Raw genomic sequence first — 144,179 nt, forward strand, 5'->3', positions numbered from 1 at the left:
ACCTGTCCCGGGGACAGTCTACGGGATATCTAACAATCTGGGATAGCAGCGGGAAGCAGCGAGAAACGGTGCTGGAATAAGGGAATTTCCTACAAAAAAAGGGAAGGTTGACAGCTATGGTGAGATGTCTGACTTATTCTCCAGATCAGGTCTCTTTCATTTAAACTATGCCATCTTTCTACCTAAAATCTCCAGCTCAGCCCATCACCAGCCTGGTGCCTTCCAGATTTTTGGGACTACAGTTCTCATCAGCCCCAGCCAGTTGAGTGGTAGTCCAAAACATCTGGTGTGAAAACAAATTTGGAAATACAATGTGAGAATGTGGAGAGCAGGGATGAGTGAGCTAGTTTTGTCTCCCTTGCATTGCTATTTCTGTCTCCAATGAGTTGCGCAGACAACTGTCTGAAGTGGGGATTCTATGTCAGATACCTGGAGCTTCCATGAGCAGAAGCGGCTGCCTGCTTCAGAAAGTCTCCCTCCAACTTGTAGAGGGTGAATAAAGTCTATTTTGGAGTCTTGTAACCGTGAAACAGATTTGTGGAGACACCCACCTGCCAATCACCTGCTGTAACATTTTTTGATGCCAGATTCTCCACCACCTCTGGGGTTTTTTTTAGCTGTACCCATTTAATATAACAAACTCTAACACTTGGCTTCACTCTCATAGGACTCTTCCCAATGTCTCCATTATCAGATTTGCTTTGAGCTCTATTGCCCTGACTTGTCTCCACCATCAAGCTTTCCCTCCATACCAGAAATGTTTAGTTCTAGAGTTAGCAATCCTAGTTTCGGAAACGACTCAAACAAATAAGAAAAACTCTCTAATATAAGAAAACAAAACCAACACCCCACAATTCAATCAAGCACATTAATCAACGTGAATAGAATTCTAACTATAATTTCTTAATTGGGATGATGCATTGTGACACAATGTATTCCATTCATGCTTTTCCATTAACTTCCACGCGACCTATTTCTCTACCTTGTGACAGGTTCGTATTTTGCTGTGAACCTAAGAGGATGCATTGCAGTTTGTTTTCCAATCTTCACGGATGAGAGCTTCATTAGAAGACTCTTTTCTCATTAACCACTGAAATAATTTATGTGCAGGGGGATGTGTTTTCCCCTTCTTGTCTTCCTTTGTTTTCCTGCCTTCTCTAGGTATTTGAAGAACTGTATCTTTGGAAAGCAAGGAAGGGACATGTAGTTTTTGGTCCTCAAAGTCAATTTAATATGACAAAGCATGAAAAAAAGAACAGTACGGTTTTACTTCCACCTTCTGGGTTGTTGAAAGGTGACAGCGGGCCCTCTCATATAATATGCATGTTGGATATGCCATGTCCCAAGTGTCAAAATTCTGCCTTAGAGGTGAGCCTGACTCCACATGGTCACACCTGATTGGTGTTGCTGTTTGGGAAATCTAGTGCAGCAGTGCGCAGAATGAAATAGCCTGGCAAAGCTGCTGGTTGTAAAGACAAAGCAAACTTAAACTTCATTAAGGCAAACAAAGCCATTTGAAGTGTAGGTTTTATACTTGGCCAAGCTAGAGCCAAGAAGTGAACACTAGCACATGCTAACTCGGACTAACTTGGAAAAGAAGCAGGAAATAGGAAATAGTTAAATAATACAGACAATTTTGGCTCAGAACTTATCTTCCCTTTTTAATAATTATGGCCTAACGTATTTATGTGCAAGATTTTGGGTTTGTTTGTTTGTTTTAATATTTAAAATTTTTAAATATTATTAAAGGTGCAAGCATTTTTGAGTTGCACTGCATACTGCCATTTCTTGTTGCTTCAGGAAAACAGTGCCTGACAGACCATTTCGGAGGGAAGATTGTTGCTTAGCGTTCAGCACAGTAAGAGTGCCTAGCAAATTTTAATGCTGAGTGTGAGGATAGTTTCCATGAAGATGCAGCCAGCAAGAAAAAGATTGAAGTCAGTGAATTTCTGATAAATGTGACAGAAAAATTGACAGACTGCTTTAGGTCCCTATTGATCTGCTCTTTATTGAAATAAATTGAGCTAGATACTAACTGCTTTTGAATCGGTTTCCAGCAATTCTCACTTTTCCTGCTCCCATTTCTTAAGACGTTTAGGCGAAGGTGAAAGATGTGGACTGGGTACATGTAATGACTGTTTAAAGATGAGGAGGGGGTTCTATATAGCATAATTGCTTCCATGTTCATATTGATTTATGTGCTTTCGTGCCCTACTGTAACAGGGGCTATAACTAAACCTAAGCATACGTAACTGAAACAACCACATATTGCTTCCCTATTTATACCTTCTGCCCCTCCTCCCCTTCCTCTGTTTCCTTTACGCTGAATTTTAAATGGTAAACTTCTCTGAGTAAGAACCTGCCCTCTTAAATGGTAACTCACTGATTGATTGATTGATTGATTGATTGATTGATTGTATGTGCATACACACAAAATGACAAAATACTACCCCACAGATTGCCAGGAAAAAATATTTTAGCTCTTGATGAGGCAGCAGAAGTGGTGGGCATTGATAATCCCTTGCCAGCAGAGTAGACCAATTTAGCTTTTGTTGCTTATCACTGATGCCAAGTCATTGATCAGCCTTATAGAATTGCCCTTGTATACCTTGTTGTCTAACCATTAATACCATTACATTTGCCCCAACTTTTCCGAGCAGTGAGAAGCTTGCAGAGCTGAAAGTGAATTATTTGCCACTTTCTCTATGTCTCACTGAAACCTGCCCCCCTTTCACAAATAGAGAAAGAACTAGATTAGCGGGGTGAGGAAAGGATATGCAACCTGCCCACCTAAGAACTTAAATAAGACCATAATTAAGAAGAGGCCTGCTGAGTCAGACCAAAGACCCATCTAGTTCAGCACCCTGTTTTCACAGTGCCACAAGAAGGACCTGAGTGCAACAGCACTCTCCCCATTTGTGATTCCCAGCATACTGTCTCTGACACTGAAGGCGGAACACAGCCACCGTCTCTACCGGCCGTTGATAACCTTATCCTCTAGTAATTTGTCTCTTCTTCTTCTAAACCTGTCCAAGTTGCTAGTCATCACTACGTCTCGTGGGAGCGAACTATGCCTGGTAAGTGCCTTCTTTTGCCTGCCCTGAACCTACCGCCATTTAGCTTCACTGAATGGCCTCAAGTTCTAGTACTATAACAGAGGGAGGAAAACTGCCTATCAAGTCTGTCCACTTCCCTGACTGTATTTTCCAACCCAGATCGTTCCAGAGTGATCCTGCATGAGCCCTTGTGGAAAAACACCTGAATGGTGTTGGAAATGCATGGGTGCCAACATGACTGAAATATTGGGAAGCCCAGGTGTGCCCTGCACAATTGATCACATGGCACAGCACACACATACCATCTGAATGACAATGCCCATCAACTTGAGGGGGGCAAATATTTTATGGGGGGGGCAAAGGGACCTTGAGCCCTAGGAGTTGGCTTCTATGCCTGAGATAGGGGGTTCACAATGAAGAGAAAAGCCTACAGAGCCCCAGCTAACCTCTTCAGAGAAGGCATGAAGGGTCCTTACCTCTTTCAGCAGAGTTTAGGACCCGACTCATTATAGGGATCCTCCAGGGAGCTATAAGTATAGGTGTAGAGGGATTTCTCAACAATACTAATACTTGACCACGTTCCCCATCACTTCCTGCCACTCAGCACTGGACCATCTTGCTTCTGATCTCTCACCATGGCAGCACCTCTTGACCAAGCTATTGGCATGCTGGTTGTCATCTTCCACAAATACGCCAGCAAGGATGGGGATAAGAACACCCTAAGCAAGAAGGAGTTGAAGGAGCTGATACAGAAGGAGCCATTGAAACTGCAGGAAGCAGAGATACAGGCATTAATGAAAGATCTGGACCGCAATGGGGACCAAGTGGTGAACTTCCAGGAATACAGTTACAGATAGGTAGCCGTGTTGGTCTGCCATAGTCAAAATAAAAAAATTCCTTCCAGTAGCACCTTAAAGACCAACTAAGTTAGTTCTTGGTATGAGCTTTCGTGTGCATGCACACGAAAGCTCATACCAAGAACTAACTTAGTTGGTCTTTAAGGTGCTACTGGAAGGAATTCCAGGAATACGTCACTTTCCTGGGTGCCCTGGCAATGATTTACAATGAAGCTTTGAGTTCGTAAATGTACACCCCGGTGGGGTGAGGTGTCGTGGTTCGGGATTATACCTCTGTGGGCGGTTTCACGTCCAATAAAATTTAAGTTTTGTAAAAAAAAATATACAGTATATATACTAATACCTTCTTGGGGATCCCCTAAGCCTCCACCTTATCACCTTCCTTGCCTTTGCTCCAGTGCTGGTTAGTGACCAGGCTCCCAAAATCTGGATTTCTGCTGATGGCTCTCCTTCCTTCCTGTCCTCTTCTTCTTCTGATGAACTGTTCCTGCAATGTCCCCTTTGCTGCTTTCTATGCCCACCAGCACCTCTCCTCTTTATGCAGTCACGAGTGACAGGTTACATGTCCAGAATCTGCTGCAAAACTCCACTTCCAGGCTGTTCACATCCACTGCCTTCATACATCCCTATCTGTACAGTTCTAATTATTGGGTTGGAGGTTCCAGTGCAAATTGAAGAAAGAAGCATTTTGTGGATATAAAGAACTGCAAGTCTCACTAGGAATAGAGTACTACTGATGGATTGATTCAATTTTCTAGTACATTTTAATCATTACGTTGGCAGGATTATAAAGTGCCTACTAGGTGACACCCATGGGGTTGACACGGTACCCATTATGCTGACAAATTATTTTTGTAGGTAAAGAATTATTGAAGACTAGAGTAAGGTTCCTTTACAATATCAAAAGCCTTTGTCCAACACAGTTACTTACACTGAACAATTTCCTGTGTGAAAGCTGCAGGAAATGAGAATTACTTTGGAACCTACAAAGTATTGAAATTAATTTGTAATCAGGACAGCACTTACCTCTTAGTTTCTAAAGCCAGGACACAGCATTTACTTTCTATGCAGGACACAGCATTTACTTTCTTCTAGGGGAAGTACAACACAGCTGAAAAATATTTGTCTGCTCAGAAGCAAGCCTCACTGAGTACAATGGGATTTACTCTTAGGAGAGTGCAGTGTAAGGTAGAAATCCTTAGCTACCTGGGAGAACAGGTGAGAGACCACAGGGTGCTGTGGGCCTCCCTTTCTGCTGTCTGAGAAGTTGCTGCTGCTGCTGCTGCTGCTGGAAGTCTGTCTTGCGTGGCAATGAAAATCTCCACCATCATTGCTGTTCCAATGGTGGTGGTTCTCCAATGGCAGTGTGGCCAGGAACAGGCACATCAGGAAAGGCAATAGATCCATAGGATCCTATGCACACTCATTCCCCTCAGACACCCCTCCCCAAAGCTCTAAACCAATGGGAGCCCTGAAATTGTCATATATCATACTTCAGGGGGTGGGAGAGACATCAAAAGGTAAACTGATCACAGACAAGTACTTCCCACCTATCCAAACTGCTGTGAGCTGGCAGGGCTCTGGAGGTGGTGGCAGTGGCTGTAATGTGGAGCTCCCACCACCATAGATAGGATCGCTCTGTCAACCTGTCTGCCACATCACACTTTGCTCTCTGTAGCATTTAGAATTAGCTACCTTTTTTATACTACCTGCTGAAGAGTTCTGTATGGCCTAAAGATGATGCAAATAAATAAATAAATGCTTTGCTTTTCAGAGACCAAAACAGCAATTGAACGTTATACCAAACAGAATTAAGAGGAGATCCTCTGCAGAATAGATTGGTCATGCCCATATCATTTTGGATTTCAACTGTATCCACTATCATTCATCTAAGTATTATCGCAAGTATATGGAAATGCAAACACATTGCACAGGCAGAGAGGGTAAATCTCATTTGATAGAGCCTGTGAATATGAATTATTCAGTGCTGCTGTTGTGTAGCTATCCCACTTCTGTGTAACAAACCCTGCATTAGCACAGAGTTATATTTGGGGCAGGTTTTTAGGAACACAACTGTTTTCTGTACAGTGCTATCTTTTCATGGAAAAGGCTAGAACTTAAAGTGAAACAATACCAAAGCAAAGCTGCAGGCTGGTGCAGATGGTCCAGCCCAAAGGCAAATCTATTTGCAACAAAGCACCAAGCAGAATTTTTATTAATTGCTGCCAACACAATAATACCCTCTGTTGGAATGTCAAAGAATATGAGTTACTTTTTGGGTGGTTAAATATACATGGGCTTCTGGACCAGAGGTGGCATGCCAGTTCACTGGTTCAATGCAGCGAAACAGAAAGAGGCATTCTTATGAAATCCATTCCAGTTACAGATTGTTTTTCTGGTCCTATAATTTACTTTCAGTACAGAATTCTAAAATGTCTGTTTATATTGGCATACCCATATGCACAGTATACGAGTCTGTTCGCAGAGTATGGGGACAATCCAAGTCCTGCAATGGGAAGGGGCTTACAGTTCTGTTCAGTTGTGGAGGCAGCTCTTTCCTGTTAATGCAAAACACACAAAACATTATCCACTTCCCTAATGACTAGATGACCTGCTCCTGAATACACAGACCTCTTCATGTACTTCAGAACAAAAGCACCCTATAGATCTCTCTATCTGGCCCTCAGGACTCCTCCTCCTTAGCCATACACTCCTCTCCCAAGGCCATACCTCTCCCTAGCCCTACTTTGCACTCCCTGAGTGTTTTTGCCTGGCTGGAATGTGTCCTTGAATACCAATAATGCCTCTTGCTTGCCAGGAAAAGGACAGAGAAGTATGTGTGAGTATGTCTAAAACCAGCTTACTGTACACTTTTGCCACTGGCCCTGCCCAACACAGCCATGTGGCCCCCAGAAGGGTTTGCCATTGCTGCTATAAATGCTATGCAGAAACAAGTACCACTAAATTCAGTGGAACTGACGCAACGTAAGCATGCATTAGACTGCAGTATTAATCATTTTATGAGGACATTAGTAGATAATTCCCCTTTTCCCACTATGCCCGCCCCCCCAATTCAAAACTTACCTGTACTCTTCTGTTTGCCTTTTGACTACATACTTATGCAAATCCGTTGGCCCATATGTAGAGACCATGATGAGCTGCATTAAACATGACCCTTTCTCAATTGACAGCCCCATCTGCTCAACCTCAGCTCATACATGTTTATGAGTGCCTGGGGAAACCCAGCCAGATGGGCGGGGTATAAATAATAAAATTATTATTATTATTTATTCTCTCTCTCTCTCTCCAGTAGTCTTCAGGTAGAAGACACAGAACTAAGGTCACACCGACCCTACAACATTATTGTTTTTCATGCTCTGGAATTGTCCAATAATGTTTCAGGAACATGTATATAACAAAGTTTAAAATGGTTACCTAATGCTTCTTTTTGCACACTGAGCCTCTAATCAGCTCGGCAGGAAACCACAGTGTATATTTGGAGTCAGTTTTCCTGTCAAACAAAGGGAGGGAAGGCAAACATGCATGAACCCATCTCTCTTGACTGCATTTAATGCCTGTGCTTAGTCATTCTGAACAATTACTGCCTCTTGTGACAAGCCGCAAAAAGAAAGAGTGTGATTCAGCCACATTACCATGCCTCTTCAGTGAGGGTGCCAAAATGAGAATCAATTTTGTCCTGTTGTGTGTGATTCCCTCCCTATAGCTGTGTAAATAACATCCAGGCTACAGAAGTTGTGTAAATAAATGTACACCATTTAAGAATCCAATTGAGCCCCCCTTGTAACCTCGGCTGGGGAACTGGATCTGTCCCACGGGCAAGATCCTTATCCAAAAGTTCCAAGTTCATAAGTTTATTGTTCTGGCCAAATGCCATGACAAACTTGTACTAGGCAATAGACATAGTACAGAACATCAATCCATAACATATAAAGACATAATATAAAAAATACACTGCCAAGTTCCTGAGGATTAAAACAGTTTCCCTTGTGCATCTTTGACAGCTCCAATTCTAGTATTATTTTGCCTTTCTAAAATCCAATTTGCCAACATCCATGATGCAAGAGAGAGAAGTTACCAGAGACACCAACAAACTCAAATCCAGCTTGATTTCAGATTAAACCCCTGAATTTCTCTATGAAAACAAACAGACATTTCCTCTTTTGAATTGCAGCCCCTCCCCTGCTGGCACCAGTCCATCTACCTTCCTTGGTGCTCTTTTTTATTTCAGTTCATTTTGTAATTCCAAAACTATGCAAACGTTGTAACAAACCAAACCAAACCAAAATGCATGCGACCACTCATTCCCATTAGATGGCATTCACATTTCCAATGAATTTTGTATCACTCCGCACCTAAATTCTCAGCCCTACTGAAATGAAGCCTCCTGTAGGTTTCCCTGCATTTGAGCACCCAAAAACATCTGTCTACACAGTCTGCAGACATACTAGTTTTCTACTACTTTATGTTATTATTATTTTTAGATATCCCTTCAGCAAAACATGTAGGGCAGTGTATAATGAAGATATAAAATCACATATAAACAGACAATAGAGCAGAGCAGCAGCTGGTAAATTCAGCACTAAACTTTAGCAAAGCAGATAAAAATATCCTGTGTTACCTCTTGAAACATGGGCAAATAAGACAGAAAAGCAGGCACCCAGAAAGCCTCCCTGGGGTAGGTAATTCAAAAATGAAACTATCAAATTGTTAATATTCTGCCCCCCCTCCCCCAAGAATCATAGGAATTCTTGAGGGCCTTGATTTTTCTCTTAAAGGTCTGTAGCCCCAGCCACAGAACTACAGTTTTCAGGGTTCTCTGGGAAACCAGTTCGCTTAAGTCTATAATATATCCTATGTCAAATATTTTGTACCTGGGAAAATACCATTGGCATTGTGATTGTTGTGCCACGTTTGAAGCCACAAGTGTCACAGATACTCAGGCAACCCTGTGCCAATTATTTACATGTTCAAAAGAATCCATGTGGAGCATACCATACTAGATCTAACAGCAAAGTACAGAATTGCAGTGCTTATGTACTAGTCTTGCAGGCAGCTGAGGTAACATGCAGGTCAGCTTACTGAGGAATGTAGGAAAATGTTTAGGCGGAAGTCAGGGCTGGTGCCAGATTTCCAGCAGCCCTAAGCAGAGTGCCACTGAAGGGCCAAGACACATACCCATAGCAACAACTGCCCAGTGTTATTTCTTCTTGTGTTGCTCCTGCAACAGAAAAACCACTCACCACCCTCTCTGCCTATAGATTCCATAGGTCTACAGGCTGAAGCATTGCATTTTGAGTCAATTAAGATGGCATGAAGTCACTGCGGGTTGGAGTTGAACTGTGCTTCCATTCAAAAGCAGAGCTGCTGTTCTGCTGAAATAGTCATCGGCGAGGGTGGGGGTGCAGCGGGGACAGCAGTGTGTGACAGCGTGAATGTGTCGGGCTTCTACTGGGCTCCTGGGGCCCTCAGCTAGTGCCCAACCTGACCCATTGGTGCCCACTAGTGCCCACTGGTGTTGGGCTTGCCTGTAGTCTCCACCTGACAGTTCTTGCTCTCTATTCCAAAAGAAAGGATGCCACTGCCAGAGGCACCAAGGCACATTTGAGCTAGATTGCCTTTTTTAGGCCAGAGCACCAGACCTCTATTCTTTGAACAGGCTAAGTCAGAAGCATATAGGCACAATTTAGCTCCATTACAATCCGTCGATGTTCCTCCTTTGATTTCAGTCAGATTGCCCCCTTGTTTTGGCCTCCTGTAAAAGCACAAATCCCATTTTGGTTGAAATATGATCCTGCTGGGTTTAAAAAATAATCACCGTAATTTAAAAACAACAGCACAACAACCCCTAGTTCCAACCTAATGGAATTTCTAAAGGGCCAAAACATTTTCCCTTCGCCCAGAATAATAGCAGCCTCTGCTGTGCTATAATAGCCTGATGCTACTTCTGAAGTATCAATGTAATTGAATCAAATGTGTTTTCAGCAAGGAAAGTGAAGTACAAAGGGGCTTTAGCACACCCTTTTTGGCTACAATGCATCCTTTGTTGCTAAGGAGAATGCTATCAGATTACTCACATATACAAAAGTCTACTCAACCTCTTTGATATCAGATGGCTCTGAAGGACGACTAATGGCTAGATTCTCTTCTATTTGTCAGACAAGCTAGCTTTTGTTTTTGCTTCATTTTTATATGCTTTGCAGGGCCAGCTCAGGACATTTTGCTGCCTGAGGCAAAGGTCAAGATGGTGCTCTTTCCCAAGGCAGCTACAGAAGCCAATTGGACGGGAAGTTGAATCTTACTCCAGTACCTTTGTAAGGACAGTGTCCTCCACTGTACTGTACTTGAAGGCAGCAGGTTACTGTAGGGGGTATAGGCCAAGTCACATGGCACGCACAGCTCTGGCCACTCCCTCCCCCCTCAGCACCTGCTGCCTCAGGCAGGTACCTCAATCTGCCTCATCGTAGGGCCAGTCCTAGTGTTTTGAATTAAGATGAACTACTCATAGGTAAAATAAAAAAATTCCTTCCAGTAGCACCTTAAAAACCAACTAAGTTAGACCAACTACTCATAGGTAGTGCAGGTAGTTGATTAACATGAATCTGCATGTCTTCTTAATACTCCAGTGAAACAGTCAACCAGCCTTGAATGAAAAGACATTGACCCTGGAGAACAGGCAAAGTCCCGGCAGACTGGAGGAGGGCAAATGTTGTCCCTATTTTCAAAAAGGGGAAAAGAGAGGACCCAAATAATTACCGCCCAGTCAGTCTGACATCAATAGCAGGGAAGATTCTGGAGCAGATCATTAAGCAAACAGTCTGTGAGCACCTAGAAAGGAATGCTGTGATCACCAATAGTCAGCATGGATTTCTGAAAAATAAGTCATGTCAGACTAACCTGATCTCGTTTTTTGACAGAATTACAAGCCTGGTAGATGAAGGGAACGCAGTGGATGTAGCCTACCTTGATTTCAGCAAGGCATTTGACAAGGTGCCCCATGATATTCTTGTAAAGAAGCTGGTAAAATGCGGTCTTGACTATGCTACCACTCAGTGGATTTGTAACTGGCTGACTGACTGAACCCAAAGGGTGCTCATCAATGGTTCCTCTTCATCCTGGAGAAGAGTGACTAGTGGGGTGCCACAGGGTTCTGTCTTGGGCCCGGTCTTATTCAACATCTTTATCAACGACTTGGATGATGGACTCAAGGGCATCCTGATCAAATTTGCAGATGACACCAAACTGGGAGGGGTGGCTAACACCCCAGAGGACAGGATCACACTTCAAAACGACCTTGACAGATTAGAGAACTGGGCAAAAATAAACAAGATGAATTTTAACAGGGAGAAATGTAAAGTATTGCACTTGGGCAAAAAAAATGAGAGGCACAAATACAAGATGGGTGACACCTGGCTTGAGAGCAGTACATGTGAAAAGGATCTAGGAGTCTTGGTTGACCACAAACTTGACATGAGCCAACAGTGTGACGCGGCAGCTAAAAAAGCCAATGCAATTCTGGGCTGCATCAATAGGAGTATAGCATCTAGATCAAGGGAAGTAATAGTGCCACTGTATTCTGCTCTGGTCAGACCACACCTGGAGTACTGTGTCCAGTTCTGGGCACCACAATTCAAGAAGGACACTGACAAACTGGAACGTGTCCAGAGGAGGGCAACCAAAATGGTCAAAGGCCTGGAAACGATGCCTTATGAGGAACGGCTAAGGGAGCTGGGCATGTTTAGCCTGGAGAAGAGGAGGTTAAGGGGTGATATGATAGCCATGTTCAAATATATAAAAGGATGTCACATAGAGGAGGGAGAAAGGTTGTTTTCTGCTGCTCCGGAGAAGCGGACACGGAGCAATGGATCCAAACTACAAGAAAGAAGATTCCACCTAAACATTAGGAAGAACTTCCTGACAGTAAGAGCTGTTCGACAGTGGAATTTGCTGCCCAGGAGTGTGGTGGAGTCTCCTTCTTTGGAGGTCTTTAAGCAGAGGCTTGACAACCATATGTCAGGAGTGCTCTGATGGTGTTTCCTGCTTGGCAGGGGGTTGGACTCGATGGCCCTTGTGGTCTCTTCCAACTCTATGATTCTATGATTCTATGATTCTATGATTCTATGATTCTATGATTCTATGATTCTATGATTCTATGATTCTATGACCCATGTCCTGGAGTTCTAAATAACTCTAATCCATCTGTCAGACCTTTCTGACCCATGTGCAAGCTGGAGTGGATGCAAAACAGCAGATTGCTTGGTGATGCGCCTCCCATTCTCCATTTTGGAGTACCAATTTCCCCTGCTGGATGGACTACAAGAAGATCAAACCTAGTCATTCTTAAGGAAATCAGCCCTGAGTGCTCACTGGAAGGACAGATCCTGAAGCTGAGGCTCCAATACCTTGGCCACCTCGTGAGAAGAGAAGACTCCCTGGAAAAGACCCTGATGTTGGGAAAGATGGAGGGCACAAGGAGAAGGGGACGACAAGGACGAGATGGTTGGACAGTGTTCTCGAAGCTACCAGCATGAGTTTGACCAAACTGCGGGAGGCAGTGAAAGACTAGCATGCTCTGGTCCATGGGGTCACGAAGAGTCGGACACGACTAAACGACTAAACAACAACAACAACACTGGGAAAGTTAACAAGGGCTAGGGGCAGTGCTTCTTTTCTAGAAAAAAATGTTTAGGGGTACTCTAATTTTCCTACTCATATTGAAATACTGCCCCTCAATGAGTCCAAACTTAGATTCACAAAATGTTTAGGGGTATGCGTACCCCTGTGTCCCCCCAGAAAAAAGCACTGGCTAGGGCTAACCTATATTTCCTCTTAACCTAGCATATGAAACCAGGGGTTTGAACTTATTTCATATACAGTGGATGCTTGGGTTGCGAACGTGATCCATGCAGGAGGCATGTTTGCAACCCATAGCGGAGACGCAATTCGGCGCTTCTGCACAAAGCGCAATTTAGTGCTTCTGCGCATGTGCGAGCGCCAAAACCAGGAAGTAACCTGTTCCGGTACTTCTGGCTTTGGCGCGGTGCGCAACCCGAAAACACACAATCTGAAGCATCTGTAACGCGAGGTATGACTGTACTGATTTAAGCAACAACTCTGGTTAGCCCTAACTGTGGAATGCTGCTGCCAATGTAGCACTGAACCAGGATTAAGTCCAGGGAGTAGAATGGATGCTCCAGAAGGAAGCAGGTGGAGAGAAGGTGCGTGACCCTTAGTTGAATACAACCAGTACTCATGGGTATGCAGTAGCAGCCCCTTTATTTCTAGAAGAAAAGCACTGGTTAAAAGCATGGCACTTACTGTAGCAACTCCATGCTGAGTACCAACACTTTTTTTCTAGAAGAAAAGCTCCAAATACAACCCTTTATCAAACAAATTCAATCACCTGCATGGATAATGAATGAGATTATTTCACCTCCTCCTTCTTTGAAAAAAATCATATTGATTTTTTTTAAAAAAAGATTTAAATGTTATGTATTTCAGCACCAGTTTGATTCCTCTTCCTAACAACTCACCCATTATGACTGCAGTGACATTTATTACCTTGATTTATTTTCTAGCCAGGTATCTACCATTACTTTTAAAAGCATGTAGCATACTTTATAGACAAAAAGCTGTGTTAAAATGGCACAGTGTAAAAATGATATTGTCAAAGGAGACAATGTGAGCCTTTTCCAGCATGAGAAATGAGGAATCAAAGGATGAGGGTGTTGTTCGGTAGGCTTTTGAATGAGCTTTTACAGTGGCTCATGCAACAGCTTCTTAGGAAATCTCCTGAGATTCAGTGAATATGTCGATTCTGTTGCCATTAAAGTGTTTTGTTCTCATTTTCTGAATTTAATTGGCATACTTGTATCATTTTGTGTATAAGAAAGTGAGATTCCCTGTATATGTTAAAAACAAGGGGCATGTTTCTGCAAAGGAGGTATTTTCAATAAGATTGGAATCTTGGAAGAGAAAATGATTTTAAATGTTGGCTGCCTCTGGCCTGTGAGATTATTAACTCAGAGAGTTTGTGCTTTAATTAACGGCTGAAGTTCATCATGTGCAAATTGACAACCAGGGAACTGTTGCTGTCAGAGACTTCATCAGAAAAATTATTGCTTCATCCACATCAAAAAGGTTTAGTCCTGAGGGAATTGAACAGCTCTGGAAAAAAGATCTAGTTGTTCAGATTCACCTAGAATTCCAACATGACATTCATCCGTTTCTTTGCCACTTTGGTAAACCAATTGTTTATTGATAACAAGTGGAAATGGGGCCTTGCAGGCAGGATTCAATAACTGAACAGCATGTTATCTAGAAAAAGGCCATTAAGGCTCAAGTTATATATCCAACCATTAGTACATAAGGAAATGACAAAGTGCAATGTCCTGTAACACTACAATGATGCCACATAGTATGCTGGAGGCATTTAGAGACCCACATTTGACAATCACACGAGTCACTAGCCTTATGAAGGAATTACACAGGCTGTTATTTCATTCTTTTACAGATATCTATAGTAATAGCCTCAAAAAAGTTAGCACTGCACTCCCCCTTCACCCAAATATAAAGGATTAAAAACTCTTGGTCCCAACTCTCATACTTTTCACCCAGATAACACTTGAAGTTTAATAAGTTCTGGTTAGGGATGGGCAGATCAGTCAATTTAGTTTCTGTCAGCTTTCCAGTCTTAAATTTGGTTCTCCACATTTCCATGTCACCCTGGAGATGTTAGACAGACATTTCCCATACAAAAACATAAGAAGAGCCTGTTGGGTCAAGCCAATGGCCTATCTAGTCCAGCATCCTGTTCTTACAGTGGCCAACCAGGTATCTATGGGAAACCTGCAAGCGGCATTTGAACACAGGAGCACCCTCCCTTCCTGTGGTTTCCAGAAACTGGTATTCAGACACATTACCGCCTCCAAACGTGGAGGCAGAGCATAGCCATCACAACTAGTAGCCTTTGATAGTCCTCTCCTCCATGAATTTGTCAAAACCTATCTTAAAGCCATCTAGGTTGGGGGCCACCACGGCCTCCTGTGGGAGCAGGTTCCATAGTTTGCCTGTGCTGCATGTAGAAGTACTTTCTGTTCTCTCTTCCCTGAATTTTCCAACATTTGACTTCATTGGATGTCCACAACTTCTAGCATTATGAGGGACATTTCTCTATCCACTTTTACCATGCCATGCATAGTTTTATAAACTTTTATCATTTCACCTTTTACTCTCCTTTTCTCTAAACTAAAAAAAAAAGACCTAAATGCTGCAGTTAGGAAAAACAATCAATTTCTACAAAAATGGAGTTCTTTTTTGTACCGCAGGACCTAAACACTCTACCACTGCCCTGCCTGCTGGAACACTCTGTCTTGTCTGAAGTGCAAACAATAAAAAGTGCAGATAGTGGACTCAAAACTGTGGCTTCCAACTTTGTCTGCCTGTGATTCTTTCCCAGTTCCTCTGGGATGTGATCTGACCCCAAGCAGTTGGTTGCTGAATCTCGAGGGCTATAGTGCCATGTTGTCAAAATGAGCATTAAAGAGAAGGGTTTTTTTCCTCCCTAATGTTAATTGCATTGTTATCTTGATAACAACTCACCCTTCCCCATGCTTGCTATTTAATTTAAAATCACGCAAACAGAATTTCTAATTACACCCTTGACAGGTGACTTTAGGTCCTCACCCTCTAAAGTCTAGCCAGTACACTCTGCCCAAATCCCAACACCTTTTGTACATTGTGCCAGGCACAGTGTGGTATTAAAACTTTTTTTGCTGCAAGTATTTTCAATGTGCATTTTAAAACAGCTTCCAAATAAAATATCTGATTACCCATTCATGGTACTAGATGCAAAGACAACAACAACAACAACAACAACAACAAAACAGCTCCTGTGGTGTACAGGTGCTATTCTACAAAATTAGAAGCTTATCCACCCAGAAACATTGGTACTTTCCGCCTTGTGGCGGATTTAATTAGTCTTATCTCTCCCTTTTGACGGGTGAAGCTTGAGAGGCCTTGCCAATAGTATATGCTGCTGCCAGCAAACTCCTGAGGTCAAAGACTCTCACGAAGCCTGGATCTCCCAGATCCAATCCCAATGCTTCATCCACTGAATATTAGATAGGCTGTAAACAGAATGAGCTGAGCATTCAAGTTTTGTCTCCCACTCACATGCCATAGTACAATCAGATACACTTGAGACATACCGACACATCCTTTCCCTTGGCCTCTTCTTGCCCCTCTGAGATTATAAATGTTCCTCTGCAGCCTCTGTTTTATTTATTATTTTCAAGTTTGATTTTTATTTTGTGTTATCCAGGGAGGCAGATGTGCACAGTCTGACAGGAAACATTAAGCTCAATGAAGATTTTTCAGTTCACAGATTTCCTCCTTTTGGACTGAGCAAATTTCTGAAGGGAAAGGGTGAAATGGACAAGGACAGAGATGACCTTAAGAGGCAAGCCATAGAAACCCATGATGCAAGCATATTTTCTCTTATATCAAGAGCCCTTCATTAATAGAGATTAATAATGTTGCCAATACAAATGAGTTGCATGTTGCAAACTAAAAGTAACACAGTAATTAATCACTGGCGTCATCATCGCCTTCGGGAAAAGAAGAGCCCATGTGTTGTCTCTCCTGCCATGCAGTTCTGCTCTGCCATAACCTGCCCCTTTAAGATGGATTGGGAACCTCTTCTAGCCAGTGGGCCTGATCCTTATTTCCCCACTCTTGCAGTGCAAAAATTGACAGACCAGCCACCTGTTAATCACTTGACATCAGGTGATGCTGCACTGTGAGGTCCCAGTTGTGGGAATTTCAAAGTGTCACATGGGCTGATTTAAGAGTACTTTTGCCAACAGTTTCATGCTTCTCTGTGAACCAGAAGCAAGGTTGTTGGGACAGGAACCAGCCTTCTTTGCACATGTTACACTGTAAAGTACTGTGTGCATTGGCAATATGATACAAATAATACATTTCTAGTCCTTTAAGTCTTTCGTAAGCACTTTCTGGACTTTGAAGATCACCCACTGGCACATTAGAGTCAGCACATCACCTGCAATATGCACCAAGCAAGGTCCACTTCCTGTGGACACAGTAGCAAGGGAAAACTTCACCCGCTGAACTTCTGCTATCCGTACTGGACATTAAAGACATGAGAGCTGTGCCAGACAATCCTACCCCATACGTCTTAATTATGGACAAGCATTATTTTTTATTCCAGTGTTGTGCAATTACTTTACTTCACAGTGAACATGTAATAATAATTAAAAAGTTGATTTTATATGTCTTTGAAGTGAATTGACCCCCCTGCTCTCCAGTGACCTTTCCTCTCTTTTTAAATGTATCATTTCCCCCTTCGTGTTTAACAGACTTACCACATTTTACTTCATGCACCATTAATGCAGTCAGATTGCTAAATTGATTTTTACAATTCACTTTTGGCCTCTCAGGATAGAGGCAGTTAAGATGTGACCATTTTTTAACAAAATAGGAATTGTCAGAAAGCATAAAGCTCTGAGAGAAACATCGAAGCATTCAGAAGGGAAAGGGCTACATTCACTTTTGGCGCCTTATGCCTGGGACGCTGCAAATTTCCCTCATCCAGTCATCCACTGTAAGTCGCACTTCATTACTTCTCACATTAACCGTCCATTACCTCTTCTTGAAGAGGAACTCTGTGAAATTGGAAAGCTTTACAAAATATGACCAGCACATGAGTCCAATAAAAGGCACATCATAACCAAGGGCCAGTTTAACTCTTCTAGGGGGAAATATGAAATATTAGAATGGTGACCATTCTTTGTACCCCAGTATGGAGATCCACCTCGTCTTTGAAGCCTGGACCTGTAATATACTGAGCCCCCCAAAAGCCACTTCTGCAACCTGTATTCCCATACCATCCTTCCCTTCTTCAAGGTCACTCCCAGGCAACCTGCTTAAGCTTTAATAATAATTATTTTTTTGTACAAAGTTTGCACAGATGTTATACAACTTCAGCTGTTTATTGAGCATTCATTCTGATTTGTTTGTGAGGAGTTTGTACAATGTTGAATTAAGCAAGCAAATGTTATCCCACACTTTCCAGTGTACTTTCCCACCACTTGCCTTATTGCAAAGTGTCCGGTTTTGCAGTAGGGGACAAGGATTTGTTGCACAAGAGCACCAAACAAACTTTACTTGTGTAGCCTAAATTTGCCAAGATGTGATTGAATCCCATCCAAAAATAGCAGCAGTCTGTATGTGCCCAAAGTTTCTGACCTTTCCATTCCATCTTCCTTTTTGAATGGCTACGTATTAATGGATGACGTGCATATCCACTTCCACTGGAAGCCTCACTGTTTCCATGAGATGTAGAAACATGTAGAAGACTTGTAGCATACATGTAACATGTGTGTTGTTACATATCAGTTGCTACATACCTGATACCTGTTTTCAAGTATGCAGATGATACCCAGCTCTACCTCTCTTTCAAATCGGAACCAGTGAAGGTGGTGAAGGTCCTGTGTGAGTGCCTGGAGGCGGTTGGAGGATGGATGGTGGCTAATGGATTGAGGCTGAATCCTGACAAGACAGAAGTACTACTTCTGAAGTATCAATGTAATTGAATCAAATGTGTTTGCAGCAAGGAAAGTGAAGTACAAAGGGGCTTTAGCAGACCCTTTTTGGCTACAATGCATTAAACTTCAAATAGCAGGCTTGGACAACAGCCTAGACTGGGAGATAAGACCAGAGTGGAGGCAAGAAAAACTGCACTGATAAATTGACAGAAGGGTGTGTGTGTGTGTGTGTGTGTGTGTGTGTGTATAACTGTACTTGGCAAATGAAAGGATATATGGCTGTCTAACATAATGAGAATTGATCAACCAGGGACTGAGGACTTTGAGAGTTTAAGATCGGAATGTGGAAAATATGAGAACAACAAAAAGAAAGCTGAAATTATAATTGTATGAGATGATCGCTTCAGAGGTCCAGAATTTGGGAAGTCCATTTGAAATTTAATAATTAATAATTTGGTTCCCCCCCTTGATTTGGATTAGGATTGGATTTGAATTGCTATTAATTGGATGTATTTAATGGAAAATTAATAAAATTTATTTTAAATAATAATAATGTATTTTTAATCTCCTGTTGGAAGCCGCCCAGAGTGGCTGGGGAAACCCAGCCAGATGGGTGGGGTATAAGTAATAAATTATTATTATTATTATTATTATTATTATTATTATTATTATTATTATTATTAGGAAGCAGAGAATTTAGAATGGAGAAATGATAAGAGAAAGTGGTGACATTTGATCTTTCGACTGTCTGCTGTTTTTCTATTCCAAATTACACTGTGACTCACCGCTCTCTGCCCAGGTTTGAAATGCATTGAATATTAGCACAAAACACTATTACAAAAGAGAAGACACTGCCAAGATGGCGCCCTGACTACAATAATCCTGCAGCTGAATGTATGAAAGTGCTCATTTCACAGAATAAAAACTGCTGATGCTTAGAAGCACCCCTCTCCCACACACAGAAGCAAAACACCTACACCCATGTAAAAACAAATAAATAATTCCCCAAAAGAGGAGAAATCCCCCCTCAAGCAATAACAAGCCCAACACCTCTTTGTTTTGTTTTAAAGAATTGGAGGTGCAGGAGGAATCAGCTAGCACCAAGAGAGACATCTATTGCACCGTGATGGCTGTGGACCACATTGGGGGAGCCCCGAAGCGATTAGTGTGCACAGATGATAGCAATAGGAACTCCCCTGGGCTTAAAAGCAGCTTGGAGAGAGGTGTTGGGATCACAGCATCTTCCCCTATCCTGGCACACCACAGTTCCAATCCTGTTTGTTCTGAATCCTCTACAGTTATTTACATTAAAAACAACAACAAGAACCCTGCACTTTAATCGTTTACTTGCAATTAATGACACATCTGTTTGGCCCTAATGCTTGTACTGCAGCCACTACAGTCCATTCATGGGATTGGACTGCTCACTGGCTTTCCTCCAATAGTATGAGCAATTTAATATGAAAAATTCATACTGGTACTGAGAAAAGTATAAATAGCCCTTCAAATGCTGTTTTGTAATCTTGACAATCCATTCGAGTTTCCATTAATAAGAATGACTTAGGCATGGTTTTGATGAAGTGTCTTAAGTGTTTTGCCTTGACTGAATGCATTGTGTTTTTCTCCCTCACCAGTTTCTTACAAGGCTGATTATTCCACCCGAGGCTTTTCGAGAACAGCCACCAGGATCTGTTTTTGAGCTTATTAAAGGGCTTTCTTTACGATGACATGTACAATCGCTGATCAATGAGTGTCTGGCAGCACCACACTCAGCTGCTTTGTGCGGGGCATGATATTAATGCTGACTGCATGCATGCTTACAACAGAGGAGGTCCTGGTTCATACACAAAACAACTAAGAATAGCACTCTGGGGAGCATTTCAACGAGGAAGGGCTACACAAAAACAGCATGCAACAAATCTCCTCAGAGATTTGACACTGTGTAAAGCTGCAAAGAGTTGTCAAAAAGACAAAAAATGAGCAGGTTGGTTATGAGCCTGTGAAAAATACAAGGAAAATTGTGAGACAAATTACCGTATTTTTCGTTCTATAGGACGCACCTTGTTTTTGAGGGGGAGAACAAGGGGGGGGGAATTCTCCCCCTCTCTGCTCAGCGCCCCTTCAGCGAAACGGCAGGATAAACGGAGCCCCTTCCATTTCTCCTCCCGCTTGGCTGAAGGGGCGCTGCACAGCTCTCCCTCTCTGCTGAAGCCAGGAGAGTCTTGCTCTCCTGGCTTCAGGAAAAGGAACCCGAAGCCTCCAAAGTGGGAACTCACACTGCATTCCGAAGGCTTCAGGTGCGCACCGACCCCTCTCGCTCTCCAGGCTTCAGCGAAAGCAACGCGAAGCCTCCGGAGCACGGAGGGAGCACTCCCTCTGCGCTTCGGAGGCTTCGCGTTGCTATCGCTAAAGCCAAGGAGCCTGCATTCGGTCCGTAGGATGCACACACATGTCCCCTTACTTTTTGGAGGGGGAAAAGTATGTCCTATAGAGCGAAAAGTACGGTATGGTAAACATAGCTAGGTGAGTTTGGGAAGCATGGCTTGATTTTCATGATTTGATTTATCATGAAGGTTATTAGGGCTCAGCCCCAGGACCTGTTTTCATAGTCAAAGTTCTGCCTTCCAACATATAAAAATAAATAACCAAGTACCTCTAAGGACAGGCAGAGTTTTTGCAGCCTCTACTTACGTATGAGATATGCGTGGGACTCGGACATCAGAATTCTGTTCTGAAATGCAAAAACATAATCCATGGCATTAAAATTCCTATCTTTATTGCATATATAAAAAAATAGTGCCTGGAACAGAAATCTTCAGTTTGTAGGCCACTGAGCCTTATATTTTGCCTTCCATTGATGAATAGATCCCATTGTTTGAAGTATGAAAGATGGTGTGACTAGACCAGTGTTTCCCAACCACTGTTCCGCGGCACACTAGTGTGCTGCGAGATGTTGCCTGGTGTGCCGCGGGGAAAATTAAAAAATTCGAAAGATTTTTTTTTAAGTCAAATTTTTGATTGGGGCGCCGTCACTAGATGACCCCTGGGGTTCCCTCCCTCCCTCCCGTTCTGCACCTCCCTCCTCCTCCTCCTCCTCCGGGGAGGCCCTTCCTGGCTCTCAGCCAAGGCTTGGCGGCTGCCACTCACTCACTCGCTCGCCCACTCCATCCCTGCACCCGGCCTCTCCCCCTCCGTCCCCGGCGCGGGGGCTGCCGGGATGCGTAGTCCCCTCGCCCTTGGGCTCCGCGCCCGCGCGGGGTGCGCGAACTACGTTTCCCAGCGTGGCCTGGCGGGCCGGGCGTTTTGTTTGAAGTGCTCTTCTCCCGGCCATGGAATGAGCACAGCGGCGGCGGCCGGGCGGGCAGGGGCTCTTCCGCGCAGACCCCGCGCAGCCTGCCTGCGCCCCCGTGGAGATCGGGCGGCAGGATGGAGCCCGGGGATCCCCGCGGAGGCGGAGCGGCGGAGGCGGAGGCTGCCCCCCAGGTAGGGCTGCGTCGGGGGTTTTTTATTTTTGCAATGCTGCATCCGTGCCGGAGGGGACGCATCGGACCGCGGGGAGACCCCTTGGCGGGCGTGCAAGGCAATGCATGCGTGCAGGCGTTGCATGGAGTGCAGTGCAATGCAATGGCAACGCGGCGCCCTGCATTCATGCATGCAACTTCCACCGGCGCTCCGGACTTGGCAGGTGAGGGGGGTCCCCAGTGGGCGGCAGAGAGAGCCGGGAGGGCGAAGGGGAGCCGGGGGGAGCAGCGCTGCTCCCCGAGCCGAGCCCGGGGGGAAACTTTGGCGTCGTTGCGCCGGGTGTTGGAAGCGAAGGCTGGCGGGGGCCCCTCACCTGCAAAACCTGGTCGCCTCTCATATATTTCGTGCATTGCATTCATCGCCCGCTTTCTCCTCCAAGGAGCTCCCGGGGGCGCGCGTGGTTCTCCCCGTGTTATCCTCGCAACAATAGCCCTGCGAGGTGGGTCAGGCGAGTGGCCCAAGGGAGCACCCAGGGATTGTCCTGGCCAGGTGGGGTGATTTGAACCCTGCTCTCTGCCCGGTCTTCGTCCTCATTTAGCCCCCACATGTGCATGACTGAGGTTTTCCCCCCTCGTCTTGGCTATGGTGTGAGTCTGTCCTGTTAATTAATGGGGTTCTGCCTTCGGAGAAGATGAGCCAGCCCTCAAGGAGGTGATTATGTAATTTGCTAGCAATTCATGTCCCTCCCGGTGTGACGCTGCGCGCTGACGTCACGGGGCTGTAATGGTGGTGTGCCTCGAGATTTTTTTCATGAAACAAGTGTGCCTTTGCCCAAAAAAGGTTGGGAAACACTGGACTAGACCATGCCTGCAAACTCTCCAACTGGACAATAGCCTCTACCAAAGGCGTCATGGACTTTGAAGCAGCACAAACTCAGGATGAAAGGGAGAAACGAGCTAAGAAGAAGGCACCTGTGGCAAATCCTCACCGTGTTCAATTCCTGCCCGGAAACCTATGTCCCCACTGTGGAAGGACATGTGGATCCAGAATTGGCCTCCACAGTCACAGACACACCATTAAGACCATATTCATAAAAGACAATCTTACTCAGCTACGAGTGATCACCAAAGAAGAAGAAGGTACCTGCAGGGATGCAAATATTGCAGGCATGACTTTTCCACTAATTGTGATGGTCTCCTTCTAGTCAGTTATTAAAGGCTTAGGAATTCTCCTTGGATCAGAATGATATGAGAGGGTGGAAGGTCACACTAAGACTTGCAATCTGGTCTAGAATGTCTCTATTTCTCAAACTGGAGGTATATACTATACTAGTATGGTGTGTGTGTGTGTGTGTGTGTGTGTGTGTGTGTGTGTGTGTATCTTCCTATATATAAAAAAAATGTAAGGCTGTCTTTGCATACCACCAATGCAGAATTTGTTGTTGTGCATCACAATCCTGGATTTGCATGAAGTCAGGGGAGGGGAGGGGAGGAAAAGAGAAGGCAGAAGATGGAGGGTCACAGGTTATAATGGCAGTTTCAAACAACAGCAGAAGTTAGAATAAATCAGGGTTAGAGAGAAACTGAGAGGGGAAAGTAGCAATTTTAAACTAAGGCAGAGGTCTGAGTAGAGCGAGCATAGGGGGGCACTGAGGTTGGGGAAGTAGCAGTTTAAAAAAAGGTTTGAGTACAGTAAGAAGGGAGTTGGTATTTGCATCTTGCTTTTCCACACAGGAACTCAAAGTTGTGTTCATTTTCCACCCCTCCCCCTTTCATATTTGCAACAGCCCTATGAGGTAGGCTAGATTAAGTTAATATAAATACATAAGCAGCAGTTCTTGTCAATATACTGCAGGGAGCCCAATCCAGATACAGTGTACCAGGCTGAGGAAATCCTGGTCACATCCCTGGTAACAGCAATAAGAATTGTGAAGATGGCATAGGGAAAGAAGCCAATCCCCTCTCCCCAAGAACTGCCTCTCTCTGGTCCAAAGCTGTTACATTTAGTCTTTTTTCTTTCTCTTTCTTTCTTTTTAAGTGGGAGATCCAAAATGGATCTCTTACAATCGCCATTAGTTTGGCCTAGAAATCTTTTTTTATCTGTTAATTGCTTTGACCTTTTTTGTGCTTACTTCCAGCATGGAAATGTCTAAACTGTGTTCCCTGGGGACAGAATTTCAACAACAAACAAACATTGACTTAACCTTTTCTGGTAACAATTGCCAATATTTCTAGTCTATCTCTGTTTGGAAACGTGACTTAATCCGCAGGCTGAACAGCCTTCATTTGTTTGCTAGCATGCTGGGCATTATTGCAATACCCTTAATTATGATTAGTTTGTTTCATTAGAATATAGTGGTGGTTTTAGGAAAAGTTTAGAATCAGCTTCTTCAAAGGTGTCCCATTTAAAGAAGATTGGCAAGAGAAATTAATGGAATATGCTGAAATGGCAAAATTGACTTTGAAATTAAAAGGAAGAGATGACGATGCATTTAAAGAAGATTGGAAGGACTTTATTGCATATATACAGAAGCAATGTATACAGGTTAATACATTAGCACGATTTAAATACAATTTAAAAAATATAATGATTTTATAATTTAAAATGGAGATGCGGTATGATGATAAACAGGGGGAAGTCAACTCTGTATCTTTCTATATTTGAATATGTATTGTTTTCATTTTTTGTTTTTTTTTGGAAAATTAATAAAATAATATTCTCTCTCTCTCTCTCTCTCTCTCACACACACACACACACACACACACACACACACACAAATAGAATCAGCTTCTTCATGTCTCTGATAGCATTCTTCTTTCATCTGTTATCTTAGGACATCAGCTAAAAAATTGGACCTTTCTTATTGCCCCTAGCTACCGTAACTTTAGTGCTTCATGTATCACCACCAACATTTTCTGCAAACATCTTCCGTGACACATGCCCATTTGCTAGCTTTTTTAAAAGACTTTTTGCTATCAGGAAAGTGATGGAGAAATGTTCCAAAAAATGTGAAATAAATGACTGATTAACAGCAAGACATATAACTTCCATGCAAGCAAAGTAGGATGAATGCTCATTGAAAGCAAACACCATATAACCTCTGCATAAGCTTTGTGCAAACTTTGTGCCACTCACATGAGTGACTGATGCTCCATACCAAAAATTCTATGCAGATTGGAAACTAAACATGCTTCCAGACGGGGGTTTATTGTGGGATTGGTGCTTTTGACACAGGCAGGGTTGTTTAATTGTTTGTTTGTTGCTGCTGTTTGCAGAACCCACATGGCATAGCTGTCATCAAGCTTGTTCATGCATGCAAGTTTTTCCTAGCATCCATACACCATGCCAGCCCATATTTCCAGGGTCTACCTATTTATCTAATTTATCCTTTTATATGGAAAATTTGTTAAGCAAAAAACCCAAAAAACACGCACCCCATTGCCTCTAAAAAAAATCCTAAGAGGGAATACATTACCAAAATAGAGGACACCAATTTGCATATGCTGATTTGTATGTATTGATACCTATTTAGAGGTGGGAAATGCTATAAATTAGAAATACATCACCCCACAGGGGGTAGGATGACCATTATCAGGTGACCAGTGTGTCTGGCTTAGTCTGCCGTCCAGAGGACAGACCTGTATTTGAAGAAGTCCTCTGAAGGCTTTCTGGTCTAAGTGCAATACACAGAAGCATAATAAGGAAGAGCAGAACCCCGGAAATTGCTTGTCAATTGCAGACTGAGCTGACAGATCACCTGCTCACAGTCTTCCTCACTATGGTGAGATCTTTCATATTTCTATTAAAATTATAGGGCAATATCCAACACTGCTGTTGAAATAGACTTCTGCTTGTGCACTGGAACTTCCCTTCCTCCCCACCCCCTGCAGCCCTTCCCTCAAAGTCTGCTCCAAAGGGCTGGGCTTGAGATGTCCCTGATTTTCCTTTGCAATAGGTGTGATTGCCAAGAAAGCTGGAGCCCTGGCACACCTTGCAGTAGAAACCAAGCACTGCCTAGCTTGCAGCCCATCCCTTTAATAGAAGGTAATCTTCACAGTACAGTCAGATGCACGTTTACACAGTCTTCTCTGCAAAACAGTCGGACTTACAGTCAAATAAAGATGTATTAGAGTACACTGTTAGTCAAGTGCAACTGATTAATGACTGAAATACCTATTCCCATGGAAGTAATTTAAATTGCATTGGGCTCCTCAGGTTTAGATGGTCCTAATTGTATACTAACAGGCAGTCACTGAGATCCATCTTGTGCCAAAACCAATGAATGTCAATAGAATAAGGTAACACTCTGAAGAGTAGGTTGTCCCAACCAAGTAAGGCCTTCAGTTTCCATTAAATTATCTGCCATCTAGCTAGATGTTCATATAGTCATCTCACATCACTTTTATTTTCTCCTTAACCTGCCTTCAGAGAGATTGTAACAATGGCCAAGAGATTGTTCTGTGCTGATAAGCAATTTCCCAAGCACACTTCTGACCTCTAAAGCAGTGTTTCCCAACCACTGTTCCACGGCACACTAGTGTGCCGCGAGATGTTGCCTGGTGTGCCGCGGGAAAAATTAAAAAATTCGAAAGATTTTTTTTTTTTAAAGTCAAATTTTCGATTGGGGCGCCGTCACTAGATGACCCCTGGGGTTCCCTCCCTCCCTCCCGCTCTGCGCCTCCCTCCTCCTCCTCCTCCTCCTCCTCCGGGGAGGCCCTTCCTGGCTCTTGGCCAAGGCTTGGCGGCTGCCACTCACTCACTCGCTCGCCCACCCGTCCCTCCATCCCTGCACCCGGCCTCCCCCCCTCCGTCCCCGGTGCGGGGGCTGCCGGGATCCATAGTCCCCTCGCCCTTGGGCTCCGCGCCCGCGCGGGGTGCGCGAACTACGTTTCCCAGCGTGGCCTGGCGGGCCGGGCGTTTTGTTTGAAGCGCTCTTCTCCCGGCCATGGAATGAGCGCAGCGGCGGCCGGGCGGGCAGGGGCTCTTCCGCGCAGACCCCGCGCAGCCTGCCTGCGCCCCCGCGGAGATCGGGCGGCAGGATGGAGCCCGGGGATCCCCGCGGAGGCGGAGCGGCGGAGGCGGAGGCTGCCCCCCAGGTAGGGCTGCGTCGGGGGTTTTTTATTTTTGCAATGCTGCATCCGCGCCGGAGGGGACGCATCGGACCGTGGGGAGACCCCTTGGCGGGCGTGCAAGGCAATGCATGCATGCAGGCGTTGCATGGAGTGCAGTGCAATGCAATGGCAACGCGGCGCCCTGCATGCATGCATGCAACTTCCACCGGCGCTCCGGACTTGGCAGGTGAGGGGGGTCCCCAGTGGGTGGCAGAGAGAGACGGGAGGGCGAAGGGGAGCCGGGGGGGAGCAGTGCTGCTCCCCGAGCCGAGCCCGGGGGGAAACTTCGGCGTCGTTGCGCCGGGTGTTGGAAGCGGAGGCTGGCGGGGGCCCCTCACCTGCAAAACCTGGTCGCCTCTCATATATTTCGTGCATTGCATTCATCGCCCGCTTTCTCCTCCAAGGAGCTCCCGGGGGCGCGCGTGGTTCTCCCCGTGTTATCCTCGCAACAACAGCCCTGCGAGGTGGGTCAGACGAGTGGCCCAAGGGAGCACCCAGGGATTGTCCTGGCCAGGTGGGGTGATTTGAACCCTGCTCTCTGCCCGGTCTTCGTCCTCATTTAGCCCCCACATGTGCATGACTGTGCATGACTGAGGTTTTCCCCCCTCGGCTATGGTGTGAGTCTGTGCTGTTAATTAATAGGGTTCTGCCTTCGGAGAAGATGAGCCAGCCCTCAAGGAGGTGATTATGAAATTTGCTAGCAATTCACGTCCCTCCCGGCGTGACGCTGCGCGCTGACGTCACGGGGCTGTAATGGTGGTGTGCCTCGAGATTTTTTTCATGAAACAAGTGTGCCTTTGCCCAAAAAAGGTTGGGAAGCACTGCTCTAAAGAACATGACTCAATGTTTAAAATGTATATACTGTATTTTTCGCCCCATAGGACGCACCGGCCCATAGGACGCATCAAGTTTTTTTGGGGGGAAATAAAGAGAAAAAAAAAATTTCCCCCCCAGCCGCCCGCCTGGAGTGGTGGGGCAGGCAGTGGGGAGAAGCGCTCTTCTCCCCGCCGTCAGCCTCCAAACCACTTCGGGAGACAGCGGGATGACGGCGTTCCGCCTCCCTCTGTCCCCCGACCTTGTGGGGCTGGCGCTGGGGCTCTCCTGAAGCCTGGAGAGCGAGAGGGGTCGGTGCGCACCGACCCCTCTCGCTCTCCAGGCTTCAGTGAAAGCCTGCATTCGCCCCATAGGACGCACCCACATTTCCCCTTCATTTTTGGAGCGGAAAGGTGTGTCCTATAGGGCGAAAAATACGGTATGTTAGTTTTAGATCTAGGCTTGGAATCAGGAAATTGATGCTGAGCACACAGTGTAGGGAAGAATAAACACAAACCTACCAGAACATAATCTGAGGTTGCCAGAAATGTTTTCGGTTGAGGGAGGGGGAACCGCTTTATAACATTAAAACAAGTTCTAAATGCCTAGTCCCTTTGCTTTCATTTCATTTCATGATTAGGTAAAAGGTAAGGTAAAGGACCCCTGGACAGTTAAGTCCAGCCAAAGGCGACTAAGGGGTTGCTGCGCTCATCTCACTTTTCAGGCTGAGGGAGCCACCATTTGTCCACAGACAGCTTTCCGTTTTAGGATTAGGTTGACTTCTTATGACCTGTCTATTGGTGGCTAGCAGTTGGTTGTTATTCAGTTACATAAGGTTGGTCTGAGCGAACCTGGGTTCTTTTAAATACTGACAGAGGAGAATGTAAAATTAGACTTCTAATTGGCTTACTGGGTGGAAATTCTTGGTCACTCATTGGATGGGAGAAGTGGTCTGAGGAGGGGAGGAATTCTATAGCATTCAAATCTAATTGGTTGAAAGGCTGGCTGGAGCATAAATAGATCTATTCTACCATTGCTGAGAGAGATGAAGAAGAGGAAGACAGGAGCACAGAAAACAGAGTGAGACTGGATGAAGAGCTTGAAGGCTGGAGCCTGAAGCAAAAGCATCCCACCACTGAACATGTATGCATAAACAAAAAGGAAAATAAAAATTATGTTACTTTTCTACTTATTGTGTTTTTACTTTGTTTGTACCGGACTTCTTTCCACCTTTTACTTGGGTCCTTAGAAGTCTATGTTGTATGCCTTTCCAAATTTATCTTCTATTAACCATCATTTCCACTGTTTCTACTAGTTGTTTTTACAAGTCATTCTAGCCCAGTCAAAATTGCCGCAGTAGTCTTTCGGATATTTTTTTTAAAATTACTCCAATTATTGTTAATTTTTTGGTACTCTTGGTCTCTTAACTGCCCTGTCAGCTTATCCATCTCCGCATATTTCATCAGCTTCACTTGCCAGTCCCTTTTTGTTGGAATTTGGTCTCCTTTCCAGTTTTGTGCTATCAATACTCTCACTGCCGTGGTGGCGTACATAAATAACTTCTTCATATCTTTGGGGATCTCCCCCCCCCCAATGATTCCTGAAAGGAAAGCTTCTGGCTTTTTGGGAAATGATAATTTAAACATCTTTTTAAACTCATTGTAGATTGTATCCCAGAATTCTCCTATTTTTTTACATCTCCAGCATGCATGATACATTGTTCCTGCTGCTTTGTTACATTTCCAACACAGATTTGATTTTTTTCTATACATCATCGCCAATTTCTTAGGTATTAAATACCAGCGGTAAAAGATCTTCATATAATTTTCTTTGAGGGTATAGCATGCCGTGGATTTGAGATCTTCCTTCCACAGTTTTTCCCATGCTGAAAGTTGGATGTTGTGGCCTATATCCATAGCCCATTTTACCATGACTGACTTAACCTCCTCTTCCTTTACCAACCATTCTAACAAAATTTTGTACATTTTAGAAAGCGTTTTCTCCTCATTATAGATCATCTTTTCAAATCTCGACAATTCTGTTGCAAAGCCTTTCTTTTTTATCTTGGCTAAAAGCCTCATGTAATTGGTGGTACTGTAACCAGCCTGTCAATCTGCCTCTAATTTCCTCAAAGATATTAAGTTTTAATTGGTTACCTTCTTCAATCAGTAAATCTTTATAGGTTCCTCAGTCATGCTCCATATTTATCTTTTTTAGTTGTCATAGCCTCCAATGGCGACAACCACCAGCGTATTTTCTGTTCCAAAATGTCCTTATATTTTGCCCATACCGAATATAATGATCTTCTTGCCACATGATTCATGAACTCTTTGTGAACTGTCACCTTACCATAGTTTAGGTATGCATGTCACCCAAATCCATTGTTGAAACCTAAATCTAGCAGATTTGTATTTTTCAAAATTATCCATTCTTTGATCCAAGAAAGGCATGCAGCTTCGTAATACAATTCCAAATTTGGCAGCGTGAAACCGCCTCTTTCTTTTATATCAGTTAATATCTTGAAATTAATTCTATGCATTTCCCCCTGCCAAATAAACCATAAAATGTCTTTCTGGCAACATACTCATTTTTATTATGGAAATCCTTCCCCAGAATGATAATTTTAGTCTGTCCCAGATTTCCAAATTCCTTTTAATCTCTTTCCATACTGTGTAATTGTCTTTGAACATATTAATATCTTTTTCTGATATCCAAATTCATATATATATATATATATATATATATATATATATATATATATATGTTTTCGTAGATTTTCACGGGTACAGGAATGCAGGTTTTGGTGTCCTCGGGTGTCTTCCCGTGTAAAAGTTGGGGTGTCTAGGCGACGTTTCGACGAGGTCTCACTCGTCATCTTCAGGCTGGTGCTTTCGGCTTCTTGTTACTGGAACAGAGCGGGATCTCAGTGTTTGAGTTCCTATAAATACTGTAGAGGGGTGTGGTGTATTGCCTCAAAAGTTCTGGGCAGAGGGGAAGTTCCCAGGCTAGTGTTCTTTTCTTCTTTTGTTCCTTAATTACTTGAGGGATATCTTGAGTGATTTCTTGAGTGATATTCTGAGTACCACTTAGGTGGGTCATTAGGTGTGGATTAGTTGCTAAAGCCTTCGTGTCTTGACCTCTTGAATTTGTGAAGAGTTTTTCTGGGAAGATGGCTGTACTGCACTTAGTTGTGCTTTGGCTTGGCTTCGTGTATAGGGGCGAGCTGTGGTTTTGTGCCCTGTGCCAGCCAGATCTGTGTAGGGATTGCAGGGGGGTGCAGCATCCGGAGGTGCCACTATGGTTTGGTTACTGGATGGTGTCTGTAATTTATCTGTGGAGAGGGTCTGGGTTTGGGTCTGGTGTGGTTGATTGGTGGTGGCGTTCTGTGTGCCTCTGGATCTGGTGTCGGTTTTTGTGGGGAGGGCTAATTTCCAGATGTCTGGCAGGCGGGACGTGTCGTCACGCTTGTTCATGTTGTGAGGGTGTTTCTCTATCTCGATGGCTTCCATGATTATTCTCTTGTGGTGATGTTCCATGTTAAAGAGCAATTTGGAATCTGCAAAATTAATTTCGTGTCCTGTTTCTTTCATGTGTTGGAAAAGAGAGGAAGATTTTTCTTCTTTTTTGACGGCATTCTTGTCAACACATGAAAGAAACAGGACACGAAATTAATTTTGCAGATTCCAAATTGCTCTTTAACATGGAACATCACCACAAGAGAATAATCATGGAAGCCATCGAGATAGAGAAACACCCTCACAACATGAACAAGCGTGACGACACGTCCCGCCTGCCAGACATCTGGAAATTAGCCCTCCCCACAAAAACCGACACCAGATCCAGAGGCACACAGAACGCCACCACCAATCAACCACACCAGACCCAAACCCAGACCCTCTCCACAGATAAATTACAGACACCATCCAGTAACCAAACCATAGTGGCACCTCCGGATGCTGCACCCCCCTGCAATCCCTACACAGATCTGGCTGGCACAGGGCACAAAACCACAGCTCGCCCCTATACACGAAGCCAAGCCAAAGCACAACTAAGTGCAGTACAGCCATCTTCCCAGAAAAACTCTTCACAAATTCAAGAGGTCAAGACACGAAGGCTTTAGCAACTAATCCACACCTAATGACCCACCTAAGTGGTACTCAGAATATCACTCAAGAAATCACTCAAGATATCCCTCAAGTAATTAAGGAACAAAAGAAGAAAAGAACACTAGCCTGGGAACTTCCCCTCTGCCCAGAACTTTTGAGGCAATACACCACACCCCTCTACAGTATTTATAGGAACTCAAACACTGAGATCCCGCTCTGTTCCAGTAACAAGAAGCCGAAAGCACCAGCCTGAAGATGACGAGTGAGACCTCGTCGAAACGTCGCCTAGACACCCCAACTCTTACACGGGAAGACACCCGAAGACACCAAAACCTGCATTCCTGTACCCGTGAAAATCTACGAAAGCAAATATATATATATATATATATATATATATATATATATATATATATATATAATCTTTATTAAAACATATTTCACAAATTATACAATATACTATATTACAATTTATATCACATCTCATATAACAAAAAATTAAAAAGAATACAAGAAATTTTAAAAAGACCTAAAGTAGACTTCCAAAAGTTCTCAAAAAGCTAAATTACACTTGTTATATTTTACACAGTGCCATATTATTATATTATTTTCATAAAACATTTTGATAAAGAAATCAAAAATAAAAAGAAAAGAAAAAATAAATAGAAACATTAAATTTACATATATTATCTGTACATTGCAAGACTCATTCAAGATCTGCCAGGAGGTTTTTGCTATCACAGTAATTTTTCAGATATTCCTTGAATATAATCAATTCTTGATTTACTTTTTGCATTGAATACCCTCTTACCCTCCCTGTCATTTTTGCCATTTGCAGATATTCTAATAATAATTCTGATTTTGTAGGTATAGTTTCATTTTTCCAATACATTGCAATTAAAATTCTGGCTGCGGATGTTGCATACATAAAGAGAGGTCTTACTTCTTTTTTTATTTCAGTTGACATTATCCCTAATAAGAAGAGTTTTGTGAATGGGATTTTTAACATCTTTTTTAGTTTGTTATATATAACATCCCAAAACTTCCTAATTTTTCCACATTCCCACAACATACAGTATGCATAAATGATCCTCTCCCCTCTTTACACCTCCAAGTGTTGGTGCTGACCTTAACAGCCATAAACGGCCTCGGTCCTGTATACCTGAAGGAGAGTCTCCACCCCCATCGTTCAGCCCGGACACAGATCCAGCGCCGAGGGCCTTCTGGCGGTTCCCTCATTGCAAGAAGTAAGGTTACAGGGAACCAGACAGAGGGCCTTCTCGGTAGTGGCGCCCACCTAAAGGGAAGTCTTCTTTCTGCACATAACTGTTAGTCTCTTTCTGCATAAAACTGCTCCATTTTGGGGAAGTTTTGCTCCTCTTTTTCTCTTGCTTTCTGAGAAGTCTTGCTCTAGGTTTTTCCCTGCTTTTGCACACACTGTGCGAACCTGCTCTTCACGCCTAGCTGACTACAGAACCTGATTACATTGTTACATGCTATGATCAATCATTAAGTAACAGACATCCCAAGCTCATGGAAAACAAACTGTACTTGCTCTCCATGCCTAGCTGACCATAACTACAGAACCCGATTGTTATATTGTTTGTGCCAATTAATCCCTAGTTGCAATTCAGTTAGGAGGCAATGCTTGCAATATTCAATAAAATAGGCTCTCAGGCCCGCCCTGACAGACGCCTAGCTACACCTGCCTCTCTCGTCTCCCGTGATTTTTCATTTCTACACCCACCCTGTGGAACACCCTCCCTTCAGATGTGAAGGAAATACTGTAAGTAGCTATCCTATCTTTAAAAGACATCTGAAGGCAGCCCTGTTCAGGGAGGTTTTTAATATTTAACATTGTATTGTTTTAATTCTTGATTGGGAGCCGCCCAGAGTGGCTGGGGAAACTCAGCCAGATGGGCGGGGTATAAATAATAAATTATAATTATCATTATTATTATTATTATTATTATTATTATTAATATTATATTATATTATATTATATTATATTATATTATATTATATTATATTATATTATATTATATTATATTATATTATATTATTACCTTGCATGTCCCCATCTAACACCCACTGCAACTTGGTTGCTGAGAAGTTGCTCTAGCCACCAACCTCCCCCCTGAACATGTCAAGGTGCTCTCTGAAGATCCCTCATCATTGTGGAATTTTCCATGTGCTCTATTTCTGCTGTACCAAGACTGCTCCATTCTGAGTCACTTCCCTGGACAGACATAGGAGAGGAAGGCGTTGACCTCATTCTGGACAATTACCTTGCCAGGATGGATGTTATCAGGCAGGTAGTGGCAGGAGGTCATGGCCCAGGCATCAACAATGGCCACTTTCATGCCAGCAAACATGGCACGAAGGATGTTGTCCAGCTGCAGGGAGAGCCAGTCACTGCCATAGACAGACTTGTATCCTGTGTTGGCTGACTTGATGACAACGGTGGTCTGGGGGCTGCGGGTCAGGAGCTGAGCCACAGCCTGCCGAATGCCGTGCACCCGCCGCACATATACATCCACTGGGAAGGTGGTGAAATGGGCCCAGAGCGTGAAAACTACCACCATGTCCGGGCCCCCACCAAGTGCATTCAGTTCATTGGCCAAGTAGTGTATGTCAGCCATCTTGGATTTCCCAGTGCGCAGTGGAATGCCATGGGCACGCCACCTCAGCACAAGGCCCTGTGCTGGCTCCACGGCCAGCAGCGGGCCAGACTTATAGGTCACGTGAAGGTCTATGTGCTTGACTGCTATACAGAGAAAGAGAAAGACAGAGTGTGTGAGAGACTCAAGAGTTAGAGTCCCAAATGGACAGCTCCACACTCCAGTCATCCTTCAAAGGTTCTCACGTGCTCTGATCCATGATTTGCATATCCTTACACATGTGCAACAGTGAGGCAGTAGCTTCCCTCACTGTTCTCCTAGCCCAAACATTCATTCTTAGTTCTCTGCCAAAGCCAACCACCCCAGCCAACACAATTCTTACCACTTCCCACACCAACCTCTGTTTCCTTCATTCTGGTTCTGAAGCTCAACCGTACCTTTCTTATACATCCATCCCCACACCAGGACACCTGTCCCCCAAAACAATGCCCTTTCCACATCCAGACAGTGACTTACATGGAATGAAGGCCAGCAGGAATTCCCACCACTGGCGTAGTGTGGAGTCTCCAATCATATGGACTATCTTGCCTCGCAAGCAGCCGAGTGCCAAGTCAGAAGTAGGGAACGTCCGGCTAGAACATCCCAAGGAAACCCACACATCCTTGTAGTAGAAACCTGAAGGGTTGGTGAGGGCAAGTCCTGGATGGCATGGGAGCGGTGGGGAGGTGGCTACAGGAACACAGGCAAGGGATGGTCACAAGTGCCATTCTCAAGAATATAAACACAGAGCCAACTGACTTCCCACCCTCTATTTCCACTCACCAACAGTCAGCTGGTGGCTAGGCAGCACTTGGATGATGGGCACACTCCCTGGAATAATCCGGTCTGTCGCAGCTCTGTGTGAACAGAGAGGAATGAAGAGCAGGGCAACTTGAGCTGCATCACTGCTGAAGTGTGAGTTTCTTCTTTGAAGCTCATCACTTCGAGGGAGTCCAGGAGGTGTTATAGCACATCTGAGCAATCCTACAGTGGGTTGTGTTGCTTACTGGTCACACTAGCACACCTTCTACAGGCAATCTCTCAATCTGTGTTTAATTTGATTTAATTCAGTTCTGGTGCTATTGCTTTTCTCAATGTGCTGGATTGAGGCCCAAAGTTCCCAGACAATAATTTCCACAAATGTGATGTGGTGGTGTTTAAGGACTTCTGTTGGGGCCAAGATTTGATTTTGGTGCTGCGTTATTTTTGCTCTTTTTGTAATTACTTTGTATTCTGCTGTTAGACCCTATTGTGCATTAGAAGAGGGTTGTTTAATGTCATGGAATATTATTCAATGAAATGGTTTCATGAACATCACTTACATTTGGTTACATTTTGCACTAAGGAGTGCCAGCATGCGAATAATAGTGATGTATGTCTTCCTGGGAATGCTAGGAATTGTAGTTTAGCAACAGCTGGAATACCAAAGTTCCCTACATGGTGTGAAAGCTACTTCTACAATATGTACTTCCAGGAAGGCCCTAGAAAATATCCCATGGTTCCCATAAGAAATCCTGGAAATGCATCGCTATCACCATGCCATAAGCATACCTTCCCCATTCCCAGCCATCTCCAAAGCACTCACCCACTAAGGAAGACTTTCTCTGCTGAGGTGAGCACATTTTTGTAGATCCCAGTAGAGTGGTACACAAGGTCATTGCAGGAGTGATGCTGGGGCCTGGCACAAAACCAGTGCTCCCCAGTGCCAGGATCCACGTACTGGCAGGTTGGGCCTGAGACTGGATGCACGTTGCATTCAGTCGCTTCTTCTTTGCTCCCCTGGCCTGGGTCCACAAAGTAGCCCCTGAAAGTGACTGTGGAGGGATGGGAGTCACGGATGCGCCGAAGGAGGGCCACAGTCTCACTGGAGTAGATGAGACGCACAGACACCTGCACCGCACCTGCCCACAGAAGCGGGAAAGTCAATGTGTAGGTGCCATTCTTGTGGTCCTCCGCTGTCCCTGCCACACTCGCCTTCAGCTCTGGGGAATGCAATTTGGCCCTCAAGAAGTCTCCGCCGTAGTGCTTGGGCTGCCCACTCTGGCCCCGGGCCTCCAGCGACACCAGGAGCATGTTACCCACTGTGTAGTTGCTCTGGGACTGCAAGAGTCGGTAGTGGCTCTTCTCAGCACTGGTGGAGGAAGCAAAGGCTGCAGCACCCTCAGCTGGAGCTGGCCAATGGAGCAGCTGGAGCAGTGCCTGCAGTTCTGGAGACTCTGTTAAAGGAGTTGGGCCTGGCTTGGCACCCACAGGGGAAGGAGGCACGAGTTTGTCTCTGAAGTGGTCAAAGGATAGGAATCGGTAGATCATCTGGGGAGTCAGAATAATAATAATAAAAAAGAAATGGGGTGAGGCGTGGGGGGGGGGGAAATACAAGGACTATGGCCACATCTGCGCCTGTGGGAGCCAACTCCGCGGAGCCGAGGTCCCTTCAGCCCCCCCAATAAAATATTTGAGAGAGCCAGGACCCCACAATGTTGATGGACATTACCATTCAAGTAGTGTGTGTAACACATCTTGTGATCAATTATTTTTTGGTGGGGCTTACTTGGCCCCCATTCCAATATTTGATTCTGCCCGGCACCCAGTCTATGCCATATATTTAAAGCATACCCAAAAAAGAATATTGGGGGCTTTAGCAATAAGTCTACAACTCTTCAGCAGGTTAGGAGCCTGGTAGTAATGCTGCTGGGAAAGCTCAATTTCTATAGGGGAAGGGACTTCAGAAGACCACCCAGTCCAACCACTTGCCCAAAGAAAGGACCCCACACACCTCAGACCATAGGACTGGGCGCCCACAAAGTCAGTGAAAAAAGCCAGCAGGTGACAGTGCCACAGCCTCCGAGAGAGAAGCAGTTCAGCTCCGCCCTCTGCAGCCAGCGAGCAAGGCATCCTTTTCCAGGGGGTGGGGCTCAGACACAGAGGCACTAGCCCCTCCCCATGAAAAAGGGCACCTCACTGGCTGCAGATAGGAGGAGGAAGAAGAGTTGTTGCCGGACCTGCAACGTCACATGCACACCCACAATCCTGAGGTTGAGATGGCACCCCTGTCTCAGGCAAGATCTGAAGCCAGGAACAATGCTGCAGGAATTTTCTCCAGAAATTTTTGAACTGGGAAGTCCCCCTACTGTATGCCAATTTGGGTAATTTGCATCAGAAAGTGTTTCACTTTCACAGGCAGGGGTGGGGGTGGAAATCTAATGCCTTGGAGAGTCGTCTAATTTAGCACGTTTCTGTTCTATGTAGTAAAGAAAACTAAAAAGTCTGAATCTGCCAAGCGTGCCTAATACTGTATTACTTAAATACAATATCATAGTAATATCATAGGCCTCCACTCATAGTTACTAATGGAAGTATGAAATGGGGACAGGGATGACCAAATATCAAAGCAATAGAATAGTTTTAGTATGGGAAAAGATCCACTTCATATTTCTAGACAGGACACCTTTCTGTGTGGTGACAATTTGCCAGCAAAACACTTGCCACAGCCACCAGCATAAATGTGTAATAGACAGTCCCTGGAGAGGTTGTGGTTGTGAGGCTGGATGGGATTCCTGCTTTCTTTGGGAAAACCTATATGAGTTTGTTTGTGGGTTTTATATTGTAATTTTATTTTGTGAACTGCCCTGAGATCTATGGATGAGGGACGGTATACAAATTTTGATGATGATGATGATGATGATAATAATAATAATAATAATAATAATAATAATAATAATAATAATTTATTATTTGTACCCCGCCCATCTGGCTGGGTTTCCCCAGCCACTCTGGGCGGCTTCCAAAAATACAGTAAAATATCACAGATTAAAAACTTCCCTGTACAGGGCTGCCTTAAGATGTCTTTTAAATGTCAGGTAGTTATTTATTGCTTTGACATCTAATGGGAGGGCGTTCCACAGGACGGGCGCCACTACCGAGAAGGCCCTCTGCCTGGTTCCCTGTAGCTTTGCTTCTCGCAATGAGAGAACCGCCAGAAGGCCCTCGGCGCTGGACCTCAGTGTCCGGGCAGAACGATGGGGGTGGAGATGCTCCTTCAGGTATACTGGGCCGAGGCCGTTTAGGACTTTAAAGGTCAACACCAGCACTTTGAATTGTGCTTGGAAACGTACTGGGAGCCAATGTAGGTCTTTCAAGACCGGTGTTATATGGTCTCGGCGGCCGCCCCCAGTCACCAGTCTAGCTGCCGCATTCTGGATTAGTTGTAGTTTCCGAGTCACCTTCAAAGGTAGCCCCACGTAGAGCGCATTGCAGTAGTCCAAGCGGGAGATAACCAGAGCATGCACCACTCTGGCGAGACAGTCCGCGGGCAGGTAGGGTCTCAGCCTGCGTACCAGGTGGAGTTGGTAAACAGCTGCCCTGGATACAGAATTGACCTACGCCTCCATGGACAGCTGTGAGTCCAAAATGACTCCCAGGCTGCGCACCTGGTCCTTCAGGGGCACAGTTACCCTATTCAGGACCAGGGAGTCCTCCACACCAGCCCACCCCCTGTCCCCCAAAAACAGTACTTCTGTCTTGTCAGGATTCAACTTCAATCCATTAGCCGCCATCCATCCTCCAACCGCCTCCAGGCACTCACACAGGACCTTCACCGCCTTCACTGGTTCTGATTTGAAAGAGAGGTAGAGGTATCATCTGCATATTGATGGACACCCAGTCCAAACCCCCTGATGATCTCTCCCAGCGGCTTCATATAGATGTTAAATAGCATGGGGGAGAGGACGGAACCCTGAGGCACCCCACAAGTGAGGGCCCAGGGGTCTGAACACTCATCCCCCACCACCACTTTCTGAACACGGCCCAGGAAGGAGCAAAACCACTGTATAACAGTGCCCCCAGCTCCCAGCCCCTCTAGACGGTCCAGAAGGATGTTATGGTCTATTGTATCAAAGGCCGCTGAGAGATCCAGCAGAACCAGGAAACAACTCTCACCTTTGTCCCTAGCTCACCGGAGATCATCAACCAGCGCGACCAAGGCAGTTTCAGTCCCATGGTGAGGCCTGAATCCCGATTGGAAGGGATCCAAATGGTCCGCATCCTCCAGGCGTGCATGGAGTTGTTCCGCAACCACTCGCTCAATCACCTTGCCCAAGAATGGAAGATTTGAGACTGGGCGATAGTTGGCCATACTGGCCGGGTCTAAAGATGTTTTTTTAAGAAGCGGTTTAATGACCGCCTCTTTTAGCGGATCTGGGAATGTTCCCTCACAGAGGGAAGCATTCACTACCCCGCAGAGCCCATCGCCCAGCCCTTCCCGGCTTGCTTTTATTAGCCAGGATGGGCAAGGGTCAAGGAGACAGGTGGTTGGTTTCACGCGTCCAAGCAGCCTGTCCACATCCTCGGGGGTAACGGATTGATGATGATGATAACTTATCTACAAGTCATACAGGGTGTTTTTCTAAGTTCCAAAGCAGTGAACAGGAATGGAGAGTCCCTCATGCGATAGCCCAGTTGATAAAGCATGAGTCTCTTAAGGTCAGGGCTGTGTGTCTGAGCCCCAGATTGGATGCATGATTTCTGCACTGCAGGGGTTGGGGCTGGATTATCCTTGTTGTCCCTCCCAACTCTACAATTCTATAGTTCTATGTTCTCGGCTCTTGTTGAGACTTTCAAGAAGGGACCCCAATTGCACATATGACCCACACCAGAAGGCAAGAAATGGCTAATGGACAATGAGGGGCAGGCCCCACAACTGTAACGCCCAACTATTGGCTCACCCTGTCGGAGCACTGAAAACATCTCAGCCCTACCACTGCTCTTCACCTACATGCCTTTCACTCACATGTCTAATAATAAATCCCATTTCTCCTAAACACACACACACTTCATAGGGGAGAATGGGCACAGGAAAAATACTATGACTGGTCACAAGCACAGAACTGCACAAAAATAACCCTCCTGAAAGAACATTTCCTCTCAAAATTTATCTAAAATTCTGAACTCTCATATTCTATTTCTTTCTTCTTTTTTACAAAAGAGAATCTTTGGAGAACACTTTACTCACTGAGGTAGATTTATAACTGACCCTCTGAACTCACCCCTGCTGTGAATATTAGTCCAAGACAGAAAAGTGGAGCTGGTCTGAGACCACAAGGAGCCATCACCATCCGCCCAACCTGCCTTTTCTTTCTCCTTCCTATATGTCTTTCCCTGTTGACCAAGATAATAAAATACACATTTTATGAGCAAATTTATATATATATATATCCCGCCCTCCCCAGCCGAAGCCGGGCTCAGGGCGGCTAACAACAATCAAATAATCAAACAGCCAAATAGTCACACAATCTAAAAATATTTCATTATAAAAATTAATTAATTGCATTCTCACCTTGAAAGTGAACACCCCTATGAGGCAAATATACAAGATGAGGACAGCAGAGGAAATCAGTGGATTATGCCTCCTAGAAGCACAGCTATTGAGGCTCTGCTGGCCCATGAAGTGAATCTGTTGCAGCAAGGCTACGCACAGGGCTCGTAAGGACTCAGAATCTCTCCTTCCTGCCCAAAGAGTCATGAAGTAGGGAAGATGGGGTCAGTTCCAGAGACTTTGCTGCCTGAGGTGAACAAGAAAATGTGCCCACCCAATTGGGGCCAGGAATTGTGGTTTGTTAAGAGGGCTGGGTTAGAGGATGGATAGGGAGTAGTCTCAGGGGCCAGATGCAGCCCTTCCAGCCTCTCTATCAGGGCTCAGGCTGTGGGAAATTGCAGCCACACATAACTATGCATGAGTGCTAGTTAGTGCATGAAGGGGTTAAGACAATAGAGCTAGATTCCTAGACTCATCTAGGTCACGCCCACTCTTCTCTGATGAGGGAGGAAGTGAAGCTGTTTCTTTCTGTTCCCTTTCTTTCTCTGCATCCTGTAACTGACAAAGGAAGATGCGTCAAAACAAGCTGCAAGTTTAGAGCATGTCTTTGAAACTATCTTTCTGTATCTTCTACTCAAGAGTATTGTGTCTGTGTTCTCCTTGCTGCTGCTTGGATAAATATATGACTGGGACCTTTGGAACATTTTGTAAGTGAATAATTTTAAACGTACTTAACAGTGTGTTGTCTGTTCATTGCAAGAGGGTTAGAAAGAGAGGAACACTGGTGGTAAGAACTCTAGAGTGTTAGTGAAGAGTTGTGAAAAACAGAAAAATAAATCTATTGTTCAGTGCATCTTGAAACAAGATGGAACCAAAATCTTTTCACCTGAGAATATTTGTCAAGAACTTGCTCCTTATTACTCTTCTATATATACCTCTATGCATCTAAAAGACACTAATATAGTGTCTAAACATACTAAACATTTCTTTAGTTTCAAATGATGATAGAGGATCCCTCATTAGGATTGAAATTGAAATTGTCCTTAAGAATTTAAAATTTAACAAAGTACTGGGCCTAGAAAGTTTCACATCTGGGTTCTATAAAAACTTTAAAGATTGGATGATGCTGTGTTAGCTCAGTCGGTAAAGCACAAAAGGCTTAATCTCAGGGTTTGAGTCTCACATTGGGCAACAGGTTCCTGCATTGCAGGGGTTTGGATTAGATGACCCTCATGGTCCCTTCCAACTCTACAATTTTATGATCCTATTATCAACTTCTTCCTTATATAGCGTGGCCATTTTAATTATCTTTAACATGGTGCATCTTTATCTTAAAATTTGATACTAAAATTTGGACCATATCAAAATCCTTTTAAAGACTATTCAAGGTTAGAATCATTCTGTCCAATCTTCCTTATCAATCAAGACTACAAAATGTTTACCTTTATATTTGTCAATAGAATCAAACACTTCCTTCATAAATTAGTTGCCCTCAAACTGATTTTGTTTCCTGCAGAAATATCACAGATCCAATTCTAGTATCATTAAGTGTTGTAGAATTCTGTAGGGGTTCAGCATCCCCTCTTACAATCATGAGTATTTTGAAGGCCTTTGACTGTTTCGAGTGGGATTACTTGTTGGTACTATTGAAAATGTTGCTATTTTGCCCTAAATTTGGAAGAAAAAAAATTCAGAAGCTATGGCTATGATCAGAATCAATAATTTAGAGTTAACATCTGTGTTTGGTTGGGAATAAAACAAGGCTGCCCTTTGTCCACTTTTATTTTGGTGTTAGAAACTTTAGCAATTTGAGAGGCTCCAGATACTATTGGAGTAGAAATAAAGAAGCAACTGTATAGGCTCTCACTAAATGCCGATTACATGCTAATCATGACACCTGAGCCAGTGATAACCTCAAGGGGCCGAATCCATGAGCTTTATTGCTTTGGTCTAGTCTTGGGCTCACAGCTTAATTTTTACAAATCCAAAGCCATGACTCTTAAAGTGGTATAAGAGTCTTTTAAATGCATGGTGTGGATGTGATCTATATCTCTCATGACCTAGCACTTCTCCATACAGTGGTACCTCGGGTTACAGACACTTCAGGTTACAGACTCCGCTAACCCAGAAATAGTACCTCGGGTTAAGAACTTTGCTTCAGGATGAGAACAGAAATCGCACGGCAGCGGTGCAGCGGCAGTGGGAGGTCCCATTAGCTAAAGTGGTACCTCAGGTTAAGAACAGTTTCAGGTTAAGAATGGACCTCCAGAATGAATTAAGTTCTTAACCCGAGGTACTACTGTATGTGTTTTGCGGCAGATAAAAAAAGCCTCAGTTGGATGTGCAGGTCACACAGATGGCTGCACCTGGAAGAGACCCCAGTCCCAAGATTTGCTTTGAGTTGTTTTGCCTCTTCCCTCTTTATGCAGGTTGCAAACCTGGATGGAAGATACTGGCAGATTCCCTGTAGCCTGTTGGTGCTGGGTTGGCTATGTGGATGCTTTTGCTCCCAATGAGATGCAATGCCCACAGCATGGTGGGCTGAGAAGGAAAATATAGCTATAATTGATATTACTTGCTTTCTGTTTGATGGTGATTTATATCCACCCAGGCCTTTTTAAAATAGCGCTGGCAGCTAAGACAACAGCAGATAAAAGTTTTGAATAGTGCAGCAGGTTATTTGTACAGGTCTAATAACACTTTACTCTGAATTTTATTTAATAACCTCCAGGCTTTATAAGTTAAGCTTTGTGGTGTGTTCTAAAGGCTAATGGCAAAGCCCAATAAAAATGATTAGAGTAAAATTTAATTGTTCAGAACTGACAGATTGAAGATGCAGATTAAGGAGGATCGGGGCCTCACACCCACACCCATGCCAACCTATTATTCTGGCTTCCATCCAAGCAACTCCAGCAGCCTCAGGGAGGTTCAAACAAAAGCTACTGAAGAATGGTTTAGGTATTTGTTTAGGTATTTGTTTAGGGCGTGATGTGTGTGGAATGGCAGTCAAATGAAATTCATCTGATCAACTAGGTGTAACACAGAGGGAAAAAGGATAGAGCTGGGCTGCTGGTTAAGAAGGTTGTGCAGATAGCTCCACAATTATTTTCTCCCAGGTTTTGTGGGCTATTAAAACCAAAATCAGAAACACGGGTGGCACTGTGGTCTAAACCACAGAGCCTAGGGCTTGCCGATCAGAAGTTGGCGGTTTGAATCCCCACAACGGGGTGAACTCCCGTTGCTCGGTCCCTGCTCCTGCCAACCTAGAAGTTCGAAAGCACGTCAAGTGCAAGTAGATAAATAGCTACCGCTCTGGCGGGAAGGTAAGCGGCATTTCCGTGTGCTGCTCTGGTTCACCAGAAGCGGCTTAGTCATGCTGGCCACATGACCCAGAAGCTGTCTGCGGACAAACGCCAGCTCCCTTGGCCTATAGAGCGAGATGAGCTCCCCAACCCCAGAGCCATCCGTGACTGGACCTAATGGTCAGGAGTACCTTTACCTTTTAAAACCAAAATCGGTCTGGGTGAGGAAGGGCTAGTTCCAAACTTCAGAGGGCCCCCAGCATTGTGCCACCCATCGCCCATCAACACATGTACACCCAATGCACCTTCGCCTGTGAGAAAAAAATCAGCCCGGAGAGGATAATCTGAGCTGGGGGGGAAATGAGTGGAGAGCAAACAATTAAGCAGCCTACCTCACCTCACCTCACCCCACCATGCCTCCCTTTGTTCTTAATTGCATCTTATCAAAGTCATTTGGGTTTAGCAAGCTTGGGGAAAGAAGGTTTGCAGAACACCTCACTTTGCTGATTCATTGTCCAAAACCCACAAGGAAATGGAAAAGGAGGCTCCCAGCCACAGCCTTGCCAAAGAGAGAGCAATGAGGCTGAAGAATTGTAGATAGACAGGTAAAGCCAAGGCTTCCACACCCTGCTCTTGGGGGAGTTGGACTCATGAATCTTCAAGGGTATTGCGGGGGGACTATGCTGAGGCAGCTATGAAATAAGTTCTCCTTTACATCCAGCTCTCAGGAGTTCCAGAAAGTATCCCCCCACTTTTTGTGGCATGGGACAAGCAGAAGTGTGGACAAACCCTTTGAAAAGAAAGAAGCACCACAGGCAGTAATAATTTATGAGGAATGGCATCCGCTGAGAAGAAGCTAGCAAGAGCCAGCAGGAAGGGAAGGGAAGGTCCAGCTCCAGACAGGGGCGAGGAGGCAGAAGAGAAGCAAGTCTTGTAGCTCTCTGGTCCCGGGGAAGATTAGCAAAAACATACACACACACACACAACCTGCATAAGTGTTAGCTGTGTCATTAAGTAGTATGTGTATCTGTTGCAGGTCATTTTCCCATGGCAATTTTGTCCCAAGAAAACAACAGTTTTAAGGATGCAGGGGGTTGCTTCCCATTTTTGTCCCCCTTGGCAACAAGGTCTGCAAGTCTTCAACAAGTTAGAGAGACATGAGAGGAGAGGAAGTAGAGAGAGATTGGGGGTGAGGAGCAAGGGAAAGAGAAGGGAAAGAGCAACAAGATTCAAAATCAGACGAGAATTCTGCAGCAAGCACATTGGCCCCAAAGGAATTGGATGAAGAAATTTCTGCCTCCTTTGGGAGACCCTAAAAGCCCCAGTCGAAGGACTACCAGGGAGAGGTGGATTAAACAAAAATTGCAAGTTCCCTTCTGCCCCCTATAAGTCAAGCCTTTAGTGAATTTATGTTTATTTCCTGATAAAGGGAGCCACCCAAACAACCAAGAATTAACTCTTCAAAAGCAAAAGACTGTTTGAAAACCTGTTCTCTGAGAAAGGGCTGTAATGCTGCTGAAAAAGCTGGATTTCTACAGGGGAAGGGAACTCAAAAAACCATTCATCTCAACCACTTGCCCAAGGAAAGGACACCCCCACCCCCCAGGATCTGAATCCAGGGCCAGTGGGCAGGAAATTTCTCCAGAAATTATTGAATTGGGAAAGCTCCCTATGCTCCTGAAAGAACCCAACATTTGCCTTCAAAATTTATCATAAATTATAACATATCAGTTCTTTCTTTGTTTCTTTTTTCAAAGATCTATAGACAGCACATGAATTCATTGAGGTAGATTTATAACTGACTTCCTGGACTCACCCTTGCTGTGAATATTAGTCCAAGACAGAGAAGAGGAGCTGGTCTGACACCCCAAGAAGCCTTTGGCATCTGTCCGATCTGTCTTTGCTTCCTCCCTCTTGCATGACTTTCCCGTAAATAGAGATACAAAAGAGGTACTTCAATCGGTGGGGCAAAACACACAAGAGGAGGGCAGGGGAGGAAGTCAGTGAACTAAGCCTCCTGGAGGCACAGCTACTAAGGCTTATCTGGGACATTAAGTGAATCTGCTGCAGCCACGCTACTCACAGGGCTCATAACATGGGCGTAGCCAGGATTTTTGTTGGCGGGGCAGGCTTTTGCTAGGGGGGCCAGAACCTCAGATTTGTATTTATTTAGGGGGGCAGCTGCCCCCCCAGCTATGCCCATGGCTTATAAGGACTGAGAATCTCCCCTTCATGCCAAACAATTCATGAAGCAAGGGGACAGGGTCAGCCCAAGACACTCTGCTGTCTGAGGTGAACCACAAAATGCCCGGCCAGGAATTGCCATTTGTTTAGGGGGGTGGGTTAGAGCAGTGTTTCTCAACCTTTTTCTGTGGCCCCCTCCCGACTTTGTTTCCTTCTTGTGCCCCCGCTCCCCGTCTTACCAGTAAAAAGGTAGCTATTTAAATGTTTTGTTTGTAAGTAGAACATGTTTTATTTATAATTGTTATAATTTATACAAAATACAATTACATAGCAATTTATACTTTAAGTATTTCTTGATCAATGTGACCCTTGCGCTTGATGACCAGAAACAAGCTTTTTAAAATATCCGGTTGTGTTGCTGTGAGAGATAACCGAAGATCACCTCTTATGTTAACAAGATTCCGCGTTAGGCTGTGTAACTCTTGCATGCATGCAGCAACATACCTCCTTTCGTAGTAATGCTTGCACAAAGAAACAGCAGCCCCTCATACTAACGCTGCTGCAGCCATGCACCATGACATACAAGATGCGGACATCTTGGTGCGTGCAGCGGTGGGGTGCGAAAGTTGGAGGGAGAAGCGGAAGCGACATTGCCGCAGAGTGTGCATGGCAATCCATCCACTGGGAAGCTCGGTCATTTCTCTGTTTTCTATTTTCTTCACTTTTCTGTTTTCTTTTCTCAATCACTTCTCTGTTTTCTTCACTTCTCACTTCCTTCTGTGTAGTGGCGTAGCGTGGGTTGTCAGCACCCGGGGCAAGGCAAGTAATTTGCGCCCCCTAATCCGTGGATTTGTGCCCCCTAACCCTAACCCCCAGATGTTGCGCCCGGTGCGGCCGGCCCCCCTGCACCCCCCACGCTACGCCACTGCTTCTGTGGCCCCTAGTCTTGTGCCGTGACCCCCCCCCCATTTATGCAATTTTCACCTATGGCCTCCTTGGAATATCCTGGGGGGGGGGCAGGGGACCATATGGTCCCCGATTGGGAAACAATGGGTTAAAGCACTGATAGGAAATATCAGTCTCAGGGACCATATGCAGCCCTCCCAGCCTGTCGGGACTCAGGCCACTCCTCTCCAGTTCTGCTTTGATGGACTGAAATGTTTCTTTGGATGAAGAGAATGTACTGTGGTGGTGAGAGAGTGCTTCCCTGCCCCCACAAAACACACTACCTCTTTCAATTCAGCAGTATGTCCCCTCTCTTGCCTTTGCACCATGGTTTACTTTTTGGAGACAGAAGCTGCTCTTTTGCAAACCTGGGAGCCTGCCTGTCAGGAGACAGCTATTACTAGTCTCCAGTAGTACTGTATTCTCGTAATGTACATTCTAAATGGTTTTTGCTCCAAGTTTATTGTTACAATCCACCATGGCAAAGTGAACAAATTAAGTATGAGCTCAAAAGCAAAATAATGAACAAATAATATTTATTATTTCAATTCCATTTTCTATGTAAAACACTCAATACACACATACAACATTAGAATCATTGCCACATTAAAAAAATAAAAGCTAGATAATCAAATGCTTTTGTGTTCAACAGAAGGCACTTTCAAATTGTAGGCAAATGATTTACATTTCACACTCTGAGAAACTTTGCTTTGGTGTATGTGTGCTTGAATCCTGTGCCTGTATGTGCCTGAATGTGTAAACACGTATACTCTGTAGTGCTGACACAACAAAATTTAGCACACTTCATCTGTAGTGAGCAATTACTGCATGTTATGGATGCAAACCTGAAATCTCCCCTACATTCATGTTCCCTAGTCAATACTAACAAAGTCAGGTGAGTAGCCACCAGGGCTTTCCTTTTATGTTCAAACACAGTGCTTATTGGAGGGTGGAAGAACAAATCTCTGGAGCTGTTTCAGGCTACAATCCTATAGCCCTCTAAGCTGGAGGAATGTCCAACTGAACTTGACCAGACATGCTTCTGATTACACATAGAAACAATTGAGACATACCTAGGTTCTCTTGAACTCTTGGCAAGGAGCTGTATCAGTGCATCCAAAGCCAGGAGAGACCATGGACCGGAAACTCAAAAAGCTTATTTTCTTTTCTTTTTTTATAAAATATTTATTAAGGGTTTTAAACAATTCAAACAATATAACAAACTTTCCATTCACAATCCAAAAAACAGAAAGAAAAGAAAAACACCATAAGCCAAAAAAAGACAAGAAAAACATAAAAAACAAGCAAAAAAGACATAAAAACATAACAAAGAAAATGCTTCAATTTCTTAAATATTATTTCCATAACCCTCTTTCATGACTCCCTCGCATCTCCCTTTTCTGTGTTCCTGTTTACAAAATCATGTTCAGCAATACTTCACCTTCTCTCAAAATTTGTTTTAAATTGTACATTTCAGCTATTATGTCTCCAATTTTACCCTTTGTTATCAAGTATTTAAATATTTAAGCTTGACATAATATTATTCAAATTTCATCTTTGTTCTTATAGTTCAGTTATTTTCATACTCCTTTCCGCTAGGTTACTAATACCATGTTGTCTTTAGATCCTGCATCATTCTAGCATTCATACAATTTACAATGCTTTTGCAAATAGTCCTTGAATTTCTTCCAGTCCTCTTCCACTGTCTCTTCTCCCAGGTCTCGGATTCTGCCAGTCATTTCTGCCAGTTCCATGTGGTCTATCAGTTGCATCTGCCATTCTTCCAGAGTGGGCAAATCTTGAGTCTTCCAGTACTTTGCGATGAGTATTCTTGCTGCTGTTGTCGCATACATAAAGAAAGTTCGGTCCTTCTTTGGCACCATTTGGCCGACAATGCCCAAAAGGAAGGCCTCTGGTTTCCTCAAAAAGCTTATTTTCATCTCCTTTAGCACTCTGCCAGGAGTGGCCTGTGAAGTGTGCCGATAGAAGGGTGGGCTGCTAGGTATTCTGCACCGTTGGCAGGGGTCAACCTAAGCACCCCCTAAGTATGCCCTTGGGTGTGTGTGATTTCTGTTTTGCCAGAATTGACTTCCTGTCACTGCCCCCATTCAGTGCTCACTGCAGCTGCCCCCCCCCACACTGGAGAAGCTGCTCTAGCCACCCCCTTGCACATGCTAAGGTGCCTAGCAGCAATGACAGCATTGTAAGGGACCAGGCAGACAAGTGGGCACTGAGCTCCCTGGACAATTACAGCACCACAGTCAGCTAAGCATGTTTGCAAGTGTGAGGAGGAGGCTGGCAGTTTCCCCACACCCTTGTGCTCATGCATTGGCAGGCTTACTTGGTGGTGATTCATTACAGAGCTGCTGCTGCTCCAACTAGGGAAACCAACTTGCAAGGAGGAGCCTGTCCAAACCATTTGTGTAACTGAGCTTCCCTGGCAGAGGCAGCTGTTGGGCTCTCCAGTCCATTACAGTGCTGCTGCCACCAGCAGCGAAGCATATGCCCACGCTGCCCAGGGCGGGTGCACTCCCGAGGGGGGCGGGGCACAGAGGATGCCCTCCCAGGCATGGGATAGCTGCTCAGGTGCACAGAGCAGCATGCACGCCCTGCAACCAGTTGTGGAGCGAGCCATCAATGGTGGACATTTGGTGCACCGCGTGCCCGCGACTCCCAAGCCTCCCCCAGCTGTCAAAATGAAGGGGGAAGGGGGGGAATGGCGACAGCAAAGCGGTGCAGCTCCCTCCCTTCCCCCAGTGGTTTGGGGTAGGCTTGGGAGTCACAGGCAGGCAGTGCACCAAATATCACCCCCCTCAGCGAAGACACCTAGGATAGTCCCCCCCCCACCACACACCCCTTCCTCCACCCCTGGCTGCCACACAAGCCTTCTCACATAAGAACAGTTTGGGCTGGGCCTCCTTCCCATCAACAGTGAAGGTCTCAAGTGCAAATGTGGTCCAGGGGAGGGACACTGCTGTCCAGGCACCCAGCCCTGTAGATTCATCTCAGAGAATGATGGACCCATTTCATCTCACCTTAAGCAGCAGCCCTTTTTCTGCAGGAAGAAGCCCCAGATGATCACGTCCTATTATTCCGTGCTGTAAAATTTCCCACCCACCCAAAACAGGTATCGGCAAGTTCTTCCATAAGAAAGCCATCATCTTCCTCCATATCTTCTGAGAGACAGAAAGGTCTACAGGATTTGAAGAATGACAAAAGGGAGAATGACAAAAGAGATCCCCTCTTCCTTGTGGAAGTTTTTCCATGTGCTCTGCAGAAATAGAGTGCCAAGTCTGCTCCATTCTGAGTCACTTTCCTGGGCAGACATAGGAGAGGAAGGCATTGACCTCATTCTGGACAATTACCTTGCCAGGATGGATGTTATCAGGCAGGTAGTGGCAGGAGGTCATGGCCCAGGCATCAACAATGGCCACTTTCATGCCTGCAAACATGGCACGAAGGATGTTGTCCAGCTGCAGGGAGAGCCAGTCACTGCCATAGACAGTGTATCCTGTGTTGGCTGACTTGATGACAACGGTGGTCTGGGGGCTGCGGGCCAGGAGCTGAGCCACAGCCTGCCGAATGCTGTGCACCCGCCGCACATATATATGCATGGGGAAGGTGATGAAATGGACCCCCAGCGTGAAGACCACCACCATATCAGGGCCCCCACCAAGTGCATTCAGTTCATTGGCCAGGTAGTGTATGTCAGCCATCTTGGATTTCCCAGTGCGCAGTGGAACGCCATGGGAACGCCACCTCAGCACAAGGCCCTGTGCTGGCTCCACGGCCAGCAGCGGGCCAGACTGATAGGTCACGTGAAGGTCTATGCGCTTGACTGCTACACAGAGAAAGAGAAAGACAGAGTGTGTGAGAGACTCAGGAGTTAGAGTCCCAAATGGACAGCTCCACACTCCAGTCATCCATCAAAGGTTCTCACGTGCTCTGATCCATGATTTGCATATCCTTACACATGTATAACAGTGAGAGAGTAGCTTCCCTCACTGTTCTCCTAGCCCAACCATTCCTTCTTAGTTCTCTGCCAAAGCCAACCACCCCAGCCAACACAATTCTTACCACTTGCTACATCAACCTCTGTTTCCTTCATTCTGGTTCTGAAGCTCAACCGTACCTTTCTTATACATCTATCCCCACACCAGGACACCTGTCCCCCAAAACAACGCCCTTTCCACATCCAGACAGTGACTTACATGGAATGAAGGCCAGCAGGAATTCCCACCACTGGCGTAGTGTGGAGTCTCCAATCATATGGACTATCTTGCCTCGCAAGCAGCCGAGTGCCAAGCCAGAAGTAGGGAAGGTCCGGCTAGAACATCCCAAGGAAACCCACACATCCTTGTAGTAGAAACCTGAAGGGTTGGTGAGGGCAAGGCCTGGATGGCATGGGAGCGGTGGGGAGGTGGCTACAGGAACACAGGCAAGGGATGGTCACAATGCCATTCTCAAGAATATAAACACAGAGCCAACTGACTTCCCACCCTCTATTTCCACTCACCAACAGCCAGCTGGTGGCTAGGCAGCACTTGGATGATGGGCACACTCCCTGGAATAATCCGGTCTGCCGCAGCTCTGTGTGAACAGAGAGGAATGGAGAACAGGGCAACTTGAGCTGCATCACTGCTGAAGTGTGAGTTTCTTCTTTGAAGCTCATCATGTTGTTAAAGACTATGCTGGGTTCTGTTGCTTACTGGTCACACTGGCTCACCTTCTACAGGCAATCTCTCAATCTGTGTTTAATTTAATTTGATTTTCATATTAATGGATAAAGTGTATGTCCAAAGTCCAGAGGATAATGTTACCACAGATGTGGAGGGGGTAGTGTTTATGGGTTTCTGTTGGGGCCAAGATTTGATTTTGGTGCTGCACTATTTTTGCTGTTTTTGTGATTTGCAATTGTGATTTTTGCAATTATTATTTTTTTGAAATGTGCTCATGAACATTACTACCATTTTGTTATCTGATCACATGCTCCTATTGCTGACATTTTTGCTTTCATTAAACCCTCTAGACCAGGCATAGGCAAACTTCAGCCCTCCAGATGTTTGGGACTACAATTTCCATCATCCCTGACCACTGGTCCTGTTAGCTAGGGATTATGGGAATTGTAGTCCCAGACATCTGGAGGGCCAGAGTTTGCCTATGCCTGCTCCAGACCTTAGGCATTACAATAAACTATCCTCCATGCCCTGTGAAAGACGGAGTGGCATTTCTCCACAATGTGCCTTACTTCTGGTTCCTCCAAATTTAAGTTTCAAAGACCTCTCATATTGCACAGCTGAATAAACTGAACAAAGGTATTTATCTTCACATACCCAGTTATGTTCTGCACAGGAATTAAACACACAGGAAAGTATAGGAAATAAAAACACACACACTACATTCTTCTGCTCCAATGAATGGCAGCCCCTTCTGGGGAAAGGACATAATTTTTGATGGTATGAAATAACCTTGAAGATGGGAAAGGTAGGGTGTGTAACACAGGGAGGAGGGCAGAGTGGTTCCAGGAACAAACATAACACTCCAGACCCCAAGAGACCATAAGTAGACTTGACACCATCTCTACTTCCAAGGGCCTAGAAAAACTCCCATGGTTCCCATAAGAAATCCTGGCATTGCATCGCTATCCCCATGCCATAAGCTTACCTTCCCCATTCCTAGCCATCTCCAAAGCACTCACCCACTAAGGAAGACTTTCTCTGCTGAGGAGAGCACATTTTTGTAGATCCCAGTAGAGTGGTACACAAGGTCATTGCAGGAGTGATGCTGGGGCCTGGCACAAAACCAGTGCTCCCCAGTGCCAGGATCCACGTACTGGCAGGTTGGGCCTGAGACTGGATGCACGTTGCATTCAGTCGCTTCTTCTTTGCTCCCCTGGCCTGGGTCCACAAAGTAGCCCCTGAAAGTGACTGTGGAGGGATGGGAGTCACGGATGCGCCGAAGGAGGGCCACAGTCTCACTGGAGTAGATGAGACGCACAGACACCTGCACCGCACCTGCCCACAGAAGCGGGAAAGTCAATGTGTAGGTGCCATTCTTGTGATCCTCCACTGTCCCTGCCACACTCGCCTTCAGCTCTGGGGAATGCAATTTGGCCCTCAAGAAGTCTCCGCCGTAGTGCTTGGGCTGCCCACTCTGGTCCCGGGCCTCCAGCGACACCAGGAGCATGTTACCCACTGTGTAGTTGCTCTGGGACTGCAAGAGTCGGTAGTGGCTCTTCTCAGCACTGGTGGAGGAAGCAAAGGCTGCAGCATTCTCAGCTGGAGCAGGCCAATGGATCAGCTGGAGCAGCGCCTGCAGTTCTGGAGACTCCATAAAGGGATCCGGGAGTGACTTGGCACCCACAGGGGAAGGAGGCACGTGCTTCTCTCTGAAGTGGTCAAAGGACAGGAACCAGTAGATCATCTGGAGAGTCAGAATAAGACAAAAAAAGAAATCGGGTCAGGATCTTAGTAATGCTGATAATCTCTCATGTTTATGACCCGATATAAATGTGATATAAGTATGAACTAATAATATTGCATGTTTATTTCAAATGGCTGCCTCTCCCTCTCTGCTTTTTCCACCCCCCTCTCACTCCCTTTCTCTTTAGTTGCCCTTTTTCTTAACTGAAACATGTCACAAAGGCTTTAGCTCTTCGTTGAAGGGAAGGTGTTTCAGTTCCTTATCATTTGATTTATTTGCCTCCCACCCCACAACAGGGTGGGGTGGTGGTGGAGGCACGAACTAGAGCTGTATGCAGAGCTTATTGAGACTGTGGATGGATCTACACATCGGGGGGGGGGGGGGGAGAATGCTATAAATAAGTCAGAAATTAAATTGTTATAACAAAAGAGAAAAGCCTTGTGTTATGGAAAATCACATATAAAAATTTATAACACATTCAAATTGTTGTTTCTTTACTAATGTAGCTGAGTCCTGTTCAACAGATTTACCAGTATATACAGTGGTACCTCGGGTTAAGAACTTAATTCGTTCTGGAGGTCTGTTCTTAATCTGAAACCTGAGGTACCACTTTAGCTAATGGGGCCTCCTGCTGCTGCCCTGCTGCTGCCGCCGCCGCTGCCACACAATTTCTGTTCTCATCCTGAAGCAAAGTTCTTAACCTGAGGTACTATTTCTGGGTTAGCGGAGTCTGTAACCTGAAGCATCTGTAACCCGGGGTACCACTGTAAAGGCATTATACTGGTTGAGTTTCAAGTCTGGCAGCAAAAATAACTGAATCTCCCCGGTACAGCTTCTTCAAAGACTCTGATTGTCAGAACAGTGGGGTGAAGCCAGGACTGCCACCTACCCACAGCCTGCTCTAAGGGGAGCTGGGCTTATGTGCCTGCAAGAGTATCATATGGAGTAAACTATTCTGAGACAGCTACAAAATGAATTCTGCTTTACATTCAGCTCTCAGGAGTTCCAGGAATTATCCACCACACACACTTTGAAAAGTAATAAAGGATGGGCCACAGGCAGTTATAATTCATGAGGAATATCATCCTCTGAGAAGGAGCTAGCAAGAGCTAGCAGGACGAGGTAGAGCGGCCCAGCTCCAAGAAGGGTGAGGAGGTAGAAGGGAAGCAAGACCTGCAACTATCTGGTCTGGAGGGAGATTGGCATAAACATGCACACATGCACACACTAGCCAGTGTCATTAAGTAGTATGGGTTTGTTTGTGTGTCTGTGCGAGGTCATTTCCCCATGACAATTTTGTCTCATGTGAGTAATAATTATAAGGATGGGTTATTCCCCCCTCCATTTTTATTTTAACTCCTGATTTGGACTTTAGCAGGTCAGAGAGATGTGGGACGGTAGGAAGTAAAGAGAGGGTGGGGACAGGAAAAGAGAAAGAGCATCAAGATTCAAAATGGGACAGGAATTCTGCAGTAAGTATGTTGGCCCCAAAGGAACTGGGTAAATAAACTCCTGTCTCCTTTGGGGGACCCCGAGAGACCCAGCCAAAGCACTACCAGGGGAGTGGTGAGGGTAGGAATTAAGCAGCAATCCAACTTCTTTCTGCCCTCCAGGCATCAAGCCTTTTTGCCCAAGGAATTTGCATTCACTTCCTGGTGAAGCAGGCCACCCAAACAGCTAGGAATTAATAATGCAAGAGCAAAATATTTCCCCACTCTTGTTCTCTGAGAAAGGGAATGTACAGAGCTGGTCTACCCATGTCGTGGGAAGAAGCACCCACCTGGTGGAAGTTCAAGATGTGGCACTGAATCCGCCCACTGCTTCAGCTGTTGAGAAGGAGGCATTCCTGTGTGCAGGTTGCTGACTGGCTCCCCACCCCCCAGCAGAGAAGACATGAAAGTGGCAACACTTTGAGGAGGGTCCCATTTCCCACCAAGTTCAGCAAGAGCCAGCACATGGTGGCAGCGGAAGTGGTGCGGTGGAAAGCTGGGCTTATACAGTGCATCAGAAAGTGTTTCACTTCCATTGCAGAATAAAATATACTGCCTTAGAGTTTTCTAATTTAGCACATTTATTTTGTTGCTAGAAAAGAAAGTCTGAAACTGCCTAGCATGATTAATATTGTATTAATTAAGTAATATTGTTTTACTATTGTTGCCATTCACATATAATTACTAATTAACATATGAAATGGAAAAAATAAGGCACTGTTATTATTTCAGTTTTGGGAAATTTTCCACCCCATATTACTGGACAGGACACCCTTCAGTGCAGTGACAATCTGCCTTCTCAGATATTATCCAGCAAAACATTTTGCCACAGCAACCAGCATAAATGTGCAAAAGACAGGCCTCAGCTATGTTAGTAAAGAAAAAGTGTTTTATATGTGTTATAACACTGTGACATCAGATGGCACTGTGGAGTCCCATCTTTCGCCAACGTGAATTCCCATTATGAAGTTTACAACGCATTTTCCTGAAATATTTTAAAAATATTTTTAGATCCAGCCACAGTCCCTGGAGAGTTCGGGGTTATGGGGCTGGATGGGATTCTTACTTTCTTTGGGCAGTACTGAGAGACCTCAGTGAGTTAATTACAAAGCATATAGGGTACATTTCTAAGATCCAAGGCAGTGAACAGGGATGAAGAGTCCCTCATGCTCCACAAGCTTCTGTTGAGACTTTCAAGAAGGGACCCTAGCTGCACATCTGGCCCATGTCAGAAAGCATGACGTGGCTCAGGAGAGCCAAAAGCCCAAGGCTCCGCAACCGTTATATACAAGCTCTGGAGTGACACTGGAGGAGGACTGTAAGCATCTCAGTCCTACCTTTGTCCTTCCACCCCTTCACTCACTCACTCACTCACATGCACATCTCTAAAAATAAATTCTGTTTGCCCCTAAACACACACATACACATTTCCTAGTGGGGGTTGGTGGGAAGGGACACTGGGCACATAAACAGCAGGCATGGAACTGCAAAACACATCCCACGTGAAAAAAATCCAACATTTCGCTTCAAAATTTATTAGCTCTGATTCTTTTTTATATATACATAGAGGATCTACGAAGAGAGAATAAATTCAACAAGCAGATTTATAAGTGACCTCCTGGACTCACCCCTGCTGTGAATATTAGTCCAAGCCAGAGAAAAGGAGTTGGTCTGAGACCCCAAGAAGTCTTTGGCATCTGTCCCCAACAATAGAGATGCAAAACAGGTACTTACAAGAACAAAATCACACTCTTGACTGGAAAGTCAACACACCTATGAGGCAAAATACAAAAGAACAGGGCAGGGGATGAAGTCAGTGGACTAAATCTTTTACAGGCACAGCTACTGAGGCTTAGCTGGGACATGTTTTACTCAGGCTACTCACAGGCCTTATAAGGACTCAGAATCTCTCCTTCCTGTCAAAAGACTTATGAAGAAGGGTAGATAAGTTGCTGTGAATCTGTGATGCCATAAACCTAAGACTACATCAAATCCTGGTAATTGCTTACCACAGTGGAGCATAAACTTACCTCATTGTCTATCTGCACCTTGGGAATGATTCTTTAAAAATGGACCTGTTGATGCCATGCCTTAGACACCCCTTCCACCACACAAATACAACTATTATGTGCACCTTGGTTCACTGAGCAGTGAGCTGTTTCCAGGGATGCAAGCACTTACCTCGGTTTGATTTCCTTTGGTAGGAGGTCACAGGAAACTTATAGCAATTTGTAATATTTGCATTTTATTTACAAATGTAAAGGTTGACCGCAGGTGTAGCTTCAACACACCAACAGATGTCCCAAAAGTCTACTGCTCCCTGAGTGATTTCTTCAAGGAGACAGCCAACCCCCCCAGCTGCTGCTAGCTTTTTCTACTCTCTGACTCTGTCTGCCTCTCCAGTTGCCTGCCTATTCTCTCTTTCACAGACAGTCTCCTTGCTTACATCATCCTTGCTTACATCATCCCCAGCTAGAAAATGGGAGAAGAGACATCTCATTTCCAGAAAAGCCTCTGACCACTCCCTGAACAGGAATGGAAAATATGCTGGTACTTAAGAAAAAAGTACACAACTGAACAATATTTTTGGGACAACAAAAATGTCACAAAATCGCAAGAAAGGTTTTGAGCTTTCCAGAACTCATCATCAGGAGAAATATACACACAAAAGGTATTACACAGAGCAGGGAGTGGAGAAGACAGACGGGGGATCTTCAAACAGAAAGCTGAATGTTGTAGCCATAAAATCTACATTTAAACTCTATCTCAAAATGAAGCTGGCAGACTTATTGAATTAATCTTTGCTACCAGAGAAAAGAAAAATGAGGAAATATTAAATCATATAATTGATAATGAAAAGCAATTAATAAAGAAACATGGAGCCCGGACAGCCCCGTGGTTTTCCACAGATCTGAGGGCAATGAAACAATCGTTGCGACGGCTAGAGTGCCGGTGGCAGATAACTCATTCTGAAGCTGACCGGACACAGGTTAGAGCTCAATGTCGAGCCTACCAAGTGGCGGTAGCGACGGCGAAGAAGACTTTCTTCACCGCCTCTATTGCATCTGCAGAAAACAGCAGCAGGAGACTTTTTCAGGTGGTTCGCAATTTAGCAGAACCACCTGCTCCATCAGGGCCACATGATCTCCTGCAATGATTTTGCAAAGTTTTTTGCAGATAAAGTCGCTCAGATTTGGGAAGAGGTAGACTCCACCGTGGGAGCAGGGCCGGGGCGGGAGAGTCCTAGCGTCCTGTCTAGTCAAGTTGCGTGGGATCAATTCCAATCTGTTACCTCTGAGGATGTGGACAGGCTGCTTGGACGAGTGAAACCAACCACCTGTCTCCTTGATCCTTGCCCATCCTGGCTTATAAAAGCTAGCCGGGAAGGTCTGAGTGATGGGCTTCGCGGGGTAGTGAATGCTTCTCTCTGTGAGGGAGCCTTCCCATACCTGCTGAAAGAGGCGGTTATCAAACCGCTTCTTAAAAAAGCCATCTTTAGATGCTGCCAATATGGCCAACTATCGCCCAGTTTCAAATCTTCCATTCTTGGGCAAGGTGATTGAGCGAGTGGTTGCTGAACAACTCCAGGCACGCCTGGAAGAAGTGGACCATTTGGATCCCTTCCAGTCGGGATTCAGGCCTCATCATGGGACTGAAACTGCCTTGGTCGCACTGGTCGATGATCTCCAGCGGGCTAGGGACAAAGGTGAGAGCTGTTTCCTAGTTCTGCTGGATCTCTCAGCGGCTTTTGACACCATCGACCATAACATCCTTCTGGACCGTCTAGAGGGGCTGGGAGCTGGGGGCACTGTTATACAGTGGTTCTGCTCCTTCCTCCTGAGCCGTGTTCAGAAAGTGGTGGTGGGGGATGAGTGTTCAGACCCCTGGGCTCTCACTTGTGGGGTGCCTCAGGGTTCTGTCCTTTCCCCCATGCTTTTCATCATCTACATGCAGCCGCTGGGAAAGATAATCAGGGGGTTTGGGCTGCGTGTTCATCAGTATGCAGATGATACCCAGCTCTACCTCTCTTTCAAATTGGAACCAGTGAAGGCGGTGAAGGTCCTGTGTGAGTGTCTGGAGGCGGATGGAGGATGGATGGCAGCTAACAGATTGAGGTTGAATCCTGACAAGACAGAAGTACTGTTTTTGGGGGACAGGAGGCAGGCAGCTGTGGAAGACTCCCTGGTCCTGAATGGGGTAACTGTGCCCCTGAAGGACCAAGTGCGCAGTCTGGGAGTCATTCTGGACTCACAGCTGTCCATGGAGGCATAGGTCAATTCTGTGTCCAGGGCAGCCGTTTTATCAGCTCCATCTGGTACGCAGGCTGAGACCCTACCTGCCCGCGAACTGTCTCGCCAGAGTGGTGCATGCTCTGGTAATCTCACGCTTGGACTACTGCAATGCACTCTGTGTGGGGCTACCTTTGAAGGTGACCCAGAATCTACAATTAATCCAGAATGTGGCAGCTAGACTGGTGACTGGGAGCGGCCGCTGAGACCATATAACACTGGTCTTGAAAGGCCTACACTGGCTCCCAGTAAGTTTCCAAGCACAATTCAAAGTGTTGGTGCTGACCTTTAAAGCCCTAAATGGCCTCGGTCCAGTATACCTGAAGGAGCATCTCCACCTCCATCGTTCTGCCCGGACACTGAGGTCCAGCACCGAGGGCCTTCTGGTGGTAACCTTGCTACGAGAAGCCAAGTTACAGGGAACCAGGCAGAGGGCCTTCTCGGTAGTGGCGCCCGCCCTGTGGAACACCCTCCCACCAGATGTCAAAGAGAAAAATAACTACCAAACTTTTAGAAGACATCTAAAGGCAGCCCTGTTTAGGGAAGCTTTTAATGTTTAATAGGTTATTGTATTTTAGTGTTTTGTTGGAAGCCGCCCAGAGTGGCTGGGGGGACCCAGCCAGATGGGCAGGGTATAAATATATTATTATTATTATTATTATTATTATTATTATTATTATTAACTAGGAAGTATACAAATAAAATATCAAGATGCTACAAACCCAATTTTCAATGTTAATTAATCAAGAAGCCGAATGGAAAATAAAAATGCTAAGGCAGAATTTGCTAACAAGCCTGGGAAATTATTAGCTTGGCAATTTAAAAAGATACAAGGACAAAATACTATTAATAAGTTAAAAATAGAAGATAATAGAAAATCCAAAGGAGATCAGGAGAAATTTCTTAAGATTTTATAAAGAACTGTCCACAGCAGGAAAATAAAATAAAGAGAAAATAGAAAATTATTTAGAACAGAATAAATTACCGAAGATTCCAAAAGATAGAAAAGACCAACTGAATTCACCAAAAACGACAATGGAAATACAATCAGCGATAAAAAAACTAAAAACAGGCAAAGCGCCAGGACTGGAAGGACTTATTGTGAAATATTATAAAAAATTGAATTATAAAAAATATTATTAAAAAGGATGTTATGAACAATATTTTAAATAAAGGGAAGATTCTGATGACATGGAAAGAAGCTTATATCACATTAATCCCAAAACAAGATACAGAGTTACTTCAGGTAAAAAACTATAGGCCAATCTCATTGTTAAATAATGATTTTGATGAACAGATTGAAAGGAATTTTGAGAGATGTGATACATGAGGACCAAAGTGGCTTTCTTCCTGGTCAACAGATGAAAGATAATGTGAGAAACATATTAAATAGAATATTAGGCTTAGAATGGCCAGATTAGAGGGCAAGAATTGCTCATTCCCACAGAGCAACAAAGCGTCAGGAGGAGAATGGAGAAGTGAATGTCAGTTCCCTCATCTATGCAATGAGAAGTGACCACATTCTCAAATCCGTCCCCGTTACTGAGGAGAATCATAAAAATGTTAGCTGGATCTGAAGAACATTTTATTTCTACTGTTCCACTCGAAGTCAAATTCCTGGGCTGGCCTGGCTCATTACTGTAAACTTACCCTAGTTTACCCATGATTGGTACAGTGGTACCCCGCAAGACGAATGCCTCGCAAGACGGAAAACCCGCAAGACGAAAGGGTTTTCTGTTTTGGAGGCGCTTAGCAAGACGAATTTCCCTATGGGCTTGCTTCGCAAGACGAAAGCCCATAGGGAAATCTCCGGGGACCTGTTTTAAATTGCTGGCGGTCGGGAGCAAAGACTTTCGCCCACAGCCGGCCTTCAGAAGAGGTCCTGGACCTCTTCTGAAGGCCGGCGGGGGGCAAAAGTCTTTGCTCCCCCCTGCCTGCCTTCCCGGGACAGCGGAGACTTCTCCGCTGCCCCGGGCGATCTTAAAATGCTGGCGGGCGGGAGCGAAGCGTTCGCTGCCGACCCCCAGCATTTTAAAATCTCCCTGGGACAGCAGAGAAGTCTCTGCTGTCCCGGGGAGATTTTAAAATGCTGGTGGGTCGGGAGCGAAGCGTTCGCTGCTGACCCCCAGCATTTTAAAATCTCCCCGGGACAGCAGAGACTTCGCTCCCGCCCGCCAGCATTTTAAAATCGCCCCGGGACAGCAGGGGCTTTTAAAATGCTGGCGGTCGGCAGCAAAGCCCTCCTGTCCCCGGAGCTTGCGGGGCGGGAGGTGGGAAGAAGGGCTTTTCTTCCCACCGCCAGCCTTCAGAACAGCCTTCTGAAGGCTGGGGGTGGGAAGAAAAGCCCTTGTCCCCCCCCCCAGCCTTCAGAAGAGGTCGGGGGACAGACTGTCCCCGGACCTGGTCTGAAGGCGGTTTCCCTAGGAACGCATTAATTGATTTTCAATGCATTCCTATGGGAAACCGTGCTTCGCAAGACGAAAAACTCGCAAGAAGAAAAAACTTGCGGAACGAATTAATTTCGTCTTGCGAGGCACCACTGTACAGCTTAATTAAACCTTACTAAATTCTAACTTTTACTAAATCCAGGAATTATAGGGAGCATCTGGCACCCAGGAGTTTAGAGGATCCTTTCCCCCTCAAAAAATATTATCCACTCTCAAAAAACCCTCTAAAAGCGTTTCTGCTCTTGTTAACACATTTCTTCTTTAGTCTGAAACCTCAAAGATCTTGCAGAGTCAGGCCCAGGCTGCTACCGGGTCCAGCACTGGCGGCAGCAACAAGCAGCTCCAGCTTGCCCAGCCCTACCCATTGCTATCCCAATACCGCACTTACCTGACCTGGGGGTTTTGGCTCTACTGGTCAAAATGGGAGCCTCACCAATTGCCCTCTCCTACCAGAAACAAACCAGGGCGGCTCCAGGAAAATGCACATGGCAAGAAGGAGCTCTAGACCCTGGTGGAACGCCCCCTTACCCGCTTGTGATTGGCGAAGCTGATAGCCAGCCAATCAGGATTTTAAAAAGTAATAATGGTTTTTTTAAAAGAACACACACACATGATTTCCCCCTACACTTCTCACTTCCCTCTGTGGCCCCCTAGCCTCATGCTGTGGCGTCCCATTTATGCATTTTTCACCTGTGGGCCCCTTGGAATATCCTGGGGGCTCCCAGGGGGCCATATGGATCCCAGTTGGGAAACACTGCTATAAGCAACATGCTCAAGTAGCTCAAGAGTACCAGAGATGCACTGCAACATTCTCACTTGTTTCTCAATAATTGTAATGCACACTGAGTTCTGGATACTGAAGTCATTACATAGTTAAAATTAACTGTAAATCTAATCAGTTTTCTTTCAAGCAGTCAAATTAACCGGACCCTGTCATGTTATGAAAATTCATATAAGGTTAGATTAATTTCCTAGCTTGCTCTATCACAATTGATTTGCTAAAAAAGAATTCAACCAAACGGAAATGCTATCATCCAAGATTCCCACTCCTGCTCCCACAGCATGCTTTCGTGTGTGTGTGTGTGTGTGTGTGTGTGTGTGTGCATGCACACACACTTGATCATAAGCTATTGACCCAGTTTGGAAGCCATGCTAAAGCTAACCGTGGCTCAGTACAAATGCACAAGCATGAGGGATTCTTGAGATATTGCTGCTGCTTTGTTCCTACTCTGATTATGCTGCTGTGAGCTAAGCCATGGCTTGGATTCATATGCTCTCTGAACATGGGCTTATAGCAGGGGTCAGCAACCTTTTTCAGCCGTGGGCCGGTCCACCGTCTCTCAGACCATGTGGTGGGCCGGACTATATTTTGAAAAAAATAAACAAATGAACAAATTCCTATGCCCCACAAATAACCCAAATATGCATTTTAAATAAAAGGACACATTCTACTCATGTAAAAACACGCTGATTCCCGACCCATCCACGGGCCGGATTGAAAAGGCAATTTGGCCACATCCGGCCCCCAGGCCTTAGGTTGCCTACCCCTGGGTTATAGTGTGTCTCCTCCAAATAAACAACGAGTTGTAAGCCATAGAAGAAACCTAGGCCACAGACTGCAGCGTTTGAAACGAGACAAACCACAAGCCTGTGTCTGGATGACATACTAAGTCAGTGGTGGGGAACCTCCTTTGAATATCGACAGGTGTCAGTCACCCAGTTTCATCATTACATCAGGCCACTGACAGATGGGCAGTCCCATTCACCTATCAGTTGGCTCATGGGGGTGGGAGGATCTGGCCCACCATCTGGATCCAATTTCCCACCCCAGCACAGCAGTAGTAAGACTGGAGGGGGAAGGACCTTGGCTTAGTGGCAGAGTACCTACACTGCCTGCAAAAGGTCCCAGGTTGAATAACCAGCTTCTCCAGGCAGGGCTGGGAGAGACGCCAGTCTGAAACCCTGGAGAGTCGCTGCTAGTCAGTATAGGCAAAACTGAGCTTGATGGACCAGAGGTCTGACTTGATATAAGGGAACTTCTTGTGTTCTTCTCTCCAGGAGCTCACAGATCTGTGTGTTTGCAGTAAGCCATGATTTGGTTTAGCATTACATGTGAACTGGGCCAGTGCCTTCGTGTGAAAATGCAGCCTACTAAGGGGTGCTGCTTACCAGTCTGCAAACTAACAGACAATCCTGTGATTAAGAAACTGGGCACATCTTTTGTCTATGCTCATAACTGCTTTGCTAATATATTCACGCTCCTGGCTGGAGACTTGTAGCTGCTGATATTACTCAGATTCTCACCCCTTCCCATCCACATAACCATGCAAAACTTTAACTGTTCCCTCTGAAGTAGTACTGCAAGCTCTAGTAAAAAATTGCACTGCAATGTAAAAAGTTCAGGAATTGCAATGATCCATTGCTGTCAACCCTAAATTGATTTTCAGTTTCAATATTGCAGTGGAAAGTGAAGAAAAATGCATAGAATAAGAAACCCAAGACTAATAGCATTCCCCTTTATTGGTATTAATATGAGATGAGATGCTGGTTAGAAATATTCCACTGAAACACGGCCCCCAAAATAACAAAGCATCAGCTGCAATGCTGTAGTAAGATCTTGACCACAATAGGGAATACTGAATCCAAGTTTAAAAAAGTAAGCCCATAATAGGACATAACAGGCATTACAGAGCCTTGTATGTATTGAATTTGGCCAGGTTTATGCTCCTAAAGAGAGGCTTGCTAAACGACCCTCATATTAGGAAAAAAATCACCAGTATCCGAAGACATTCAATATGTTTTCTCTCCCCATTTATGCTCTCCTAAAATACATATGCATTCTTCATTCCTTATGAATCCCATATATTACAGTAATAGAGCTGTCCCAAATATGTCTCCCATAAGGATAGTTTAATATCTATTGAGCTTTATGACAGTAACCCACAGAAAAGTCCTGTTAAGAAAAAAAAATACATGAGAGGATAAAGTATGAGTAGCAAACATTTCTTCATCTCTCTGATTTGTTTTCTTATACAGTGGTGCCCCGCAAGACGAATGCCTCGCAAGACGGAAAACCCGCTAGACGAAAGGGTTTTCCGTTTTTCAATGCGCTTCGCAGGACGAATTTCCCTATGGGCTTGCTTCACAAGACGAAAATGTCTTGCGAGTCTTGAGATTTTTTTCCGCTCCCCCCCTTTTTCTAAGCCGCTAAGCCTTTAATAGCCTTTTAGCAGCTAAGCCGCTAAGCCGCTAAGCCTTTAATAGCCGCTAAACCGCTAATAGCGCTAATCCGCTAAGCCGCTAATAGGGTTGCTTCGCAAGACGAAAAAACCGCTAGACGAAGATACTCACGGAACGGATTAATTTCGTCTTGCGAGGCACCACTGTACATGGGAATGGAATAGAAAAAGTAATGTATTATTGCTGTCTCAAATACACTCCCCTTTTGCTCTGTATGGCTCTCTGCTGTGTATTCTCTTTGAAGATGCTGATTAACTATCACAATCAGGCTGGCACTGAAGTCTTCGTGGAACTATAAAGCATGAGCACTTTTAGATGGAAATGTTTGGAGGATGGGAGCTGCATGATCTCCACCTTTTCTTTTTTGCTTTAGAGCTGAAAGGAAATGGTCTTTTTCTTTTGTTTATTTACCATTGTAGGGATTCTCATCTTCACTTACAGATGTCACAAGCACTGAGGTATATTACACAAGAAAGCTGAGCCACACTGTGCAGAGTAACAGGTGCTGTTCTGGTTGCAGCTAAGAGAGCTTTCAAGTGACAGATTTTGCTAGAATAGCAGCTTTGTGTGGGGACTTAGGCTGTGTACACAGCATATACAGTGGTACCTCGCAAGACGAATGCTTCGCAAGACGAAAAACGCGCAAGACGAAAGAGTTTTCCGTTTTTTGAGTCGTTCCGCAAGACGAATTTCCCTATGGGCTTGCTTCGCAAGACGAAACGTCTTGCGAGTTTGTTTCCTTTTTCTTAAAGCCGCTAAGCCGTTAATAGCCGCTAAGCCGCTAATAGCCGTGCTTCGCAAGACGAAGAGACTCGCGGAACGGACTAATTTCGTCTTGCGAGGCACCAATGTATTTCAAGCGCATTTCAAGCACATGACTTCCCCTAAATAATCCTAGGAATTGTAGTCTGTTAAGGGTGCTAGTGAGCGGTAAACTATATTTCCCAGTATTCTTTGGGAGAAGCACTGTGTTTTAAACATATGATGCGCATGCAGACCTAAAGGAGATAAACATAGATGAAGGAAAGGACTTAAGGAGATAAACACCTCTGGTGAATACCAGAAGTGTGCACGAGATAAACACCTCTGGTGAATACCAGAAGTGTGCACTACTCTTTTAGAATGTACCGTATTGGCCCAAATATAAGCCGCCCCCAAATATAAGCCACAGCTTTAAAATTCAAGGGGTAAAAAGCAAAAAAGACAATACCCGAATATAAGCCGCCCCCTTAAAATTCCGCAGGCACTCACACCTGTTCCGTTTTACCGTATGTTTGTTTCAGCAGTGATATCGTAAAAGCCAATTTTGGTAAGGTCACAGATTTAAGCCACACTTTAACTTTACATGGTCAGAATTTGGGGGGAAAGTGAGGCAAGGCATATATACGGTATCTAATTAGAAAGCACTGAGTTTAGCTGTGCTGGCTGAGACTGATAGGAGTTATAATCCAAAACATCTGGAGGGCACTGTGTTGCCAAAGGCTGGCCTACAAGGGCATTGCAGAGGGCCTTCTCGGTTGTGGCGCCCACCCTGTGGAACACCCTCCCATCAGATGTCAAGGAAATAAACAACTATCTGACTTTTAGAAGACATCTGAAGGCAGCCCTGTTTAGAGAAGTTTTTAATGACTGATGTTTTAATGTATTTTTAATATTTTGTTGGAAGCTGCCCAGAGTGGCTGGGGAAACCCAGCCAGATGGGCAGGGTATAAATAAATATATTATTATTATTATTATTATTATTATTATTATTATTATTATTATTATTATCATCATCATCATCACCACCACCACTACTCAAAGCCATGAGAGGGGAGCAAAAGCTTCTGTCCAAGAGTGAAGCTAACCACAAAGCCTGCAACTACATCTGACTGCAATAAAGATTACCATTTGCTACAACCAACTCCAAGTGCTGCTGAGATTGTGGTTGGACTAAGGGAAAGAGGGAACCCTGCAACCCTCAGGTGACATGTGCTTTCCTAGTGGCAGTCTCACAGTTTAACAGGAACACCATCCCACAGGAAACTCAGCGTCTCAACACTTCCACCTGCTGCCAAGTGTTGCAAGTTTTATCTGCTTTGTAGACTCAAAATTATGTCATCATAGGGTTGTGAGTATTTAAGATATATTTTCATGAGAACATCGTTCTGCTTTGCTGAAGGTTTTGAAGGTATTGTTTTGCTTTTGCGAACCACTGCAAGACTATAGGAGTGAGCTAGGCTATACTTCTAAAGACAAAGGAAATCCTTTTATTTGAGATGTACATTTCGCATAAGACAAAACCATGTAGTACAAAACACTATTAATGCTAGACTCATTGTATAGCATAGAGCAGGGGGGGGGTTCAACCTTTTTGAGTCCATCACTCCCTTAATCAACTACATTCTTTCTGTAGCACCCTTGTGGGGCTCAGGAGCCCAGTTATGACACCCCTGCCTGCAGAGCTGGAAGACTCTCACCATTTTTTTACTACCCTTCCTTGTAGACCCTCTCCTTGGGAGTCCTCTGGGCAGCTGCTGCTGCCATCCATGGTCTCTTAGCTGCCCACTCCACCCCAAAGAGTGATGCCTCGCAGAGGCACCATTTGCCTGTGGAGCTTACAGCCAGGGATGCTGCAATAAAAACCTGTGCAAGCCTTTGGTTGTGATGTGAGAGGGCAAAGATGTGAGAGGGCATCAGAGGAGGGAGGGAAGGAAAGAGGGAGAGAGGCCAGTGTTGCCCACGGCACTCCTGGCCATCATTCAAGGCACCCCAGGGTGCCATCGTACACTAGTTGAAAACCACTGGCATAGAGGACCTTGTGTAATGGTGGGCAATAGGCTGACAGTGTGGGTGTGTTGGGAGGGCAGGGGGAAGACCACATCTGTGAAAATTAAAGACACTCCTGACATTAGTAGACATTCCTTCTGCTCATGCTAGGGGCTGTTTGGATCCAAATCACTTTTTTTCCATATACAGTGGTGCCCCGCAAGACGAAATTAATTCGTTCCGCAATTTTTGTCGTCTAGCGAATTTTTCGTCTTGCGAATCACGAAATCCCATAGGAATGCATTGAAAATCAATTAATGCGTTCCTATGGTCAAAAAAAGTCCAAACAAAGCCAAATTTGGTACAACAACAGTTTATTAACTGCTCTTTAAAGTCACACACACCGTAAAGAGCAGTTCAAAAATTTAAGGGAAAATAAATTAACTTTATAAACTAAACATGTCTTTGTTTTTAGACAAAGAAAAAAAGTCGTGAGACGTTTTTGTCTTGCGAAGCAAGCCCATAGGGAAATTCGTCTTGCGAGGCAAATCGAAAACGGAAAAACCTTTCATCTAGCGAGTTTTTTGTCTTGCGAGGCATTCGTCTTGCGAGGTACCACTGTAACACACCTAAGAAATAACTTAAAAAATGGATTATTTCATGGTTTCAAGTTTAATATTTCAGGCTTCGTATGTTTAGCCATTTCATGATCTCTCTCTCTCTCTCTCTCTCTCTCTCTCTCACTCTCTCACACACACACACACACACACACACACACACAAACTATAAAACTAAGAAATGGTTTGTGGGAAAAGTTGGATTTCATAGGACACTAGTGACATCCAGAAATTAAATGTAACTTTTTAAAACAAGGACTTTGACCTCAGTCTTAATGATATTTACTTGGAAAATAAATCCCAGTGATTTCAGAATTGCTTAGAATTGCATTTGCCACACTATAAGCAAAAAAAAAAAAAAAGATGATAAAGTTGTAGTTTTATTCTGAGTGCAATATTTGGGGTTTACAGACTTTGAAGTTCTTTTATTTGGCCTCAAATGATTTAATGGGAAGAGGAGATCAGCAAGGCATAATAGCAGAATTAGACAGGAGACAAAATTGGATGTTCCAAAAGAATACTGGGCAGCCCTGTAATGTGGACTGTACATTTCCAAAACCATGACAACTAGAAACTGTTAAAGGCTGAAATTGTCAAGAGTTCAAATTCTGCAGCAGAAATTAAGTCCTGCATGGAGGTCACCATGTGAAGAATGTCTATTCTCATTGCACTCAGGATTCTTCAGTCTTAAATGGTGTCAGTGTAATGTTCAAGATTTTTACTGGGAAAGAGCTCATCTCCTTTTTCTTTTATTTATGTCTGCTGATAAGTAATGATGTGTTATAGAAAACAGTGAATGTTAACTGGCAGCATGAATGAGTTAATACAAGCGTATTTTTCAGCCAGATAGGTTGATGCCAGAAAGACTTTGCAGACCAGTTTCTTCTAAATGCAAACTCCTGGAAATACTTGAGGGGATATAGCTTTTCTATCCCTGTTTCTGTTTGGAGAAAGACAAAGAAACTTTGTGTTGCTTTCAGAGGAATCTTTGCCAGGTTCTGTGGGGGCCTTTGCAAACAGAGGCCTCTAATGATTAATTAAACACGTCAACCAAATAACTGCAAATGGTTTCAAGGTTTTGAGGACAAAAAGAAACGCTGACACTTTATGCTGTTAAGACTATTTGATTGACTTGGCAGAACTGGAGGTTGAAACCTGTTAGTGTAAACTGTAAAGCAAATATTCAAAGGGCAGCACAGATTAAATGGAGCTGCCAGCACTATTGCTGCCAATTCATTCTGCCAGTTTACACTTAGCCTTTTCCCTCTTTGTAAGTACCCAAGACCCTTTTCAGCCCTAACCTGTCAAAACAACTCAGCATCATGGACAGCAATAAAGTGCCTGCCTTTTCATCAAAGGCACCAATGAAAGATAAACAAAAATCTTGATCTGCTTGGAGATAACTCTGGAAATAGAAAGGTGCTCCTCACTTTCTGGTGGTATTTTGCACTGACACGCAACTGAGATTACCAGATTGCATTCTGGTGCCTGTCCGGACAGATGATTGTAGCTGCCAAAGAAAGATTGTCTTCTTCTTGAGCCATATGTTAGGATGATCTGCTCAGTGGAGGAAGAGAGCCGCTAACTTTTAAAGAGATGAGCCAGCTATATTTACACAACCTAGTCAGGCTATAATTAATTGTCCTATCCTTAGAGAACTCTTTGTTCAAAAAGACAGAAGCTGCTTTTTGTGCATGTGGATAAACATACATGTATGCAAAATAAATAAATGACATACATTATACATCTTCTCCATCACCTTCTCTCTCCAGTTATACAGAAAGATGGGAAGCTGTCTTATGATGAGTCAGATTATTGGTCCATTAGCTCAGTATAGTCCACAACAAGAGAAACTGAATGTGTACCACCATGTCAGAGTACAGAAAAAGGAGACAGCTGCATCCCTATAAACACTGACTGTGGTATAGCAATTGCAGATGTGAAATTATTACAAGGCTATTATTACCCTAGCTGTGAGAGCAGTACCGGTAATAGAAAAGAGGTCGAGATGAATGTTTTAAAAACAGGTACAAGCAAAATAAGACATGCTGTTTACTAAGCACAAAAAACTATATTCCCAGTACCCAGTTTCTCTCCTCCAAATGAGTAATTCAGAATGACTAACAAAACAGAAAAACAAACACTTGGATGAAAATAGCAGTAATTCTTAAAATATTTACCTAGCAAGTTCAATTGCTTTTGAAGAAGAGCTTTTATTCAAAACACCTCAGACTTTGACAAGTAAAATCACTTTTCAGTAAATTGTGTCTCATTACCTGTTGTTCACCACTCTCATTTTTCCCACTCACTGGTGACACATTGTTTACAGATTCTGATGGTCTATCCCAGAGGTTGTCAACCTGGTCCCTACCGCCCACTAGTGGGCATTTCAGGATTCTAGGTGGGCGGTAGGGGGTTCTACGGCACAAGCTGAATCCTCCTTCCATCGAGCACTGGTGAGGGGTAAGGAAATTTTACCATCAAGAAAGACGGATTAGTGGGCGGTAGGTATAAAAAGGTTAAGTAAGGTAAAGGTAAAGGGACCCCTGACCATTAGGTCCAGTCGTGACCGACTCTGGGGTTGCGGCGCTCATCTCACTTTACTGGCCGAGGGAGTCAGCGTACAGCTTCCGAGTCATGTGGCCAGCATGACTAAGCCACTTCTGGCGAATCAGAGCAGCGCACGGAAACGCTGTTTACCTTCCTGCCAGAGCGGTACCTATTTATCTACTTGCACTTTGATGTGCTTTCGAACTGCTAGGTTGGCAGGAGCAGGGACCGAGCAACGGGAGCTCACCCCGTCGTGGGGATTTGAACCGCCGACCTTCTGATCGGCAAGTCCTAGGCTCTGTGGTTTAACCCACAGCGCCACCTGCATCCCAAAAGGTTAAGTACCCCTGGTCTATTCAATATTACTTACTAAGTCAAACTTTCTGTGAAGGGGGATAAAGGGATTTAAAGTGCTTCAATTCTGGGGCAACGTTACAGAAGAAAATTCAACAAATAAGCACTTAAAATAAAATATTCTTTAATTTTTCTTTTGAAATATATAAAAGAAATAGTCACCATCAAAATGACAGAAAATGGTGGCAGTTTGTATATTAGGTACCAAATAGTGGGAAAAGAAGCAGGTGCCAGCAACCAAGAAATGTGAAATAGCTTTGCCGCAGGGTACTTAGGCATAAGATCACATACTATAAATTGTTGTGTGAAGATGCAGCAAACACACAAATAAATATTTGCATTAGAACCATAGTATAAGTTTGTTATAATACTGTACTGGAATGACAAATCTCAGCATAATGTTTGAGCAGCAATACTAGAGATAACTTAATTTGAATTAGTAGTGGTAAAATGATACTGTCAGATAAAATCTAGAAACACTTAAACATGTAAAATATAATTTTCTGTATCACTTAACCTTTAGAAATGTAGGATGCATCTGTGATGCAATTATTAAAATATGCCTATATTGTACTTTGACTTAGGCATTAATTCTGGGAATTAGTATTGGTCAGATTTTGTTTTGTTTTAAAATAATTTAGGTGTCTCCACCTGAAAATGGAAATATGTGTCAGTATCTTCATATCGGACGTGGGTGGCGCTGTGGGTTAAACCACAAAGCCTAGGACTTGCCGATCAGAAGGTCGGCGGTTCAAATCCCCACGACGGGGTGAGCTCCCGTTGCTCGGTCTCTGCTCCTGCCAACCTAGCAGTTCGAAAGCACGTCAAAGTGCAAGTAGATAAATAGGCACCACTCTGGCGAGAAGGTAAACGGCGTTTCCGTGTGCTGCTCTGGTTCGCCAGAAGCAGCTTAGTCATGCTGGCCACATGACCCGGAAGCTGTACACCGGCTCCCTCGGCCAGTAAAGCGAGATGAGCGCTGCAACCCCAGAGTCGGCCACGCCTGGACCTAATGGTCAGGGGTCCCTTTACCTTTACCTTTACCTTTATCTTCATATTGTTGTGAAGACTGATGAGAAGAGGAAATATAGTATCTGCTGAGAAGCTCAAAAATATAAATACGGTGGTACCTCAGGTTACAGACACTTCAGTGTATATTCATACTCAGTATGAATATATTTCACCAATACATTTGAAGAGAAGAACAATAATAGTTGCAACTACCTGCTGAGTATATGAAATATAAAAATGGATTCATTCATGTTCACCCATATTCACCTAAAATGATGTCGTGAGGGAAAAATCAAATCGGACGGTAGTTCCTGATAAAACTGCAACAAGCTGTATTGTCAAGAAGCATTAAACCACATGGTTGGATTCTATTGCATTTAGGTACCAGAAATAACATACATTTAAACCTTAGAGGAACAGTCTCTTTTCCTCCTGATGATGACTTACCGTGGAAGAAGCAAGTTCTGACATGCATTGGCAGGACCCTGGCAAACGTGGACAGATATCTGGGCCCCTGCAGAGCCCATCAGTGCTGATGTCTGCCCTAGGTGCCCTACACTTGGTGGTTACAGCAGCTGGCAGCCATTTAATTTCCCATAGTGCCCTTGACATAGCATTGCTCCCTGGCGGTTGTTGGGTTTTATTATTATTTAGTATTGCTTTTCTTTGCCAGATAAGCCCACTCAGGAGGCCACTTTGTCAAGGGGCCCCTTAAACCTTGAAAGAGATAATCTTGCTTCTGAGTCCCTTATCTTAAATGTAGAGAAAGAATATATATATATATTTAGTGAGAGTGGGGATTCTGGCATCTCATGGCTAACCTACACAAGAGATCTATTGTACAATCTCACACTTTCTGAAGTTTCTGAAGCGAGCCAGTGTGGTGTAGTGGTTAAGAGCAGTGGACTCGTAATCTGGTGAACCGGGTTTGATTCCCCGCTCCTCCACATGCAGCTGCTGGGTGACTTGGGCCAGTCACACTTCTCTGAAGTCTCTCAGCCTCACTCACCTCACAGAGTGTTTGTTGTGGGGGAGGAAGGGAAATGAGATTGTTAGCTGCTTTGAGACTCCTTAGGGTAGGGACAAAGTGGGATATCAAATCCAAACTCTTCTTCTTTTTCTGTTCCTAGTTGAAAGCAGCCCCTCTCTCTTTCTCTCTGCTCCAATTATGGCATTGGGAGAGGAGGATGTAGTATAGTATTGTCCCCTACAGGCCAAATAGTCAGAGAGGGAGTGATTTAGATCATTAAAACACTGGGAGAAGTTTAAGGGGGGGAGCACTGCTGATGCTCCAGTAAAAATCAGGGTCCCTTATGTATGCTTTTAACTAAAAATGTAACTGTCTCTAGAGATCTAATCATGGATCTCTATTGTCTTTTGTCATTTGATGCTCATGCCCAACATTTTGCTTTTTGTTAATTCAATGTCTTTTAAGAATTTATTCAGATTCTTTCAGGTTCAGACACAGCAACTGCTGTTTATGTAATCCTGATGCTAAATTACTGTAATGGGCTATTATGATTATTTATTTATACAGCACTATCAACGTACATTGCGCTTTACAGAGTAACAGTAAGTAGCAAGGACAGGTTCCTGCCCCAAGAGTCTTCAAAGATACATTTTGATGGCAGGGAAGGCGAGACATGGAAGCTCTAGGAAGGAGTTTCAGGCATAGGACATGGGGAGGGGAAATTAATGGAGCCATTTAAGGACCAGAGGCTGCTCTTTACCTCTTCAGAAAGGCCAGGCATGACCTTCTTTGTGAGGTAGACCGTGTGTTTCAGAGCATGCACTGCATTTACAGTGGTACCTCGCAAGACGAATGCCTCGCAAGACAAAAAACTCGCTAGACGAAAGGGTTTTTGGTTTTTTGAGTTGCTTCGCAAGACGATTTTCCCTATGGGCTTGCTTCACAAGACGGAAACATCTTGCAAGTTTGTTTCCTTTTTCTTAACACCGTTAATACAATTGCAACTTGACTTCGAGGAGCAACTCATAGAACGTGGTGTGGTAGCCTTTTTTGAGGGTTTTAAAGACTTTGGTGATTTTTGAAGCTTTTCCAAAACTTTCCCGATACCGTGCTTCGCAAGACGAAAAAAATCGCAAGACGACAAAACTCGCGGAACGAATTAATTTCGTCTTGCGAGGCACCACTGTATTTACTTATTAAATTTATATCCTGCCCTTCTTCCCAAAGGAATTCCACATGGAATTCTCGTCTGGTGCCATCTGTAGGACAAACCTACTGTGGAAGAATTTTGTATTACAAGGAGATGGGTTACTTGGTTTGTACAATTCTTCTTCATTGCTTATTGGCCCATCCTAAAGGGTTAAACCCTTTAGGACTTTCAAGAGTTTTTGGTTTGCTTTATTAACTTGCGCTTCAGGGATAAGTATTGGCAGGGAGGACCCACTTCTGGGTTAGCTGATGGCTGAGTGTCAGCCAGCAGTAGTGCAGCTGCAGGGTTTATTATCTATGCTCTATTAGCCTATCTCAGTGTTTCCCAACCGGTGTTCCGCGTCACACGAGTGTGCCGTGAGACATCGGCTGGTGTGCCGCGAGATGCCTGGAGGGAGGCGGGCGAGTCGGGCGGCGAGAGGCGGGGCGGTGGCGGCGAGGAGAGGCCGCGCCTCCTGCTGCTGCCTGGCGCTCCTCCTCGCAGCCGGCAGCGCTGCCTGGGCGCCTCCGCGCGACTCTGCCTCGCTGGGTTTGGTCTCCCAGCAGAGACGGGTCACACGCGCACCTCCCTCCCTCCCTCAGCCTGCGCGGAGGGAGAGCCAGAGAGAGGCATCGCTCCTGCGCGGCGGGAGAGGGAGCAGCCGGAGCGATGCCCCAAACGAGCTGAATTCCGAGCGAGGGACTGAGGGGGGAGGGAAAAAACTTTCACTTTCGTGCGTCCCTCCCGGCGTGATGCTGCGCGCTGACGTCACGGGGCGGGGCTTTAATGGTGGTGTGCCGCGAGATTTTTTTTCAGTAGACAGGTGTGCCGTTGCCCAAAAAAGTTTGGGAAACACTGGCCTATCTCACCTGGTCCATGATGTAAACATGCCTCACACCATCCTGTTAACAGCTTCTGGAGCAGGTGTGAGGCATTTGGATATCGGGCCAGCCAGCACATAACCACTAAGGGTATAAGGCAGCCTGCCACTCTCCAGCCCTCTTGTGGAGGGAGCACACAAAGAAGGGCATCAGATGAACCATCTTCAAAGGCAGCCTCACATTTAATGTGTTGCAGTAATCATAGGCGCCGACTCCATGGGGCCTGTGGGGGCTCGAGCCCCCTCAAAAAAATTTTTTGGGGGGGCTCAGCCCCCCCCATAATCTCGGGCGCCCTTCCAGCAGAGCGCCGCCGCCGTCCCCCGCCTCCTCCCCACCTGCTCCCTCGCCAGCCAGCCAGCCAGCCGTGCGCCCTAGTCGGAGAGCCCCGGCCGTCCCCCGCGAGATTAGGGAATCCCCGGGGGCGGGGGCTCCTGCCTCGCTGCTTCGCAGCACCACCGCCACTGCCAAGGCACTGCCGGGGGGAATTTCCTTCCTCCTGGCGGTTTCAGCCCCCGCGAGAACAGGGGAATCCCGACCGGCCACACCTCCCAGCCAGCCAGCCAGCCTATTTAGGGCTGGAGTGGAGGGGGCTCGCCCTCTCTTCTCCGGCTAGCCCCACGTTTCCCGCATATCAGCTGTTCCGGAGCTGATTAATAGGCGCAGCACGCTCTCCCCTATTCGCTCACGAGGAGGTGGCGCCACTTTATTTGCATATTCATGAGCTTATTTATTATTCATGAGCTTTCCCGGGCCCCCCCAATATTTTTTATAAGTCTGCGTCCCTGGCAGTAATCTAACCTAGAGGTTACCAGAACATTGACAACAAAACTTAGGCAATCCTTGTCCAGATAGGGGTGCAGCTGGGCCACCAGCTTAAAGCTGATGGAAGGCACTCTGCACCACTGAGGCCACATGAGCCTCAAGCAACAGCAATGGATCCAGAAGTACCCACAAGCTAAGTACCAGCTGCTTGAGAGAGAGTGCAACCTCATCAAAAGCAGGCAACCATCCATTCATCCAGTCTAGGGAACTGCCCACTAACAGTGCCTCATTGTTATCTAGATTGATCTTCAGTTTATTAGCTGTCATCGACTCTGTTCTTACCAAGGCAAAATAATTGTCCAGCACATCCACTGTCACACCTGGAGATGTAAAAGTGAAGGAGAGCTGTGTGCCATCTCCATATTGCTGACAGCATATTCCAAAACTCTGGATGTCAGGGCTGGAGTCAGATGCAGGTCAGTATGAAAGGCACAAGGCTCTTTTGTCAGTTAACTCTTTATTCAAGGAAACAGCAGACAACACAGCAAGACTTCTCAGCAGGTCCTGCCTCTATGGAGCAGTTTCCAGGATTAAAGGTCCCTGGCTTCAACCCTTTCTAAGACTCTTCCTCTCCTGGATGTTTCCCAAGCAATCTCAAACTGTGTCTGTGCACCTCTGGTCTCTGTTCTGCCCTCCTCATTATTCAGTGCCTTCTTGGAGACCAAGCGGGAGGGGAGGCTCGTCGCAGCAGGAGAGAGAGTCCTTCCTCCTCCACTTCAGCCTCAGAGTCTGAACTGCTCCCTGTCAGTGGTTCTTCCTGCTCAATAAACCCTGTTGCCCCTTCGGCATCAATCCCTTCCTCCCACTATTCTCCCTCTGACCTCTCCTCAGTGTCCCACCACCAATCCCCTAGCTATGAGCCTACCTGCTCTTGGGAGTTCCCCGACTGGTGCCTCCCACCACTCCTCTTCATTCAGTCAGTTCTTGACAATGGTTAGTGGTTAGTGGTTAGTGGTTAGCACTTAGTGGTTTCATGTAGATGTTAAACAGCATAGGAGATAAAATCAGACTCTGAGGAACCCCACATTGAAGACTCCATGGAGCCAAATAGCACTCCCCAAGCATCACCTTCTGGAAGCAGCCAACCAAGTAGTACTGTAACCATTGCAAAGCAGAGCTGCCAACCTGCAACCTGGACAGCTGATCCAGAAGGATACCATGGTTGATGGTATCAAAAGCCACTGAGAGGTCCATGAGAATTAAAAGTGGCACATTCCTCTGTCTCTCTCCCAACAGAGATCATTATACAGGGTAACCAAAGCTGTTTTTGTGCCACAACGGGACCTAAACCCCAACTGAAATGGATCTAGAAAATCAGCTTCCTCCTTGAGCACTTTTAAATGTTTTTTAAAGTGCTTTTGCCCACCTAGAGATTCAGACCCTTCACCTGACATCTGGGGTGCGCCAGGAAAACCAGTAGACCCCAGGTGAGAACTGCTTTAATCCTGTTTTTTAAAACTATGGTTGTCTTTTAGATGTTTCTTGGTTTTGTTTTATGCTGATTTTAATGTATGTCTTTATTGTACATTGCTTTAAGCTGCTTTTGTAAAAATAATAAAACTAATAAATGTAAAACTAATAAAATTAATTTAGAATAATGCACTATCAGCATTAAAGATGCAGGAAATAAAAACAAAATTTACTATAAAATGCAATCCAATGATACATGGAGCTTTTTATTTCACTTTTTCCATCTAGTTTGTTTGATATGCAAATAGTTAATGAGAGGCATTGGTGAGTCATCTTTATTCTGTCAGGAATGAAGGGCTGGTTAATGTGGGTGGTTCTATGTGCTGTCGGCCAAAAGGTGTGAATATTTTCTATATATCCACACAAAGGCTGATAATCTGAGGATCTGTGAGAATTTTGCCCAGGCTTGTATTCTCTCCCCTCCCTGCATGTTTTGTGTTTTGGAATATTTTAATCAACTCAGTAATAAAATCATTCGATTGCAATTTGTCAGATTTGCAGAATGCAGCCCAAACACGTTTGTTTTCCTCACAAAATATGCAGGCAATTTTTCGGGAACATTTGCAAACTCCTTTTTATGTAACAATATGCAAACAGCTCAAAGTTAATTTCAGTAATGCAATGTAATACACATTTTATGGTAATTTTTACAAGTGTGGGTGTGGGGTGTGTGCATTTCTTTGGTGTTTCCAGAAATTCCTAATCTGTTTTGTGGTATTTTAGATTGCATCCAGATGATAACTTACAGTTTGTATAATTGAGGACCTATTTATCAAGTGAAAATGCTTTTCCTGGACAGCAGGCCGCAGGTGAGAATACTTCTCCCCACCCAGCCCAAAAGTCACTACACACAGAAAACTAGCATACTGTATGAGAGAATGTGAAACATTCATACATGCAGCTTGAAGTAGTAGCAACCAGTAAAAGGTTTATCTTTTACATTCATTGTTGAATGTCTCTTAACTGACCCTGACAAAGCAGAAGTGCAGAAAGTATTTTGCCCAACCCTGAAGTATTGTATAAGGTTGCATGAGTTTTCACATAAAAACTCCTGCAGCAATTCCTTGCTTGGACTGTGTCCAGAACTCGCACCAGATTTTGGAGGGCCCTTAGGCAAGATGCTTTCAGGGAGACCTGTCACTGAACAGGCCCGTTTGCCTCCCTTTCTCTTTAGGAACATTGTCTACACTGACTGGAAGCAGCCCTCCAGGGTTTCAGATGCAGTCTTTCCCAGAACCTAGACCTTCTGCATGCAAATCAGATTGTCTACCAGTGAGCTATAGTCCTTTGTCCTTTGGCACAATCAGCACAGTTGCCCAGAGGGGGAGAAGGCAAGGCAAGCAGACGATGCTGCTCCATCTTCTCACTCTTCTCACTGCTCCCTTGCTTAGAGAGGAAAGAATAGCAAAGCAGAGAAGCAGCAAGGCCGGGCAGATGAAGAGGTTTACAATGGGCCCCTGTAGGGGTATGGGCTTTGACAGATGTCCATTGCCTGCTCATGATGCCAGCACTAACTGTGCCAGCCATGCCAGTCCTCCTAATCCCAGTTTAAGATAGGGATCAGTGTGGTGTATGCGCTGAAATGAATACACTAATGCACTGAGTTGATGCTCTGACAGCAAATTATATTCCAATTCTGTCTGGTTTTCATGTTTCCTCTGGAATGGTGGTGAGAAGTAAGATGAGTGGTGAGTGTTCAATCCACTGCAAAATTAGCAATTTATTATGGTTTGAAACGCCATTGGTTAGACCTATTCTGGGACTCTGATGATGCTCCATTGTCATGGTCCCCTGGATTCCACAGGGTTGATTCTCTGATTTTATCTGCTCTGTTGGAGTCTGACTAGCTGCCAAAGAGTTTTAAAAGGTAGAGAAACCCACAATCCGAATTCCAGGTTTTATGCACATCTCCTGAAACTAAACATATCTATGGCATTACATTGGGCTTTCACACAAGGAGCAGATAATTCCAGCTGCTTATACAGTAAGGATAATAGGTGGGCAAACTTCTAATTCTGCAAGAACATAATAGCAACATTGTCATCAACATTGTTTTCTCTAGGGAAGCATGTTTTCATCAACTCTGCAAACTGGAGTTCTCATTAGTTCCTTGGGGATTTTGCTGGTGTTTCATCAGCAAGATACAAGATAGGATTCTGATATTGAAAGTTTATTCAGGACCCAATTAAGTGCAGCGAGCCATTCATGTGTATTGGTTTGTTACATTTATTAGTCCCACCATCTGGCTCATCCCAACACTGGGATGTCAGACTGCTGTTTGGACTAAGTAGCAGCGCTCTGGAGTCAAACCACACGATGGTGGCGGAGGGCAGTGGCTAACCTGTGCACTGAGCTCATACACAGAGTTTACTGTGTGGAGCAGCTCTTATGTAAAAGCAGTTTTGCAATGCAGTTGCCATGTAGAGTAGTATTAAATAAATATCCAGGATTTAGAATTTATTAAATGGCTGGTTCACACATGAGATAATTGCCTTACAAATCTCTTTGCCAGGCTTATATGAAGATGCCACTCGGTGGATGGTAGTTAATTATCTATTTTCATTCATAACCCACCTTTATTTCATAAAATGCCAGGTAGTGTACCAGACAGTGGTGTCTTATCCAGGCACACTCCTGATCTACTTGGGTTCAGCAACATTGCTGTGTCATGTGCCTTCAACTCAAGCTCTAGAACCTGGGTCACTGTTGCCTCAGTTTCCATGGTGGAAGAATCTTGAAAAGGTGACAATGCTATCATAAGAATGGGCACAGCCTTGCTTACAATATCCCTGCAAATGTTACAAACACGTGAACACCATTTCTACCCATCACAAATATCTCCCTTTGATAGTAAACCAGGAGTGTGCCTGGAAACAGCACAGCACTTCCCATAGGTCTTCTCTTGTGTATTAACTAGTCCCAGAGCCCAACTATGTTTGTGTGTTGTTAAAAAATTAATAGATGATGGAGGGAGGTTATTTTTGTCATGACTGAAGTGTACTGGTAAGGAAGGCTTCACCCCCCCCCCCACGGTGTGCCTGAGAAAGATCCCATTTATAGGGCCAGTAGTTGTGTAGAGGAGGAGGATTTTTTGTTCGGACTGTGTCATGAGGGGGAAAACTTAAACCTCCCTGTGCACAACAGTCAAGATGAAATTGAGGAGTCTGTACTGCTATGCTTTGAACACAGACAGAGATGTTGTTACTAATTATTTTTTAAGTGTCACATCTAGTTTGATCCTAACATTCAGCCCTCCTGCAAATGCCACAGATATTTCACCCAGGAATATTCAAGCTATTTTTGTACTTACTTGTGTTCTCTAGAACTCAGTATTATCTCCAAGTTAATATCCAGAATCCATTGTCTTCCCTCCCAACCTCTGCCAAATTGAAGCAGCTCAATAAACAACAGAGCAAGGTTATTTTTTATCCATATTTATTTAGGTTGTAGGGATCCACCACTGATCTGGAAAGCATGGTTTCTAAGGGGAACTCTGATGTTTGTAGAGCCCAGCTAGTTCTGAGGTTTTGCCATTTCCCACCAACAGAGGGAAGTGTGCTGAACAGAGGATCTTATTACATGGGTAATCAACAGGTGCTGCTTGGAAGAGGGGAGGATTTCAATAAGAAAACTGCTGCACAACACCCCCCCCCAAAAAAATCTCATTAGCAATTTCCATCAAACTATTGGCCTATGATGTACCCCTTCAATAAGTCTACCACATAATGATCAACTTTACATAATCTTGATTATTAAATATGCAAATTGAAAGCAGTTGGGTGGCTTTCTGGAAAATATCAAATTGTACTAAGAGTTACAGTGAGTGTCAAGAAAACCAGGAACTATATTCTTAGCAATGCTATGCTTTTGTCCTCCTGTGTCTCAAATGTATGGAAAACCACTGAAATGCCATGACCAATAAAGTATTCTGCAAGAAGTATTCCTGACGTATTATAATTCTTTTACAGGTAGGTGCAGTTTTCTGTCTGCTCCACTGCTTCAAATTTGCTTGTGGGTATAAGTGCAGTATCTGATGTTTTGAGAGAAGCCTCGTGGAAGCTTTTCTGGGCTCTAGGTTCTTGCTTAGCACATTTCCATTATTTGTTACCCAGCTTTAAAAATTGCAACATCCACAGGAGCAGTTCTTTTAGCTTGTCTGTTAGCTGTACAATGCCTAAAATAGTCAAGTGGAACGTAGAGCTATACAGTGGTACCTTGGGTTACATACGCTTCAGGTTACAGACGCTTCAGGTTACAGACTCGGGTAACCCAAAAATAGTACCTCAGGTTAAGAACTTTGCTTTAGGATGAGAACAGAAATCGTGCTCCAGCGGTGCGGCAGCAGCGGGAGGCCCCATTAGCTAAAGTGGTGTTTCAGGTTAAGAACAGTTTCAGGTTAAGAACGGACCTCCAGAACGAATTAAGTACTTAACCCGAGGTACCACTGCATTTAAAAAGCTTCCCTGCTTCATTTATTCTGCTTATAATGGGTTAGTAAATGAGACAGCATTTCACAAAACTAGTACCCACAAAATAATATACAAGGTAACTTTTACCTTATTGGTTGCCTGAGCAGCGAGAGAGTTGTGTTATTGTTTGTTTACATAATGAGTAAATATCATTGGACTCCTTCACTTAAATTCTATAGCATTAAATTCTGTTCTGTAATGGCAACATGATTCCTGGTTGTTTAAAATGAATTCTGGGAGTGGGGAGGTGGGTACTGTACAGCACATGCAAGTTTATAGAAGATGCTTTAAAAATAAAATAAAATTGCAGGGATGGGAACCTGTGGCATTGCAGAAGTTGTTGGACCATCATCCTGACCAATGGCTTCACAGGCTGGGTCTGAAGGGAATTGGAATTCATTGACAATTGGAGGACTACAAGTTTTCCATTCCTGACATCATAGGAGCCAACTCCAAGGGGCTGTGGGTGCTTGGGCACAAACAATAATATAATTGTGGGTGCTGGACACCCACAAAATCCATGAGAAAAGCTGTCAGGTGGCTGCGGCACTGCCTCTGAGAGCAAATAAGTTCAGCTCCAGCCTCCACAGCCAGCGAGCAAATTACCCTTTTCGGGGGGGGGGGCTCGGATGATGAGGCAGGGTGCCTCACTGGTTGCGGAGAGGAAGAGGAAGATGAGCAGCTCTTTCCTACCGCAAGAATGTGAGTGGGATGTCACACGTCCACGTTGTGGCAGTGGGCACCCACAATCTTGAGGGCAAGTTGGCACCCCTGCCTGATTTACTGTTTAGCTATATAGTGGTGAGGAAATGCACTGGCTTTCAGGGCCACTGGCCTGATCCAGCAGAGCTGTTCTTATGTTCTTTTGTAATTCTTGGGCTTTCAGGTCTACATACAAGACTGTTATACCAAAATATATATTCAACTGCCTTATGTCTATTCTAGTCTCCTCTTCTTGTGTTCATACTGTGCCTATAAATGATTTGATTTGGCAGCAAAGCTCTGATAAAATTCTCAGGACAAGCAATGGACTTAAATGCAACGTAAGATAGCTTCCTAGTCTGGAGCATCTCAAATGGCTCCTAACTTTCACCATCTGTGAAATGCTCACTGCTTTGAATGAATCTTCTTTATAAGTGGTGAGCATTTCACAGATGGTGATAGCTACTGACTCCAGCTAAGATAGACAGAATATCGGATTCAAGAATGTTTTATTTCTGACCTATTGCTTAGAGTAATGTTATGTCATGTTTCATCAATGCATGGCCCATTACACTTTCTGTGATATGGAGCGCTGTATCTTAGTATTTTCTTTAACAGAGCAATACCAGAGAAATTAGATATGTCCTTTTAATGCACCACGGAGAATGGGGAGGCAATAATGTCAAAATTTAATGTTCATGTTTATTATTCTGTGCATCAAATAAGTCCTAATTACATTTACTATGTAGTGAGCCCCACTGAAATCAATTGGTCTTCTGAATGAACAGTTAGGGCTGTGCTTTCAGTCACCTTCTTAATGTTAATAGATACTATAGGACTTTAACAAGTGAAGTTCAAGGTGTTTCACGTAGTACACTTCCCATACCAAGTGGGCTACAACAGTACTGTGACACAAAACCTGCAGACCACACACTTCCTTGTTGTGTGTGGGGGGGGGGAGAGGCCATAATTCAACAACACCCCACCCCTAACCCCAATCCTTGTGCTGTCTTCCCAAAGCTGGCCAAGTGAGATGTCTGGCTTTGGGAAAGTAGGTACAAGGTTATGGTGAGACTTATCTGCGATGGAGAAAATAAGAGGGAAATTTGGCTAAAGTGTTTTAACACGGTAACTAACTGCTTCCTTAAAGATGTCTTAGTTTAACATTAATAGTTGAATGGAAGCTGGTAGAATTTAAACTGCCAGTAACAAGTTAACAAGGCATTTGATCATTTAAAATACGGTACTATGGTAACCAGATAAGCTTGTGCACTTAGTAATAATATCTTAATAAACAAATAACGAATACCTTGTTAAATATAATATCTGTATCTGATTGGCTTTATACCACACCTATACCCCACAGTAACTAGGTTATTGGGAAGTTAAAGGATCAGAGGAAGTAAAAAAATGAATGGTAGCGGTGGCAGGGGTTTAGGAGAACCACTGGAGCAGGGAGATGGGCTTTGCCATTATAGAGAAGTAAGTAAAGACACCCCCCCCCCACGTTCCCCATAAGACTTAGAACACTGGAAGATCAGGGATCTAAATCAGACCCTAGACAGAGAGTTAAGGCTCCACACTTCTGAAGTTATTCTGCTATGGGTGGGTGGCTAGGAGGCAACTTCATGGGTAGGCACAAAAGCATCCCTTGGCCTTGCAGCCCTTCTGTAACCATGCAGCCCTTAGTGCTAGTAAAAAGTGGGGAGGGCTACTGTGTTACCAAGATCAAAGCCACTTCATTCATATCATATTTCCAGCAATTTGGGGGGGGGGGAGTAAAGTGGGTTTTTAGTGGAGCTTTTTTCTTTCCTTGACTGCATCAGATGCTTAAGATTCGTGACCTAAAATTATGCATGGAGAGACTGTACATGGTTCTTTGCATTCTTGTCAGTCCTAAGGGAGTGTAGTGGAATCACATTATGAATTTGAAATCCCTAATGGAACATCTCATCCATTCAGAAATGCAGGGTAATGTTAATTTTATTCTGTGATAGAGTGTATCTTTGCTTTTCATTTTCAGTTAACTTACTAGGCTGGCACCATCTGACCTGTGTGTAGCTGACATCTGTTACAGGGGAGAATATTCATTTTCTGTCATCCCCCACTCTCTTAAAAATCTAAAACGCAAGCCAATTTATTTCAGGCTTAGACATCACTATCACCTGCAGGTGAGTGACATACTACACTTTAAATGTACACAACAATCATATTTATAATACATGAGCCAGAATAAGATCCAATTTTTCCTCCTGTAGCTATGTTAGGTCAGCAGACTATGACAGAGAAGAGTTCGAACAAGAGTGGCTAATAAGAGGAGGCAACCTACATTGCCTCTATGAAAGAAGTGCAGTCACAGGCATACAATATTCACTTCATGCCTCTTTTCCAACTGGATATTGTGACTGCCACTTCAACTAGGCAGAAGATTCCTATATTGCATGAGTCGGCAAACTAAGGCCCGCAGGCCGAATCAGGCCCAATTGCCTTCTGGATCTAGCCCACGGATGGTCCGGGAATCGCCATGTGGATCGCCTGCGCCCGCGTTCTTTCCTTCTCCCTCCCTCTCTCTCACATGGCACCAGTGCCTTTTCCCTCCCTCCTCCTGGCTTCTCCCTGCCCTGCCTAGAGGAGGAAGGGGGCTGGGCTTTGTTTGTGCCAGCAGCAGCAGTGCTTGAGCAGCTGCTATTTTAAGCAGCCCCTCTCCGGAGCCCTTTCACGCACTGCTCATTGTCCCGCCGCCGGCAGCCCCTGCCGCTCGCACGACACAGATAAGCAGCCACCGGGGCTTGTGGTGCTGTTGTGTCATTTTTTTCCCTTCCAAAATATAATCTGGCCCCCCTCAAGGTCTGAGGGACAGTGGACTGGCCCCCTGCTGAAAAAGTTTGCTGATCCCTGCTATATTGGCTCCAGGGGTCTGCTAATGCCTTTCCACAGCAGCTGTTAGAACAGATAGGTAATCTGAGAATGACCTAGCTGACATACAAATACTTATATACCACAATATCATTTTTAAAATATGAAAGTGCAGTAAGACAGATACAATAAAAACTAAAAGCACAGCTTATTGGCTACTGTGTAGTCTGACACTGGTCTACTGGAGGAAATGACTGGCATGATGAAGCAAGGAAAGGATTTCTCTCTACAGAAACCTTCTATCAACTTCTTGGTAAGGAGAATACTGTATAGACAGGGTCTAGACCCAATCTTCCATCATGCAGCTCACAAGGGTATTAGTAGTCCACATAAAGCAACAGTGGGAAACCTCTGGCCAGCAAGGCTGTTTTCTCCAAAGCGCATATCTGCTGTCATGTGTAGAGCAGATGAAGATGGTTGTAAAGAAACAAGTGTAAGTCGTAAACTGCACTACCAATTGTTCCTTGGCAAACAAGGATTGCTGTTAAGTGCCAATAACCTGATTAGTGCTACAGTATCAGCAAATCCTGCTTGGACAGACTGCACTACGGAGTTCCTGAATGGAAACTCTGTAATGCAGCTGAACCCTGCCTAAAGCAGGTCTTCATGTCAATGCCAATCACCTGATTGATACAGCAAGCTCTGCAGGGAAATGCTTCATTTGCCTATGCAGTATGAAATCAAGCACTACTTACTTTGCTCATGTGGTTTGATTTCATACCATGCAGGCAAAATAACTCTTTTCTTTGTTAACCAAACTGGTCTCCCCTCAGGCAGGTCAATAGCCACTTAGCACAGCTTCTCCCACTCCTGAAAAAAGAAGGCTGGTGGTAGTTTTCAAGAGCCAATAGCAAGCTTCAAGATTCTACTGCCCACTCAGCCATTTGGTATCAAACGTCAATATGAGGTGGTGTCAATAAAAAACCAACACTCCTACCAATAATAAAAATATTGCTGGAGGTTGCCTGAATGAAATATTCTGAGTTGCTCAGTGTTTTAAGTGCAAGAAGAGCCCTGCTGGATCAGGCCAAGAGCCCATCTAGTCACAGTGGCCAATGAGATGCCCATGGGAAACCTTCAAGCTGGACCAAAGCATGACAGTGCTCTCTCCACCTGTTTGACTCCCAGCAACTACTATTCAGAGGTATGTTGCCTCCAACAGTAGTTGGAAGAACCTGGCTGTGAACATGCGGCTCAGCTTCTGTATTATGCATTTGAAGGTTTTGTAGAATGGTGCCCTTCCCCTTTATGGCTTCTACTTCACTTGCAGGCAGCAGTCACCTTCCTGGATGAGGAAATGTCAAGCTAACCTTATTACCACATGTGAGAGGCATTCATTTGAAAACAGAGTAAAGTATGGTGTATTCAAAGGCTACAAGCTGCTACGATTTGTGATTAATATGTATCAAGCCAACTGAAGTGAATTCCAATATAAATTTCCCTCTTGTATAATCTTTTGCTGTCAAATGTTTTATAATACCAAACTTACAGCAACAATAACAGAAGAGAACAGAAAGGCTGTGCTAAGCATACTACAGATCTGTATCATATAAAAACAAACCAGGCTGTTATAAATGTCCTGCTTATCTAATAAATGATACATTTTGAGCATTACAAAATATGGGGTGGGGGAAATGCAAAGAAGTCAAAAAAGGAAGCAGCAACCATTGTAACTGTGGGTAACTTAGAGCTTCTCTGTAATGTAGTTAGAGAGAACAATGGTCAATATCCTGTCTGTGTCATTACATAAGAAAGGCAAATTGTTACACATATTACAGTGGCACCTCGGTTTAAAAACAGCCCTGTTTATGAACTATTTGGTTTACGAACTCTGCAAAACCGGAAGTAGTGTCCCAGTTTGCGAACTTTGCCTCGTTCTAAGAACAGAATCCGAATGCTGGAAGGGCACCGGCGGCGGGAGGCCTCATTAGAGAAAGCGCACCTTGGTTGAAGAACGGTTTCGGTTTAAGAACGGACATCTGGAATGGATTAAGTTCATAAACCGAGGTTCCACTGTAGTTGAATCTATGTGGGATGAATTTTAATACTTAATTTTTAATAACTTAAAGCAGGCAGATTTACTTTCAGACACTCAAAAGTTAATTTTGCAGTTTGCCTGCCTTGCATGGGTTTGAACACATGTGACAAAGCCAAAGTAGCCCAGGATGATGTCACTTGGGCATGTGACCAAAGTGTCAGGTGTGCATAGGAAATAAATGTTCCCTGCCACAATTTTTCACCCTTGGAATAATTATGCCTTTGTGATCTGTGATTTATGCATTGTGAAGGGCATTATTTATTTACTTTGTTACTTTTTGTGCTTATGCTGATGTCCCATTTATACCTTGTTCTTGTTCTGAACATAGTATGCTTAGTGTTAAGTTTTAGACTTATTATAAGTTATTGTAAGTTTAAATTAAGTCTGCTGCAACTTGTTTTCTTATGGACAGTGCCAATCCTGAATGTATTGGATTTGTGACCATTATTCTCATTTGCCTTCAGTAGCAGTAAAGCTCCCTGCAGGATGAAATACAATTGCCTCTGACCTCCAACAGTTCTGGTATGGCCCCAGTACCCAGAAGTCTTCAGGGGCATTAAATGATACTACAGTACCTCTGCAATATTTTGCTCTATAATATATTTGCACTAGTCCACTGTTATGCTGACGATGGACTGTGCATGGTCCAGGTTGAGGGAAGCATCAGACAGGCACGCAGGTTGAGCAAGTGGGATAGTGGGGTGAGCAACTGGGGCTTATGCCAGTAGGGCAAGCAAGAAGAGTGGCGGGGGCAGAGCAAATGAACAAGAGAGGTGGTGAAGTGGCAGAGTGGGTGAGCAGCAAGGGCAGTGGGTGAGCAGGTTGGGTTCTGGTGGAGGGTGTTGAAGAAGCCAAGTGAGCTGGGGTTGTCATGGTGGATGGGTTGAGAGAGAGGGATGGCCCACTTGTGCACAGCAGCACATACAGGGGCATAGCTGGTGAGTAAGCTGGGCTTCTGGTGGTGCCGCGGGTTCAACTAGAGTGTAGATGAGCTATGGAGATCGCCAGAGTGGTGCATGCTCTAGTTATCTCTCGCTTGGACTACTGCAATGCACTCTTTGAAGGTGACCCAGAAACTGGTGACTGGGAGCAACCGCCAAGACCATATAACACCGGTTTTGAAAGACCTATACTGGCTCCCAGTACATTTCCAAGCACAATTCAAAGTGTTGGTGCTGACTTTTAAAGCCCTAAACAGCCTTGGTTCAGTATACCTGAAGGAGCGTCTCCACCTCCATTGTTCTGCCCGGACGCTGAGGTCCAACACCGAGAGCCTTCTAGTGGTTCCCTCACTGCAAGTAGCAAAGTTACAGGGAACCAGGCAGAGGGCCTTCTCGGTAGTGGCTCCCGCCCTGTGGAACGCCCTCCCACCAGATGTCAAAGAGAAAAATAACTACCAAACTTTTAGAAGACATCTGAAGGCAGCGCTGTTTAGGGAAGCTTTTAATGTTTCATAGGTTATTGTATTTTAGTGTTTTGTTGGAAGCCGCCGGAGTGGCTGGGGAAACCCAGCCAAATGGGCGGGGTATACATAATAAATTATTATTATTATTATTATTATTATTATTATTATTATTATTAGGGAGGGACTCAGGGGAGGGGGACTTCGGCAAGGAGCAAGGGCCTTTCAGAGGAATAAGAGGTGCTGTGCGGAAGTTGGTGAGTGAAGTTAGAAGGGGCGTCAGCCCATAGTTGCGTTGTATACTGAAGCAGGTGGTGGAAGCAAACCAGGAACTAGAAACAATATTGGAGTTACCAGCATTAATCCAGCCCTTCTGTCTGCTGAAAGGCATTATGGCTTCATAAAAGCATGGTGGGAGGAGGCCAGTGAGGTGGGGTGGACATTTTTCCAGTGCTTTATTTTTTCCACAGGGGGGAAAAATCTGTTTCCTAAGTTCATAAGTAACAATGAATGGATGCCAAATGCACATATAATGGCAAGCTTGGCAGTTTCCATGTGTTTAGGTTTATTCTACCAAACCAACCACTATGCTGTGAAGTAGAGGGCCTCCTTCAGATACTGCCTCATCAAGACATCCATGCTGTACTTAGGAACTGAGCCTTTGGCATGGTGGCACCTAATTCCTACTTCAAATTCCTTCCCAGTACATATCAGACAGGCACCATCTTTGTTGTTCTTTCAAGACCTAATTGAAGACCTTTCTTCAAAAATAAGCTTTTCAATTGAGATCTTTACCCTAGTCTTTATTTGCACTAGACCTGAAAAGGTTTTTACATAAGGAAAGTGGTATTAATTGTTCTTATAAATGAAATAGTGTACTTGTTTTATTGCTGATGGTTTTATTGTGAAATAACTTTGAGATACTTTATGGGACATTATTCATAAGTGGAATTAATTAATTAATTTACAGGTAAAATTAAATGTACTAAATTAGATAATTCTTTATGACACCAGAAAATGTTCCAATACAACCAGAAAATTATCCTAAGATTTATTTTCTGTGTTTTTAGTGATTCCTGTTTTTATCTGTAAGTAGACTTCAGTCCCATCAAGGAAAAAGTCAGAGTATAAATAAATTAATAATGATAATGATAATGATAATGATAATGATAATGATAGATCACCTCTACCTCTTTCCCTTTATGCAGATGTATGCCAATAAACCAGAAGAAAACAAAACAATTTTGAAAAAGGAAAAGTGTTAAGTCCTTCATAACATGCTATATCTGAATATTTTTACTCAAACGTATTTTCTGCTGTGTTCAGTGGGCTTACCCCTGAAAATGTGTAAATAGACGTACAGTGGTACCTCGGGTTAAATACTTAATTCGTTCCGGAGGTCCGTTCTTAACCTAAAACTGTTCTTAACATGAAGCACCACTTTAGCTAATGGAGCCTCCACGCCGCCGGAGCACAATTTCTGTTCTCATCCTGAAGCAAACTTCTTAACCAGAGGTAATATTTCTGGGTTAGCGGAGTCTGTAACCTGAAGCGTATGTAACCTGAAGTGTATGTAACCCGAGGTACCACTGTATAGCCTAAATTCAGCAGTTTACTGAACAGACTTTCCTTTTGTGTTTCTCATTGTCACCAAGCACTGTTATCAATATAATGAGTTTAGCAAAATATATGTTATGCCTTGTGGTTTATTAAAACACACCAGGATTCAAATGCATCCATTAAATCCTCAACCTTCTTTATAAAAATAGCTTACAGGGAAAGTGTAATAATACACCTTTTGAAATGATTAACCGTAACATAAGCTCAAATGCAAATATGTGCAAATAAAGGAACTTGGAACGTATTGATGGCTTCAAGGCATTTTTAAAGACAATTTCCTGATTTATAGGTTGCAAAAGAGGCCTGCTTAGTACATCACTGACAAAAACCGGTTTACCCTAGCTTTCATGTCGTACCTTAGAAATGGATTAGTCATTTCACTCATTTGGTGTTTGTTGAAAGCAGGCCCCTCTAAAAAGGGACTAAAGTGTTCTGAGCACAGTCAAATAGTTTGACTTGGTTATTACTAAAGTGCAAGACTAAGGAGGAATATATACAAACGTTTGACTTTTCTACTCTAAGTGCATTTTTAAGTCCTGAGGCATTTAGGTATTTGACCACCGCCTACTGTACTACATGTCAATGTCATTTAAAAAAATATTTGCATAACTGAAGGATGGGAGCAAATGAACCTCCAAACACAAGGCCACTCATTTGAACCCCATTTGCTGCTCAAACACACCTATTTTACCGAAGACAAGCCAATTAATTCCCCCCAATTCATCTCTAAATAAAAATTACAAGCCAATTAATTTCCCCAATTCATCTCTAAATAAAAGTAATGCTACATACACACATACACACTTTCCCTCTCAGGATTAAAACCTCTGGGCCCTCCATTTTTCTCCCCACCTCCATTTCCTACCTTGGTTCCACAGAGGCACTGCCATTCATTTACTATCTTTGTATCTCCTCTTAGCCCATCTGCTGGTCTCTTTGTTGGCTGTGTCCAGTGTGAACTGTTCCCACTCTTCTTTTTTCTGCATCTGCTGGTCAGTCAGGAGCCTAACACTGAGGGGTGCAGAGAGCCTCGTGGGGTATGCAGCCAAGTCTGACTACGTGGTTGGGCTGGGCTTTTGCTCTTCCTCCTGCCTGCCATCACTTCTTCTTGTCGCTCATCTTGTGATGCCAAAAGGACATTAGCACCTATATTATGGAGCTTGTTTCGTTATTTTCCCCATTAGTTTTTATGGGGCTCAAGTTACCTGAATTCAGGGAAGGGTTGTTTGTTCATTGAAAGCATCTTATACCTATTGTCAGCTGGGAAAACTTTTTACACACACACATAATCTGCCCTTGGACTTAAAATCTGAAATGACACAACAGAAAAAGGAACAGGGAAAGTAGAGGAAAGCTCAGGCATCAAACTTGATTTTTCAATGACCAGCTTGGATGGAAATGAGCAGCTCACAGTTCAAAAGGCAGGTCTTGGCAGCCTTTCAAGAATACCCTAGTGACCCAGATGTCCTGGAAATGGCTGTAAATGCAGCCGATAAATTGCTGTTTTTACAGTGTGAGGCCTTGGCCTCTGGGGGCTAGCTGTAATCATCCGCTGCCTTGTCAGTCCCATCATGGCAGGTAGGTCTCACAAAGGTGCTGTTGATACCACTGCCTCAGAGCGTCTGGTCCTGCTGTTCCTCCTTACAGGACAGGTGGGGTGGATGATCTTTGTGAGGGGAAGCAGAGGCTAAGCCCAGCTGCTGAGAGAAGTACTGAGGGAACCTGGATGTTACTCTGTGTCTCGTGTTTCTGAGAGTTAGCAACAAAGCTGTGGGCTCTTTTCATATTTGAGGCCTTCGGTGTAAAAGGCCTATGACAACCGTACTCAGTGTTCCCGTTAAAAGGGCCCTGTCTGGTTGGCAAAATCCTATAGAGTTGATTGCTTTCTGCTCTAAGAGATTCTGTAGAGCTGTAACATTATGAGGCAGGGATGGTGGGCTCAGAAACTGGCAGATGCCCGCTGCATTATATTTTCTTTGAACCTTCTAAATAATTGGTGGGTCCTCTGTGGTGACAATGAAACAACTCTGCAGTGCTATTTATCTGGAAAAAGAGGTGCCACAACTTGCCATGAACTTATTCTCTTATAACAGCCATGGCACCCATGTGAGATGTGCCAGAACTGAGTTCCGGTGAGTTCTGGCTGAAAAAAAGGCCCTGCAACTCTGCATGTGATTTATGAGACACTAAGTCAGGGGTCGGCAAAAATTTTTAGTCGTGGGCCGGTCCACTGTCCCTCAGACCTTGTGGCGGGCTGGAGAAGCGGCACTGGGGGGGGGACTGGAAGAAGAGGCGAGGGGGGCAAGTAGTCCTCCCCCCACCCCATCCCCAACTGCTGTGCTTACCTTCCCAGGGGCTGCCACCACCACCGCTGCTTCTGCTTCTTGTGGGTAGGCATAGCGAGCTCGTCTGCTCTGCTCTCTGGCCCACAGGAGTGCCAGGGCGGCGGCAGAAGGAAGATGAGCGGCATGAAAGGGCTGGCTCCAGAGAGGGGCTGCTTAAAATGGCACTCAGCCCAGCCCCCTTCCTCCTCTAGGCAGGGCGGAGAGAAGCCAGGAGGAGGGAGGGAGGAGGCGCTGCCGCAGTATGTGTGAGGGAGAGGTGGGGGAAATGGAATGGCACAGAAAAAAATATGGCGCAGCCCAAACAAACATAATCCCCACGTCGATCCACAGACAGTCTGCAGGCCAGATCCTGAAGGCAATTGGGCCTGATCCACCCCGCAGACCTCAGTTTGCTGACCACTGCACTAAGTAATGGTGGGAGTGCCCCCACAAGAAAAAGGGTTTCCAGGTAGACTTGGCCATAATGTTTGTTGCTAGACATTAAGAAGCCCTGCTTTATGCTTGGAGATTGCACCTTAGAAATGCATCCTGTGCTAGTAGCAGCAAACCTATATCTTTAATTGTGTTTCTTCCACAGTGGCATATAAATTGAGGGATTGGGGTGCACAGTATGGAGAGCCAATTCCCTCCCCCCCAAAGGTAACACAGCCAGTGGCGGGGCTGCATGCTCCACTGCTGGGGGCTGAGAGCAGGCAGGGGTGTGGCTGGTGCCCCGGGGGGCGTGGCACCCTGCCCACGGGGGCCTGGTGTGCATCCCGGGGGTGTGGTACGCCGCCCGCAAGGGTGTGGCACGCGTTCTGGGGGCATGGCGCCCAGTGCATAGGGGGTGCGTGGCGAGTGTTGGGGGGCACTGTGATGGCACCCTACCAGAATTGTGGTGCTGGGGGCGGTCCGCTGGCTCCGCACCCCCGTTCCTCCACCAGTGAACACAGCATTGTGTTAGAATAAATGTAAAAGTGACTTCGAAATTATTTTGAGCTGCATATTCTAGCTCTGGAGGAGGAGCCTTCAGTAGGAAGGGTAGTGAGCTTCTGCTTATGATGGAAATGAAACTAGGCCCTTTTCAAGCCAAGAAAGTTACTGCTTGTCAACAGCATCCAATACAAGCTTACCCAACAGTGTCAGACATTCTGCCCTCTCCCTGCAAGGTTTTAGGATTGTTTCATACTCCTAGTTCAGAGCTTTCCAAACTGTGTGTTGCAACACATTAGTGTGTTGCCTGCAGTGTGTAGGTGTGTCACACAAATACTCCCTACGCTCCTCCTGGGGCTGGGAAGGGGTTAGTTTAACCTCCATTTTGCTAGTAAAACTGAATTACTGTGTTGCAAAATGATGCATGTCTAAAAAGTGTGTCACCAACATGAAAAGTTTGGAAAGCTCTGTCCCAGTTGAACGAACTGCAGGTCAGGTTGGGGCAGGGCGGAGTGGGAGACTCTTGTTTTAAGATGACCTTAGTTGTTGTTTTTTGTAATTGGCACCACTAGGTGGCGGTTGCAAGCAACAATGACTGAGGATAATAAAAAAACCGGCCCCCACAGTAACCAAGGTAATAAACAAGGTTCCCCACAATCTGCAGAATCTATCATATGCAGGATGAGAGGATGGAATTGCATATAAGATTGCAGGAGAAAATGAAAATAGGCAGAGACGGAAGCTCTTTTTTTGCTGTAGTACAGTATTTTGAAATAAACTTCCAGAGGGGTAGTATATCAAAAGAAACAAGGAAAAATGTGGCAAATATATAAGCTAGAGTCCACTTGATCAGATGCATAAAGTATAATCATTGACAGGTAAAGGTGTATGTATGTGTGTATGTATGCATGCTGTGATATATTTTTATGATACAGTGGTAAATATTTTTTATAAATAAATATTGTAATAGGTGAAGGGCAAGAAAATGCAAAAGTATAGCCTGTGACCATTCAAATCAGAGCTGAAATGTGTGAAAAATAAGCAGTAACTTTTATGAAAAGTTATTACAGGGGTAATAAATTAGGGTTGCCATATTTCAAAAAGTGAAAATCCGGATACAAAAGTTTTGGGTTTGTTTTTTGTTTGTTTTTGGGCAAAGTTGTTGAGCTTTCTTAAATGAAATGAACACAAAATCTACACTACTGACATGGGCTGGCATACATCCGGAGATTCCTGGACATTTAAGTGATTTCCACCCAGATGCTGCTAACGAGGGCTGAATGTCTAGGAAATTCCATATGTATGGCAACCCTAACAAATGATAAAAATCATGCTAGCATTGCTAAGCTAATACCTGCAATGGGACGGGAAACAATTGTCTCTATTCAGACAAAAATACATAGAATCAAGCATCACTATTGGTTCTCATGCAGCAACTGCATGCTGGAGTCTCCCAAGAAAATGGCCAATGTCCTTGGAGAGTAAAATGTTATCCTAGTGTTTTCTGATAACAGTTTTATGTCATCTCTTCTTTTGCATTGCAGAGAGACTAGCATATTTGTCTTGTGCAGAAAAAGCAGAAAGGCATTAGTAGTAGACAGCAGTATATACCACATTGCAAGATTAAGTACCAAATTACCAATATACCACTCTTTATTTTGCCTCTCCTGGATTAACAGAACTGTTGGTAAAACATGACGTTGGACAGTTTATCTGCGTTTTCCATTTAGTGTTTTCTTAAGCAACAAATGTGCACAGTATAGCCAAGCTTACTTGCAGTTCCAAAGATCTAACAAAGATCTCTCTCTTACACCCCTGATTGGAACACCTTGATTAGTTTTTTTAATAGACAGTAAAATCTTGTGAGAGTGATGCAACCCACCACTTAGATTTCATCAAAGTATATTCTAAGAAAAATTGAGCTAAGTATGCTTCCTATCTTAATGGGGTGCATGCATTATAGGAGTACCACACAGCTACTCCCATGTAATAAATAAAATAAAATAAAATAATAAATAATAATTTTATTTATACCCTGCCCATCTGGCTGGGTTTCCCCAGCCAATCTGGGCAGCTTCCAGCACATATAAAAACATAATAAAATGTCAAACAGTAAAAGCTGTATGCTAGTTGTTCTTATTATAAAGTGTTTTACAGCATGATGCTGTTGCAATTACTATTCATATTAAGGATGCTCCTATTTATCTGATAAATATATATGGTTTATTACATGCCATATTTTAGATCACATTCAGTATAATAATTGCTGTTACTTTATTAACTATGTATGTCTACTCAAAAGTAGTTCAGTGGGACTTCCTCTCACACAAGTATGGATAGGATTTCAGCCTTAAAAATACTTTTCTTCAGATTTGCCCCTTAATTTATTTATAGAATATCTATACTGCTAATTCATTAATAATCAGTGCAGTTCACAAGAACTGTAAATAAATTCTTACAATGAAAACCAAATAACGAAGTTAAAATAAGAAATCAGGTAACTATTGTGGTAAATATTCAGGTAAATATTATTCAGATGGTCATTTCCAGTCAGTGCCTACCTAGCACTAACAGGATAAGACTTCCTAGTATGTGCCTGTTAACAGAAATTGGGAAAGGACATATATAATGGAAGTGGTGGCTACATATGATGACCTTGAACTAAAGACTTGCTTCCTGGGTGCTTTAAAACTAAGCTTTATCTCATCGGGCATCGTCTATGGCACATAAACCGTGCCTGTTTCCCTTTCACTTTTTTCACCGATTCCTATTCGATTCCACCCTTCTTGCCCCGCACATGGAGCTCCTACGATATGCAATCGGAAACCTCAAATTCCCTCTGCCAACCTCTATGAGGCTATCTGGGCAATAACAAACCGCCACCCCCCTCCCCCGCCGCTTCGGTTGGCTCGGAAGGCTGTATGTAAATAGAGCAGCGTGCGCGCATTGGTTCGCTTTCGTTCGGAGGGCGGGGGCTGAGGAGGGAGGGGAGCGCGCCGAGGAGAGATATAGGAGCGCCAACTGCCGCTCGCCTCAAAGCACGAAAAGGTTTGAGCGCAGGGGGAGGGCGCGGGCTGGCGGGTGGTGGTGGGCAGCCGCGAGGCAGCCGGGGCTCTTCGGTGCGCGTCTTCGCGACAAGGCAGCGGCCATGCTGTGCTATGTGACCAGGCCGGACGCGGTGGTGATGGAGGTGGAGGTAGAGGCCAAGGCCAACGGCGAAGACTGCCTTGACCAGGTGAAGAGCCGCGCGCGTTCGCTCTCTCTCGCTCTCTCTCTCTCCCCCCCCCCTTCCCGCAACCCGCCGTTGGTTCATGAATGGTCGTTGAGGGAGCTCGCGACCCACGAGCCGCGACGCTCTCGCGCGCTCTCTGCTTCGCCTCGAGATTCTCCGAACGAGAGCCGCCGCCTTTTCTCGTGCTAGGTGGGACTGGACACAGAGCAGCTGGGGATCGGGATGGGGGATACAGGCAAGGGGAGGGGGATGCAATGGCCTCGGAGCTGCGGAGCCTGCAGCGACGCTGCTGCTATGACTGCCTCCCACGCGTTGCTTACTGAGCTGCGGCTCCCCCCCCCCCATCCCACATCCTGAAATTCCCCCCCTTTTACTAGCATTAGCCACGTGGCACTTTGCAGGGGCGATGGCAGGTGACTTGACTGCCCCCCCCCCCAAAATGTATCGCCCCTGTATGGGGAATACTGCGCTTGGCAAGGCGTGTGGACTAATCGTTAAATTTGTTGCGGCAGGCAACTGAACCCTGCAAGGCTCTAGTTTTCGTTGGCACCACGTGGTGTAAATGTACATGGCACATGTGAGCGTGGGATTGATTGAACCGTCTGCTTTCAACCTGTGCATGGAGAAGTTCAGGGTTTTATGCAGTGGTCCAGCTGCGCCCATTGTTTATGCTCATTTAACCCAGAACGTTCACCCAACTGTACATGTTTTTGGCAGGAGACCCAAGTCTTTGGATTTGGTGTTTACAACATGGTGAATGTTCTTGCACAGAAGGGTCATTCTTTCTCCACCAGTATCAAGTGGCATATTGTTTTGTGGACTTCGTGTAGTTTGTTAAACAACGTCTTGCCACACTACTTCATGATGATTCTTGTACTAACTTTTATGATGCTCCATTTTTTAATCATAGGTTTGTAGACGATTGGGCATTATAGAAGTTGATTACTTCGGACTCCAGTTCACAGGCAGCAAAGGAGAGAATTTGTGGCTGAATTTGCGAAATAGAATATCCCAGCAGATGGATGGTCTGCCTCCTTACAGACTGAAACTACGTGTCAAGTTCTTTGTGGAGCCCCATCTCATATTGCAAGAACAGACAAGGTAAGAAAGAACTCCCAGTGAGACCTGTTCATACTTTATTTTCAATATATGCAACTCTCCAGTAGAAGTTTAGAATGTGACATGAATGTGTCTGTAGAACTGAATCTGAAGCTAAGGTCTTATTGTAAAATAGTATTTGTTATGGGGAATAAAACATACCATAGCAGTGTATGTTTATATATAGGCCTGGGTAATACCTCCTGCAATTATAGGAGCCTTTCTACAAGTGGAAGTAACACAAAGTGTTTGCCCGATAGTAACCTCTTAGCAGTGTTATTGCAGGTCGTTTTAAAATGTTCATAGCAGGAAACTGTTCCACCCAGTGTTTCAGTTTACAGAGCTCTGATATCATATTACAGTAATGTTTCAAACAAGTTTAGGCCCTGCTTCAAACCACAAAGAGAAAACAGCTGGTTTCTCCCTTTAGGGAATATGTAGCTATCTTAAGCTTACACTTGAATTCAAACACTGACAAAAATCGTGTAATTACACTTTTAAAATGCACTTGGAAGACTCCACCTTTATTCCCTATGGGGCTTATTTAGGTAGCCTTCATGGTAAAATTTCACCCAGCCATATAATTCTTAAGATGAAATGTTTCAGTAGCATGGTGAGATTTTATTAAAATACATTTTCTTTTAGAAAAATGCTCACTTCCAAACTGTAGCCTGCTATAGATGGTTGCAGATAATCACAACTCTTCCATGAATGCATTTATACTGTTCTCATGCTTTCTACATAATGTTATTCTAATGTAACAATGAATTAACTATTTGTTAGGCAGGCAGCTTGCGAATCTGGATGCTGCTAGGTTCATGGGATGGCAGGGCTGCTAATATTTTATGGACTAAAATACTTCTGAAATAATCCGTACAGCTTTTTAATATTCAGGCTGCATCTTCTTTTCTTTTCTTTTTTAAGTGCACAGACCTCCTGTATTGTGTATCATGTTTTCAAAAGCTTTCATTGCATGTGATGGAACAATATTTCTTACATGAATCACTTTGGTTAATATTTTACTTTTAAGAAAACAATGCTGTGCATTATAACTTGGGGATATTTTTCATTCTGTTACAGTTACTGTGCAAAATCTGGCTTACAGCTGTCTGGGACTTTTAAACCTTAACACTCACACATTTTTTGTGCTAGAGTTGCAAAGTGAAGACCAGGAGTTCCATCCTGTCATATGTTAATATAGCAACAGTTTTCTGAACTGTTTTGAAAGGCTATGAATGTTGGCAAGTTCCAAAGAATGAGAGTACCAGTGTGGGGGGGGAACCCATTCTCTTTGTCATAGTGTATAGTCCTCCAGGCTTAAGAGATTCAATGTTGACGTTTCATCCTCACTTAGTCTGTTCTATTGAAAAAGAATAGGCATCAGTTTGAGAGCAGTGACAGGATCAGTTCCCTTGTATTTGCACATTGTTTGTGTAGAAAACAGTGTACTGAGATTAGGTTATTCTTTTGAAGTATCAACCATTGTGTGAATATGTAGTTGTAAATGGAAGTTTTGTATATGTGTGAGAGAGATGTGAGAGCTGGCTATTATAAATTTCAAGAGTTCAACCCTAGAGCACTCTCCACATAAATTTGAATTGGATTGGATTTTGAAGACGTAATGGTCTGTTTTGATTTGACTTGACCCGTGAAACTGCTTTTAATAGGCTTGAGAACATGACATTAAGTGTGAAACTGTGATTGCTGTTCTGCTGTTTTACTTAATTAATAGGTTGAATAATTCTTCAAACCTAGATTTCCACAGTAGCAAATCATTGTTATTACATTTGCCCATATTCTACTATAGTAATTTATAACCAGGAAAAGAAGCCCAAACAGTGTGTCAGCTGAAATTTCATGGTCTTAAATATGAACACCTTTATTCCAAGTCCATGTGCTAAGTTGAAATGCTTCAGGATACATAGTTTTTACAGTATTCTGGTACCTGAATATTGTAAAAAGTGGGGGATGGGGAGAAGAAACAAAAAAACTTTAATTAAGATGCTCCTGTAATTACTTTTAACTTTTAAAAGGAATTGTGCCAGGGTGTTGGGAAGCCATCTATATAATTGGAAATTGTTTTGAGTTTGGATTTATTCCAGGGAATTCAGGGAAGCTTCATGGAGCTGCCTGGTAGTTTGTTTTTAGGTAAAAACAGGATAGTAATCGAGAAATCCAAGGTTCAGAAATGAGTTGCAATGAGAAAGTTTAGTCTCAAAACTTATTCTGGGTGTGGCTGTGTTTTACTTGCTAACAGTGAAGGCAGCAGTGAAGGATGTGTGGCGGCTGCTCTAGAGAAGCAACAACAATGTAACTGTAGGTCATTGACTGAAAGTAACCCTTGTTAATAGCTGCCAGGCTGTTCTATGGAATCGGTGACTGCTGCATTGGAAGAAAGCCGAGTTTCTGGGGAAATTCGACTCCTGATTGGTCTGAAATGGTTGCTTCAGGGAAGAAAGTTCTGCTTTTGTGGTCGAGGCTTTTTGTGAAGAAGTAACAAGTCTAAACTTTTGTCTACTTTTGGAATAGTAAGCATTGTTGACGTTGAGTAAATATGTGAAACTTCTTATATTACATTTTATCCTTTAAAACTTCTTGTTAAAGTTCAGTAGTAATACATTTAGAATACTGGAATAAAGGAACTTGTTTTTTGTAGTGAGTGGTCAGAAATTAAACAGCTACTATAATTAAGGACGTGACAAAACCATTAATTCCATTTTACTTTCTAACATCTAGTGTATTAGCTTTTTAGTTAAGAACTAAAGTTCAGTTTGAGCTCCGAAGAGATAAAATCAGAATTCTGGCCATTCTAGTGAGCTACTGTATTTTTCGCTCTATAACACACACCAGACCATAACACGCACGTAGTTTTTAGAGGAGGAAAACAAGAAAAAAATATTCTAAACGAAATAGTGGATATATGATTTTTGTGGTTCATGCTGTGGCCACAGACATGTGATCTGACAGTGAGTTTGGAGTAGCCCAATGCAAAAATCCTGAGGATCCATGTGGATCCATGCTTTGTAACCATGGAGGAGGGAAGGAAAGGGAACCATGGATCTTCTGCTCATGACTGCAGCAGATCCCCCCCCCCCGCCACCCGCAGGCATTTGCTCCATAACACGCACAGACATTTCCCCTTACTTTCTAGGAGGAAAAAAGTGAGTGTTATGGTGCAAAAAATACGGTATTTAAATTTGTTTCAAACAGCTTGCTGCATTAAAACTGGCTCGTTGAATTTGCATGCACAGAACAGTTCACACTTGTAATTTGCAGTCTAAATATATTTTGTCTAGGTAAGTGTTCTGTCTTGCCCAAGTGCAATTAAATCTTGTGGTGGTTGCTGAAAAAAGTGTTCAATCCATATAACTACATGAAGCATAGTTTAACAAGCTTTCTCCTCCCTTATCAATCAACAATGATGAACAAAGCTTGGGAATCTTGCCGCCTCTGCCATTGTACAATATGACAGTAATAATAGTTTATTACCCGCTTTTCACCCTAAGGTCCCAGAGTGGGTTACAATAATTAAAACACAATGTTAAACACAATTTAATACAATTTACATGGCTAGATACCTGTGAGATTGCCTTACCGCATATATGCCCACTCAACCATATTGACAGAAATGGCACTGTTATAGGTGGGTGCCACATAGTACCCATTCCACATTTATAGGAACTAAAATCTTTTAGTGGAAACACCTACATTTTGGAACTCCCTGCCTATTGATGTCAGGCAGGTGCCTTCACTATACTCCTTTTGGTGCCTGCTGAAACATTTTTGTTTAGACAAGTTTGCCCTAATGTTTAGAAAATGTTTGTGAGTTTTAAGCTGTCTTTAGCCTATTGTTAATTTAACTTTTTGAAAGTCTTAAATTGTTGAGGGTGATTCTTCTTCTTGGCAGATTTATTGTTTTACCTTTTTGTAAACCGCTTTGAGGTTGTTGTTTTCTTTACAGTTAAGCAGTGTATAAATTTTAGGAAGTAAATAAAAGATATTGTGTTACAAACCACAGTACTCTCCACCTGCACATTGATCTAGATAAATCTTCCTACCTTTTGTTGTTGGCATCCATGTGTCTCAAGAGACAATGGAGTGTGCCTTCAAACAGCTGTGTTAGCACCAAAGTGACCTTCCCAGGGTGCAAGCCTGGGCAGTGTGTATGGAGGGTCCTGGGCTGCGCAGAAGCCAGGACCCCTCCCGTGGCCTCGCTGATGTGGTCCAAATGAAAGCAGAGCAAAACCTGTGGCACCAACTTGGGTGCAGGAGTTGCCAGAAGGAGGCGTACAAGGTGCCATCGGCTTCTGTTTCTCCCCCATAAAGCTGAGGCATTGTGCTCAAACAGTGGCTTACTGCCTCAGTGCACTACTAAATGTGCATTGGGGGGGAGCAGTTGGCAATCCCGCCATTCCCATTCCATTCTACTCAAAAGGGGCTGCTGGGCTCTGGGGTAAGGTTCAGGGGGAGGTTCAAGGGGGAAAGAAGACTCTTTCAGATTCTGATCCATGTATTTTAAACTTAAAAATTGGTTTTCTATTTTACTGGTAAACTAATAAAAACCTAGCATTATTAACAAGAGTTATTTGCACAGAAGCTGGCATCTATCTTGTACTATAACTCCCTCACAGATTAGTGGGCGATTGTCTTACCTGCAGTCCCATGAGTTATAACCAATATTAGCCAGAATATTCAGTTATGATTTTAAAAGGAATTATAAAAAAGGATCTTAATTCTGCAACAGATCTTTCCAAGAGAAAGTCCTCACCACCATCTTTCCACTTCTGAACTAGAAGGAGGGCAAGATCTGATTCACAATACACTTATATATTAGTAGGTGCAACAGTATTTCTAATTTGATATGTGAGACAACTCCAGTAATGGTCTATCACCAGATACTTAATAGAATATTATAGACTCATAACCAGTGTTTGAAACAACCCATTATTTTAAGCACGTTTTGTGAAAGGGAATTTCATTAATGCAAGCAGTGTCGGAGCTCTGGGTGCAGTACTGAGCCTAAGATTAAAACTGCCACTACTGGAAGAAAAGGGGGACCTTTTTTCTGCCTCCCCACTTCCAGCCATTCTCTGAAGACTGGAGAAGAGACCCTCATAAGAATATTAGGGAGGTGGGCAGGGGAAGTATGGCTTTGTTTTTTGTAGTCTTCAGGTGAGGACTAGACCATGTAAAAATGAACTTAAGATTTTAGCTGCAGTTCATTCATTTTCAGCTTTGTATTCTTGTTACAAAAAAAGCTCACCTAGGCACTCCATTGTGGCACCCACAACCTAGGTTTAAGGTGCCATTTAGTTCCTAGCTTTCATATCTGTTTCTAACACTGCTCATGACAGATTTCTTATTCCCCTCAGCCCCATTTACACTGTACATTTGAAGTAGTATATCACTTTAAACAGTCATGGCTTCCCCCAGTGAATCCTGGGAACTAAACTTTGTTAAGAGTTTTGAGAAATGTTAGGAGACTAATACCCCTTTCATAGCACAGTCTCCTGGGGAAAGGAATAGGGCAAGGGAATAGGGATCTCCTAACTAGTCTCACTGCAGTTTACAGGATTATTTGGGGAGGCCATGATATTGCTTTGGGGAAGTGGTATGATACTGCTTTAAGTGTATAGTGCAGAAGGGACCTCCTTAATATCTGAGAAACACTCAGTACAGACAAGCCAACCTCTGCCAGCTTATGTGTGTTCGGTATGTGTTGAACTGGCAATGCAGCTGTGATGGTGGGGCAGTTCAAATCTTTGCCTTTCTTTACCTTAAAGCCTTCAGTTTGCTATGCCTTTAAAATCATTGATCTTCAGAGGAGGTATCCTCAACAATTCATAGTGGGTTTTATTGTGCCTCATGATTGTAAGTTGCCATCATCCTTCAGTAATATGTGAAGTCACATGCAAAGGACCTTTCCCCTGACTCAACTCCTGTTCCTTCCTGGAAATAAACTTAGAACAGATGCTGTTCTGTTCACTCACTTCGACTAAAACTTCATCTTTAATACTGTCTTTCTATTTCAATGTCTCAAGATGAATCAGACTTTCAATTTATTCTATATCACTGAGGTTTTCTGTAATTTATTTTCCAATTCTTACAGATAGGGAAATCAGAACAATATCTTGTGAATTTTAAAACGAAGGAGCAGACCTATTTCTGTCACATATTTTACTAAATATGACTTAATACTTTTTAAATTAATTTCCTTTTAGGCACATGTTTTTCTTGCATATAGAGGAGGATCTTCTGGCTGGTAATCTTCAGTGTTCTTCTGAACATGCAATTGAACTTAGTGCACTACTTGCCCAGTTGAAGTTTGGTGATTATAATCAAAATACTGCCAAATATCATTATGAAGAGTTCTGTGCAAAGGAGCTTACCACTACTGTTTTGGACAGGTAAGAGGGTTTGTTTCCTAAGAACATTACCATGGCTGAAATAATTGTTCAGATGCATATTATTGGCAAAACCACTGCAGTTGCAAACCACACATTTTTATTTGCAGGATTTATGCTAACACAGTCATATCTAAGACTTCTTCATTTTCTGTAGTACTCATGATATTTAAGGATTTTAATTTTGAATCTATATGTTACCTGTGTATTGCCATAATATATTTTCCTGATTCTTAGACTGATTAAATAAAATATTTTTTTAAAAGGCAGGTCTCAATAGGAGAATTTGAAAATGTTTACATCTCCTATTGAACTGAGTAAAGATTTATAATTGTTTAAGTGTGGTGAGATTGTTCCTCAATTAGTGTTTGAGTTTTTTAAAGCATGAAGCCACATTCATAGTTCAACAAATTTTTTAATTTCGTTTTTCTCAAAAGGCACCTAATCTTACCAACAACTGTTTAATGTGTTACCATGTAAAACCTTAATTCTGAATATTATGTAATACCATACTTAGTTACATTTAAATAAAGACAAAAAATATACTTAACAATGTATCATTACAAATAAATCTATAAAATTCATAACATTTGAGATCTTCTTGATAAAAGCTAGTATTTAAATCTTGTAAATCATTAAAAGTTATAAAATGTTCATGAAGTTGATTGAATATGTCTTTAAACACTGTACCTTGCTTATGCATGGCTGAATGATTAACCTATTCTCAACTTTTTGTTACCTACAGTATTACTGCAAAGCATAAGGAACTTGAAGGCCTCACCCAAGCTTCAGCAGAGTATCAAGTTTTACAGATTGTGTCAACACTGGAGAACTATGGGGTGGAATGGCATTCTGTTAGAGACAGTGAAGGGCAGAAACTTTTTATTGGAATTGGTCCTGAGGGTATTGCCATGTGTAAAGATGACTTCACTCCCATCAACAGGTAATAAATGCTTACTAAACTGCATTAAAAGGTTCAGAAAAGTTGTGGGGGATACACCTCTGTTGTGATTCAACCATTGTTACCTGTTGTTCTCTATGATTCACGCTCAACTTCACCTGGGTGCACTTCTCCAATAGGACTTCCCCTTCGCCAACCCCACACCTCCCAAGTGCCCAGCAGTCAGGTGATCCTCAGCCATTTGGGTCTTTACAAGCAGCAGATTAATAGTGCATGCAAAGCCCCATTCATCCAAGCACTGACTTTACCTGCTCTTAACTCATGTAATATATGGGCAGATGGGCATCTCAAGGGCCGAATGGCAAGGACTGCCATGCCTAATCATGTCCATGGGCTTGAGATCCCCCACCCCCATGTGCTATAGATTAAGCTGTCGAAATGGTTGTAGGTGGCTTTGTTTCTTTCCAGTAGTGCATGATGTGGAACCAGATTGCTTAAGAGATTGCCTTGACGCATATATCATTACCTAACAATTGCATTCCTCCAAATGGGCATTGTTAAGGATTCGTTATGCTCCAGAGGTCTGCCTGACATGAACTAGAAACCAGGCCTTTAGTGTTGTGACTCCAGCTTTGTGGAAACAGCACCTAACATTTTTGCTTTCAGATGACTGTTGAAAACTTAACTTTTTAAGTGGGCTTTCTCTGAAGAGTAACGAACCATTTTACATTTTATACTCCACAGGATCTTGTAATTTAATGTTTTAAAGACCTTTTTATACTTGTGTATTTATATTTTTGCTATTTACGTTGTTCTCTTCATAATCTAGCTTTACGCTTTGGAAACACTTGTTATGTAGGTTATATATTATTAAATAAATAAATTTAAAGAGCTATATTGTTCTAGCTTAGTATTAACCTTAAATGTACCCTGCCAAACTATAGCTGGCCTGTAGTTGTTCCTCAGAGTCCTTTTAGGCTCTCAGTACAGGACTTGTTCTTTAACATACTTGCCTTCCTTACAGGATTGCATACCCAGTTGTTCAGATGGCAACGCAGTCTGGAAAGAATGTGTACTTGACTGTCACAAAGGAATCTGGCAATAGCATAGTTCACCTTTTCAAGATGGTCAGCACCAGAGCAGCTAGTGGACTGTACAGAGCGATAACAGAAACACATGCATTTTACAGGTTTGTATTTCTAGAAAACAAATCCAATTTCAAATGCATCAAATATTTCCTGCATAAGTGCTTACGTTTCTCTTTTTAGTTGATATAACAGTAGTGTAGACTTTTATATTTGTGAAATAAAAGGTTTCATTTTATTCTGCTGCCTCCGGAGTGGATTTAATTTTTTTGGTTAGGAATATTCTTTTATATCTGAAGTGGGAAGAAGTGCTTGAAGAAACCTCTTGTATGAACACAAAATAAAGTTAACACTTCCTAAACATACCATTAAATTAATTTCTCATGCAACTCTGGTTTAACAAACTTGTACCAACCCATTTCAAACTCTTCTCTTTTAGGGAATGGAAGTATTCAAACTAGAAATGCTGTTTTGTTTTTAGAATAGTCTTCCATGTTCTCATTGCAATTACAGTATTAGAATTCTTTGAATAAACAGAACCTATTATTTCACCTTTTTGTTCAGTTTGACTGAGTTATACTTGGTTTTTTCCCCCATTCTGGTAGGTGTGACACTGTTACTAGTGCTGTTATGATGCAGTACAGTCGAGACTTAAAGGGCCATTTAGCATCCTTGTTCCTGAATGAGAATATTAATCTCGGCAAAAAGTATGTGTTTGATATTAAGCGGACATCTAAGGAAGCTTATGATCATGCAAGGCGAGCCCTTTACAATGCTGGCATTGTGGATCTTGTTTCGAGAAGCGACCAGAGCCCGCCCAGTTCTCCCCTTAAGTCTTCAGAAAGCAGTATGAACTGTGATAGCTGTGAAGGTCTCAACTGCCAGCAGATGAAAGCCCTTCAAGAAAAGTTACGGAAGCTTAAAGAATCCCTACTATGTATGGTATGCTGTGAAGAAGAAATAAATTCAACATTTTGTCCATGTGGTCACACCGTGTGCTGTGAGTCATGTGCTGCACAATTACAGGTAATTATAAAGCTAATTACAACAACATTGAATCTCATGTTAAATTATTGGTCTGATTTCTACATTAAATGAAAGCATAGTATAAAACAACTGTGGCTTAATGTGAATGAGCAGTGGGCTGATACATTATGCTCTAATCATGTTTCTCCTCCCTTGCTGCTGCTGCTGCATTATTTTTATCAGATTTATATACCGCCTCTCATCTCAGTATCACAGGGTAGATTAGAGTATAAAAACACAAAAATACATAATGAAAGCAAACAAAGCAATAGCCTTCCCCTGTGCGTTCACCCACCCACCCACTTTTTAAAAAGTCATAGATTGTTTAATGAGCCAAAGGCCTGGGAGAAGAGGAACATTTAGCCTGATGCCTAAAGATATGTAGTGAAGGTGCTGGGAGAGCATTCCACAAACAGAGCCACTGCAGAAAAGGACAATTCTCTCTCTCCCCCTCCTTTAAAAAAAATAATATTGAAACTTTTCAGCATATGATACAATAAAAAAATTAAAGAAAAGAAGAAAATACCAAGTCCTCTTTCAGAGATAAATCTTAACCCTTGTGTCACATAAAAGTGGACGGACCCTCCCATCTCTCACCTGGGAACTTTTTCTCCCAGCTTCCCACCCTGCGAGATCTTCCATTCCTTGCCTCTAATACAGTTTTCGCTTTCCATCCATCACCTTCCTGTTCATTCCCTCATTAAGCCAGAGTATAGGACCTTAGAAAAACAAATCCAAATGCAAAAGAAAAGGCCCATTCTCATGTTGCCACCCTCTGTACCTCGTGGTGAGGGCACATGAAGAAGGGCCTCATACGGTGATTGCAGGGTCCGGCCCAGTTGCAAAGGAACAAGCCAGAGCTTGACTTGTGATTTCCAAACTTGGGCTTCTGGCTTGTTTGGCCAAATAAACTGTAAGTGGTAAGCCAAAAACCAAACACTGGCAAGCCCAAGTTTGGACCTCACAGCAAGCCATTCTCTGGCTTGTCATATTCGTAGCATGGTGGCACAGCAGTAGTGCACCAGAATGCAGTTCATTTCTGTTAAGCCTTACTTGGCTTTAAGCTATGCTATAATGTGATGTGACAACTGAGTCACTACCTTTCCCAAGTATTTTGCTGTTCTCCATACTTAAAACAAATTCTCAAACCGGTTGACAAAACAGACATAGAAGGGAACATCGGTTCATAGCATTTAATAGCTGTGTATAGCCTTAGACTCTTTGGCATACTGTTGAGAGAAGATGGAGATATTCCTTAGTAGTAGTTAAAATACCCTGTCAAATGCCTAATTTGACCTACCAGGTAAGTAAGACAGATTTTGGTGAAATTGCTGAAAATATTAGGCATAAGCTTGAAATTCTTTGGAACTTCACATTTGTCAACATTTTGTGGCATCTTGAAATTAAACAGTACTACTTACATGGAGGTCATATGATTTCTACTTTAGATTCTGGAGCATATATGTTCTAGTTATGAACACATTCGTATAAATCTGCTAAGGCTTGCTTTTGTGACAAGTATTTTTAAAACTTAAATATATATCAGCAGAAAAACAGTGTTAGAACCTTCAGGCTATGTGAACTGATAAACCCTTATATTAGCCATAAAGTTGTTAACAACAGTGAATAAATGTTCCAACTTTTGTTTTTTCCTTCTAGTCATGTCCAGTTTGCAGATCTCGAGTAGAGCACGTCCAGCATGTGTATTTGCCTACCCACACCAGCCTGCTTAATCTGACCGTAATCTGACCTCTATGTTATCACTGGAAGATGTACACTATACAAGCTTCTAAACTATCTTGTACTTCCAAAATACTGCACTAATGTTTTCTCCGACTCCATTGATGGTGAAGGTGAGCAGTCACTTCAGCATCTGCCAGCAATTATAGTCAAAACGACCGCAACAAAACTATGGGGGGAGGGAGGGGAGAATAGGGAACGATCTCTGTTCAGAGAATTTGTTTTATGGGTATAACTGTGAATGACTTGTAGACAACCTCATGTCACATGAAGCAACATTTATTTATAAAATGGCAATATACAAAAAAAAATCTGAGAGGAGGAAAGATGAAAAGTTACTCCGTAGTATCCAGCAAGGGCAACACTGCCTGTTTTTGCAATTATAAATATTGTTTTTAAAGTTACTTTATTTAGCATGATCACTCCATTTATCTTTTAGGAAAACTAGTTTTTTAATATCTACATCTGTTATTTCACAGTAACTTAGTTTCTGCTTTTAGTCTCACTGAAGAAACTATTTTTAAATCTTTGTATTTAAGAACCTAAGATTGCAAAGCTTTAAGCAAATAGTTGTATTTGTTTCATCAAAAATAGGTAACTTGCAAAATTTACTATAAAGATTTTGAGTAAATTTGGCAGCCTGTTGGGCACCTCCTGAGAAGAAAATGCTGAAATACTTACATTAAAAAAGTAACTTTGAACATCTGTTAAACATTTTTCTCTTGCGAGAGTCAGTTGTTTCTCTTGTACTTGTTTCTGTTTATCTGCCTTGTGTTGGGAGAAATGTATTCTCAAACAGTATAATGTTAATATGGTTTTCTAAAATGCAGCTGTGTTAAATTATTCTTTCTTAAAACCGTCTTACCTTCTACCACAAACCCTGTCCCTGGGCATTTTGGACTTTGGTCAGCTAGTGAATGCTCCAAAATATTGAAAACTAGATGACCATGTTTGGGTGCAATACTAGCTAAAAAGAAAGCTAGAAAAGTCACTTTACTGAGACTTTCTGAATATACTTTTCATATTGCCTTAATGTAGCAGTAATGTGTGTATGCATTTGTTTCTTTGCACAGACATTTTGTCAAAATATTAAAGCTCTACTTTTTTATGGCACATTAGCGTATAAACCTTACTCCAAAAGGTATTTATTTTTTCACTTTGTAAAAAGTTTTCTTTCCACATGAAGCAAGAACTCCTATTATGGTAGACAACTTGTCTTTTTTATATATTCAGGTTAATAAAGGACTTTTTTATATACAGAATTTTGCAGTAGTTCCTCATTTGCATGCCTTACATATTAATGCTAACTACAAGAAAGATCAAGACACCAGCAGACACATCTTGGTTACCTCTATCCTTGTGCAGCCTCTCACAGGGCAGAGGGGTGGGGAGAGCTGCAGACAGTGGACATTTCCTCAAGCAGAAGTTTATTGTTTAAATGATTTTATTTCTGATTATTTAATTAGATTTTTACATACATTCACTTGTTACGCAATGACAAAACATAACCATACTACATAGCTTTTAGGGTTAAACATGTTTAATTACACTGACACTATGCTTCCTCACATTCATTTTGTCAATATTTCTCCTGTTTAGATATTTCTATAATGGCCTTCACATGGTCAGGAGACAGTGTACAGCATATTAACATGTATTAATAAATATTTCTAAAGCCAATGAAAACATCAATACAAAATAAATGGCATAAAAAAGATCAAAAGTGTGCATATGGTTGCACTTTAAAAGGACAAATTCATGAAGTATCTGTAGCTATTGTTCAAGCATGGTAGTAAGATCCTGGAAACTTTCCTATCCCCCTTTTATGTATTCTCTGCATTCACACCACACTATTGCTTGATGCAGATGAAGCTTGCATAAAATAAGGAGCAGGCTTCTGTCTGCATTTAATGTTAATATGAGATAACCACATGCATGACTCGATCCAAATGTCATTGCTTTACAACTCCCTCCCAGCTAGTCGCTCTTTGCTCTTGGACAGTGGAAAAGCCTAGGAGGATCCAAAAGAAGGTGCTTGCAACTGGTTAACATCATCTACCTGTAACTGCCAGCAATTGAGGGTGTAAAATAGAATAAAAGAGAATGGGGATGGGCATTAACAACTAGAGAACTGGATTTTGTAAGCTGCTTTAGGTGAATCAGCCATGGTGGAGCTAGGCTTTGTGGGTAGATTCTGAATTATAAATGACATAGGCTGTTTTAATGGCAAAATGAATCAGGTTTGACAGTGATGTTTACCTTAGAAAGTAGCTGGTCTTTCAGCAAATGTTTAAAAACACCCAATAAAAGTGAATTAGTCTTTCGGATAAAAGGAAACTTAAATGCACTCAATGCATATTTTCCATACTGAGCACAATCTAGTTGATAACCTATTGATAATGTTTAGTTTTGCCCCCTTGCCCTGCAGTGATTCCATCAACTAAGTCAAAGTAAAGTATATGGTAGATAAAGTGTAAAGGTTAAGCTAAATGCAAACTTTATTCAGGAGCTTGGAGTATTTGATAAAGACAGTTTAACCTTTTGTGCAAGTCTTCCTAAGGCACAGACAGAACACGAATATACAACCACAGGACTAGTTACACACACACATATATATATATCAACCTCCAGTCAAAGCACTTGACCAAGCCTTTTGTTAGGTGGAAAATTAACTAGTTTTAACTTGTGAAGTTCTACAGATGGAGGGGAGTCTATGCAGTGCATGCTCTTTGGTGCTAATAAAGCTACACTTGGAAAGAGAATGTGGCAATGTCATGGTGAAGCCTACCAAAATTTAGGAGGCGTTTCTTGGTTGTTGCAGTGTTACAAAACAGGAAGCGCACAATACTGCATCCACATACGCAAGTTAGATATGTTCAAATAGAAATAGGAACTCAGTGCTAACTTTTGGAAGAATGATACTCAAATGGGGGAAGGGTAAATCCATCCTATCACATACTGACAATGCTAGCAATGCTTTTCATGACTTTCTTATTCACAGAAATCACAATGGCAGCAGCTCTTAGGAGGCAAAGTACCGGTAACTAGGTGAGGTAAAAGTTTACTGCACCATCCTGGCAACACATGTAACTCAATGTGTGTGTGTTTTTTTTAAAAAACAACCCCTGGGCATTCCATGATAACTAAGAAAAGACTCATGACTTGGAAATTCAGCCAAGTACCTAACAGCGTGGAAACAATAACTAAAAGCTCCTGTCTGTACTGCTTACATGGCACAAAAGTCCAGAGTCTAAAATACTGCATTCTTGTATAACGTAGATACCATGCACCTAGACTTTCCCTTGGTCTTTGAGCCCTGATTGCTTTCCTCTGCAGCTGAGGACAATATTGAAGCTGAGGCGAACACTAGGCCAATGTTTAACAAGAGATTTGGTTATAAATTACGGACTTTTAACTCTGACAACTGAGTTATTTCAAAGCTTATCTTAAGTGATGCAGCATGTTTAACCAAAAGTTAAATGGCAAAGCAACGGTGCAGGCATTATCAGAACATCAGGCTTGCTCCATGCTGGCTGTAAATAGCTGGTGCATGTTTCTAAGTTCAGGACTCTCCATCTCCTTTCTCTTGGTAACTTGCGAGCTCATGATGATATAAACACTTGTTCTGATTTCCTGCTGCTTCCAGTCTTGAGTCCTTTTTAACCATTTGCATCTCTCAACTTTTCCAAATATTACCTACTACTGCTAATTCGTGCTATTCTATCCAACCCCAAAGGAAGTAGTTAAGAAAGCCAGTGGTCAGGGCATAGCTGGCTACCTACAGGCCAAGTGGTTAAGTGCTTCCAACTTGAAAAGGGAAAAGTACTGGGACAAGAAAGAATGCAAGGAGCATAACTTGCAAGTAAACATCACATAAGAGACTGTAGGACTTTGATGTTGTTTATATGGTACATAAATGAAAGTGGCCTTTAACTTAACAGCTTTGGGTACTTTGATCCTGCAGCCGCTGGGAGAGATCATCAGGAGGTTTGGGCTGGGTGTTCATCAGTATGCGGATGATACCCAGCTCTACCTCTCTTTTAAATCAGAACCAGTGAAGGCGGTGAAGGTCCTGTGTGAGTGTCTGGAGGCGGTTGGAGGATGGATGGCAGCTAACAGATTGAGGTTGAATCCTGACAAGACAGAAGTACTGTTTTTGGGGGACAGGAGGCAGGCAGGTGTGGAGGATTCCCTGGTCCTGAATGGGGTAACTGTGCCCCTGAAGGACCAGGTGCGCAGCCTGGGAGTCATTTTGGACTCACAGCTGTCCATGGAGGCACAGGTCAAATCTGTGTCCAGGGCAGCTGTTTACCAGCTCCATCTGGTACGTAGGCTGAGACCCTATCTGCCTGCGGACTGTCTCGCCAGAGTGGTGCATGCTCTGGTTATCTCCCGCTTGGACTACTGCAATGCACTCTACGTGGGGCTACCTTTGAAGGTGACTCGGAAACTACAACTAATCCAGAATGCGGCAGCTAGACTGGTGACTGGGGGCAGCCGCCAAGACCATATAACACCGGTCTTGAAAGACCTACATTGGCTCCCACTACGTTTCCGAGCACAATTCAAAGTGTTGGTGCTGACCTTTAAAGCCCTAAACGGCCTCGGTCCAGTATACCTGAAGGAGCGTCTCCACCCCCATCATTCTGCCCGGACGCTGAGGTCCAGCGCCGAGGGCCTTCTGGCGGTTCCCTCATTGCGAGAAGCAAAGCTACAGGGAACCAGGCAGAGGGCCTTCTCGGTAGTGGCGCCCACCCTGTGGAACGCCCTTCCAGCAGATGTCAAAGCGATAAACAACTACCTGACATTCAGAAGACATCTTAAGGCAGCCCTGTTCAGGGAAGTTTTTAACGTGTGATATTTTACTGTATTTTTGGTTTCTATGGAAGCCGCCCAGAGTGGCTGGGGAGGCCCAGCCAGATGGGCGGGGTATAAATAATAAATAATAAATAATAAATAATAATATTTATTATTATTATTTACCCTATAACCTTGTATAATTTATTAAACCAATATTACAGATAAAAATTGAGCAGATAGTAGAATATATGAATATTGCATGTAGCCATTTTTAGGGGAGAAATTGCTGTTTCCCCAATTTACAGTAATTCTACAGGAAACCTTACAAATCTTGAATTCTCTGTGAAGCAGACGATATTTTGCATTTTCCACATTTTGTGTCCTGTACTTTGTGCTGCGACAATCGCTTTGAATTACTGCAGTTGGCAAGGGCTATTGTTCTGAGGTTAGTACATTGTGGCTTTTGAGCAAATTGTTCTTCTTTTTAAAGGGGTATTGATCTAAAAATAGATTCTATTGTCTGCTGAGCTCTGTTGAGTAGGCATAGCAAAGGTACATGTAACAACACTGTACCAAGCATTTGCACCGAGAACAGGGAATCTGTGGCCCTCCATATGTTGCTGGACTACAACTCCCATCAGCTCTTAACTGTTGGCCATGTTGGCTGGGGTTTATAGGAGTTAAGAGCCCAATCGTATCTGCTGGACCACAGATTCTCCGCAGATGTTGTGCAAGTTCAAGCACTAGAAGTCATAAAGAGCCATCTGGGACTGGATAAAAGGGAAGTACAGGACCTGTGGAGTTAGGACCAGGCTACAGGAAGCTGACAAGTTTTTGCTGATACAGTATTAAGAGCCACTTGCAGCCATCTATGGATTATGTTACTGAGAGATTAAAACTGTTCCCAACAAATTCTTCTTTGCACATAATCCATGTTAAAAATACATATAACTTAATGCACACTGTATTTTCTACTACAGCAATACTCTTCAACTTTGGATCCCAGCTGTTGTAAACTTCATCTCCCCTTATCCCCAGCCAATTTAGTCAATGGGCAAGGATGATGGAAGTTACAGTCTTACAACCCAAGGCTGAAGAACACTGCACTGTGTAGAAACTGAAGTGGAAGGATATGGGAGTCGCTGCTGTTATGCTCCAGTGCCAATCTCTTTGCATCTGGCACAGAAGCAGGAGGAAGGGATGATGCAGAAGTGACTCATACATCATCTGTCTATGCTTTGTCCCTCATGCCAAAGCGGAACTTGTGTTTCTCCATGATGATGAAGATATGTAGGGGAGAGTCCGAGTTCTGGATTTCTGCAGTGTATGCAAAATAGTAAGCATAATGCTTATTCTGAGTTGCAGTTAGAAAGCAACTAAACGAAAAATTAAGTATACTAAATTCTTCATTAAAAGCAAATGAAGTTCCCTTTAGAAATGCATACTTCTCTTACTAGGTTCTAAGCTAATTTCCTGATCTGAAACTGCTCTTAATAGCGTTTTGTGCACCTAAAACTAGTTGGCGGTACGGAAGGCAGGTCATTTCTCTCTCTGCTGTTTGAAATTCTTTATTCTAAGTTGGTGTAGTTCAGCCTTTGTCAGCTGGGTGCTATCCATGGGTTCTCTATCCTGGCTTGGTCTGACAGCAATTGTATTCCAAACTTTCTGGGGGACACCAGGTTATTGAAAGCTGTTGTAGTTTAACATCATGACCCAATGAAGAGTTTGGCAACTAAGCTCATATAAGCCTCTGCTGGCATTTTATTTGCCAATACGTTACCGAGCCTTGCAAACTACTTAATAACTGACACTCAGCATACTTCATTATATTAGCAAGGTGTAGGCACTTAGGTGTGTGGTTCATGCTTTGGAAATTTTGAGATTGATATAAGCTGCTTGGTATGCCATAAGGTCATCAATTGAATGGTTAGGGAGATAAGGACAGCAAAAGGAAGTACTTTTTCACACAAACACACACATGCACACAAACCTAAATGATGGAATTTGCTGCTGTAAGATACAGTGATGGCCAGCAGCTTAGGTGGCTAAAATGAGAATAGACAAATTCATGGAAGATAAAAACTATCAACAGCTACCAGTCTTGATGGCTATATGCTACCTCCTAGATCTCTCTTGAATACCAGTTGCTAGGGAACAACAATGGGAGAGTGCTATTGTCCTCGTGACCTGCTTGTGGGCTTTCTGTAAATACCAGTTTGACTACTGTGAAACACAGGATGCTGAACTAGATAGCCCTCTGGTCTGATGTAGCAGGGCAGCTCTTACTAGTTACCATGGAGGGAGCTGGGGGCCTCTTTAGCGTTGCATTAAAAAAAGAAAATCAATGCAAAGCACCTCTTTTTTCTGAGAGATCTGTTTTCAATAACCATACCTTTTTGTAGTGCTTTGGAAAACTCGCTCAGCCAGTTGAATGACAGAGTTTAATGAATATATTAGTGGGGGATAAATGCATTCACATGGCTGGCTTACTGCACCCAGAAATACGCCTCCAGAATCAATTCGGAAACATGAAGGCATTACTGGGATGAGTGGGACCACTGTCCCAGCTTCTGCCAACCTAGCAGTTCAACAGCACACCAGTTCAAGTGGATAAATAAGTAGGTACCACTGCAGTGGGAAGGTGAACGGCGTTTCCATGTGCTCTGGCTTCCGTCATGGTGTTCTGTTGCTCCAGAAGCGGCTTAGTCATGCTGGCCACCTGACCCGGAAAGCTGTCTGTGGACAAATGCCTGCTCCCGCGGCCACAACCGCGCCACAACCCCATAGTCACCTTTGCCTGGACTTAACTATCCAGGGGTCCTTGACCTTGACCTTACAGCTCCAGAAGCTGGAAAATATAAATAATGGCCCGGAAATTGTGAACAGTGAAGATATGTGATTAAAATGCTCAGCATGTTCATGCTGGGTCAGTGGTAAAATTACTTGTGAAAGATGTCCTAAGTTTAAAGTTATTGTATTTCCTGCAGCTCACGCTTCATAACTCTTCTGCCCATTGCAACTTGACATACTTCTATTGCAAAGGCAGTTTCTGTGCACAAGCAAACCTGGAGAGCTTTACCCATCATGCTTAGATTTTTCCAGGTCTAGGCAGGTGGATCCTGGTGCAAAAGTGATTCACAGTTATTGGTACAAACGTTCCGTGCTCTTTCCTGTTGCAGTGGTGGTGCAGAGGTTCACATACTTCTGTGAGAAAACAGGATTACAATGGTACCTCGGGTTACAGACACTTCAGGTTACAGACTCCTCTAACCCGGAAGTAGTACCTCGGGTTAAGAACTTTACCTCAGGATGAGAACAGAAATTGCGTGGCGGCGGCACGGCAGCAGCAGGAGGCCGCATTAGCTAAAGTGGTACCTCAGGTTAAGAACAGTTTCAGGTTAAGAACGGACCTCCAGAACGAATTAAGTTCGTAACCAGAGGTACCACTGTATTATTCTCTCCATGTCACAACGTTGTGGTCAGGCAGAAGCAGTGTAGTCTAGCTTTCCCTCAAAATATGCTAGCTTTCTGTATGGAGTGAGTTAGGGCGGAACATTTAAAATACAACCCCCTATCAGTGAAGTGGCAAAGTGCCAGAAGTGCTGAATCATGTGCTTTTTATTCCTAGAGAAGTTAGACTGGCTTCCTCCTCATTGTCCTGCTGCCCGGTGAAGACTTTCTCATTCCAACAGGCTTTTGGGAACTAATGTGCTGGTGCTGCGATGTTTTCATTGTAATTATCTGTATGTTTTATTAGATAGCTTTAATTCTATTAATGCTCACTTGTTTTAATGATCCCCCAACTATGTTTTTGCTGTTTCTATTTTATCAGTAAGCTGCCTTTAGACTTTTTCAAGGAAAAAGGCAGGATATAAATAAATAATAAAATTATAAACATGTAAAGTAGTCCCCAATCTTCATTTTTCCAGTAATTACAATTCATATGCAAGCAAACCACACAGGTTGTTGTTTTTTATTTAAAAAAACACCATACGCTAGGTTCATCCTGAGCTAGTCATATGGCACCATGCATATAATTTTTGTACGTTTGGTAAACCTTACTTGGCAAAACCTACTTTATGTGACAGCAAATCAAATATTGTTTTGATATATCCAGGCAATTTACAACTGAAACATTGGCAGGGGAGCTCAGAGAAAGCACTCCCTCTAAAAAAAAAAAGTAGCTGAAATAATTGAGCATTTCAAGTTTGTCTGGTTTTCTAGGGGTTTTTTTGTTTAGTTTTTTAAGAAGTTGTTTGGTACACTATTTTTTCTGTTTGTTCTTTTGGCTATACAGTGGTACCTCAGGTTACGAACTTAATTTGTTCCGGAGGTCCGTTCTTAACCTGAAACCGTTCTTAACCTGAGGTACCACTTTAGCTAATGGGGCCTCCCGCTGCTGCCGTGCCATCACCGCGCAATTTCTGTTCTCATCCTGGGGCAAAGTTATTAACCCAAGGTACTACTTCCGGGTTAGCAGAGTTTGTAACCCTAAGTGTTGGTAACCTGAGGTGTTTGTAACCCAAGGTACAGCTGTAAATAAATCGTTTTAAGGGTGTTTTAGGTGCAATATACAATGTGACACTAGATGGCAATGGTGAGCCTTATGGAAAATTTAATGTATTTTTAAAAACGCTTTTTAAAAAGATCATTTTCAGAACACTTTTTATATGTGTGCAGATTGCACCATATAGTTATTTTCCCTCTTTCAGAAGTGGAACATCTGGTCGCATGGCAAGCAAGTTCTGTAATGTTGCTAAAAGCAAAGAAGTATTCACAGGAACAAAAAAGTATTATTAGCCATGCCCACGCTTAGATTAATTGTTAGGTAGTTTTTATCTATGATACAACTCTAGAACTGACAATTATTGTCCTTGACACCACCTACAGAAGGGTGTGTGTGTTTATCTGTTATATAGTCCATGAAGCTTTGATCATTTTGTGCTCTAAAAAACAGGCTTTAAAAAGTATTTTACCACACAGATTCAGTCCTTCTTCGTGAGTCCTTGAAATATTATAATTTGGAACCCTGCTCATGCTTTGGTTTTGAAAGCCTAAAACAACGGAACTATCTTTGTCCAATTGAAAATGGAAGGGAATATTAGATCTCAGTGGAGATCTCCTTTCAGTGGGATTTTAGCTAAGGTTTGGTTAGTTAGGGGACTTGTTCCACTGCCATGTCATCTGGCTCCAGGTTAGGCAATCCTTGGTCCCGCCATGTCACCAGAAATGCTTGCCAGATTTTGCTCTGCAGAATATTGGATTCCTCTACGTCAGAGAAAGCAAACCTGGTGCCCGTCAAACTCCAACTCCTTTCATCCCTGACCACCCGCCATGCTGGGTGGAGCTGATGGGATTTGGAGTCCAACAACAACTGGAAGACATAATGTTGCCTACCTCTTCTCTAAACCTTGACTTCTTTGTTCTCTTGGCCTTCAGTTTTATCTTTACATGCCTGCTCAGTTTATTTTATTTTTTATTTTATTTAAGGGATTTATAACCCAACTTCCCATAAGCCGCAAAACAGATGATAGTACAATACGATAAAGATTGTAAAAACAATATTAAAGCAGACGATTGAAAGGCAATGATCACCCACTAAATAAAAATAGCACCCAACTCAAGCTGAAAAGATGAGTTGTTATTATAGAAGACACCATCTGCTATTGAAAGCTTGGGAGAACAGGACCAACTGGCACCAAACAAATAATAAGGAAGGTGGAAGGTGAAGGTGAACTTGCCTGGGGAGGGGCCAACACAGTTTGGGCACTGCTGCAGAAAGATGCCTCTCTCCAATAGCTAGCTGCCTGCAGGAGCACCTGGAGAAGAGTCTCTAAATAAGTTCTTAACTGACTGAAAAGAAGGACAGATATAGCTCTCCCTGTGTGGTTGGACTCTCATGATGCAGCTAGCATCACCATCAGGGATGATGGAAGAGAATATTGCCCATTTGGCATGGCCTGTTTTGTTTTATGATTCTAACAGGGAGACCTAGCTCCATAGGGGTGAGCGAGTGTACAATTGAGGCATCTGTTCATAGTCTGCATTTTAATCAAGGCTTATATTTTGATCAAACACCTGTATTCTTAAAATGAGCTTAAAATATATTTTAAAATATCTGTATCTCTCATGCCAGGCAGCATCTCTCATGCCAAGCAGTGAGTGCATCGGCAGATGTGCTCATCTTAAAGAGGGCCCCTGGTTTATTGCGGTCATAAAAAGGCTGAGAAGCGAGGTCACTGACCTTACAAATTACAGAATAATCAAGTTGCAAAAACAATTATTATGCCTCCCATTTTAGACTTAAGCCCAAAGGGTAAATTGAAGAAGTTGCTTTTAGAACAGCAGCTGTTTTAGCAGCAAAAGGGGGCTGTAAACTAAGAGGCTTCTCTCGGAAGTTGCTTTTGAAAACTGGTTTTTTACTAAGTTCCCTTTCTTCTAAATGTATATATATATTAATATATTAATGTATTAAATATATAGGCTTAAATGTAATTATGCAAAGGATTTAGAAAGCATGAAATTTAGATGTTAGATTCTTATTTCATAGAGACATAGAGTCCTAGAGTTGGAAGAGACCACAGACCCATGCCAAACGGGAGGCACTATCGGAGCACTCCTGACATCTGGTTGCCGAGCCTCTGTTTAAAAATGAAATTAAAAACCATCTGGTTTGTAGGGAATAGGGAAAGAGAGGCCAAAGGTTATCTGGTAATTAAGGTGCCTTGTAGAGGTTAATGGCTACTTGTTTGCCATTTATAAATAGAAGAAAATATAGCTCTCTGTCTCCCATAAAAGGTAATAGGAAATGGGTGTATCTGATATGATTGGTTCTAGCAATCAGCCAATAGGAAATTCAACCAGGCTGATTGGACAGAGGCAGCCAAAGGAGGAGCAAGGGGACTGGGCTGAGGGAATATAAGTGCTGGCCATGAGGGCTGGCAGGCAGAGCATTGGTAACCATATACCACTGTGTCTCTCATTTATTTGTCTGACAAATAAATAATTATTTTAATTTCTCTATTGCTGCGTTGAATATTTCATTCCAGCTAAGCGTTAACCACAAGCAGGGTGCTACATTTTATGGTGCCGTGACTCGGATAAGTGGTCTGCTGGAACGCAGCCCCTTCGCCTTACTGGGCGGGGTACAAGAGAGAGGACCACTCACTGCCTACCCAGCGCGCACTGGAAAGTCTTTTTCCAGGGGAACGCAGAAGTCTCGTCTGTCTGATACCCTGCCCACTGACGGCGACGGACCGGGGGGAAACGGAACCAACCAAGGGTAAGTGCACAAAGGGGTTTTTGGCCCTCCAATTAATTGGGAGGAAGAGAAGTCTTGATCAAACTTCTGCGTCTCAGTAAGTGGGAACTGAGTACGCTAGGTGGTTGGGTACATCAGATGTTGATCTGGTGTAGGGAAAGGAAAGTTGGGAGGTAGTGTGTGGTAAAGTATCCAGCGCATTGTATGTGTGAGAAAGTACAGTCTGCAGCTGACCTGAGTGTGAAAACGAGTGTGTGAGTGACTGAGTGGATACTTCACAGGGCCATACAATGGGAGTTGGAGGTTCAAAGGGGGAAAATACACCTCTTGAATGTATGTTAAATAATTTTAAGAAAGCCTTCTCAGGGGCATATGGAGTCAAAATGACGCCAGAGCACTTGAGAACGTTATGTGAATTAGAGTGGCCAAAACAAAATACTGGATGGCCATCTCAGGGAACCTTTGATATAAATTTAGTAAGTAAACTTTGGTCTAACATCGCCAAAGAAACTGGAGGGTGCCCAGAACAATTTTCATATATAGATTCTTGGCTGAGCACATTAAATAAAAATCCTCCATGGATAAGGGAATGCAAAGTCCAACGATGCAAATTATTGGCTGTAAAAGCCGAAGCTAGGAAAGGAATCTTGCCAAATAAACTCAAACCCATTTTTGAGGGACCAGAGGAAGAGGTGCTTCCACCTCCACCCTATGCTCCACATCGAAGGGAGCCTAATCCAAACACTCCACCAGTTGTAACCCCAAGGCAAGAAAGTGGAATGAATAATGGGGCTGGAGTCACAGAACTTGATTCCTTGATAGATTATGATAAATATCTTCAGGAGGCATTGGAGGCCTATAATAAAGCCCAAGCAGAAGCCGTTATTCCATCTGTGAGTCCCAGTAGAACTCCATCTACAGTCTCCTTTAGTGGAACAACTGATTGCCTACCCCAAACCCCTGTACATCCAAGTCCTAGAGAAATATTACAGAAGTTACAGGGAGACCTTAACCGGTCAGCAAGCAATACAGCCAGGCGTATAAGGCTGCTAAAAGAACGCCTTGGGACAAATACCATCCCCTATGATTTGAGGCCTCTAGAGCAAAGCGAAGAGAAAGATCACGTAGTAGCCCCTCTCAGAAGAGTATTTGATGCACTTGAGGAGCCTGTGCTGGTTAACGGGCAACCCGGACCACGGCCACCTCGAACCTCGACCCTCCAGTACATTCCATTCACAACTACGGATCTGATGAATTGGAAAACACACACCCCATCTTTTGCAGAAAAACCTCAGGCTATGATGGACTTGGTGACTTCAATAATAAATACTCATAGTCCTACTTGGACAGATTGCCGCCAGCTCCTGAATACTCTGTTCACCACTGAGGAAAGGAGAGACATAATTGAAAAGGCACAGATATATTTGCGTGAGCAGGCCAGAGTGGGAAATATTTTTAATATTGACCGTCATCTCCAAGACAACTTTCCCTTGGAAGATCCCAATTGGGATCCAAACAATGTAATTCACCTGGCCAGGCTTACCACCTATCGCCAGACGCTTGTGCAAGGTATCCGCAGGGCATGCCAGAAGCCCACTAACATGTCTAAAGTCTCAGAAGTAGAACAGAAACCAAATGAGAGTCCAGGAGACTTTTTAGAGAGGCTGCAGGAAGCCTATCGTATATGGACTCCTTTTGACCCTGAAGCCCCTGAAAACAGCAGAATGATTACTGCTACTTTTGTGGCCCAGTGCGCTTCTGACATTCGTAAGAAAATTCAGAAATCAGAAGGATGGGAAGGGATGCTGATGAGCCAAATTATGGCCATTGCACGCCGAGTTTATCGGAATAGGGATGAGGCTGAGAAACAAGAGAAGAAGAAGTGGCAGAAGGAAAAGATGGTAATGCTAGCCACAGCAGTGATGTGTTACCCATAACACTGTTTCGTGTTCGGTGTGCACCCACAAAAAGACTTAAGTTGTCACCTTTTGAGCTCCTGTATGGGAGGCCGCCCTCCTTTGTTCAGGATATTCCAGCTGACCTCAAACAAATAGGAGACCATGTGACACAGGAACAAGTGCAATCTCTCTCCCGTGTTTTTGTTTCTCTTAACAGGTGGGCCCTCGAGCGCACGCCGTGCAGCATTGCCGAGCCGATTCATCAGTTCCAGGCTGGCGATAGCGTATGGGTGAAAGAGTGGAAACGAGATCCACTTGCACCTAAGTGGCGTGGACCTTACACCGTCTTGCTCTCTACTCCAACAGCGGTGAAGGTAGCTGAGGTGACCCCCTGGATTCATCACTCCCGTTTGAAGAAGTCCGAAGGCAGTTGGACGTGCAAAGGTGACCCCTCTAACCCTCTTAAACTGACTCTCTCCAAAAACCCCTGTATCTAGCCCTACCGGGAACGGGCTAGGTCACGGGCAACATTAGACGACCGGCCTGCTGCAGCCACAACCTGGAAGCTGGCTGACCTGCGCACGCCTGAAGCTTGAGGAGCATCTGAACCAGCAATTGTGAAAGGAAAGATTCTCTTATACAATTAATTGACTGCCCACCCCCTTGTGGAACAATTATCAGAGATATTACTCATTGGGGATCCTCGGGATATATGTTTTGGTCTTGGTGGTTCCCCATTCCTGTCACTGGGGGAATTATATTGGGACTAATATTTATTTGCTATCACAATAAGGTAATCTTTTGTGGAAGGAATGCATATGCTAGACATCAACATGATTCTATTATTAATCCTGATCCCTTGGGAAGGGGAAGGGTCCTTGAATCTGACCAAATTGACTAAATATGGATTCCGCCATGACCACAATATGTGGGTAGGGTTAGCTGAAATGGTAGCCAATGTTGCAAATAGGACCAATTGCCTTGTTTGCTCTCTTGGGCCAGATGATTCAGAGGGAGGTATGCCCTTATTACCGATACCATTAGATGCCATTGGTATGGTAAGCGAAATACCAAACCAAACAGAAGTACAGAATTTCCCCGGATGGAACTCAACTAAACCATTATGAGTTATACCTGTACAAGGGGAATTCTGTGTACATAAATCATCAGATGCAGCTGATTCTACCATGATAGGCTCTTCTCATTGTCACTATACTTGGGATAATATTAAGAATACCTGGGCACACGATACTACCTATCGAACTCGGGATGCCTTGCCCTGTGCACCTCCTTTTATTCATGCATGGAAAGTGGTATGGAACATAACTGTGACAGAAAAAGGCAATCTAACATACTGCACTGTGAACTCTCTACCTCTTTTACTATTTCGCCTTATGTCCTCCACATACCAAAAACCTCAGACCCGATGGTTGTGGTGGATATGTGGAGAATGGGCATACAAGAAACTCCCCTCCAAATGGAGTGGGACTTGTTTCCTGGGATGGGTATTACCACCAATGTGGATTATGCCTACTAATTTGGCCAAGCGTACACGAAGAAACGCTGATATTTCTCATATAGCAGGAGGAAGTACCCAAAGTTGGAGCGGTACTGATGATTGGCCACCAGAGCGCATTATAGCCTATTATGATCCTGCCTCCTGGAATCCTGGTGAGCTCATACAAGGGGCACGGGATCCTATTTATAATCTAAACAGAATAATTCGATTGCAAGCAGTAGTGGAACTTGTAACCAATGCAACGGCCCGGAGTTTGAGACTTATTGCACAACAGTTGGATGAAAGTAGAGCCGCCATTTTGCAGCTGAAAATGGGAATGGATTATGTACTTGCCAAGCAGGGAGGCCTATGTGGAGTCTTGAACTTGACAGGGAATGCCTGTTGCTTTAACATTTCAGATAATGGTGAGGCAATCCGTGTGTTGGCCACAAAAATGGAGAATATAGCACATGTCCCAGTACAAACATGGGAAGGATGGGATATGGGATGGCTCACCAACTGGTTACCTAATGTTGCGGGACTCAAAGGGATATTATTGTCTTGCTTGTTTTTTTTGACGGTAGTAGTAATGGTTTTATGTATGGTGCCATGTATCATTTCATGTTTTAGAAGTACAATTAACAAGATGATTTCAAATGAAACTCTACCTCATATCATGGCCCTATACAGAGCTTTACCTCAGGAATATGATGAAGGTCAAGCTATCAAGGACACTTGGGATGAAGGTCCTTGAGCTTGAAAGGGGGGAATGAGGCATCTGTTCATAGTCTGCATTTTAATCAAGGCTTATATTTTGATCAAACACCTGTATTCTTAAAATGAGCTTAAAATATATTTTAAAATATCTGTATCTCTCATGCCAGGCAGCATCTCTCATGCCAAGCAGTGAGTGCATCGGCAGATGTGCTCATCTTAAAGAGGGCCCCTGGTTTATTGCGGTCATAAAAAGGCTGAGAAGCGAGGTCACTGACCTTACAAATTACAGAATAATCAAGTTGCAAAAACAATTATTATGCCTCCCATTTTAGACTTAAGCCCAAAGGGTAAATTGAAGAAGTTGCTTTTAGAACAGCAGCTGTTTTAGCAGCAAAAGGGGGCTGTAAACTAAGAGGCTTCTCTCGGAAGTTGCTTTTGAAAACTGGTTTTTTACTAAGTTCCCTTTCTTCTAAATGTATATATATATTAATATATTAATGTATTAAATATATAGGCTTAAATGTAATTATGCAAAGGATTTAGAAAGCATGAAATTTAGATGTTAGATTCTTATTTCATAGAGACATAGAGTCCTAGAGTTGGAAGAGACCACAGACCCATGCCAAACGGGAGGCACTATCGGAGCACTCCTGACATCTGGTTGCCGAGCCTCTGTTTAAAAATGAAATTAAAAACCATCTGGTTTGTAGGGAATAGGGAAAGAGAGGCCAAAGGTTATCTGGTAATTAAGGTGCCTTGTAGAGGTTAATGGCTACTTGTTTGCCATTTATAAATAGAAGAAAATATAGCTCTCTGTCTCCCATAAAAGGTAATAGGAAATGGGTGTATCTGATATGATTGGTTCTAGCAATCAGCCAATAGGAAATTCAACCAGGCTGATTGGACAGAGGCAGCCAAAGGAGGAGCAAGGGGACTGGGCTGAGGGAATATAAGTGCTGGCCATGAGGGCTGGCAGGCAGAGCATTGGTAACCATATACCACTGTGTCTCTCATTTATTTGTCTGACAAATAAATAATTATTTTAATTTCTCTATTGCTGCGTTGAATATTTCATTCCAGCTAAGCGTTAACCACAAGCAGGGTGCTACACAATCTGCCTATGTAGGTGATGTTTCTCTTGCCGAAGCCTCAGTGTTTATTACCTGTGCAATTACATCTTTTAAATTGCTTTTAGACAAGTGTCAGCTCTTGCCTATTGCTCCTGTTCCCTGCACTGTCAATCTTGGAGCTCCTGTTGTGACAGTAAGAACCTAGGTTTCAAGATTATCAGGAACATCATGAGATTGCCACAGTAGGGTTCATTTTTCCAAACCCCTCTCTCTTTTTTAGAAGAAATGGCAAGTGAGTTTTTAACTTTGGGGCAGTGGCGGATTTGGGCACCCCCTCCCTCAGTCTTCACACTGCCTTTCCGAAGACGGATAAGGAGGCACCCAACTTTGGCAAGGTGGGCTCTGGCAAGGTCCTAGACCTCTCCCATTTCCTTCCCTAAGCCGGGAAAGCACTAACTAAGCTGCCCCTGTTTGGGCACTCCTCATCTATTTATCAACATCACATACATTCCTCCTGCCAGTAGCTCATGTGCTCTATTTCAAACTGCTTCACAGAACTGCATTAAGACCTTTAGAGGCCCTAAGCACTGAAAAGATTATGGTGGCCCCCATATGTAATATATAATAAATAACAGAAAGAAAGAAGAGGAGTGTGCTATGGATTGTAAGAAAGCCTAACAAAGTTCTGATTTTAACATGACAGCTACTTTGATGCTTAAAGAAAAGTAATAATCAAATGCTAAATTCTTTAACCCCCCCCCCAAACCCCCCAAACTAAATTCTTTAACCCCCCCCCAGTGCCCCTGCTTTGCTGGTGCCCGCTAAACACATGCTTCGTTTGCCTATTGAATAATCCAGCACTGCTGTTTGGAATCTACTCTGGCTGCTGTACTGTCTAAATTACAGGCTCCAATTCCTTCTCAATATGCAGATATGTAAAAAGAACACAAACACTGCAAAGGCGGCTGCTGTGAAAATGGGAGAGCGAAATACTACCCTGTCTGTCTCTCTATGTAGGCTGAATTCAGTAAAAACGGAGAAGTTTCCAAAAAGCAGTGTCTGTCTTGTTTGTTCTTAGCTTGTTTTAATTTACCGTATGCCTCTTTGTACATGTAGGAGTTTTCTGTTCAGTCTCTGAGGGGAAAAAGCACGAGGTTTACATTCTGCCTTGTGTCTGTGGAACATTAACGTAAGTGTTTGCATTTTAATGAGGTGTTATGAGGGATGGAATTATAATGGCGTCAAGTTAATTATCTTTGTTTTTCACCAGGAGGGAAAGTGGGGTGGTTTTAAAAAATAATAATAATGTTTTTAATGTAAATGGTTTTTGAAATGACTGTATTTTTTTAATGGTGTTGTACTTTGCCCTGGGCTCTGAACTGAAAGGAAGGGCAGCACAAAAATAAAATTATTATTCTTAATAATGAGGATGATTTATAGATTTTGCTTTTGATTATGTTTTTTGTTTTGTTTTTTAAACATAATTTTATTACATATATATCACAACTTTCTTCTAATGAGCTCAAGGCCATGTATGTAATTCTCCCTCCATTTTAACCTAACAGCTGCCCTGTGAGGTAGGCTATACTGAGAGCCAGGCAGAGGATGAGTGAACATGCATTTTTCTAATTCAAGTGGCCTAGCATTCAAACCACTATAAAGGCTTCTAAGAACCATATTCACAGTGCTTTGCTTTTCTGGAGGGTACACAGAGGTACGCATACCCCTAAACATTTTGTGAATCTAAGTTTGACCTCATTGAGGGGCAGTATTTCGATATGAATAGGAAAATGAGAGTAGCCCTGTGGCGTTTGCCCGTTCCTTTGAAAATGTCTATACAGGGGGAGAGAAAGAGTTAAAGTAGACCAACAGAAAAGCCAGAGGCGGAGCTTACCTGTTTATAAAAGGGCTTAGCCCAAGGTTTGGGTTGTGGGTAGTTGGTTAGTTGGTTGGGAAAGGCAGTTGGAAAAGCAGTTGGCAGACAGTTGGAAATAGAGAGATAGTTAGTGCAGTTGGTTCTTGTGTGAGGGGAGGTAGAAGAGTTAGAGACAGGATAAAATAAGACTAAGAAAGTAAAGAGTAACAACGTTTTGAATGCAGTTAAAGTTAATGGTGTTTGCAATAAACTACACTCTTCTTTGTTAACTTAAGAACATGACTGAGGAGGACCTGGTTGGTGGCAGCAGATTAGTGGTGTATGGGTCAATAGTCTGTGAGATGACCAGGGGCTCCATACGAACACCACAACCCCTAAACATTTTTTTTAAAAGAAAAAAAGCACCATCGAAATTAAGGATCCCAGAACACTGGTCAGTTAAACATCAGTTGGGATCAAAAGAACTTCTTAAGTCACCAAGGGACTGATGTGTTAATATTATAGGGTGCTGTTAAAATTATAGGGCAGGCTGGTATTTCCATTATGTGGGTAACTTCTTGCAGGTTTTACTGCTTTGTTTTATATTTTGTATATCTGTTGTAAGTTGCCTTGAGTCTTTTTTTAAAAGAAACACACCTAACAATTGGTGGTGGTAATCACTGTTATTTTTCTAGAAATAGAGGTGCTGGAACTCACCATGAACACTTCACTTGTTCTCTTATAATGGCAATGGAGCCCACCTGGAAAGTGCCAGAACTGAGTTCCGGCTGGAAAAAATCCCTGATGATGATATGACATGAGGAACATAGAAGAACAATTTTATCCTACTATGCTAAGGGTACTATGCTAATAGGGCAATGCTTTTTTTCTACAAAAAATAATGTTTAGGGGTAGTCTCATTTCCCTACTCATATTTGTTATGTACTGAAGTTCTCACCCTGGGCCAGCAGTGGGATACTATAGATAGTTCAGGTCCACATATGCAAATAAGGGATTGAAAGTGACAAGCTGTGATTGGATTGTTACAGAAAATGGTTACTGTTGCGTTCTAGTGGAGCTCTATATAAGCAGGCTGGCTGAACACTTCAGTTCAGTTCTGTTCTGGCCTGTGAATAAACAAGAGCTTTTTGAAGAATTGCTGTGTCGTCTGATATGTTCACCCACAACTTAACAATATTGAAATACTACTCCTCAGTAAGGCCAAACTTAGATTCACAAAATGTTTAGGGATATGCATATCCCTACGTCCCCCCAGAAAAAAGCACTGCAGCAGGGTTTTGTTGTTTTTTTGCTCCAATTTGATCTCTAGACAAAGCTGGTGTCACATGACCTTCCACCTCAAGTTTTCTTAGTCACCTCTCTCCCGGGCATATGGGCTGGTACTTACAAGAGGAGGCATTCTAGCAAATGTCATCACCGCCTCCACCCCAGGCACAAATTAATATTTCAGCTTAGCACTGCACTACTTAAGAGTTCAGAGTCACCTTATGGAGAGAGTAGCTTGACTTCTGAACAAAACCATAAAGGAACTTTCAGTACAGGGCTGGCTCAGGACATTTGACCACTAGAGGCAAATCAGAAAATGGCCCCTCTCCTCAACTGTGCACCCACCGCGCACCTGCTGCCGCGCACATTCCCACCACAGTAGGTGCGCAGTGGCAGAGGCAGGAGCATAGCGTGGGGAGGGCAGGGGGGCTGTGGCCCCGGGTGTAGATTTTTTGAAACGGCACGAGGGGGAGCAACCAGGAGCCCCCACAACAGGCTCTGAAATATACTCGGAGTTGAGAGTGGATTTCATGCTCTTTATTCCGCTCATAGAGGTGAGGAGGAATGGAAGTTCCCCCAGAATGTCTGCTTTATATACATTATTTACACAATGAGCCCCATGTAATTGGCTAATTCCGGGATTCTCCTGTAAGCCAATCAGGCTGCGGATTCACTTCCACCTAGAGCTGGATTGGGTGGCTCCTGTGGACCAATCAAACTGCTGCATTCTGGATCCTATTGTTTTAGGACCAATCAGACTGCTGCATTCTGAATCCTATTGTTTTAGGACCAATCAGACTGCTGCTTTCTGAATCCTATTGTTCTAGGACCAATCAGAGTGCTGCATTTTTTATCCTCTTCAACTCAGTACATAACAAGCTCCCTCACTTGTCAAGCCATGCCTGGGTTGAGCCTTCATGACTGGGGTAGCGGCAGGGCCTCCTTCCCCTCATGCGCCCCATCCCTGGGCTGGCAGAGAGGAAGGGAGGTGGAAGGTGCTGCTGTTGCCCACTGAAGAGAGGCAAGAGGCTCTGGCAGTCACCTCCTCCTTTGCAAACAGGACACCACAGCCCTCAGGTCTGCCCTCCCCTTGCCTCCCTCGCCAGCGACTCAGACTGCTGCGGAGGCTGGATATGTGCCCCCCCCCCCAGCTGTCCGGAGCCTGCTGCCCTGAGGCCACTGCCTTGGCTTGCCTTGCTTCATGGGCAGGCCAGCCCTGTTTCAGTAGATATACTGGAGAGAGAGGATCACTGAGGCAGTATGCTGGGATTTTTGTGTGTTCGCAGAAGGAAACAAAAAGGCTGGAGTACTTCTTTCATGTTTCCTGAATTTCCCAGTGCTTTGCATAATACCGGTCTCTCAAGAGGGACCAAACTCTTCAGAAGAGTGCAAAGCATACTGGCAGGGATCATTTGCTTGGTGTTTCTCTGCCAAAAATGGAAAATGCGGTTTCAGAACAACAAACCCTGTTTCATGAATAAGCCTAAGATAAGATGGAGATAGTAACATTGCAGCAAGCAATGAGGATTCGGGAATGTTATACAACAGTATTTTAATTGTTAGATGCAGATATTGCTGAGTGGTTTTATTGTACGAACATTTGGGAATTTTGTCTATATGCCAATGAAGGTTTGAGAGTGATTGAACAAGCCTAATTTTAGTTTGTATCCTTCCATGGCTATAACAATAGCAGAAACTTATTTCTGATGTTCTGCAGGAGGACAAGAAATGGGACACACAGTTTTATTCTGCTTTTGCTAGCTATGGTAGAGGGGCAAGGAAGCTGGCTACCTCATCAAGAGGTCCTTTGTGTTTTAAAAACTTTGTGTTTTCAAATACTTTTTCCTTCACTGGCGTACGTTGGGGTACACAACATAACCAATTGTTATGTACTGAAGTTCTCACCCTGGGCCAGCAGGGGGATATTGTAGATAGTTCAGGTCCACATATGCAAATAAGGGATCGAAAGTGACGTTCAGTGATTGGATAGTTACAGAAAATGGTTACTGTTGCGTTCTAGTGGAGCTCTATATAAGCAGGCTGGCTGAACCCTTCAGTTCAGTTCTGTTCTGGCCTGTGAATGAACAAGAGCTTTTTGAAGAATCGCTGTGTCGTCTGATATTGTGATGGCCTGGGAATCCGATTCAGAGGCTGAACCAGAGGAATCCCAGCCTGCACAGGAATCCCCGCCTCCAGGGCTGGCTGAGCTGGGGCAGGGCCTTGAATCTGAAGCACCTGCACCTGTGCCGGATCCTCAGGAGCAGGCACCAGGTGAATCCACTCTGGCTCCGGAGGTGGTTGAGGACACAGTGCCTACAGGTGCGCCTCTCCCAGCCCTGTCAGGGGAAGGTGAGTCTCTTCCTGGGTCCAGTAACCCTCCAGCCTCTCCTGAGCTGCAGAGGCTCAGGGCAGAGAGGCGGAGGGAACTGGTTTCTCCCAGGAGGAGTGCTCGCCTTAAGGCCAGGAGAGGCGGGTCTCCTGGGGGCCGTGGCCGCCCCTGGCCTCAGAGAAGATAAAGGCCAGTCAGCCCGGTCCCAGGTTGCGGGAGTAACATCGTTGAAGAGCTGTTTCGGCCAGCACCCAGTCCTGTTCCTCCAGAGTTCCTGTCCTTGCCCGGCTCCTCGCTTTGGACCCCGCTTCGCCCGTGGAGGACTGTCTGCTGACCCTCGACTCAGGTCCCGGACCTCGCCCCACGGTAACCTCCCCCCGGGACCAGCACAGATATGTTCACCCACAACGTAACACCAGTAGAACAATAATAGCACTAAACAATGAGTTGGCATTCATGAGGATGTCTTTGGCATTTATACTGCAACAGAAAAAGTTCTGTAAAGGGACTGTAATTCAAAAGGACTGAGCAGAAAATAGATTTGTATATGGATGATGTGTTGTTTTTTGTAGATGACCTACAACCTCAGTCCCTACCTTTATTTCTTTATAAATTTTGCTACCTCTTAGGATATGCCGTATCTTCTAAGAGTAAAAATATTCTCCAATCCATCTTCCAGCCTTGGAACTTCAAATGGTATCCAGCATTTCCAACATATTTAAAGAATAATGTGCCAGCTCAATAGGTATTGTGGACAATGCAGAATCCGTTAATTATTAACAGACTAACTAGGCCTAGACAGGTTTACACCACTTCCTATGACAGTTGGTACAGCTTGAGACTACCACAATCTCAGGGTTGTGGGTTCAAGTCCCACATTGGGCAAAATATTCCTGCATTGCAAGGGGTTGGACGAGATGATCGTGGTCACTTCCAACTCCACAAATTCCATGTGGCTGGAAATCAGCATGATTTAAATGAATGCCCTACTCCACTCAATGCAGGTCAGTCTGCTATACTTTATGAGACATGTAGGTGATCATATGCTCACCTAGATACACTTTATAAGTTTACTTGTGATTATATAGAGCTCGCTACCCGATAACTAACTTGTCTTGCCGACTGGTCACAAAATATCTAACCTGGCCCCTGCATTTCATGCATAGAAATACTTAGTGTTTTCTAGGAAACAATAATGCAATGTTTGCCCTACTCCAAACAGTGAGGCATTCCTGGAGCGTAGCACTTAATACCTCAATTGGTTCCTTTGGAAGAAAGTCACTGGAGGCTTATGGCGTTATGTAGTATTTGACTTCAGTTACATTAATAAATGTATAATTTATTTGTTGGTGCTGGAGGAGACTCTTGAGAGTCCCATGAACTGCAAGAAGATCAAACCTTTCCATTCTTAAGGAAATCAGCCCTGAGTGCTCACTGGAAGGACAGATCGTGAAGCTGAGGCTCCAATACTTTAGCCACCTCATGAGAAGAGAAGACTCCCTGGAAAAGACCCTGATGTTGGGAAAGATGGAGGGCACAAGGAGAAGGGGATGACAGAGGACGAGATGGTTGGGTAGCGTTCTCGAAGCTACCAGCATGAGATTGACCAAACTGTGAGAGGCAGTGGAAGAAAGAAGTGCCTGGCGTGCTCTGGTCCATGGGGTCACGAAGAGTCGGACACGACTAAACAACAACAACAATTTATTTGTGTGGTTATACAGACTGAGCATAGGTGAAGACACACAGCCTAAGCACTTCAAAAGCAAATCATGCTTCCCCACATGATGATCTCCAGAGTCAGGTGGGCAGTATATAAATAATAAATTGTTGTTGCTGTTACCTACTTTCTGTAGTTTTCTTCTTGGTTCTCTTGCTGTTGTTTTCCCTATCGATCTGTGCTCAAACCAAGTTCACCTCCCACCCTCACTAGAGAGCTTGAGATTTCACCAGAACCTGCCAGTGTGGTTGCTGCTTCATGGGCAGCGGCGGATGACCTAGATAAGGGAAGTTTTGGCGAGGGCGGGATAGCACCTTACCATTTCACATCAGGCGACGAAACAGGGTGCGCTGCCCCTGGTAGAAATGGAAAGGGGATGGAAGGAAGAGTGCAATGTCATGAGCTAAGAAAGCAGAGCCTGAAGGAAGCCTAAGTGGAGAATGAGATGATGGATATGGGAGTTCTGGGAAGTCTGGTCAAGAGGTAAGCAGCAGTCCCATTCTTATGACATGCGGTCCCACCTACTGTATATTGAGTAACAGCACACATTTATCTGATGGATTTTCACAATGATCCAGTGAAGCAAGTCTTACACAAAGGACCAAAGTAGAAGTTGCTTAGAAGATCTGTGGTTAGTACTTCCCACTTTTCTCCCTTTCCCCACTCTCGGTTTGGACTGAGGCTGTGGTGCAGTAGTGGGGAGAGGTCTGCTGCCTTACCCCCCTCTTCCACAGTATTGGATCCAAATCAGCTCCCTTTTCCAACCAAGAAACGCAAGCTGGCTAGCAAAAATAATGTAACATCAAATTGGGCGTCAGGTAGGAGGGCAATGGCTAGGTGGGCAGTTCCAGTGCTTTAGAAACCATCTCACTATTACTGGCTTTCAATGCTGTTTGAAAATATCTACTCTCACAACTTGTGTCGTCTGTCTGGGTGGCTGAGACTCACCCAGGAAGCAGCAAACAGACCAATTTTGGGGGCTGGGATGGGGTGATGATTTCTGGACTCTTCCCATTTCCTCTCTTCCCAGGCACATCTTAAGGGACATAAGGAATTATGGAACAACAAAAATCCCAAATTTAAAAGCACACAAGTTAAAAAGCCGTGAAAAGCAATTCTAAACAGTTTAAACAATTAGAACAACAAGTACTTGAAGTGATGTCATATAACGGCCCCAGCAAACAAATCGGGATGACTGCTCAAGAAATAGGTTATCTGGAAGCAACCAGAGATTCGTTCCTAATCCTGCAATCTAAGATTTACCTGAAGATACGGGGGATTGAACCTGAGGCTTTCTGCATGCAAAGCACAAATTGTACTGTCCCTGAATTAAATGGAGGCGCTGTTGCATGCCTGCATAATTTCTTTTGAACCTGGATGATAACTCCTACACAGACAAATTCCCAGGACACCTGGGAATACAAATCCTTCTTTGCGTTTGTGACTGCAAGCCACTATACCACCATTTTTTATTTTGTACGTATAGTGTTTTAGCAAAATACCCCAAACCAACACCGGATACCTTTCTGGAATGGCAATAAATGATGCCACCATGAGGACACAATTGTTTTACACATGCTGTGCACTTATCCACTTTAGTTTTCTGATGCCAATTATGCCAGAGAGCAACTTTGATCCCAGAGGACTGCATTTCACCTGTCTATTTTTCAGCCTTCAGCAGACAGCAACATATCAAAACGTTGGGAGTGTAATCAATTTGTTGTTGTTCTTGATGCTGTGACTGCTATTTTGTTTCTTTAATTGAATTTTTTTCCTGACAGCACAATTGGTGCAATCAGTTTAAGTGATTCAGCTTGGCCAAATGAATCATCAAGGGTGATTTGTAGATTTTCCTAGGCAATGCCTTGTTTGCCCAAGTTTAATCAGAGCGTGTTGAGAAGTGATAGCGTATTATTCAAACTGTCAGCCATTAAAACCTTCCTAGCACAGAGTTTATAAGAGCAACATATGAGCTTGACATCTTGAGAGACAAAGAGACAGAAGGGGCAAAGACACCGTTCCTTTTCTGTGACTTTGAAAAAAATAATTTAATATGGCTGACAACAAGCAGGGTGTACTCTGCACTTTGAAAAAATACCAGCGTAATGTGCCAAGAAAAGCATAATTATTTATTGCCACATACTTTAAAAAATATATTGGCATCCATAAGTGTAATAGAATGCCACTCAGAAAGGCCTATTGGCCCTGTTGCTGCTAACCTTTCATCACATGGTTGCTGCACGATGCCTTTGGTGGCAGAGCAACAACTGCTTTTGATTTTTGATTCTGATCAGTGGTCTCTTACTGTTAATGTTTGGCTTTTGCTTGGGGAAGGGCTGAAGTTCAGGGGCAGAGCATATTGTATTCCTGTTTAATCCAGATTTACTGCTTCTGTGGGAAGGGTCTGCTTCCTGCCAGTGGCGGAGCATACGCCCGCGCTGCCCAGGGGGGCAGGGCGCGCTCCCAAGGGAGTGGGGCCATTCGGGTGCACAGAGCGATGCATGCGCCCTGCAGCCGGGGGTGGAACGAGCCACCCATGGTGGACATTCAGCGCACCGCCCGCCCGTGACTCCCCGGGTTTCTTCGCTGAGGGAGAGTGACATTTGGCGCATGGCCCGCCTGTGACTCCCAAGCCTCCCTGTCAAAATGAAAGGGAGGGGGGGAATGCTGCTGGCAAAGCGACGCAGCTCCCCCCATTCCCCCGACAGCGATCCGCCCCCACCGCCCCCCCCTTCCTACGCCCTTGCCAACCGCATAAACCTTGAATCCCGATTAAATGGAGGGGGTGGAATCATGGGGTGGTGATTGGATGAGGACACACTGTATGATACCACTTTAAACATATAGTGCAGATGGAGCCCTAATTTCAGCAGGGGGAAGGGAGACTGCAGACAGATCAGGCCCAGTCATGAGGCAAGTGAGGACGCTGCTTCAAGTGGCAGAAGCCCTGCCGTGACACACACCTCGTTCTGATGCTTTTCAGTTTAGGACAGAGTTGGGAGAAAGTGAGGTTGTAATGTCTTCATGCTCTATATCGCTGCTTTCAACTTGGGGCACCTGATACCTATGGGCTTGACATGAATTTGGTGTCATAGGCATCTTGTGGAGAATGTAGCAAGGAGTTGGACACACTGAGAACAGCTTGCCAAAGGATCTTGCCTAAACATGGATCATTTGAAGCGTTTAAACTGGTCCTGAGGATGTTTTTTTTGGGGGGGGGGGATGAGTAGAGCCATTACAGGAGATTCTCATCTCATTCTGAACCTTCATGAATTGTGACGGAACCAGAATATAGAAGTCACTAAGAAACTCTATTTACAGTTTAAAAGATGTTATGATTTTTTGTATCACTTTACCTTTCTCAGTAATGCAACAACTCTCTAACAAATAAAATTACTCTTCAACTAATGCTATAACTCCTAAACTACAACATGCACAATATCTAACTCCCTTCAAAGACCTGCTCTAACCAAAGACCTCTGGCAAGTAATCCTGCAAGAGGCCATGTCACAAAGGAGGACATGTCACCGTTACCTAGCAACCTTACTCAACGATGGGCATTGTTCCTCTTACTGTTAGTTTTTTTAAAGCTTTCAATGGCTTAAGCTATTTAATTTAATTAGTTTTTACTATAAAGAAATAACTAGGACACCCCTTGTCCAGGGGATTCCAGTGCAGTGCCCAATCAAACTTTAAAATACAATATAACAAAGCAACATATTTTTCAAGCAAGAATAAGATCGAGAGGCAACAAAAACACAAAACTATTGAAGTAGAACAGAGGTCATACACTCTCTGGGCCAGTAACAATTTTATAACCTGGTGCCAGAAAGACTGTAGTGTAGTTGTTATGTATTTTATATGTGCTTTACTGAAGTTCCTGAAACGTGGAAACCAGGATTAAAAACCTCCCCCACGCATCTCTTACTAGGAAAATTAACAAATTTACAGAGCTATGTTAGTTCATAAAAGAAAGGAGGATACAGTGTTTTGCTCTCTTTTTGGAAATGTACAGTATGAAATGTGAAACAGGAATCAATATAGGATAATAAGAAAATGTCCTCATTTTTTGTCATGCTTGCTCATGGAAAAAGGAAGTGAGCAAGATTTTATCCCCGGTCTCTGCACCTTGCTGCAGCTGATCCCTTACCTGCATGTAAGGTAAGGTTACCAGATTTCCCCCCCAAAGAATCCGGGGACGCTTTTTTTTTGGAAAAGAGAAAAAAAAGTTATTTTTTTATTTAAAAAATAAGTAATATCTTTTCTTCTGTGGTCTCCTCTGTTGCGCAGTCTTCCTCTGGGCCCTGGTCTGCTCTCTTGGAGTGCTAGCCACCATGGAGGAAGCTCGCGTAGGTCCTGGACTTAGCCACATATCCTTGCCCTCGCAGTGCTCTCGTACCTTGTACCTCTCCTGCTCAGTGGTGGCGGCGGTGGCGGCAAGGTCAGGGTTCCCCTCTTTTTTCTCCTTCCTCTTTCTCTCTCCTCCTTCTCCTTCTCCACTCCTCCTTCTCCCTGCGTTGGCTCCGGGGTTTTCCTAGCCCCGGAGCGCCACCGGGCAGTCAGCCAGGTGGCCGAGTGTTCTCACTCCTGGCTCAATTTGGGTCACAGGGGGAGGGGGGTCAGTGGTTCCCCCAGTTGACACGCCGGGTGTCTCCAGTTCCCCCATTGGCAGTGGCGGTGGCAGCGGCAGTCTCAGCAGCCCGGAGCCAGCTTGGTAGCACAGTTGGCTCTGGCTGGCTTCAGGAGCTGCTCGCTGCTGTGGCGCCCACCATTTTGCCTTGCCGGAAGTCTCGATATAATGTGTCTTGTGCCAGTGAACCAATCATGCAACATTCATTCCCTACTAATAAATCTACAACACTTAAAATATAAATCTGGGGAGATTAAATGAAATCCAGGGACATTCCGGGGATGGATTTTGTCTGGGGGCAGGTTTGTAAATCCAGGGACTGTCCCCGGGGACATCTGGTAACCATAGAAAATGTTGTGGGTTGGTTTGTTTTTGCACTTTAGTACACTGCAGGTATTTTCAGGGCCACAGAGATGCCTTACATTCCCTTCTGACATAATAAGCCCAATGTTATGCGGCCACCCTACTCGGTAGTGTGGGTTTTCATACAAGAGTAGGTAGAGAATTTCCAAAATGAAGGTTCTGCGTTATAATTTTTAAAAAACACATTAATTTTACTTTACAGGAAATCAGAATTCATGTGTCGTTTAAATAAAAGAGGAAGAAAATACCTCTAAAACAGGCAAAAGGACCTTGAAAGTAGAAACACACCAGTCTCTGTAGGCAAATGCTTTTGTGTGCTGGCTGGCAAAAATGGAATTCTGGGTCAGAGACAACTTTATTTCAAGTCATTGTAAAAGGTTTCAAAATGGAGTCAGCCACTGCTTACATGGGCCTGGCAACTCAAGGCAAACATGCATCCCACTGCGGTAGGTATCAGGTAGGGAGACTTGGCTTTGTCTCCTGTGGTTTAAATTAGGATAAAGTGTTGGCGCTGTTGCTGTTTTTATCACACTACATGTGTTAATTGGTGTGCTATTGCCGGAATGTCTGTGTTATCCACCAACAACTTTTTTTGTGAACAGCCACTGTTCTTAATTATCATTTTCTGTACTTTCTGCATTTAATTACCCTCTGACATCCCACCCTCTGCTTACATATGCATACAACAGCTGGAATTCAGGATAACACATGGTGCATCTGTTGAAAAGGACTGTAGCCCCTGAAAGCTTTTGCTGTAATTTCTTAGTCTTTCAGATGCCACAAGACCCATTGCATTTGCTGCAACTGGCTAACACACTACCCTCTGAAAAATATCATTATATGCAAATGGAGAGAAAGTGGAACTAGCTGACAGATTTGAGAACTGCCTTTTCTTTCTTTTTTTAACAAAGAACAATCAGTGAAAGCCACAACCACTTCCCTGGTGAGAAGGGCCAAAGAACTGCTGACATGCCTTGAAAGAAGCAGTAAAAGAACAGGTTTGTTAAAAGCCAACAGCAAAGGAAAGAGGGGGGAAAGTAGTCTACAGTAAAGGAACACCTCTGCCCATCAACAGGAGTAGTATTTGCAATGGTGGGGCAAAGTAGATTCCAAGACGCAGACAGAATTCATCACACCTCAGGGCAAGGCCAGATCAAGGGAGAAGGTACAGGTAACTCACAACTTATGCACATTTACGGTAACTTGTGTGATTCTTAACTTTACTTGACTGACGGCTCACCAGTTGAAATTGCACAAATTAAATGCACGCAAAATCCTGCGCAAAAAGAGTTTTTAAGCTCTCTGCCTGGCTTACTGGGTTCTCACAAGATCTTATTCCCTGCCAGTATTATCTTGCTGCATGAAGAATGTATGAGTCTAATAAAATTATTGTTCTCCTGGCTTTGATGCCAGCCCCCCGTCTTCTACTGAAGGCCAGAGAACTCTTGTCACACTTTACTAACCTAATAAGGTGAAGCTAGAGGCAGAAATGCGTCTTCTTTTCACTAATTGGGGGTGCAGGAATAATTAGCAAACTGTCAGGGCTTCAGACTAGTTGATCTTCTTGCTCTTTCAACTTCTGGCAAGATTAGAATTGTTTTGCAAAGCATGAAAGCTTCTTATATGAGGAAAAAAAACAAATGTCTCATATTTTCAATAAAAAGCATAACGTAAGAAGCAGGAAGAAACAGGGAGACATTGGGGCTACAATCTCACAGGAGGGTAAGCAAGGCAGAGAGCTGGCTGATGCTTAAAATCTCTCTGCCATGCTCCAGAAGGTAAGGACAGTCATGTAGGGGTGTTCCAATGGCTTATTCTGACTATATGCAATTTCCCCCAGAATGTAGTTCCTGCATAAGCTTCCTGTATACCAGAGCACCCAAGGAAATAATATCAGGAAAACACTGATGGCCAGCTAGTGTTGGTGGTGACTTAGGTATAAGTCCCAAAGAGTTCAATGAGGCTTACTTGCAGGCAGCGTTTTTTTCCTTAAAAAAATGTTTAGGGGTACTCTCATTTTGACTTAAGAAAATCACCATTTTATAGTTCAAATCAGGAAAAATAAATACAGTACAAAGAACATGCATCATATTACACAGCTGACAGCTCACAGTTACTTCCACATTGGCATGAGGTTGTGTGCATTAACATCTTCCCGATTCCTTTCTAGGAAAGGAAATGAAGCCGCATCGGAGGTGGTAACAACGAAACTGACCAATCACCGTGCTAGATTCCCACTCCTACTTCACACATTAAACGCTCACTTCTGTCCGAGACTCAGGAAACACTGTGACAGGAAATGATGCCGCCATCAGGGGTAGCAACGGAACTGACAATTCACCGTGCTAGAGAAGAAACTAATTTTTTAAATTTTAAATAGTTTCTTGTCCCATTACGTTCACAAAATTTTTAGGGGTATGCATACCCCTGTGTACCCCCAGAAAAAAGCACTGCTTGCAGGTAAGTGGGTACAAGATTACAGCACAAATTGACCAGACTCTAAAAATCTGGTCTATACGGGCATGATGTTAATTATGAGTCTCTTTTCCCCCAGAAAGGTGAACTCAAAACATCAAAAACAAGTGCAAAAACTAGAATAAAATCAATCTAAAATTTCCCTTGTATCATTGAAACATGATTATTTCCAAGTCACACTGAAACTAGGAATTGAATTATTTCATTCAGTTGTTTGTTAGAATTGCCTGTAAACTTTACTTCTTATACACTAAAAGCTTGGGGGGGGGGGAGGTTGTAAGAGCAAACCATGAATATAAATATAAAATAGCACTGGGGAATCTGTGGCCCTTCAAATGTTGCTGGACTACAACTCCCATCACCCCTGGCTTGGCTGCCTGGGGTTACTGGTCCAGCAATGTACTGAGGATTGGATGCCCCCCCCCCCCGGATTTAAAACAATAGTGTTGCCACAGCTATTTGATTCAAGGCTTTTGAGCTGCTTGCAGGATGGGTAGACACAAAGCTTACAAAAATCACTTGTTTCATTTTGAAGATAACAAACAGAGAATTTTTTCCTCTTCCCCTCCTCCCCCACTGTCCATTTTGTTTTCCATTCTTGGAGCTGCTCTATTGCACTACGCCTGAAAGGGAAACTGTACTTTTTTGGCTCATTGGAGACATTCTGTCGCTCTTGTTCTCAAGATCATTCAGCCTTATTTCAAGCCTTTTTCTCACTGGAGCACTTCAGAGTATTGTGTTGTGTATTGGACCCTCTCCACAAGCCTCATTACTAAGGGTTTATTTAGCAGCTCTGGCATGTTATGAATGGCCCTTTACCTTTCTAGCATCTGGTATCAAGGCTGGTACTTAAGAGTAGCCTGCTGCAGTCAGACAGGTTTTGAATATTTTTCTCTAGATCAGTTTCAAGCTTCTGTTGTTTGTTGTTCTTTTGTGCTTTACACTTCTCAAATGTCATGCGGTATCCTTGCCAGCTTGTACATTTATTGGGAACCATCGTATGCAGATAGCCTGTCAAGGAGATATCTTTCTGAATGAACTGTGTGTGTGCTTGACAGAAAATATACAAGGCTTTCTTAGCCTTGTACCTTTCTTAGTACAATATCTGTTTCCAGTTCTCCAAGCCCCTTCTAAAATATTTCACACACTAAGACAGCTTTTTGATCCAAGGTAGAATGTGGTTTTGTTTAACTTTTCAGGTTATCACAATGGACATCCAGAATCTAATTGTACAGCTTAACTGTTTCCCTTCCCCCACTTTAATTTTCTTAAGTTGGGTTGATTTGTATCTTGAGTGTTACAACTGTAGAATTTTCCCACACTCCAACAATTTTCAAACGGTTGTTCTGGGTAATCTGAGGGGTCCTCAGTGAAAATAACAGTCGTGACAGAACTGGAAGAAGATTGCAAAGTTCAAAGGCAATTGCTGAAAAAATTGAATGCTATCATCAATTTGCTCGCAAGACTCTTTTGTTTCAAACAATACAAAATTAAGTTCCTTTAAAGGCAAATTTTAATCAGGTAAGTTAAAATGTACTACCGCATTTGAAGAACTATTAAAAATATTAGGGCAATTTCATTAATCTATACCACAGGGCAATTCATTGGATACTACAGAACTGAATAATAAGATGGAGAGGGCAGGATTAGGCAAATTAACTCCAAATAATGTAGGGGCATATTTTGTGGAAATACGTTCCTATGTGTTAAAAAGATGGGAAATTATCATTTAAACAAAGAAACAAGCAGCTGCACTATACTTATTTGGCAATTAAAAGCAAATATTTCAGTTGAGAAACACACAATAATATATGTAACCTTCAGATGGGCATTGTTTAATGTTGAGCAGTAATAATTCTACTTTCTTAAAAGCCAGAATGCTCAGTGCATGCTCAATTCAATAGTAGATGTAAATCTGCCCTCTGCTGGCTCATTTATTGAAGTACCCAAATTCTCTGTAATTCCTGTAAAAGGGTAACAGAGTGGTAAAACAGCTGTGACATATATCAGCATTTATATCCCACAATTTCCTAAGCATTTAAGCAGGTAAAATACATTCCATAGGGAAAATGCAAATAATATAGAAAAACCTCTTGGGTCAGTCTAATCCCAGTCCATGAATACCTGCCCAAATGAAAAAGTAGTATAATGTTTTTCAAGGACTTATGGTATTGCTGTACATAATTTTATCCAATGCTGTTTTTACTACATTATTTATCTAATTCAACATTTTCGGTGTAAGCTGCCTTGCTCTAAAATAGTCAATACAGCTGCCCTTCTATGTTGCTATGCATGTATTTCTTGACTTGGTGCAAGATACCTACATTATTTACATTGAAAAGAGCTTTCAAAATAAATATTGTTTTTTGTTGTTGTTTAGTTGTTTAGTCGTGTCCGACTCTTCGTGACCCCATAGACCAGAGCACGCCAGGCACTTCTGTCTTCCACTGTCTCCCGCAGTTTGGTCAAACTCATGCTGGTATCTTCGCAAACACTGTCCAAC

General features: G+C 43.6%; 4 protein-coding genes and 2 long non-coding RNA genes across 7 annotated transcripts in view; 2 read left to right on the forward strand and 4 right to left on the reverse strand.

Moving 5' to 3' along the window:
- LOC310714466 overlaps window positions 1-8,271 on the reverse strand; it is a 21,376-nt gene extending 13,105 nt beyond the window's left edge. The window contains exons 1-2 of the long non-coding RNA XR_014529804.1: window positions 7,349-8,271; window positions 6,368-6,471 (exon numbers count right to left, since the gene is read on the reverse strand). This is a non-coding gene — a long non-coding RNA (uncharacterized lncRNA). The remainder of the gene's footprint in view (window positions 1-6,367; window positions 6,472-7,348) is intronic.
- A 25,783-nt stretch (window positions 8,272-34,054) lies between these two features.
- On the reverse strand, window positions 34,055-51,635 carry LOC310714203 (NXPE family member 3-like). 2 transcript variants are annotated; one of them, XM_083519414.1, is made up of 6 exons: window positions 51,597-51,635; window positions 40,686-40,797; window positions 36,230-36,954; window positions 35,428-35,501; window positions 35,122-35,334; window positions 34,055-34,751 (listed from the first exon to the last, which is right to left on the reverse strand). In XM_083519414.1, coding segments are annotated over exons 1-6 (1,662 nt in total). In that variant the 5' UTR covers window positions 51,599-51,635; the 3' UTR covers window positions 34,055-34,215. The 2 variants fall into 2 exon arrangements, with proteins under 2 accessions (XP_083375540.1, XP_083375541.1); XM_083519415.1 differs by lacking the exon at window positions 51,597-51,635 and adding an exon at window positions 46,073-46,202.
- LOC310714338 (NXPE family member 3-like) lies at window positions 50,460-51,526 on the reverse strand. The gene has a single exon (XM_083519755.1). The coding sequence runs from the start codon at window positions 51,306-51,308 to the stop codon at window positions 50,694-50,696; it is 615 nt and encodes a 204-aa protein (XP_083375881.1). The 5' UTR covers window positions 51,309-51,526; the 3' UTR covers window positions 50,460-50,693.
- A 352-nt stretch (window positions 51,636-51,987) lies between the features above and the next one.
- On the reverse strand, window positions 51,988-93,348 carry LOC310714315 (NXPE family member 3-like). The gene is made up of 3 exons (XM_083519696.1): window positions 91,899-93,348; window positions 56,927-57,071; window positions 51,988-53,808 (listed from the first exon to the last, which is right to left on the reverse strand). Exons 2-3 carry the CDS (start codon window positions 56,993-56,995, stop codon window positions 53,080-53,082), a joined length of 798 nt encoding a protein of 265 aa, XP_083375822.1. The 5' UTR covers window positions 56,996-57,071; window positions 91,899-93,348; the 3' UTR covers window positions 51,988-53,079.
- A 3,908-nt stretch (window positions 93,349-97,256) lies between these two features.
- On the forward strand, window positions 97,257-111,038 carry MYLIP (myosin regulatory light chain interacting protein). Its single transcript, XM_083519493.1, has 7 exons — window positions 97,257-97,525; window positions 98,433-98,623; window positions 104,842-105,027; window positions 105,770-105,967; window positions 106,950-107,114; window positions 107,616-108,036; window positions 109,696-111,038. Exons 1-7 carry the CDS (start codon window positions 97,439-97,441, stop codon window positions 109,783-109,785), a joined length of 1,338 nt encoding a protein of 445 aa, XP_083375619.1. The 5' UTR covers window positions 97,257-97,438; the 3' UTR covers window positions 109,786-111,038.
- A 27,859-nt stretch (window positions 111,039-138,897) lies between these two features.
- On the forward strand, window positions 138,898-141,909 carry LOC310714481. Its single transcript, XR_014529824.1, has 3 exons — window positions 138,898-139,647; window positions 140,113-140,372; window positions 141,372-141,909. It is a non-coding gene; the product is annotated as an uncharacterized lncRNA (long non-coding RNA).
- Window positions 141,910-144,179: the final 2,270 nt, after the last annotated feature.

The sequence above is a fragment of the Podarcis liolepis genome, assembly GCF_965112155.1.
Source record: "Podarcis liolepis genome assembly, chromosome: 8".
Lineage (NCBI taxonomy): Eukaryota > Metazoa > Chordata > Lepidosauria > Squamata > Lacertidae > Podarcis > Podarcis liolepis.

Coding starts and splice junctions, on each gene's coding strand:
- LOC310714338 (XM_083519755.1), bottom strand. CDS start 51,308: ATGACTGGAGTGTGGAGCTGTCCATTTGGGACTCTAACTCCTGAGTCT.
- LOC310714203 (XM_083519414.1), bottom strand. Junction 35,335..35,427: donor TAGCCACCAGCTGACTGTTG/GTGAGTGGAAAT, acceptor GTGTTCCTGTAG/CCACCTCCCCACCGCTCCCA. Junction 34,752..35,121: donor CCTGCTGGCCTTCATTCCAT/GTAAGTCACTGT, acceptor TTCTCTGTATAG/CAGTCAAGCACATAGACCTT.
- LOC310714315 (XM_083519696.1), bottom strand. CDS start 56,995: ATGCCAAAGACTTCTTGGGGTCTCAGACCAACTCCTTTTCTCTGGCTT. Junction 53,809..56,926: donor GACTAATATTCACAGCAGGG/GTGAGTCCAGGA, acceptor CTGACTCTCCAG/ATGATCTACTGGTTCCTGTC.
- MYLIP (XM_083519493.1), top strand. CDS start 97,439: ATGCTGTGCTATGTGACCAGGCCGGACGCGGTGGTGATGGAGGTGGAG. Junction 98,624..104,841: donor ATATTGCAAGAACAGACAAG/GTAAGAAAGAAC, acceptor ATTTCCTTTTAG/GCACATGTTTTTCTTGCATA. Junction 108,037..109,695: donor CATGTGCTGCACAATTACAG/GTAATTATAAAG, acceptor TTTTCCTTCTAG/TCATGTCCAGTTTGCAGATC.